Source organism: Abramis brama (assembly GCF_963993115.1).
Source record: "Abramis brama genome assembly, chromosome: 24".
In the NCBI taxonomy this organism is placed as follows: domain Eukaryota; kingdom Metazoa; phylum Chordata; class Actinopteri; order Cypriniformes; family Leuciscidae; genus Abramis; species Abramis brama.
In genome coordinates, this window is record NC_139986.1 from 6919000 (window position 1) to 7056653 (window position 137654).

The following is a 137654-nucleotide window of genomic DNA, read 5'->3' on the forward strand; positions in this document are numbered from 1 at the left end:
TGAATGCCTTGAATTACCGAGCTTGTGTGGGGAGCGAGTAAAATGTCTTAATACCCCAGGTAAGCAAAATAAAAACATGATGCAACTCCAGTGTCTGCCTTCAAATGGTCTCTTCAAGCCTATTTTTTTGTTTTGTTCATCAGGAGGGTTTCGTTGTCTTGGTGTCTCTGAGAGGGAGATTTCCGCAGGGCTGTGCGGTCATGAGTACTTCTACAGTCAGGAACTTCAGGAGTGCCAGGCTTGTTCAGACTGTGATGGTGAGCCTGTTGGCATTCCCTGCACTTCCACCAGTGATGCTGTATGTGGAACTATGTCTGAAAACATGCTCTCACAGTCTTGGGCTGCTTCGATTGCCATACCACCAACAAAATCGAAGAGTACTTCCATCTATCCGGGGCTACAGCTTAATATTCGTGGCAAAGAGGGAAACAACCTATTGACCAACCATGATGATTACCTCAATCTCCAACAACATGGACTGGTCTGGATAGACTACAACTTTGCACTAAAGCACAGCTGCAGGAACTTTCTCCAGGTCGGGATACGGATAAACGGCAGTGAAGAGGAGGGTCGAGACCTTAGCGGGGTTCGAATTGAGCAACCAGAGAGAAAGTTCTTCCAGGGTGTGACTGTAAGTGCAGCAGTTGAAGTGGAACCCAGTCATATACTGACACTCGTGCTGAAGAGTCCCAACCAATACTGCAACCAGAGTAAAGATATTCAAGTTTATGAGCTTGGAGGGGCTTCGTTCAGCTTGCTGTGGCTATCCCATGACACCGGTGCCGTGGCCATGACTGCTCAGATGTCAACAGCAGCCCACTACCAGAGTAACCATCGCCCAACCTTCCGTATAGTCGCTGTTTCTGATCCCTACATAGTGGCACTGACCCATGACAGCCGTGGGGTGCGTTTCATGGAGAGTGGCGTGGTGAAGTTTGTGCTCCAGCAGGCCATCTATTCCATGGGTCATGCTTGTGTTCGAGAAGGTTTCTCACTGATTGCCTACGTTAACCGAAATGGCACTAACCAGGAGGTGCTACGCTCCTTTAAGTCTGGTGTTAACTACAGGGACACTTCCATCACCCTTTCCGGAGCCACAAGAGTAGACAGAGAAGACTGGCTTAATTTTGAGATTGTTGCCCCATCTCAGTGCAATGTCCGCTACTTTGGCGATAGTTCTGGGATTAGTATGCTAAGCTTGATCTGGATCCCCACCACTGTCTCCTCTACATTCACAGCCACTGTCTCAAGAACAGGTCTTCCCTCTGGGGCAGTACGAAATAAACCCCTGCTTTTCAGGCAGATGAGCCCGAATACAGACCAAATGCGGCTGGCTGGTTCAGGTGAGGCACATGCCCAGAGGAACTTTGTGTTTTCTGAGGCCGGGACGGTCAGTGTGGCCCTCAACCTAAAGCTGATCCACTCCTGCAATGTGGTGAAGCTGACCCTTTACCGGCAAGGTAAGGATGGAGGTCAGGCCACGTCCTTGGCCCAGCAGGTGGGGGGACATATGCCTGAAGGTAGTGAGTGGGCCAGCGTGGGGCTGAGAACTTCATTCGAAGTGCAGAATGGTACTGCCATCTATGTTTCTTTGGACTGCGTTCGTGGGCGAATTAACCAGATCACCCATGAGGGAGGCACCAACATCTCCATTCTTTGGTTGGCATCATGATCCCAAATATGCAGATCAATGGTTTTGTAATTAACTGATTTTTTTTTTTTTTTTTAAATGGTGCTTTCAATAAGGTGCAGTCACGCAAAGTAGAAACAATACAGATGGACTTTGGTTCATTTTTAATAGCTGAAATGCACAGGTGCTATTAATACTCCTCTGGTATTCAGATTCTCTGTTTATTGGAATTATGTGAGGAGGAATGTAGGAACAGTTCAGTTACAGAAATAGAAATAGAACTATGAACATGTTTCTTTCTTTTCTTGGCCGGAACAATGAACTTTAAAAAAGTACTTTAAGTGCTTTGGCTGGTTGAGCAGTGACCAATTTTTTGCAAGAGAGTTCATGCTTTTCATATCTGTTTAATTTGGTATCCATTTAAATTTGCGCAAACAGTATTTACGTGTGTTTGTTACAGAGTGTGTTTGTTAAAAAGTAAGTAAGAATGTGTTTTTTATTTGTGAGCTGATGTGATGATTTTACTGCACTTAATCGTAGTGCAGAATGTTGTACAGTGCACACTTTTGTGTTTTCTTTTTAAACTGATTGGGATTCAAATAATATAGATTAATCTATATGAAAGATATAGATGCATTATTGACTTTTTTATTTTATTTTTATACTTTATAATAAGAAATCAAATAATGAAATCCTTTTGCATCTTTCAGATCATGAATATTTATATTTAGTACTATGAATGAATACTGCTGGCCATAATGTCCTCTCATTGTTTATATTTTATATTTATATATATATATATATATATATATATATATAAAAAAAATACAAAACAGACACAAATTTGTCCTAAGTTACAGTGTAGCGTTATTAACTGTAAGTGGCATATGTCTTCTATTACTCAAATACTGCTGCCATATGCTGCCTTGCATACCATGTTTAATTGCTTCTGTATGTGCTCAAACTACAGATCACAAACAGTGAGGTGAACAAACATTTGGCAACATTAATGGCATGTCTGCTTTGGACTAGTGCATTTTGATGCAACGACTGGGAATTCATTTACTCTAGACATGATGTAGTGTGTAATCTTTGATAAAACAAAATTAAAGTCATAACAATTACAATTTTGCCAAAGAACAATATTCTTTTTATTATTTTATTTAAAAAGCTTTTTGGTGATGCCAGAATTTATAAATTACTACACATGGACTGAAATCTGTAATATTTATAATATTTAATACTTTTGAGAACATGATCTAGAACATTGTTGATCCCAGATGTGTACCAGACAACCTTCTATTGGGCACAGCGTCAACTTAAAGAGGGCAGCAGTTTGGTGAAACCTCAGATGGCAGTATAGGACATCTTTACACTGAACTACTTAAGTGTGACAAAGAAAGAGTCATGTCATTGGAGCAAATAGTGCCCGAGATGTATTTGCAATACACGTCATGCAAAAGTTTTTCAGGAACTTGATAATGGAAACAATTGAATGTCTGCCGAAACATGACTAATAGTGCTTAAATTAGCAAGAGAACTGATTGTGAGAAACAATATAATGGGAATGGAAAGCAGGTGTGTAGAGCGCTGAGCCAGATGTTTCTGGTGTAGATCAAATGAGATGTCACTGCATACAAGAAAATATCCATATAAATGCTATGGTTGGGAAGAGAGGTCAACTCTCTTCAACTCTCAACTCTCAGAGGTCAACAGACGTCAACTATACAGAGAGAGAAAGAGAGAGAGAGAGAGGGATGTATGAAAAGTAAAAATACAACTAGTAGTGTACCTGACGTCTGAAAGTTCGGTTTGTTATAAACGTCAGAGATGTAGTTATGATACTGCATTCATATGAATAATTATAACAATGGACTTCCATATGAAAGAATTATAGCCACTTTAATAACGTTTGTAAGAAACCAAACCGTTTGTAAATCCGTCAAGATTTCAGCGAGATAAGAGGATTTGTGTGCATGCTGATCACTCACCTTAATGCACAGCTTCCCTGTGGCAAGAAGGTCGCCGGTGATGCCGGAAGTGACTCCGCCTTAAGACGTCTAGCCTTTATATGGATATCTATGGTATGCACACTATAACATCAAATCTGTGCATACACACATTTTATAAATGATGCCCCAGGTTTATGCTTTATAATCTGTGGATTGAGAACATCATTATTTTAAGATTGCTTTATATATACTCAACAGGTCACATAAAGCAGAACAAACAAAAACTTTTAGAAGATCTGAAACTAATATGAAAGGACAATGAAAACCCAAATACAAACACAACCTTAAAAACGAATACAATTTGATTACATGCACTCACAAATAAACCTGCTCTGTCAATGATGTAAGTTTGCATTCTGGTCAGACATTTGTTTACTTTAAAAATATATCCAAAATTAAGTAATTAAATTAAAGGAATACTTGGAATTAAATACACGTTGAAAAAAACACTTACTGTATATAAAAAGTTTAAAGCTTGTCGCAAAAAAGAATGAATACTTTTACAGAATTCATGAAATTTACCCATTTAACCCCTGCATAATGGGGGGGGGGGGGGGGGTACACAAAAACAAATTGAAAGATGCAATTATTCCAATCTATTAAGCAGATCTCTAGATGAATACCTTTATTTGTGTAATGAGCTCAAGACACAGGAAAAGTATACACTGCCTTTAAAAAAAAAAAAAAATTATATGATGATACTTACTGCTATCTCTCACACATCTTTTTATTTTTATGGCCAACTTCATCCTCTCACACTTTCTCTCCTCCATCTCTTTTCTGTTTGCTCATTAGGTTGATTACTGAGGCATGTTAATGAAGGCCAGCAGGTCACCACACACAAACAGAGAGAAATTCACAGTCTGCAGCTCATGAAAGCCTTTTCAGTTTCACCAACCACAAAGACCTTCCTCCCACTCAGTAACATTTTCCAATGAACTCATAAAGATGAACTTACCGTGTTTCCTATGGAAAAAATAGTAGGTGTCTATGTGGTATTGTAATCATTACCCAGATATAACGTGATGGCACCCATTTCACACTGTTTGGATTTTTGTTAGAACACTGACCAAAATGTATTCTATTTTTAGCGACAAATGACCATCTTGTCACTTAGAGGTGTTTGTAGGGCTATCTGACACGTGGTTCCAAACAAATACACTTTCAGTCCAGTACTGCATTTATCTTCTTTATTTGTCTCAGTTCTGATGCTCAAACACATTGCAATCACCAGTTAGCATGTCCTTACATGATCCTGACACGGCCAAAAGTTTTTGCTTCCCCATTACACCTAACGTCTCTTGCTCTCTGATTACCTATATACCCTAAACCCATACTCCACCCAGTGTTCTCCATTGAAACTACAACAGACATTTAAATAGAGCATAATGGCTCTTACACTATTTAAATCTAGATTTAATAAGTGAACATGTAACTATTGTTTTGCCACTGGCCATATATCTATATATATAACTCTATATTTTTTTAAGACATCACTATCACTATTACTCATACACAAGGTTAATGATTTCAACAAACTTCTTGGCTCTAACCCTAAACATTAAACTTACCACCATTTGTGCTAAGAACATGAATGGTACATAAAATCACTTGGCTTGTTGAAGACAAGTGCAGTATATGACTGCGTCTGAAGTACCTGTGTAATCACTCATTGGGGGAACGTCATCCTGTGATAGTGACGGCGTACCGTGGAAGCAATAAAGGTTACCCGGACCAAACATAGTCAGCTTCTGTGCCTTCAGTAAGTGCTCTGTGTGAATCGTTTATCTTATTTGGTGTTTGTCCTATTAAGAAATGAATAAGCAGCATAAAGATCTGTGTGTATCCTTTACATTAAGGAAGGTGACACACGTGATCTGTGTGTGGTCTGCTGATCTCGAGAGACTGGTTCTCTTATCAGCATGGAAACTTCTGCCAAATGTGTCTCATTGGGTCCTGCAGACTGTTGAGAGAGACTACAGAATTCAGTTTGGTTCTCATCCGCCTCTATTCAACGGGGTCCTTCCCGCAGTGGTAGGCCCTGAGCAGGCTCTGGTAATGGAACAAGAAGTAGTAACTCTCTTGGGATGTAGGCCATAGAACAGGTTGCTTTACCCGAGAGAGAATCCGAGTTCTACAGCCGGTTCTTCGTCGTTCTGAAGAAGGATAGTGGGTTGCATCCGATCTTAGATATGCAAATTAAATTGTATGGTTAAAACTTTTAAGTTAAAAATGCTAACGTTGAAACAAATCATGACTCAAATCATATCCGAGGACTGTTTTTTTTAATTACAGATCTCTAGGACGCATACTTCCACGTATCCATCCTTCCACAACACAGGAAGTCCCTGAGGTTTGCTTTCGGTGGCGGGGTTTACCAATATCAGGTTGCGGTCGTGTCTACTTTACAAACTGGCATACCAAATCCTCCTGTGGGCCCAGGGGAAGCTGCTTCCTGAGAGCAGCTTATATCCCTGGGCACCAAAACCAGGGAGCAGACATCCTGTCGAGGCAGGGGCTGAGGCCCGGGGAATGGAGGCTCCACCCTGAGGTGGTGGAGAATATATATGGATGGAGTTTGGCCAGGCAGAAGTGGACCTATTTACATCTCAGGAAACACACAGGCCGCTCTGGTTCTCCCTCACACATCCAGGTCCGCTGGGGATGGATGTCATGGTGCAGACGTGGCCTAGGCTTTTCCCCCAATCGATCTGCTCCCGGGAGTTCTAGAGTCTGGTTCTCAGACCTATGTCTCTCCTCGATGGCTCTCCATGGGAGATTCCCATCAGGAGGGACTTTCTGTCTCAAACAAAATCCCTCGCCCAGACTTGTGGGTTTGGCCCCTGAAGGGGTCCAACTCATGAACTCTGGTCTCTCAACTGAGGCTGTTGAGACCATCCTAACTCTAGAGCCTCCTCCACAAGGGAACTATGCCTATAAACTATGCTATAAGTGGAGAGTCTTCACTTCATGATGCAGGAATTGCCAGCTGAACCCAGTTATTTGACTGGTTGGTTCAGTGCTGGAGTTCCTTCAGGATCGCTTTTCTGCTGGGCTATCCCCCTCCACACTCATGGCGGCCATAGCTATTTACTATGCACCTAGGGCAATGGATATCTAAGGAGACACCCTCTGGTATCCTGTTTCCTTTGTGGCGCGGAGGTTAAGACTTGCTACACACGCAGGAGTTCTAGGGATTTCTCGCTCAGTAGTCTTGCAGGCTTTTTATCTTCCTTCATTCGTGTAGCCGGACCAAGGGAAGTTCAAGGGTCTCAGGTGCTTATGTCCTAAGCTTTGCTTGACATGATTCACACAAGGACAGGCACTTGTCAGTATAGCGCAGTGGGTATTATCATTCCCATAGCGTCGCTACTTCCGACACAGCACGAGTTGCCTCGAAAGCGAACATCTCAGGTTACGACTGTAACTATTGTTCCCTGAGAAGGGAATGTGATACTTCCTGCATGCCTGAGAGCAACTTCAGCCAATCAGAAGCTGACTTGGTTTGGTCCGGGTATCCTTTATAGCACCAATGAACGATTACACAGGTTCTTCAAATCTACAGAACAGAATATCATAGAGACTTGGAGGTGGGGTCTTTTGACTTGGACCAGTAAGAAACCAAATAGCAACTATTCAGGTCCCACCTTACAGCCACCACTAAAAAACACTCAGAACATCTTACCAACCGAATAGTAATGCCTTATATCTTTGTGGTGAGTTTGCAACGGCAGACACAACTCAGATTTTCTTCACAAAGTGTAATCCTAGTTTTTAACACAGAGCTATTCTGGTCACAGTAACTGAATGGCATTGATTGATTTGCTTTAGTTATAGCTGAGAAGGAGCCAAGAATATAAAACAACAAAATAGAGTGAAAAAAAGCAATGTATTAGCATTGTTCCAAAACATGTCAGAAAGAACGCTCTTGCCCTGAAACAATAGGCAGCTCCGGCTCTGACAAGATGCAAGATGTATGGTGTCCTTTTAAAGAGCTGAGATCAAAGCCGTTCCCCTGTGAGCACTGAGGTTAATTGCCTTCAGCAGCAGGAACTGAGAGATTAAGTGTGTGTAAACAGCTGTAAACAAATTACTATTATACAGTCACAAGCTGGCTACTCTGAGCACAGTATAAATTGTGCTGTTAGCATATAGCTTATATAGCTTATGTATAATCACAATATTGTGAAATATTATTACAATTTAAAATAATGGTTTTCTATTTTAATAAATTTCAAAATGTAATTTATTCCTATGATAGCAAAACTGAATAATAAAGTCGGCATGAAATGGAAGTTGCGAAACAAACATCTAACAAGCACAGAAGCACCTAACCCTGGTTGTAAGCCAAAACATGACATAAATTGTCAATTTGCTCCTAAAACCTTGATGGTTGATTAGAATGTTGTTCCAGGATAAACAAAGATGTCATGTCAGACTGCAGTCAAATCAAGTCACCTTCATTTATATAGTGCTTTGTACAGTACAGATTGTTTCAAAGCAGCTTTACAGAGATAACAGGAAATGAATGCAACAATTGTTTTGGCTGCACAGCAGTTCTAGAAGAAAGTCATTGTCTAGCTTAAGTAAGTTTTTAATGAATGTATTTCTGTTGTAAAATTCATTAGTTATTAACTTAGGGACTGCTTCCTCAACACTGTTTTCAACAGAAAACTTTTAATGCATTCTGGCTGTTCATTTACCCGACAATGGTGCAAACTTTGAAGTAGGTTTCAAAGTGCAAGTGCTGTGTCCAAAAGAGCCCATTCTCAAGCTTCTCACTTTAGCAAACACCACTTAGGTTTTAGAATAGATTCTGTGGTGTTATATCATATATGCACTTTATGTCACAGGAAGATTTTTCTAGCGTTCAAAATCAATACACAAAAAGTGAAGTACATACTTTGCGGTGGTAGAACAGGCTTCGAGGACAGCATTTTTGTCCTTTCTGAACACTGAATACTATAAAAGCTTGTTTCCGATTCTGAAACAATTCTGACTTTTTTTTCTCAGAATTGCGAGAAATAAAGTCTGAATTCCAAGTTATAATGTCTGAACTGCGAGATACAAACTCGTAATAGACCTTAATCAGGGTAGCACCATATTTACATTAGGGAAGTTCAGGACTGAAAATGAGGATGTGATGGATAGAAAACTGTCAGTGGAGTATACTGTTGTTTAAAGACATACAGTACATTGTTCAGCTGACAAAAAGAAAAAAAAACTCAGCAGACGAAACAATTGTAAAAATGATGTGATTTAGGACCTTTATATAGTGCTGGCTATGGTAAGGACTGTAAATCTATTCCTCACCCTTGTTTTCAGTGAGAAATAAACTCGCAATTGCGAGAAAACAGTCTAAATTTTGCCTATATCTGGCAATTTGGACTTGAAATTGCGAGTTTATATCTTACAATTGCAAGAAATTAAGACAAACTCACAATTCTGACTTTTCTTCTCATAATTGTGAGTTAATATCTAGCAAATCTGACTTTATTCTGACTCGCAATTTTTTTTTAATACAAACTCACAATAGTGAGTTATAATTCAGAATTGTGAGATATAAACTTAGCAACAATCTTTTTTATTTTTTATTCTTTTTTATACAAGCTTCCATATATAGTTTCAGTGTTTACTCTGAAATCTGACCTCTTGAACACACGGCCAGAGTTTTTCTGCATGTCAGGAGATCCCTCAGGAAGTCCAGGGGTGACACCACATCAGATAAACTGCTGCCACGCAGCGGGCCGAGGGCTGAGTCTTGTCCTGTGAAGAACCTGCACCTCACATCTGGTTTGGATTAACTGCACCGTACGACAATACAAGCAGAAAGCAACATATGACAGTACTGCCTAAAAACCTTCTGGAGGAGACAGCCTATTAAAGGTCTAGGGCCTCATTTATAAAACGTGTGTACGCACAGATTTGAACTTAGAATGTGCGTATGCTAAAATCTACGCCAACGTTCGAATTTATAAAAATGGTCTTTGACGTGGAAAAGTGGCAGAGAGTCGCAGTACCGCAGGTAATTGGAAATCTAAGCAATTCTTGCCGCTTGAAGTTCTCAAGTAAGGAGCCATTTACACAACACCGTTTTCAAATAAAAACACAAAACTTTATATGCGTTTTGGCCGTTCATTTACACGACAGCGCCGTTTTGGGGGCCTGAAAACGCAAACTTCTGAAAACAATAGCATTATCGTCTCTGTGTAAACTACTAAACACACGAATTTGTGAAAACGGTGACGTCATGTGCATGTGTATTACATGTTCAGTCTATAGGCGCATAGTGTTTCTTTACAAAGTGACATCGCCAACTACTGGCCTAACAGCAGAATACAACGTTTATAGTAATTTTCACAGATCCGTGTGAACGGGGATAATTTTGACAACATTGTCATCTGTACACTAAAAAAGCTAAGGAAAAACATCGTTTTTAGTGCATCGTTGTCATGTAAACGTACCGTAAAATATTTTGATGTTGATTATATGCTCTTTTATATGTTTATGACATTAATTAGGCGGTGTTTACAAGGCAAAAATCTGAAACCATTCAGCAGTTTATGAGATATAAACTCGCAATTCTGACTTTATATCACGTAATTCTGAGATAAAAAGTCAGAAATGCGAGATGTAAACTCGCAATTGTGAGAAAAAAGTCAGTAAAAATTGTGAGATAAAAAGTCGCAAATTACCTTTTTTATTTTTTATTCTGTGGTGGAAACAAGATTTCATAGGGTGCTGTTTGTTCATTTTTTTCTCAAGAAGTCTTTTACATCTGTTTTCTTGTTATAGGTTATATTATTGTGTAAAAATAAAAAGATACTCGAGGCACCATTAGTTGTTCCTCACATCGTCACACTGGCACCATTTAAAAAAAGACTTGAGGAACAAGGTGGAATCCATAAGTTCCAACAAGAACTCTAAAGATCAGAACTCTAGGATCTGCAGGATTCAAATGTATAACTTGAGATTGAAATGTACTGTGCAAACTTTCAGAACATGCATTGAAACATTCTGCATACATCAGAGGCCATTACAAGCAGAAAGTAAACTGTTGATTTAAATTTTTTTGGAATCAGGGCTCACAAAGTAAATGTGTGAGACTTTAGAGCAAACACTGCGTGGTGATGGTTTCTGATCACATCACGCACATAGCTGATGCATTTTATCTGCAGTGACATGATAAGAAACAGGGCTGAACAGATAGCAGCGGAACTGATGGTTTTCTATGTATAGCTGCCTGAGACAGACTGCATGACTATATAGGGAACAAATTTGCCTTAAGCAGCAGCAAAGAACACAACTTAAAAATTAGGAAAAACCAAAGAGGAAAGCTGAGAATACTGGATGTCTTGTGAATGTAAACACTGCGACCGTCTGTCAAGAACAATTTGAATCAAGAAAAAAGAACAAAGGGCAACTTGGGAAATTAATTTCATGTATGCCGAGAGAAGGAAAACACGCTGGAATGTTCTGCTTTTTCATCACTGAAAAGTGACAACAGTGTGTTTTTTCCTGGTACTGACAACTGTGCAAATCCAGCTTAGATCCGTGAGCTTCCAAACCTCAGTAAAGCTCAGTCTGTTGATGCACTTCTATTTGTAATCAGTGTCATGAATGTCTCAGATGGGGGATTTGGTACATATGAGGCATTTGTAAGCACAAGTGCTTCTCTTCTTTCATGTTTGCATATTATTGCATATATTATGACATTTGTTCAAAATCACTTGAGTTATGTTTTCAATATGTGTGAAACTCAGAACTGAATGAGAGATTTCACATGAAATATTAGAATTAAATTTAAATTGTATTTTTTACAAACTTTTCACAAAATAGTATTTATTTATTTATTTATTTAAGTTTACTTATTTTTCTAGGGTTAATAAATAGAAGAAAATCACAGCTGGGTACAGCACACACAATTGGGGATGAGATATTTACTTTCAACAGCTATAAGATTAGTATGTTATATATAAGCTTGTTCAAGATTATATTAATTTTAATAAAGAAATTCATCTAAATACTTATAATATTTAGATAAGGAAATTACTTAGTGGCCACTGCAAAGAGAATAAGCTTTTTAAATTGATACTAAGATTAAGGTTGAGGGAACAGTTTTTTTTTTTTTTTTTCTGGTTTAGTTTGGCCTTCCGGAGAAGACAGTGATACATGTCACTCAGTTGGGATTTGAGTTCAGGATGTCAACATTCAAAATATTATAAAATGTTACGGAGTATTACTAGCACAAAAACAAGAGTCAGTTGCTATTACTATTATTTTTACCAGTGATATGCTCTTTAAAAATGATAAATCTCATGTTGTACTGGAGTTCACAGTGGCACTAGTAAGGTCACAGTGCCCCCTGTAGGTTGATATCAGTCAGTTATTCAACTCTCAAAACAATTGGTTATTCCTGTCACATCCTCTGGGAGCCCTACTACATCACAACACATCTCACACACCCTGATGAGATGAGATGTGAAATTACATCCCCAATGACTCGAATAATCATGGCAATCTCTTTCCAGTTTATTAATAATCTACCACTACAAGTCATTATCAGTCACAACAGAATTATGTAGAATACAGATAGATAGATAGATAGATAGATAGATAGATAGATAGATAGATAGATAGATAGATAGATAGATAGATAGATAGATAGATAGATAGATAGATAGATAGATACTGTAGATCGATAGATAGATAGATAGATAGATAGATAGATAGATAGATAGATAGATAGATAGATAGATAGATAGATAGATGAAGGTCAAGTATGTTGCTGTTTTGCGATGTTGGAGAGGCATGCTGGTAAAACACCAACTCTCCTTATGCATGCACTGCAATATTTACTGAAGAACCTCTTCAGATCCCACTTCACTTTATATGGCTTTATGTAACTTTTTGAGATAAATTTAGCAGCATGTTGACAATTGACAGTGCTTTATGACTTTTAGTTTGATCTACTGCATAAAGAATACACAGAAAAGTAATGGACTTTAATATATTTAAAATTTACTAAATTGCAACTTCATCCTCACAAACATGTAAATGTGAAAAGTTTCAATTGGAATTACATGAAAATATACTTTAATTTACTATAATGCTTGTTAGTACATTCTGCAGCATTAACCATATTTAATAGACAATATAATTATGAATATAAAGAGTCCTACTTACAATGGTCAAAAAAGCACTCTAAATTTCAACTAATTTTATTTAATACCATTTTAAATGTATAATGTATAATGGATTTTCATATAGTGTTATAAGTGACCGAAAATATTGAGTTTGCACTATATACTTTTTACAATATTATTAAGTAAAAAAGTTTACTGTACACCATTTTCACAAGGGTGGGTGGATGCTATTTTGTTGCTAGCATGTTCTGAAAGGTTGCGAGGGCATTGCTAGATGGTTTCTAAGGCCCTGTTTACACCTGGTGTTTAAATCCGTCTCTTTCGACCGCTTCTGTCCTGCATTTCTTCGAGGGGAGGGTCTATGGGTGGGTAAATGTATGGCCTTTGTCAGATCTTTCGATCTAATGAACAAAATAAGCTCATGCAATGTACATTTGAACACGTTCGGAGATGACGGAAAAACATGCAGAGATAGTCAGCTTTAGTTTCTGCTCTGACGGCCGCAAGACCAGCCGAACGCTGTGAGTGTGTGTTAGAAATCAGAGAACATTGTGCTTGGTATGTTTTTCATCTTCAAACCAAACTAAACTTAAATCCTGTCTGGCTAGTGCGCATCTCATAATGTTTATCCGTTAAATCAGTTGGCGGAGAGTAGAAGGTCTTTTGTGGCTGTTCAAACGCATTCGACCACATGAGCATTTACACTACAAAAGCAATCCTGTCGAATGCTTTTTGACTACCTCAGGAAGTGGTTGAAAGTGGGCAAGCTTCAAACGTTTTAGACCTTGTTTACCCCTGTATTTAGTGTCATCCACTTGTGATCCAAGCGACTGAAACACATCTTAATACCAGCCGTGAACAGGGCCTGAGGTATTCTGGGAGGATGCTTGGTCAGAAGAGCCCACTGTCTTTCAAACAGTCAAGAGATGAGGTTTAATAAAAATCCAGACAGGCTTGTTTGGCAGTAACATTTATTGGTGTTTCCCATGAAAGTAAAACACATTTCAAGAGGGTCTGTTATCTGCCTCTCTCTATATAATTTCAACACACTAGTTTATAACTTTCATCTGAACGGCAGTTCCTCAGATAATCACTTTTCTTTCAAGCAATGTTCGGTGACAAAGAAAAAAAATGATTTCACCCAGTCACATGGATGACCCTGAACTCGGTCAGGTTCGTGACAACACATGAGTTCCTCATTTGACAAACTGATGGACATGATGGGTAGCCGAGAAACAGCAGGAAAACACTGCTTTTAAAGGTCTGAGAGCTGCTACGGGGCAAAGCAAGAGAGAAAGACATACAGGAAGAAGAGAGAGTGCGATAGAGAAACACTGAGACTTTGAATATGCTTATACAGAGGCATGCCAAGAAACTACACACACTAGTATTAAAGCTGCGGAAAAGCGATAGACAGAGAGAAAGATAGAGATACGGTTGCAAAAGCATACAACTTCTAGCCACACAGAACATGCTTGCTTAGCAGATAAATACGTTGGGTAATGCTAATACAGAGTGAGCAAGCTAGCGACAGTGTACTATATATTTGAAGCTAAGCTATCCATTTGCCACTAAAACTAACACCAGGTTACACTATATATATATATATGAATATCTGGGATTGTATTTCACAAGCTCGGAAAGCAAAGCGTTCATGCACGTGCAAAGAGAGCAGGTTTGTAGCAGCAGCAGCAGCGGGGAAAGACGGCACAGTGGGCGTTCCAAGACTACCACGTTGAGGATGTCAATGCGTTTGTCATGATTACAACAGCTTAAAATACACAAACCATGTGACACAGCTTGTCGATCCAATGAAAGAACACTCATATCTCAAATATTATGAACTTAGCATTCCTTCCATGTTGAAAAACCAACTTAAACTAGCCAGTTGTTAGCTGGTTGACGTTGGACTTCCACCTTCACTAGACTGGGAAACCGGCTCAGACCAGATAAGGCTGGGTTCAGTTGTGTTTATCCAACCCGATCTCATGGCAATTTTGGCACGAATTTTACGAGGTGGCTAATTCGTACGAATTCATAAGACCTCATTCGAATTTTACTAAATCGTACATGTTTTTTACGAGTAGCCCAATTCGTATGAATTCGTACGAATAACCTACACCTGATCCTGCCCCTAAACCTAGACAAATCGTGCGAATGCGTACGTGTGCGGTCGTAGGCATTCATACGAATTAGCCACCTTTTACTCACTTGTACGAATTCGTAAGAATTGGTCATGAGATAGCGTTGGTTTTTCAGCAAGGTTGACTGTTAAGTTCTGCAAGGATACAGGTAGTAATGTATAGCATTAGCAAATCTACCAAGGATTTCAACTATAAAGCAACTCTCATCCTGAAACGAACATCCAAGCTGGGACACATTCAGACAACGCTCAGTTTCTTAAAACATCAAACTATGAACATCCATTGGACAGATCATCATACATATAAGCTAAAGTGCACAAGCTCCTCTTCAGGAGAACTAGACAATACTGGCAATTAATACTAAGGCAATACAGTTACAAACACACAAAAATACAAATCGGCACAGGATGTCAAGTTTATCACTTGGGCACGAATACAACCAGTATTGGTTCAGAAATGGCTCTCATAACTACCGAAATGTGCTATAATAATCATTTCAAGTTAGTATGTTAAAATGCAGTGGCTTCAAGTGGATTTAAAGCCAGTTCCTTCATACACATATCTTTGCAGTTACATAAGTCATCATATTCAACACATCTGACACGCGCACACAACCATTTATGATTAAATATTTGTTGAATAGAGAAAATAATATATATATTTTTACCACACAAATAGACTCTGCCTTATATACAGTACAGTGATGTATTCACATAGATATGTAATTGATCAAGAACATCTTAAAAGTCTATTTACACTATCATAGGGCAGAACCCTATTATGCTTATGTGTTGTTTTCTTTTTGGAGTTTATTTATAACATTAAATTTAGCTCTGTTAATACCCTGAAATATCTATAATTCTGTATAAGAAAGCTAAATAAGTACATGAATGGGTCGGTAAATTAAGAAATCTATTGCTATTATGTATGTAGAAAAGTATGTTACGTTTAGACTAAATTTGTTTGAATTTAAATACAGCATATAATGTGCATGTGCTATTGTTGTGTATTAATTAATATTTGATTTCTTTTTTCTTTTACTTTGCTTAAAAGTGAACATTTACCTGGGCAGCGCCACGTTTACAACGAGTTTCCAAGAATAACTGCCTTTCAAATGCTGTTTTTTTGCACTTTTCCAAGAATATTCTTAAAATTCTTAAAATAACTATTCTTAGTCAATTGCACGTGCGATTAGAGGGAAGAGAAATTCTCATTTTAAAGGGCATTTTATCCTGCAAATAGGATGAGTCAAGAATATTTGTCGGGGGGTTTCTGGGAAGATACATTTTAATTTTATTTTTGTCCTTTTTCATTATTATAATTTTAATTTTAACTTTTAGAAGCACAGTAGCATATCAAGGACGCAAATTTTAACTGTTAGTTACATTTTTGTCAACATACTGTAGACATGTTTATATAAAATTACTGTTCAGCAGCCTCTTGTCAATATACATTTGTGCTTATTTTTGCGCATACTTTAATTATTCAACTATTTATGAACTTCTTGGTCACACTCAATACTCAACAGCTCAAAACTCTTCTGAATCTTGACATATCAATAAAAGATAAGTCACACATTGTCTGTGATTGCAAAAGCTTAAGGTATGATGAAGTGTTTTTGGACAATTATGTGTCTTTACTATTATAATATAGTCATATATATTAACGAAACCTGGCACTTTGAATAACTAGTCAGTCAGATATAAACTTATGACCTGCACTGAATAGAAGCAAATAACTCTTCATATTCATATTCATTAAACACATGTAAACAAACAAAGTCATGTCAAAGACACTAAGATAGACAGTAAAAGCAGACGGTAACACTTTTACAGGGCTTTGGACCACGAAGCCCACAACAACGCTACAATACTAAAGTCTAGATATTTTCATATTGTCATTTTTTTAAATCATACTATCTTTATGTGACTTTGGAGAAGAGGAATCAAAGATTTACCGTTACATTCACAACAAATATTCGATCCATCCAGGGACACAAGAATAACAGGTTTTGGTGCAGTGAGTTTTTAAAGATCCTGCCCCAGTCGCTCAATCTCTTCAATGAGGAAGTCAATGTCTTCAAAGGTAGCGGCTGGGTTGGAGATGACCATTCGGAAGAAGTTGACCTTGTCTCCTTGCGGCTGATAGCTCACCATGGTCGTTCCATACTCCATCATTCTGGCTTTGATTACAGGGGCAACCTGTGAGAAAACATTTTATTAGCTTTGGGAATGACGATATGATTTGTGTTTCACGTTTTTCCGAAATTTGTACAGCTTGCCCTTGCAAAACCTGCTGGGTACTGTTGGTGGTTTTCATGGCATTGCTATACGGTTTCTAAAGTGTTCAGTGTACTTTTTAACATCTTGCTGTGTGGTACTGGCTGGTTGCTAGCATGCCATAGGTGGTTGTTTACTGGTCCAAGTCAAAAGAGTCTCTATAATGGTCTGGTGTCATGTCATGGTTCATGTCATTCAAGTCTTTTTCCTCACCTTAGCAAACCACTAATGACAGTACATCTCCAATCCACTGAAAAGTAGTAAACCTATAATAAAGCGCTAAATGACGTCAGTACTTGTGTTTTGTCGATGCGCTGTCTGTTATTGATCGTAACGGCAAAGCTTGAGCAGCCTATTGATTTGTTGCCATGGTTACCTTAGGCGACTTCTGAATTCTATTCAGTGCATTCTGACTAACTTGGAGGCAAACTTTTGTGGTTACTAAAATATTCTTTGAAAACCCTGTCTATATGTGTATATATACTGTATAGCCTAACTACTGTTCAAAAGTTTGGGTTCAGTAAGATTGTTTGATTTTTAAAACTAATTTTTTTGAAGACCAAGGCTGAATGTATTTGATCAAAACATACAGTAAAAACAGTAATATTGTGAAATGATATTACAATTTAAAATAACTGTCTTAAAATGTATTTTATTCCTGAGGCAGCAAAGCTGAATTTTCAGCATCATTACCCCATTCTTCAGTGTCACATGATCCTTCAGAAATCATTCTAATATGCTGATTTGCTGCTCAGGAAATATTTATTATTATTATCAATGCTGAAAACAGCTGTGCTGCTTACTTTTGAAATATGTATGATGATCTTGAATACTTTTGAAATATAAATTGTTACTGACACTTTACACCAATTTAATGCATCCTTGGTAAATAAAAAGCTAAATAAAAAAACGTACTGACCTCAAACTTGAATGTTAGTGTATGTACAGTATATTTACGTTTTAAATACTTAAAAGGAACAAAAAAAGGGCAACACTTTAGTTTAGGGTCCACTTCTCCACTTCAGTCCTGAAGTGTCAACTAGTCTTCCCTGTGAAGGCCTTCTTCCTTTCTGTCACTGTCAAAGGGAAGGGATTTTGACAACACTATCAAAATGATTCCAGTTCACATAGATACGCGGAAGCGAAAAAAAAAAGAAAAAAAAAACTGTATTATGAATATGTAAGGCCAGACAAGTAGTTTGTTGGGGTCAATTTGTAAAGAAAAATCCGCATTTTTTAAGTTTAAAGCCAAAACAATCTCTGTTACTTTAATTTCTGCTTTGAAACAATCTATATTGTTAAAAGTGCTAAAGAAATGAAGGTGACTTGACTTCTCACTATTAACTAGTTGCTTATTAGCATGCATATTACTAGGATATATGCTGTTTATTAGTACTTATAAAGCACATATTTATGTCTTATTCTGCATGACCATTTTCTACATCCCTTAATCCTACCCAATACCTAAACTAAATTGACTAACTAACTATTAATAAGCAGTAATTAGGAGGCAAAAGTCATAGTTAATAGTTAGTTAATAGTGAGAATTGGACCCTAAACTAAAGTGTGACCCCAAAAAAGTGATATTTAAGCAAAGACAACGGCTAAAAGTGTCATGTTCAATTAATTTATTACTCATTATTTACTCACTCTCATGTCATTCCACAATTGTTTCAACTGTTTTTGTCTATAATATATATTTGAAACATATATATTATATTCCACAGAAGAAAGAAAGTCATACAGGATTGTAACAACATGAGAGTGTGTGAATAATGACAATTTTCATTTTTGGTGAATTATCCTTGAGAAAGTCTTTGATACGGAACGCCTAAAGGGAAAAATTATATGTCAGTGATTTTTGTGTTCTCTCGCAAATGATTTGCTTTCCTCCTTTTTTTCCATTCCTTTAGGGGCTCAATACTTTGAAAGTAAAATATTTATTTGATTGTTTTTTGCATTTATTTGGATGTACATTTAATAATATAAGTAGTATCAATGGGAAAGTTGAAAGACAATTATTTTCAAGTCAAAGCGAAGTCTCTATGTTAAGCAGTTCAAGCTAAATTCATTGCAGAATTTTTATATTTTAGACCAAACCCTGTACAGAATGTTTGAGGAATATAAACACAGTGCTTTCTTCTAAGCATACATCCTCATCATGTTGTCACTAGGCTTAGCTTGAGCAGAACTGAATTGATTAGAGCAGAAGCATTGGACAGTATGTGGGACTGTAATCTGAATAAAAGACACACAGTCACTCATCACCACATAATTACACTCACTTCCCCTCAAATCTGTTGCAGGTTTCCAGCTATTAACAGCCGGCCTGTGTCCAACACCTACATAACCTTCCATCTCTATGAAACAAGCCTTGATATACTGGAACCTGTCCAGTAGTGTCTTTTCATAGGTCTAAAAGACAAACAAAAATACTGTTTTCCCTGCAAACATATGTGTGTATCCTGTTACCCGAGAGTCTCCAGAAACCAGTTTCTATCATTTGTAACAGATAGAGCATGAGCATTCTAGTTTCAGGTATATGAGGAGTGTTTGTGGGTAGTGTTAGATAGAGAACCTCTTTGTATGAGTAGCACGCGCACCATCTGTTCGGCCTAATTGCCCGTTAGAGCTTTACTGGCATGGGTGTGACTGAAGAGCAGCCAGCCAATGAAAGGACACCTGATGAACAGCCCCTCCTCCTACAGTGACATCACTGCAGGGTTGTCTTTTTATATATTTTTCTGGTTTGAATCATCTAGAATAGATATTACAAACAGACATTACCTTAACTGTCATGTGCAGAGACTTATTATTATGTTTGGGGCCTAAGTGCTATAACAGTAATTTTAAAATTACCATAATTTCCCTTTAGAATATTTGAATATCCCTCATGAAAAAGACATACACTTAACATACTTTTAAGAGTACTAATTATGGAAATAATATACTTTAACACATTTTCGTTTCATTCCAATTAAAATGCAATTAAGTATAGTCTTTTAAAGTTTAAATTTATATTTAATGCAATTAGCTGGTCTTTAAATTGCTTTTTTGACCCACTTATAGGAATTAAGCACATCTTTATATGTAATTGTCTTTGAAATATTGTTAAAGTGTATTGCTGTATGTACTGACAAGCATTTTTGGTAAACTAAAATATACTTTAATGTCAATTCTACTGAAAATTGTATGTAATGTATTTATAGCTGTAATTGCACATTTGTAACAATGAAGTCCCAAATTAGTATATTTAAAATATATAAACTTTAAATGTAATACTGAATAATATACAGTTAAAATTATAATCAGGTACTTCGCATGTGCTTTAGTATATTATAAATGTGTTTCTTGAAAGCATGACAAATGATAAAAACATAATGATTTAATGCACTTTATTTATCTATATTAATTTGACATTATCACTAAGCACACTTTTTAAAAGTGTACTTAAGTGTGTTAAAAAACATAGTCATGAAAATGTACTCTCTTTAAGCTCACTTTTAAGTACACTACAAGAGCACATTCATTTAAGCACACTTCTTTTCACAAGGGATGTTTCTCTGCCCTACACAACATCTAAATAGATAGATAGAAAAGGAAAATAGATAAATACTATTCAAGCTTTAATTCCTTTTGTATCACAGCACACATATGTAACCATTTTGAGTTACTTAGCATATGGAAATTCTGCAAAATTCAACAAATTGAATATATATTTTATTTATACTGTATAGGCTAAAGGAGGACTGTTTGTTCTTTAGCTTATAATCTGTTCTTATAAGATAATAGCATGCAATATCAACCTGATATCTCAATGTTAAATTTGGTTTTGTTTAAATGACCTTGGCATCTTTTAAAACTCCCAAACCGAGCATTAAGCGTAATATTCTTTTTTTACGGCAATGTACCATTGAAATGAGTTCAGTTCACATCCATTGATTGAATTGAAGTTTTCTCACCTTGTGCAGACGCTTCGTCTTCTCCACTTTGTCCTCCAGGTTGCGCACACCCGGTGGAAGGTACCAGAAACACACATTGGTATGCTGAGGCTGCAAGGACACGAGACAACCAGATAGCATCAGCGTACGTTCACGCAACACACACACCTATCACGCAATTTAACGTACGACACACACTTGCATAAATAGAGCACTCTGGGGAGTCCATTAAAGATCCGTGACGGAATATTCGATTAGGAGCCGTCTGGGGCCATAATGGGAAATTTTGTCGCTGTCAGTTTGGAAGCAGCCATGTAATCTATTCAATCAAAAGCCTTTGCTTTGAGGGCTTTGAGCGCTTGAGCAGGTAGCTCATAGACAGACACTACAGTCCATTAGAGGCCCTCATGGCCATTATGTGGCTCCAGGGGCCATGCTGGAGAAGAATGCCTCCATGCACCAGTGAAAAGGGCTCATTAGCCATTCAGATGGTGGGACACACAGACAAAACACAGATCGAGTCATACCTCACTGTGCTAGAACCAAAAAGAGCTTGCTAAACATCAAATCGAGAGCTGAAATGTTTTGTTAAATGTCATTCGATCATACTGCAACACCGCAACCTTCCTCGCCTTGCACTGCACTGACTTCAACAAGAGCGCGCTCACTGAGAAGCCTCCAGCCAAATCATTTTGTCACATTGGCACCAGGCACAATTTACATTTAAATGAGCCTCGAACGACTGCTCAGTCATTTCAAGGGTGAAACATTTCATGTTAGCTGAATTAGTGCACACAATCAGCTCTCAAAATTACTTAGAAATACAGGACTTGCATTTAAATTTAGAGAGGATCGTTGTTTTTTAAAAAGGCATCAAATGTGATTTAGAAATACTGCGTGTTTTTTATCTTTAGCAGATGTGCTATTTCCTGACAATTCAGGATGAAATTAAATAAAAAAAGGAATTATTAACTGCATTAATTTCCATCCCACCATTTAATTCTGAATACATTTAAATAATTAAATAATAAATGATCCACAGTGCACAGTTCACATTCTTTAAAAATAAAATAAAAAGCAAATAAATAATATTAAAGCAGTATCTATGAATTAACATACACGCATTACACAGAGACTAACGTTCAAAAGGTTGTGGTCAGTACGATTTTTTTTTTTTTTTTTTTTAAGAATTAATACTTGTTTTCTGCAAGGACATTGATCAAAAGTGATGGTAAAGTACAAACTATTTCTATTTCAAATAAAGATTTTTATATTCATAAATAAATCCTGAAAAAGAATATATGATGGTTTCCACAAAAATATAAAGCAGGACAACTTTTTTTTTAACATTAATGACAATAAGAAATGTTTCTTGAGCAGTAAATCAGCATATTAGGATGATTAGATAGGATCATGTGACACTGAAGACTGGAGTAATGATGCTGATTCAGCTTTACCATCAAAGCAATAAATTACATTTTAAAATATATTCAAATAGACGACAAACCCTATTCCTAACCCTAGAGAAAGTACATGCTGTTAATTCATGTTGTTAATTACAGACCCAAACGTTTTGAATGGTATGCATCTGTATCATGTTTAGCCCCACACAGTCAGACTTTTGAACATCAGTATAAAGCCTAATCAACACTGCAGATTATTTATTCAGGAAGAGCCCCCTAACCGAGACGGGTGGGTTGTATGGGCCTGGTTTCACAGACAGGGCTTAGATTAAATTGTGGTGCGACAGCCTCACTGTAAAAATAACAGAAAATGTCTGTCCATTATTGTGTCTTTATTGTGACATTAATAGCATTATTGTGTGTAATATGCTGAGGGCATCAGTGCACAGACTATGTGCGGTCCATTTATATTCCATTCTGTTTGGTAGTTTTGCCTAATTCCTTTTTTGAGAAAGGTGATTTTCTCTTTTCTTGAACAGTTTCTTGATTTCTACTAAATAAAAATCATTGATCACATGATGCAAGAGTAAGACAAAATAATCTAATAAGACTTACCTTTCCATCAAACACCATCTCATATCCTTCCCTGTCCTTGATCTTGTTGTAAAGATATTCTGAAAGCTCCAGACATTTGTCAATCTGAGACTCAAAACCAATAGTGCCCTTCAGAGAAGAAGAGAGAGGGCAAACATTGTGATAACACCTTACCTCACTGAACAACCAACCAATCTGGTTGTACCTTGTAGCAAAATGACTGTCCCAAGTGTCTTTACAGGGGTCATTTAAGGCAGGGCAGCTGTGATGCTGGCTTGTCTTCGCGTCAACTTAAATTCTTGTCTTAAAATAGTTTGAAGTTAGGTTAGCCTATGATAGGATAGGATAGGATAGGATAGGATAGGATAGGATAGGATAGGATAGGATAGGATAAGATAGGATAGGATAGGATAAGACAGGACAGGACAGGACAGGACAGGACAGGAAAAGATAGGAGAGGTTAGCCTAGGATAGGACAGGAGATGAGATGAGATGAGATGAGAGGAGAGGAGAGGAGAGGAGAGGAGAGGAGAGGAGAGGAGAGGAGAGGAGAGGAGAGGAGAGGAGAGGATCAGGCAGGATAGGATAGGATAGATGAATGGATAATAGACAGACAGACAGACAGACATAGATAGATAGATAGATAGATAGATAGATAGATAGATAGATAGATAGATAGATAGATAGATCATTTGCAATAATTTATCTGAAATATAACTCATGTTGTTATAGAGGGTATGCACGTGATGACACCGAGTGACTGCGGTTATGCCCACTGGGTGGCAAAAAGACTGAGTGGCAGCATTAGTTTTCAGCGTGAATGCCACGAAAAACACACAAAACACGTCTAAAATGGGAAAGAGCTTTGAGACTGACTGTACAACTAGATTTGACAAGAAATCAGACAGCCGAAAGCTACAGAACAGAGAAGCAAATGGATCGCTGCAATTCATAGAAACAACTGGACTCCAGGCAGCGAAAGGTGGATTTGCACTTATCATCATTTAACATAAAGCTGTACAATACCTTAGCTCTCCACATTAGCCATAGTTTGAAGATGTCCACATGGCGGCCGCACTGCAGGGCCTTGTCCCCCGTGTCATAGGACAGATCATAGTGCTTGTCCTGCTGGAACAGATAACAGGCCTGCATCTGATTGCAGCTCTGCATCAGTCCCTGGATCAGATAACAAGAAGAGGAAGGAAACAAATTACAAAAAATAAAACAAATTTTTGTTGCAAATGATTTTCACATGTTAAGTGTGAATGTGATAATGTGATGAAGTTGTAATGTGATGATATGTTAAGTTTTGGTTTTGATAGAGAAAGCAGAGAGCCTCACCTCCTCTCGAACCAGCAGAGCAGAGCACTGCAAGGGCACAGCCATCATTTTATGAGGGTTCCAGGTCATAGAATTAGCCCTAAAATTGTATACAAATAATTAAAATAGCACATGATGAAATTAATAAATAACTACATAAAAAATATATTTTGATTTAGACAACATTTCTCCCTGAGGCACTGTGTTGTGCAGTGAAATGTCAAGTCTATCAAACAGAAGTTTGTGGATTTCTCAATAATATTTCATTCATGGCAACTCTTTGAATTTAACAAGCATTTACTGATAAGAATGAAGTGTTGTCATCGTGGACTAGATATGTCACGCTGCTACTGCTATATACTGGGCAAATACTAAGACTTTTTTCTGTTAAACATGCTCAGACAAAGAATTAAGAATGCAGCTGCAAAAGGTAAAGTAAGAGTAACCCTGGTGCTGGGGAAGAGGAGGGATCAAATGAAGAATTCTCGTAGCTTGCACAGAGAACGTGCACCGGCTAGTTAAGTTGGGATAATAAGGAGTTATGTGGATGAAGAAGTGTGATCAAAAGGGCGTGGCACCAGCACTGAGAGAACCAATCAGCCTACAGATAGATTTTCATGACTGAACTAGACATTTAGTCGATAAGGACTGCAGATTGTACTGACCTCTCGACTCCATTCAGCTTCCACCGGTGTTTCCGGGACATTAGCAAACTTCCGCCCCATGCTCCCTGTAGGAGCACAGAGACAGCAGTCATTTTAAAGACATTCTTAAATCTGTTAATATGAACATGTTTGTCCTTCTCGTTTTAAAAAAGGGGGTCTGCAACAAGCACCACTTGAGATATGACTTGAAAACATGATACTCATCTTTATTATTACATTTCTAAAGACAGATGTTATGTTTTTTTCATCATTATATTCATGTACATTATATTCACAGCTCATTTGAGATTGCAGAGGTTTGGGATACAGGTCTCATCTGTACTACATGTCTAACTGCTGCCTTGAGGGTTGATAAATGAGACTAAGTACATCCAAAAGTGATTCATGTGTTTGAGCTCCAGCATGCCTCCACAATATGTCTGTGTGGCTGTTGAAATGCCAGAGGCGTTTATATTGTAATATTGAGGAATAATATCAGGTCCATGAGAATGAATACACACATGTTCACACTCACACAGACTGATTGAAAGTAATTCCTCTAATAGGAAACATTTAGATGAAGCTACATTTCAAAAGGAGGTCATTTATTGCATGCTTGCTAAATTAACTCGGTGCCAAATTTCAAACACAGCTGGGTCAATAGTAACAAATCATGAGATTTTTACATTTTCCATTAAAAAAAAAGGAAAAAAAAGTTGCGAACAAACTTTCTGGGTGGTCCTGGGTGTTTGGAGTGGGTTTTTAGCACATTGGTGGTTACTAGGGTGCTCTTGTTGGTTACTAGGAAATTGCTGTATCCACTAATTGAAAATCAGAAGTTTGATTGCTTAGAAAGTAACAGCACAACTTTACTCAGCAGTACAGGAATCCTACAGGGCTTTGTTCAAATCCCTGACTTTATGTATAAGCAGTAAATACTTTTTTTCTTAAAATATATAGTGCTCATCAACACTCAGTAGTCCATATGTTATAGGCTGTAATGCAGAACAGTCGAGAAGGTCCTCAGTTCTGCATCCAGAGAATGATACTTAGGCTTTGCCAACACTGAGATCACTCTTGGATCACAGTCCACTGTCTGTATTTCACAGGTGAAACGTTCAGGAAGTTCATGTAAGTTCAGGGCGGCAGATCTACTCACATCCACATGCATCCAGATTTCATGCTTCTTGCAGATGTCCGCTATAGCGATCAAAGGATCAAAGGCACCATAAACCGTGGTGCCGGCCGTGGCGCTGACGAAGAATGGCACGTATCCCTGTGAGAAAGAAATCAGCAGGTTATTCAAGGGCCCATTTTGCCACAGAACCAGACAGATTATTCAAACAGACCCAAGAAGAGACGGTCATGGAGATACGGTCATTGAAATTACCTTCTGCTTGGCTTCAATGATCCTCCTCTCAAGGTCGGAAGGAATCATCTTACCCCTGGCAGAAATGAGAACAGTAACGCTGAAGTCATATGGTTTAGTGTTTATTATGTTAAGACAGACATTTCTCAGTCGTGCAGTCATGAAGTAATGCTTCAGTTGTGACAATCCAGACTAACCTTTCATCAGCTTTAATACAGATGACACTCTCTGTACCGATTCCAAGTGCGGCTGCTCCTTTCTTGATTGAAAAGTGACTCTGAAAGGCATAATGATAGAATCATAATAGAAACTGTGCTCAGAATATAGTTAGTGTATTCATTTTCTGGAATTATTAATAATATTAATTTTTGTCTTTTTTTTTTTATATATATATATTTCACAAAGTAATATTTTAATGCGAAATTGACATGAGATGTAATTTTTCTTTACCCTTTTGACAGATCATAAAAATAATCCATATGAATTGAGCGGTTTAGTCCAGATTTTCTGCAGAGACTTGAGAAAACTCCTACATGAATTAGGTGCTGTTAAAAAAGTAACCCTTTCCTAAAATTTCAGGTGCTGTTATTATTCAGTTAATAGAGTAATAGAGACTTTAATTTAGGCTTTTATTCACATATAAACATTGATCAGTGAACTTAGAAGCTCAACCAAACCTGCTTGACGCGCGAGAACAAACCTCTTGCTCAAACGTGCTGCGTAACATGAGAATGAACCTCATTGGTTCTTGCTGAAGCTCAAACGTGCTGCGTAACATGAGAATGAACCTCATTGGTTCTTGCTGAAGCTCAAACGTGCTGCGTAACACGAGAATCAACCTCGCTGGTTCTCGCACGTCAAGCGAACATGCTTGAGCTTCCGTTTACCACAACTGATGATGTGTGAGTTGATGAATGTTTAAATGTGAAAAAGCCTAAATTCAGTCTGTTCATCATATAATGCGGTCGAGTCTCTTCAGAATATGTGGACTAAACTGCTCGTTTCATATGGATTAGTTTTACGATCTCTTTATAAACTTTTTGAGGCGTCAAAGTGGTAGCTGCATTGTAGTCAAATCTCCTGTCTAGTTTGTCAGACAAAATGGCGGATTCAGCAGTATGATTGGTCAGATCACCTGTCAATCAAACTGTAATGCGCCAAGTGAATTGGGGTCTATTTCCACAAATGACTGGTCATATAATAATGGTCATAAAACATATTGCATTAAAACAAAAAGGGCTTCTATTTTGACACCAGTGATTGAGTCATGTGCAGTGACTGACAACATTTATTTGTAATGGAGTAAGCTCTCTGTGTACTTTAAAATACTGCCCAAAAATAAGTAGACTGCTGTTTAGGAGTCAAGAACCGAAAAATAAGTAGACATATTGCTGTTTAGGAGAAACATCTACGACAGGTTGTTGTTAATTATTAAATATATAGGAGGACAGGTTAAAAAAAAAAGAGATAAATAAATGGACGTACATGTTCAGATGTGAAGGCCACCAGTCTGGGTACGGATGACATTCCTTTCTCCTTCACCTCAGGGAACATTTTATAGCGAGCCAGTAGCATGGCATACATGTTGGAAATGGCGCCACCTAGAGAACAATAAAGCAATCCTTCCATTCCATCACTCAGGTAAAGCTTGACTCCTGTCAGTTTTTACTCAAGATTAATTCTCTGCTCTAATTCTCCACATCACTTCCCAATTGTGATCTGTTTATCAGTGCCTAAAATCTGAGTCAATTAGAAACCTTTTTTTTTTTTTTTTGCAAAGTGGGGCAAAGAAAAGCAGTGCAGAAATTACAATAATTTGCATCAGTTTCACTTTTTTTTTTCTTAATGTGTGTGGTTGGAGTCACATTCATTGTTAGATAACACTTTTACAACCCAACAGCACAAATAACTGAGATTCTTCTTTTCAAGATCCTCAAAGAGTTATAGAGAAATCCTGTCCTAAAAACTTCAGACTTTTCCTGCGCTTGCGCTCACGTCGCAGCAGAAGCACGCAGTGCAGAACGAGGCAGGTCACTCAGATTGACAGCTGCTTACCCGGGGAGAATATTCCATCACCGCGACCGTCCTGCCAGCCAATGATCTCCCTCATCTTCTTCAGCGTGACGTACTCCAACAGCACGAAGACTGGAGCCACCTCATAGGTGAACCTGTTTGCACAGAGATCACATGACCTAGTTACACAAGCCAGAAAAAAATGTCACGACAAGCAAACGTCACGACAACCTGTTTCGCAACTGATGTTTGAGGGGATTTTGCAACAGTCTGCAGGTTTTACAGCCGTGTGTCATTGCCAGCTTAAAACGATGATGGAAATATAATTCTGACAAGACATGAATTTTTATAATATTTAGATTTTTTTAAACATATTTTCTAAAATGATACATTTGATTTCTATAATGTAACAAATTAAACAAACTGAAAAAGCTGTTGTACCCTCACAGAAACTGTTACACTGTTATTACATTGTTATTACATTATTACATTGTTATTACATGTTTAAGCATCTGTTAAATTAAAACTTTGACTCCCAACATAAAATACATTTTCTTATCAGCCTGAATATAAATTTCCATATCATTTTCTCTCTGTGAATGAATCTGAACACAAGATGAAAGAGGGGAGGTTATATTTGCTGCTCTGATTTCATCTGTGCCTTTCATTTTATTCCGTTCAACTGATATCTGTGAGGTTAAGGCAGCCACCACAAAGACCAGGTCAAAAGAATGCTTATGAAAGCAGAGAAAACGGAAATGATCTCAACCTGCTTTGTATTTTAATGGAAGGAGACACACACTCACATATTGGTGTTGGCAGTGGACGTTAGCCAATCTGCAGCCAAGCCAACCATGTCTAACCCAGTGGAGAGCTGATTGAAATACCTGGGATGTGCTGAAGATTGACACAACATACAGGGAAAATATTAAATTAATGAATTTAATATCTAACTATATTTCTGCCGAAATAATAGTCCACTATTAATAATAGTCACTTGCGGCTTGATGTAAAAGCTCTAATGAATCTCAGACCGGCGCAGACAGCAATAAATCAATCAATCTTTCTGGTCATTCATATTATTCCCAAAACGAAAATCACTTTTCAAAATAATTTCTCTTAGTTAAAATGCCACCAGAGAAAATAAAATCGTCCCTAGACGCATTCATTTAATATCACGTCATGTTCCGATCTGATTCGATTCGCCTTCAGGCACAAACTGATGCTTGTGGTTCTGCAGTCTAAAAAATCAAGCGAGGCAATCAATAAAACAATTTTTATAATGTATAGTCTAAGCTAGATGATATATAGATATGTTAGATTGAATATAAAAAATATAAAATAACATATATTTTAGTATCGACATGAACCCTTGTATTGCATACTAATTAAAACACTCACCAGTTTTTATGGCGTATTTTAGCGTCGCGCGACAGCTGATCAGAATATCATCCAAAGTCTCGGGTTCGTCCGAAAGCTCCCAATTATTCCTTTGGAGCAATTCATTTGGATAGTGAAAATCAATCACTTTCGTTGATCTGTCAAAAGATTCCACTATATAAGCCAGCAATATATCAACAACCTCCTGCAGAAAATTCAGAGTCTTCGCGTCCCCGTCCAATGCAGGTAAAAGATCTGTAAATAATAATAATAATAAAACATGACTGCATTACAATAACAGATGATGGTGTTTAGTGCAGAGAGCAAAAGTGAAATAGCTTCATTTAACCTTGAATAAAAAAGGACAAAGCATTCATTGATACATTATAGCTACCTTTTTTATTCAATAATTTGCGATAACAATGCACAGGCACGATTTTATTTAAAAATTAGTATTTTTTTCTTTCTTTTTATAATTGTTTTTATTCAATATAATGAAATTTATAAATACCTTGGAAATGGCATTTTAAAATTAAGTAGCCTTTGAAACAGACGACGTGCAAAATCAAGACATAGCCTATATAGCCTACTTAAAAAATGAGTTTTAACGAAAAACGCCGCAAGGATGAACATACCACAAACAAAAACTACTGACACCATATAGAAATCGAATAAAACCACGTAACCAATATAACCATGATTTCTATGCGATTTTACCCTTTATTCAGGTGTGATATGTGCCGTGATAGAGATGTGATTTGAGGTGATTTACCTGTTGAATAGAGATCAGAGAAACCCACGGTGGCTTTGGAGCAGTTACAGGGTTTATTACAGGCGCAGCTCTCGGCTGTAGACTCATCTTCGGCTTTAACTGAGGCTTGAGCTGCTTTCTCAGCCTCCCCGACATTTAACAAAGCTACAGGAGAAACCATTACTCTATTAACTGAATAAAAAACAGCACCTCAAATTTCTTTTTTTAACAGCACCTAATTCGTGTGGGAGTTTTCAGAATCTATTGACTCCAAAAACGAAAATATGCTTTTCTAAATGATTTAGACAATATATCACATTTTAGGAATGTAGGTGAGAGGCACAAATAAAGATCTTAAATATAGACTTCATGTTAAAAATAAACGTACCACATAATTTGGAGCCGATGCCTCCGGAGAATTTCTGGGCCGCCGCCTGACACCATGCTCTGGCTGAAACGACCAAGTGCGTGATTTAAACACCATATCCGCCATAAAACTTCCATCAAGAGCATCAATTATCCATGGCATGGAATCTGCCTTAAAACACCCAACTAAATTCGGTTGTTTATCATGCGACACACTTGACATGACATTTCAAGGTTTAAAATAACCTTGAGCATTCAAGACGCAATAAATGTCGCATTTCTTTGTCTCATAGCCACTAATATATAAAACACAATTTCAGGCTTCCTTTTGACGCCACGCCACTTACGAGTGTTCGGACTTTGACTGCCGTCTCCAGCCGGGTTTTCAGCACCCATAAACCAAAACCCGTGTGATGCCATCGCGAACAGAGCGGATCAGAGCAGAACCAGAGAGACGCGAGCAGCAGCCATCCAGACGCGCGTCACGGGGGAACGGGAGCTGAATACAGCTGCGTATTCACAATCACACCTGTCCAAACGCTTCGAATACCTTAATTTCTAAGGTGCTCATAAAAAGATGTTCAAACCAACTCTGACGGAGAACAGCCGAGACAGAGTGTCTTTATTCAATTGGTGCGCCGTGCGCAATGATTTGGAGCAGCCGTCACCGAACTCACGGAGAAACACTGGCACTGATGGAGACACATGCATCCGCTGACTCTCATTCTCTTTCACATGGCTCAGCTGCAAATGCAAGTTGAGGATGCACAGTATATTTCTAAAAACGCACTCGTAGCAATCCGTAGCGCGGGCTCTCCAACATGCAAACTTGCAACTTTAGTGGTAATAAAAGCTTGTTGTGGCGTAAAGATAATCCGCCTCACGTCACCAGAGAAATTCCGACGCGATTCGGCTCATGACGACACTATTTTGCGTCGTTAATCGTGACCACACACACACACACACACACACTAGTTTATGAACCTCCTGGCGCACCACCCGCATCTGTGCTGAAGGCACAACAGTTTTTTTTTTTTTTATTCTGTAATTGCTTTCCTCTAATATTGAACACACCACATCAGAAGCAGGAGGAGCAGCCGGGCTGCTCTATGGACCATGACATTCAGATCTGGGGTCCATCCCTGCCCCCCTTTTAAATCATCAAATATTTTCTTATGTGAAAATTGGAGACCCAGTTTCAAACATGATCGGGATAACCTAGAATTAGTCAAAACATTACTCTGAATTTATTTATTATCAATGTCAGTGTGTGCGGTGATCGTGCGCAATGGTACACATGCTATTTTTTTCGGCATGTATATAATAAGACGAAACCCTAAATAATGCAGAAATAAACTAAAATCATAAGATGTAGAAAATAACAGCATAATCAGGTTAATGTTGGTGTGTAGACCTTGTTTAATCGAGAAAAATCACATAGAAAAGCAGGTCAATAGAGTTACATCGGGGAATTTTTTTTTCAATGTCAATCCAATGAGCAATGGTCAATGTCAATGAACATCAAACTAAAAAAAACTAAAAAACATTTATTAGATCAATTATTAAATAAAATTGGAATTTATTAGGCATCTGCTTTCCACTGTAATTGTTACTAAACATGAAATCCAAAACCATTTAATACAAATAATGTATTTCTGAAAAATGGCATAAGAAAATGAAACTCGTACAATAATTACATTTCTCTATAACTGTAGTCCGCTCAGGGTTTAACATCAACCATTATGTACACTATTGTATGCATTTTATCATTTATTTTGACTAATTACAGAATAATTAAATATTTATAAAATCATATTTACAAATAAGTGACATTTCAAGAATACATATATGTGTTTGCATTATGTGAACACGATACAAGTGCATACTGTACATGCATCTGGAAAAGTATAAATATAATCTATATTTTTACATCCTGCTGATGTTTATGCAGAAATGATGCAACAAGTCTGACTCACTAAACCATCCAGGATCCATTAGAGACAGTAATTCAAATATAACCTCTAATTGGTGGAAATATAAAGTTCATTTTATGAATGTCTTTGAAGACGAATCTCTATTCACAAAGAGACTTGAACAGAATGCATCAACAAACATCAACTGCTAAACCTGAGTTAACAATCAAGCAAGGGCAGCACTAAGAGCACTGGAGTTTGGCTCCATCCATGAAGACATTACTTCAATTCATTAAGTCTCTGATTAGCTTATTATTGTTACATTCTGTGCAGCAAAAAAACAAAAACAATAATTGGTCACTATTTTCATAAACTAAAGCTATATTGCAGAATTTATTATCCATGTACAAATATTTTTTTTAAAAATATTTAAAGAAAAAAAAAAGTAGAAAAAAAAAATCATGCACCCTCATCATCAAAATAACTTCCCCTCCTTCTTGCAGCAACATCTCTTCTTTGATCATGTGTTTACTGGTGTGAGGGCGGGACAACCTGTCACTCACACCAGATCCACCAATAGCAAACCACAACCATCCAATCAACTCCCAAAAGACAAAATCAAGTCCCGTCCTACATTTTTTCTAGTCTGAGAAGCCGTTTCACTTGGATATACGTCACAATAGGGAAGAAAAGGCTATCACAACTTCTGTTTCTTTGAGAAACCAACCAAGTAAACTGATTTACTTAAAGAAACCCGTCACCCAAAGAGATAATCTGTTAACCTCTGCAACCGGATCAGTCTGATTTCTGAACAAATCGTTTCAATAGATTCAGCTCTGACTCATTAATTCGTTGATTAATTAAACATCACTTTGTGGCTTATTGGAGATTTGAAAGCTTCAGTTCTTGATTATTGTAATCGCATGGAAAAGAGCGGCTGTTACATTATTCAAAATGTCTCCTTTCGTGTTCCATGCGAGAAAGAAAATCATCTGGGTTCGGAATGACAAGACAGTGAGTAAATGATGCCAGAATTTTTGGTGAACTCTTCCTTTAAGGACACACAGCATTCTCTGCTGACCACAGTATTAACATTAGTCCTGTTGTTGAGGGTTATGGCACGTTATAAGCCTTCTTCTCTGGGAGGTCTTCCTCAGTATCTTTCTATAGTCATAGGGGTTGTCCTCACTTTGACTCTCTGTAGAGGGCATTTTAGAGAACGAGTGCCTGTGGACAGAGAGATAAAGCATGACTTCACACAGAAAGGGAAAGAAAGCGTGGATATCTGCATCTTCTGCTCCAACACATTCATCATGTCTGCCGCTCAGTGTATAGCAGTGTGAGGTCAACGTCCTGAGGAGTGCATTTGTTAAACAGACTGAACGATGCAAGTGTTCTTTCACCTCTTCTCCTTTGGATCTTTAGGGATATCAGATTTCGGGACATCGGACAGTGGTGTCTCAGAAGAGCGTCTTCTCTCAGTGGAAGCCCTGCGTTTGCTGGAGCGCCGTCGGTCACTGGGCAGGCTTGTGGATTTACTGCTGCTCAAACCCTGGTAGTACTGGTCATCATTGTCCAGCTTTTTGGGGCTGTTGGTGCAGAGAAAACATGAATTTGTACCTATACTTAAAAATAAAGGTTATTTATTGGCAGTGAAGATCCATTGAACCTTTTCAATGTACAAAAGGTTCTTTATAATGGAAAATGCTTCTTTAGATTATTAAAATGTTCTTCACACTAAGAAAAAATGATTATTTTAAAGTCTCCCTGTAGTCAATAATTGTGGACCATGAATATGCAAATTAGCCCCGGCTCCTCTCACTCACGCCAGCTCACAGATTTACTCTGCCAACTTACTGTAGTAAACGTTGCACAATGGTATCGCTCTTTACAGCATCGGGCACATAACGGACATTAATATGATTAGCCTTTTGCTTGACTATGCTATCAAACAGCTGATGTGTGTGTTGCGAATGTTACTCAAACCATGTTCCCGTTCGCCATCTCAGTCTGCCTTCTAAAAATCAGAATCCTTACAAATACTTTGAAAGGCATATAGTTCATCATAACATCATACATCATATACATAATTCACCCACTATATTGCAAAATGTACCTGCTTTTTCATATCAACAGAAAAATATACCAGGATAACCTGTCTTCTTGAGACTCCCCTGTTACAGAGTTAATGATATGCTAAATCACGTCAGAAACACCAGCGATTTCAAACCGCGTTTTTGAGACCGTCTTCGGTTCACTGCAGTTTTAAGGAGAAAACACTCAGTAATGGTGTTGACTGATGATTCTGCGCATGGTTTGTCTTAAAGCATATTAAAAACACCACAGACATATAAACAACATTAAAATCTTGATTTCTACCACAGGAGGACTTAATAACTGTTCACTTAAGTTCTTTGGGCAACCAGAAATGGTTCTTCTATGGTATTGCTGTGAAAATCCCCCTTTGGAACCTTTAGTTTTGAAATAAGGTTTAAGGATAGTTCACACAATACAATTCAATTCGGTCATCATTCATTCATAAGTCATTGATTTGTTTCTTCAAAAGGCTTGGAATAGTAACGTGTCATATGGACTATTTTTATGGTGTCCCCATGTACTTTTTTGAATGACATGCGTTTGAGTGATCATGACAGAACTACTGTATTACTGTTTACAATGCTGCATTTAGAATTCTTTGCTTCAGAAAACCCTGCTTGCCGTTAGCCAAAGTTTGTTGTTCCTGATCATAAATAACGTATATTTTGTCATAGCAGGCTGCTATTAATAGTTGGCCATTATGCTGTATTGGGTGCATTTCACGGCTGTTCTGCAGTATGTAAGCGATGGCCTTCAGGACAGCCTCTGATTCATGGCTCCTCAGCAGACTCAAATGGGAATGTTCTTTCAGTAGACTTTACCATTGTCTCAAGGCTTATGGAATAAAAACAGCCATCTATGAAAAGCCTACGGTCAGCACCAGTCAGCAGCACCACTGGCCTACTGATGCTCTGATATCCAACAAACAACTAAATATATACATCAAAATATTATTTAAAAATTATTTAGTATTATATTAACATGTATTGGTAACACTTTACAATAAGGTTCCATTAGTTAAGGTTAGTGCATAGTAAATGCATTACCTAATATTAACTAACAATGAGAATACATTCGTTACAGTATTGTATTCATTAATAAATACAAATACGACTGTTCATTGTTAGTTCAGGTTTAACTAATGTTAACAAATAAAACTTTTGATTTTAATCACGTATTAGTAAATGTTGAGATTAACATTAACTGAGATTAATAAATGCTTTAGAAATATTTGTATTGTTAGTTCTAATGTTAACAAATGAAACCTTATTGTAAAGAATGTAATCTTTTATAATATGATACTTATAATAATAAAGTATTAATATAAAAGTTAAAAATATATAATTTGTATATTTTTATTGCCATAAAAATTATATTTATAATCATTTTAATAGATTATGATATGATACTTAAAATAATAAAAGCATTTAAGCATTTTTTCATTGTAATACAGTATATATGCTTTCTACCTTTATGCTGAATTTAAGTTTTACAAAAATTCATGAAGGCATCTGTGTAAGGAGAATTTGTGCGGGAAACATAAAAAAAATGCCAAAATGGCAACAAAGTATTAATATATGAAATATATTAATAAATAAATGTATTTATTAAAACACTTTTATGTTATTGACATAAACAATGGTGTTTAAGAATATTTTAAATATCAAAATTGAATGCATTATGATACTTAAAATAATAAAGTATTTAAGATTTATTGTTCTGCCTTAATGCTGAATTTATTTATGTTTTTAAATGAAGCATTACATCTATGTAAGCAGAATGTGTGGAAAATTTAATGTAAAAACGTATTAATATAACATACACATATAAAAATGATAGAAAAACATCATGAAATTACTGTCAAATGTCAAAATGTCAAAAATCTAATTATAATGGTCATAAAATTATGCTTAATTTCTTCATGAAAAATATAATTTATTTTTGTTTTCTTTGAATTTCACAGTGAAATGTGTCCTGTCCATGGTTAGATTAATTCATATGGCAGTAAAAAGCGAGTGTTCTGCTACATCTTTCTGCTCTGTCTCTCCAGTTGTGCACATTTGTCCCGTAGGACTCCCTCATTCCCTGCATGTCCTGAGCCTGCTCTTATCCCGCCAAGATCCCTTAATGTTCCCCTATCTCTCTCTGTTTTCTCTCTTTCCACTTCCTCTATTTCTCTCTGACACAACATGGGCCAGTTATCAGACAGAGCCAGAGATTCGTCCGTCCTACTGACCTTCTCACTCTTCAAGTCAACATGAAACCCTCGTGTGACGTACAGTATTTACAAGTGAAACAGGATATTCAGTGAGGAAAACATATCCTACACTATTACTGATAGATTACAATGCTGATGTATTGTTCACAACAAGACCAGGAATATGTATTATGGAAGTTGATTTCATGAATACTGTCAGCTGCCCATACTGACTTTAATTGCTATTGCTCATTTGCTAAAACTACTCGTCCTTGATGTTGTGTGTCTGTAAGTGCTGTTATAAAGTGTCTGTCTGTCAGAGCTGTTCGTCACTCGACTGGCCTGTGAAATCTCCTGTCAGCGGCGCTCGAGGAGGTCCAGATTCATGTTCACACACACAATATTTCACACATGCTGTGACACTGCAGATATGTCACGCTGGCCTCAGTCCAGACAGGGAAACGCTACAGGAACTAGCCGTAATATGCCAGCTATTAGCATCCGCATTACGTTTGCCTGTTAATATAATTAGATCAATCTGAACATTGTCTATAATTCAGCTTTTATTGATTAAGTACGTTTCCTACATTCTTTATTACTGTATGTGTGGCATGAGAACACGTATTATTGCATGAAGTATTAGTAGTTATACTGAGAATTTTTAAGAGCAATTAAAATATGAACCAATTAAGAAGTGGCCTGATGACAACACAATTATTCACCTAAATTAGATTTTAGGTGAACTGATATCAATAATGTGTGTTAGGATTTAGCTTTATATCCAGTTTTCTTATGCATTACTTTGCTTTGCATGGCTACGTTTGGAACAGTATACTATAGTAATACCTGTACTATTTCGGAAGTATTTGTGCCAGTATGCAAATGTTCTTACCCATGATGCCCCACAACATTTCTAATTTGTGCATTGCACAGAAAACTTTATTTCATAATGCATTATGTTTGACATTTTGACCTTTGTAACATGTCTATCTTGCCTCTAAATTAGTTAAATGTTATTGGATTTAACTAAATTAAAATGAAAAATGAAAGAAAAAAATGAAAAATGAACAAATTTACATTACTGTTCAAAACTTTGGGGTCAGTATTTATTTCTTTATTATTAAGACATTAAGACTTTTCTTTTAGCAATTTCGGTTTGAAATAAGTGGTTTAAAAAAAAATTGATTGATTTTTGATTTCTGAAGGATCATGTGACACTGAAGACTGAAGTGATGATGCTGAAAATTCAGCTTTGAATAGAATGCAGTTATTTTAAATTGTAATTAATATTACCGTTTTTATTGTCTTTTTGATCAAATAAATGCATCTTTGCTGAGCAAAGGTTCTTTCAAAGACTGTAAGAAGTCTTTCTGACCCCAAACTTGAACGGTAGTGTATTTCTGAGACAATAAATAGCAATACATATTTAATGTATTGAGGTCATGTGACAACAGTGTAGTGTATTGTTTCATTCCACATCATACACTGTTTCATATACTATTAAAAATGCAGCATAAGCAGCAGCATCTAGAGAGAGGGCACATTCTTGTTTAGTAGGCCTATAACACTTCTGCTTATTGATTTACCTTTGTTTTCTCGGCCTCCTTTTATCGTCCTGGACAGACCTCTGGAAAAGACCCAGCATGAGAAAGATCATTAAAGCAGAAGCCCAGATAATCCTCAGATAAAGTGAGTGCCATTGTGTGATGTAGACTCACATGAATGAGTGTGTAGTACGTGGAATCCTCTGGTGTGTTCAGGGTTTTGGGTTGTTGTGTGCGGCGAGGCGTTCGGGACTGCTTTGTGTCGGCTGTTGGTTCAAATCACATCAGAAAAATAAAAGGTGAAAATGGAACAGGAAAAACCAATCAACGATTAAAGGGTGCCAAGTGATATTTGACCTTGAAGCCTTTTGAACCTTGTCTGGATATTTTATTATGGTCCCCTGTGTGCACATTGAACAAAGAGGGAGTCCCACTGAGACAAACTGAAGAATAGGATCAGCACACAACATCCAGCTGACCTTTGACCCCTTTGTTCTTATCGAACAAACCGTGTGGCACGGTTTAGCCCCTGGGTCTCGCTATTTGTAATTATCCACCAACAATCAATCAGAAATGCCCTACCAGTTACAACATGTTCCTACAGACTGACACAGACACGGAAGCTCTGTTCCAAACCCTACTCTTTCTGTATACGGCCTACATAGGCAGCATCATAACTGAAATGGAACCTCATAGGTGACCGACTTGAAACACTCAAAATAGGCTATTTATTTCACAATCAATTGCAATAGAGTTTGATGTTAGCATGTTGCTAAGCTAACTGTGCAACAGTTTAATGAGCATAAAAATAGTAGACTTAGACTTTTGGTAACACCTTATTTTGATGGTCCCTTTTGAACATTCTGTTGACTATAAGTAACTTTACTACTAGATGTCAACTAACTCTCATTAAAGTATTAGTAGACTGTCTGCTTAAAATCTGCTAACTCTTTATTGTGATGGTCCACCAATAGACATTCTATTGACTAAAGTAACTTTGCAACTACATGTCAACTTATTCTAACCCTACAAGTCTACTAATACTCTACTGACACTCTAGTCAGTTTACATGTAGGTGCAACTGTACTTATAGTCAACAGAATGTGTCAAAGGGACCATCAAAATTAGCAGACTTTTTGTATTAATATGTTTCATTACTGAAGGAAATACATTTATGATTTTGCTACCATTTTACAACTAAATTTAACTAACAATAAGCAATATATTTTACAGCATTTATTAACCATTGATAATGCTAGTAAATAAATATGGGTTACACTTTATTTTAAGGTGTCATTGTTACAGTGTAATTATATATTTAAGTACTGTGTAATATTAATTAACTACATGTACTTACTATAGGGTTAGGGTAGAATTAGGATTTGGTTGAGGGTTAGTTGCATGTAATTATGCATAATTTACTGTTATTACTATGGCAAGTACATGTAACATATGTAACAAGGACACTGTAAAGTGTTACCTAAAATTTACTATGTTCATATTAAAACATATTTAATATGTTCTTGTTAATGTTAATTCACAGTGCATTATCACGTTATACCATGGTCTGGGTGAATACTCGATTCTGATTGGCTGCAGGGTGTCCGTTAAAAAGTGATAATGTACACCTAGGAAAGGCGTCCCGTCAATTTGCCTGATGACAGTTCTAAATGATTGCGCTGGCTCAAACTCACTGATCAACTGCTGCTGTCGGGTCGCTGTGGCCACGTTGCTTGGCAACGCCTGTATACGGGAGATATTAAATAGTGCGCTCGACTTAATAAATAAAAACCCTCACGATTTTTACTCTAAAACACATTAAAGTATTATTAATTGATTAAATATTTCTTTCTTTCGTAAGTAACCATGGTATAAGCGGGTTAATGCCCTTCGAGGTGTCCATTATCAGGTTTTAATGGACTTCGGCGGAGGCAACCGTCCTCCGCTGCGCGTCGGACGGTTCACGCCTCGTCGTCGTCCATTAAAACCTGATAATGGACACCTCGTCGGGCATTAACCCTTACATAACAGTTGCAACTTTTGATCTTAAAAATGTATTAGTAAATCTTGATTACATTAACTAAGATTAATAAATGCTGAAGAGTATAATTGTTCATTGTTATTTCATAACTAATGTATACTGTATGTTAACAAATAAAACCTTATTGTAAAGTACTACCATAATTTCTCTCATTTCTGTTGAATTTTGAATATTTTTTTTTACCTTGTTCTGTTGCAAAGAGTTCCGCGTGTACCTTCGTCATGAAGGATACATGCAATTTTCACCAAAAAGTGATAAGTATGAAGAATAATTTGGCAGGCTTACTGTTTTGAAACAGCCTTCATGTAGGGAGCACACCTATGATGCCAAAAAATGCTGTAAATGTAGGCTGGCTAGGTTTTGAAACGGAGTTATAGAGTGTTACACACTGAAATGTCTTTGAAAAAGAATACTGTTTTTATGAAATATAATCTTAGAGATCAACAACAAAAAATACAAAAATGACCTTTGATGTATTTAAATATCTGATAACTCAAGCACTGTTTATCATGTAGAAAAGTCAGGTATGATAGAGAATACTTTTTTATGAAATATGATCTTAGAGATCAACAACAAAAGATACAAAAATGACCTTTGATGTATTTGAATATCTGCTAACTCAAGCACTGTTTATCATGTAGAAAAGTCAGGTATGAAAGAAAATTAATCAACGTTCAGCAGGACCAGTGGGAACAGGCTGGAGAGTTTGTCATATTTATTGAATGCGTCTCTTGAAAGGTCATCAGCAATTCTTGATTGCTCAGAGGTATAAAGCCAATTTGCAGCTCTTATATTAATGCTTGCTATAATTGCCAGGGCAATTCGATTAGCATTTAAAAACCTTTCATGTACATGGATATGTGACTGGCATTCAAAGGGCACTTCTATGTGGAAACAATAATAATTGAACAATAATAATTGTTTCCACACAGAAAGATTCTGGTTACAAAGCAAATTAAATCTAGATTTTTGTAGAACTTCAGCTTTCACTGAAATTAAGACTGTGTGAGAGAAGAAAACCACATTCGTCATAAACAAACCATAATCACTGTTGACATAATAATCCAGATTCATTTACACATATCAGGAATAATAGAATCTGCAAGAATTATCCTTCCAAAAGCAATTACATATATCGCAACAGAAATCAAATGAAGAGTAAATCTGTGCAGGCGGGGGAATTTTCTGATGACACATCTTGTTGAGCCCAATTTGCCTGTTTTTGATATGATCAGACAGTCACCGTTTCATCAGTCATACTGATAAAATCGATAGCAAGCAAATACAGCTATTTTAATCTCCGTCAGAAGCAATTTTGGATAGTGCACTAGGAATACTGAAAACATTAGCTATATGTTTCCATCTTTGAAAAAAAACCACATTTGTTTTCTGTGCAAATAACCAAAGCCCTTGTGAAAAAGAAGTACACTTTAACATCATTTTAGAAAGAGTACCTAAGTAAAAGATGGTACACTTTAGTTTGGTGACCAATTCTCACTGTTAACTAGTTGCTTATAAGCTTGTGTATTACTAGCAATGTTTAGTCATGTTCAAGAGCATTTTTTCTTTAAAATTTTGCTTCCAAACTTTGGTCTACCAATCAGTTTGGGGGAGGGGGTTGGGGAGAGAACGGCTAAAAGTACTGAGAGTCATGATTTAAGAGAGATGATTACCTGGCGGCTGATAGCTGCCCATGTAGCCATTCATGGCTTGTCCTTTCACAAACATCCCATTTTTGCTGGGGTTGAGCTGATGGGCAAGGATGATTTCATTTAATTTCTTCTGCAGGGAAAGGTAATCTTCAGAAGCCTTGGTTACCTGAGCAGGTTACAAAGAAATATGACAGTCATCAAATTAATTTTGAGTAAAAGTAAAATTTCTGAAATACAGGTTTGGATTGACATCAGGGTGGGTAGATGAGAAGAGAATAAAAATCAAACTAAAATAAAAAAATATCAACACCTCTTTGAAGAGCGACTCCACATCCTCGTCTTGTTTTTGTGATGTAGCTTTCAGGTTCTTTCTGTCTTTGTAACCTCTAAAATTGCTCTGGATTTTAATGGCTGCCTGCTGCTCATCGTACTGGCCTTCCTCATCCTGAGTGTCCTCCTCTTCCTCTACCTCCTTCTTTTCTAGCTGAACATCTGTGATATCCAGACCTTCCTCATTCTCCTGCTCCTCCACCTCCTCTGACATTTCTTGCTCGCTTCCTGTGGCTCCTCCTCTCTCAGCTCTCAATCTCTTTCTCTCCTTGTGGCCTCTGAAATTGCTTTGTAAAACAGTTGCGGCATGTTCTTCATCTGCCCCTGATGGACTGGAATCTAGGTCTTGGTCTTGGTCTTGATCTTGGTCAAGTTCTACTGGAGGAGGTGGAAATTCCTCAGTCAGAATGTCTGGTTCTGAAGCTTCTGGATTAGCCAGATCCTCTTTAGTTTTTTTCCTTGGTATTTTGCCTTCATCCTGGAGTCTTTTGCGCTCTTTGTGGCCACGGAAGTTGCTCTGAAGGACCACAGCGGCTTTGGCCTCTTCATCGTCTCCTGAGGGTTCAACTGGAGTTTCATCTTCCTGTTCCATATCCTCTGTGAATTCCATCAGTTCTTCCGGAGGTGGTGGATCTGGAATAGGAAGCTCCTCCTCAACTAAAGGACTCTGTGTCTCCCTCTTCCCTCTAACCGGCATCTTCCCCTCCTCCTGGAGTTTTTTACGTTCTTTATGACCTCTGAAGTTGCTCTGTAGAACAGTGGCTGCCTTGGCTTCCTGTTCAGTGTCCTCATCTCCTCCATCTGCAGCCTCTTCCTCAGTCTCCTTTTCTTCCTCTATATTCTCTGGCCCTTCCGTTTGTATAGCATCCAAATCTTCTCCAGAAGTATCTTTTTCAGTGCTGGATGAGGAAACATTCAGCTCATCCCCGGTCAAGGTCTTATTCCGTTCCCGACGCTCCTTGTAATTCTTCCTTTCTTTGTAACCTCGGTAGTTGCTCTGGAGGACCACAGCAGCCTTTTCATCAGCATCATCCATTTCCATTTCACCTCCTTCCTGTGGCGGCTCCTCTGAATCTGGACCATCTGCTTCTGATGGGACATCCGTCTCTTCCTCTGTTTTCTCAGTCTTTTCCTTCTGCATGGCTTCTCTGTGTAAAATAAATCAGTTTATACAACCACAGCATTGTCAAATATTTGATTCTATGAGTCTCTAACTGGTCAATTGCAGCATTAAGGGCCAGACTTACTAATCAGTGCAAATTAGCGTGAGAGCGCAATTCCAAAAAAGCACAGATGGGAGTGGAAAGTTCTGCGCGTGATCTATCTATATTAAAGAACACAGACACAGCCCGATCATTTCCATAATAACCAATGCAATCTTCCAAGAGCAGAGCAAATTAGTGTCTGGTTTAAGACATGCTTTTCTTGGCCGTTAAATAATGGCGCAAATACCAGTAAATTGACTTGCGCAAGCCTTAGTAAATCACCTTGCATGATTCATTTAAATACTCTCCTCCCATAAATTTTGCGTCTGAAAGGGAAACTCCTACAAATGCATATGCAATAGGGTCAGCCGCATAAATAATCCTATCCACGCCTTTCCAGCGCAAATTTTTCACTGCGTGTCTATAATAAATCCTGACAGTAGTTTTTTAACGCCAAAAGAGGGTTTGCGCTGGACAAGCTGTTCGTAAATCTGGCCCTAAGAGTCTAAGATTTTAGTATATCCCAGCATCCTAGAAGGATGGCAGTCCACTGCAAGGCTAACACACAGACGGATACACATTCACACTTAAACCTATGGACAATTTAGTGTCTCAGATTCACTTATCCAGCATATCTTCATGGATTGTGAGGGAAACTGGAGCAGCCAGAGGAAACCCACAACAACATGAGAGAACATGCAAACTGGCTCAGGCCGGACTGGCGATGTTAATGACTCTCCACTGTATGTCAACATACCGGTGTTACTGGTGTCTCTCATATCACTTCCCTTCTCTCATTTCATACCAACACAAGTTGGAATAGCTACTGTAATCAACCTCATCTTGCTAATGTAGTAAGGTCATTTTAATAATTAATTTTAATGGCCACCATATACCTTTTGTTAGATAACTTGAGTCCCCAGTTAAAGCAAGAATATAAATACATAGCTTTGAAGCACAATGAAGCAGTAAGAAAAAGACCTGGATAATAGAGAACTTAAAATGACCTTTGATGGACCGATGGACTGAATATTATGGATTTTGTTTGTTAGCAGATTCTTAAAGCAAATCTCCAAGAGAATAAAATCAGATGGAATAAGAATAGGTCTTACTTTTTCTTCTTAAAGCTCTTTCTCTCTTTGTGTCCCCTGTAATGGGCCTGGATCTTTGCAGCAGCTTTGTTCTTCTCCTCTAGTATCTCCTTGTATTTCTGCCTTGCCAGATATCCTCTGCACACTGCACAAAGAAGGTGTGATTTAGTCATTATATATGACTTCTAAACCCATTTAAAGTGCCCCTATTATGGATTCATACAGTGTGTAATGTAGCTGTATGTGAATGTAAACAGTCTGCAAAGTTGTAAAGCTGAAAGTGCATCACAATTAAAGTTAGTTTATCTCAAAAGAAATAGTCGACTCTGAACCGCCCAAACGAGTTCTTTGGAGTTTGAATCTATTTTCGCAAAGTTCATACGTCACAACGTATTACATTTGCATAATGCCCACCTACGTTCTGCGTGGACAGGACATCTTGCTGTAGCTCGTTCGTGTGGATATCATGTCGTCAAGACGCTGTGCTCTCTTACTGTGAAAGTAAATTTGGTTTATTTTCACTTCCAAAGGATGAGGCTGTGAAGAATCTGTGGTTAAAATGAATCTTTACCACGATACCACAGAAGTATAATCCCAAACTTTTGCTGTGTTCCCTTCATTTTACTGACGACTGCTTCTATAATCTTGGAGTTCAATGAGGGATTCACTTGTTCTAGAAAGATGGATCAGTACCCAGTTTATTTGGACTAACTTGCTCCTCAGAATCACAACCTGTAAGTATGACTAATTATTGATGTAAATATTTTTGACCAGTGTTCAAAATACTTAGTTTTGTGTTTTATATGATGTAGGTCTCCTGCTAACTGGCTCACTCACATTATTACTGTCTTACTGAAATACTTCTGCCAATCATCTGTGGGCCCAGTGTTACCTAAAACTGTGTCTATGCAGATCGTCTGTCATTCTTACTACTTTGAGTAAAGATAAAGGATGGAGCAAAATTTGTTTTACCAACGTTTATGTGACATCAGTCATTAATGCTAGAACTCGTGTTTGATACAGTTCCATCATGTGCACCGCAATAAATTAGAAATATACTCATCGGTTTGTTAATGGACATACATTTGTTAATGCTGATGGTGAGGAATTACAGTTGCAACATCTCATAATGTACCTCAAACTGAGTAGCGTATCACTGAGAAACGTCCTGCTTGAGTCGTCCTTGCGATGGAGCTTCGGGTTGAATAAATAGTTCTTCCAATGTTTCATCTTCGGACTCGTGCTCAGATTGATATGGTAAAATCAAAGTCATTGTTCGTTACTGTCTTTAGTTTACGGCGTACAATCGCTGAGCTGTAGGAAGCCTCCGGATGGAGATGAAGTTCAGCTATGGTAATGGTGTTTCACAGACCATGGTCAATCACAGACATATATGTTGAGTGCCTGAACACAATGGCCAATCAATGGGTGTTTATGTTTTCGACGCACTGTACGCGGTAGACCGATCACAACAGACTGAGCTGTCCGGCCAATCAGAGCAGCTCACGGAAAGGAGAGATTTAGAGAGATTCATTCATCCATGGAGTCGTTTGAGAATCATTGAAAAATGTGGTGATGTGCAATGTTTATTATGAGAAAATGAAACAGTTTTTTGACATTTGATGCATGTAAACCTGTTCTAGGAGACCTCCAAAACAAAATTAGGAGACTTTAAAATAGCATAATAGGGGCACTTTAATAGTCTCTTCAATACTTGTATGATTTCTTTTGTCTTACAAGCTTGAAATTGGGTTAAAACAACTTCAGACTTTGCTTTGCTTTTCTCATCAGCCACTGTTTTTCGAACTTTGTGTCCTCTGTATGCTAGAAAAAAATAAGATTTTAGAGGTGGTTCAACAGATTATTGGACTTTTTGCATTTTAACATCCAGTCAACAACATGAGCTCACCTGATTGTAACACCACGGCACTTTGTTCTCTCTTTTCCAGCAACAAACGATATCGTCTGAATGCCAGCCAGCCCCGCACACATGCCTGGACTAGAACAATCCGGTCCGTGGTTTGTCTCACCATCAGATTCAGCTGCTCCGCGTGATAGTACTTAAGAAAGACCTGAACAAATAATTATCATACTTTGAACTTTGTTGAACATCAACAGCAGAAGTTATTAATGCTTTTCTTAAACAAACCTTTGTTTTGCCCAGAACCCAGTTCTCTAGTTTGGCCTTCTCCAAAATAACCGCACATGTCTCTGGATTCATTGCTGGCTCTTCATTGGCTCTAAATGCTAATATAGAGTACCTGAAAAATCCCAATGGTTAGTAAAATGTTGAACATAACAACACCCAATTGTTCTACACCCAGGAGGAAATCTCTTTTTCACCGGCAATGTGCTAGTGCTGGTACAGGAACTGGTGGTTTCCTTGTCTTTGAAGTTTATTTGCCATACATTTTATCAATTTTTGATTGCTGAATCAAAGCCAGTTTGTGATGGCATAATGGATTCTTAATTAAATTACTTTGGATGTTAAAATAAGTTTTTAAAACTAAGATCAAAGTTCATGATGGGGGTCCATGATTGTTTGTGGGCAGGTTGCTTACACTCTTAAAAATAAAGATTCTAAAAGGAGGTTTTCGCAGTGATGCCATAGAGGAACCATTTTGTGGAACAGTAAACAGTTCTTAAAAGAACCATTTTTTTCTTAGTGTGAAAAAGAACATTTTAATAATCTAAAAAAAAACTTTTATGCAATGGAAAGGTTCCATGGATGTTAAAGGTTCTTCATGGAACCATCAATGCCAATTAAAGAACCTTTATTTATAAGAACACAGCCTGGTTATGAGGTCCTTTGGCAGGGTATTGGCTCCAGCACCAACACAGACACCATTTAGGTGGAAAAGGGGTTTATGCAAAATTGATATGATCGTATCATCTTTCTGACCTCTCAATGAAGTTGTTGAAGAGAATGCGGTGAGAGTAACCCTGTCTGCGGATCTTGGCCGTCTCTAGAATTCCAGTGTAGCGTAGTTGGATCAGAACCTTCTCCTTGTCATACTTGTTGGCTTGACGATCATTATTGGGTTTTATGCAACGGACAAAGTGAGGCTGGCCTGCCACCATCTTTGATAACAGGTCCATTAGAGAATACTGCAAAGTACAGTAAAAAAAAAAAAAAAAGCAAGACTGTGGACATGAGTGGGTCCATTTAATTGGTTCTTATCATTATTAGGTCTTCAAAAAGTCTTACTCTGAAGTAAGAGGCAACAGTTTGAGTCTTCATGTTGGTGGTCTCTCTGGGGTGATGTGTGCTTTCCCCTGTGCTTTCTGCCTGTACAAACACAAAATATTCAGCATGCTGATCATGGAAATCTACAAAAGGGATAATGGGTCTCTTTATAAACATAAAAAGGGTCTTTTTATAAGCATAAATCTGTGTTTATAATAAATTTATGCATGTTGCCTCTTGAAGACAAGTCATACAACAAATCACCATTTGCACAGTGGCAACGGGCAAGGCAAGGATTGATTTGTCATGGTTGGGAGTTAATTTCCGAGAAGAAGACTGAAAAAGAAATGCATAAAGATTGTGATAAGACAATCTGATTTGAATCCAGGAACATATATAAAACTGTTCGTTAAAAATAGTAAAAAGAATAATATACATAACATTAACTACATGATTCATTTGCAAAGCAATCTAACAAGCATTAATTTAGGTGGAACTTATGGCAATCATCAAAATCGACCAAATTTTCAAATGACGGCCATGAATTTTTCACCAGGCTATATTATCAAGGTGTTTTCGATATTGAACACAAAGCAAAATCACACACTAACACAGGTGCTTTTATTTTACGTGGGCTGAAATGGATGGAATCTTTCATGTGAAATTTTCTAAAGACAGCATGCTGAAATATGCAAATGAATGGTAATGTATGCAGGTCTTCATCAAAGACATCATTTCAATATGTTTAAAACCCTCATTCATTTCAGAGTACAACCTGAATGAGAGCTCTAAGTAGCTTGAATGTTCTCTTAATAATTCTCTTAGGAATAATGAACAACTTAATGCTAAAAAATACAACTTGGAACACAAGTAGATGTTTTTAACAAAAACACAACTGCACAGAAACAATTCACAATTCTCCTTATTCCACAGGGACACTCAATTCTAATGAGAATTATATGAACTAATCTACAAATGCATTAGCTATTAGGGAGCTGGTAGGGCAATGTGACATGAGAAAATACTCTTTCATTCTCACAGACATGGGTCATTTTCAAGAAATGGTGTCTCCATAACTACTGTCGCAATTGAGACTTTTGGTGCATTATTTGATGGAGCTGACTGTTAGTATATAACAGAGTTTCCGCTAGAAAAAAATGGTATTTTGATGATATGCCGGTCAAATATCGCCTCTTAATTAGTCAAGTTGAGGAAAACTGGAGGCAGGCTATGTAACTTAAAAAATGACATAATCAGGCCGAATGCAACATGTTCATTATCCTTACTTTCAAATAGACGAAAAAAAAAATATTCTACTATGGTTCGTTTCTTCATTCGGATCTATTTGCGATCCATTCCATTCTAAACAAACAACGCAGTTTATATGCTTCGTCTTTGTTTCATTATTCATTAAGATAATAATGCGTTGATTATTAAATGCGCGCATAATTATCAGTGAACTTGATAAATGTTGCAGATATGTTTTGCTATGCATGCACAAACAAATGCCTTTCAACTTATGTGTGCAAAATTCAGAATAAAATGAATGTGCAGCAATTTGTACAAATAGAGAGTCTAGGTCTACTATACGTGTTGTAGCCATTAAATAAGCTCATTTAGTTTAATATTTGTTAAAATATTATAATGTTATTTTTTAATTTGTTGATTATGAAAAGTGAACCGCACGAGTAAGGATGCGCAATATCGAGAGACATGGAGCGGGTCAGACATGATTTTGACCACTTAATTAAGTTCTGTTTTGTAGAAAGACTTTTTTGAAGTGAATTTCGTTTTGTATAAATTGTATCTTAATTTTAATATTTTTTTTATCTACCAATTGCCTGGATTTAATAAATATAACAGACGATAGGCCTAAGCAGGCGCCCGCGCGGTCACTTGCATTGCTCGTGAACAGGAGCGCATCTCATCCTAATTTAACGAAACTCAGCGTAGGCCTCACAGACATGAAATATATCTTAAGAAAGCTTGAAATGTCTTTTTAACAATTTAAAACGAAAAGAAATAGGCTACTCTCTGATTATGTAATCCATGATGTGCATTTCTCTCTATAGGCGCGTTCACTACGGAGATGGCGATCGTCAACTTCATCTTTACAGCTGTTGTTGCTGTTAATAAACTAAAAATAATAGGCCTATAATTTTATTAAACAATAAATTAAATGAAATTGTAATTGTATTAAAAAAGCAACAAAATCCTGTTTAAGTTTTTTTTTTAACCTATGCTATTATTAGGCTACGCATTAAATTCAGGTAGGCTACTGAGTCGCTGTCCTCAGTGTCCAGAAAAGCGCTGAAACGGAGATGAAGGGGAACCCGTTTTTATTTATTTATTATTTTTTGGCTTATTTTAACTGCCCCATCCAGTTTTCTGGAGGCCCACCTATCAAAATCCTGGCGCCGCTAGTGCTTCGCAGCGGTCTGATATCAAGAAATAACAGACCACATTCCACATTGGAATTCAACCAAGCCATGTAATAATGTTTAATAACTTTCAAACGGTAGAGCCTGTTCCTTTATAACATAGCCAAAGGTCAGTGTATTTTTGCTTTATACATTTTAGGCTTATTCTCAAATTCAGATTGTGTTAGGGGGGCGGGATTATTAGGCAATTTTAATCGGACAATTTGACCGGAGAGATTTAATTTTGTCGGACATTTCATTTTTTTTCTGGCCAATGTCCGGCAATTACCGGACAACGGAAACCCTGGTATATAATACAAAAGAACTTTTAAAATTAAACAGAATTTTACTTGTTAAATGTTCGATTCTCAAAAAAGAATCATGACTCTAGAATCATGCACTCATGTGCATGACTCTATTCATCACTATTAGTATTTTGACATTTCCCCTTTCCATTTCTTTTTAAAAATCATGTTTTATTGGACCCCATGATGAGTTTCTCTTTAAATTTGTATCAGTATTTCATTGTTCACATTTACATTGGCCCCATCAAGCTCAGCATTTCAATATCTTTATTCAAAAACTGGTACTTTTTCAAATGAAACAATAAAAAAGCACCATTTCCTGAGAAAGACCCACATGTACACAAACAGACACCCGAAACAGTGAGCACAGTGTCGGCTTTGCAAAAGGAGCATATCCTTTAAGAACACTTCTCTACTGTACAGCACAAACACTACAGGATCATTACCTCACCGACTGAGACAGAACTGAACAACATAAGACCCTCCAACTTTAGACAGAGGACATTATAGAAAGGAGGAGTGGAAATGTCATTGATGGAAAAGTAGAAGAGATGGAGAGACAAAATAGAGTGGGAAAGAAAATTAGTAAAGTGAAAGCACCGGAGCTCCTTTCAGATAAAAAAAGCACAACCATGACCATATTACATATGAATGTCCAAATTTACATATCAATACCTATTCAGGTTTCAGCAACTTATTGTTGCTCATTTCACTTCCATAAAACTAGCCAATCAAAACAGAACTCATTTGCATATGGAAGTCTTAAAGGCACAGTGGCAATAAGAGAACAGAGAGGAAAAGAGGGCAAAACAAGGTACCTTGGCAAAGTTAATGGTGCGCTGTGATTGTTGCGTTCCCATACGAGCAGAGCTCGCCGCCTTGCCTTTAGTGTGAGCCAGGTTACCTGCACAAAGAGAAAGGTCAGGGGAAATATCTCCTCTCACTGTGATAACCACACACATTAGAAATCTGCTGTTGATCCTTTATTAGATAAGTCACATGTTGTTCAAATATAATCTACCATTTATTTCAAGGTTAACCATTTCAAGGGCCCGGAGATATACGGTCTTTAGAGGTCAGTGCTGTGACAGATAAATAAGCTTCACAATGGTCAAGTAGCTAACAAAAGACTTATGAATGAAGTCTAGTTTCAAAATCCCAGCAGACTTCCTGGAAACAAACCCCAGTGAATCTCATTGGATGTAATCGACTGTGTCAGTCAGACGACCTTCATTCATCACGTTAGACCACATGGGAGTGAGCACATTTTCTTTTCTAGAGAGAGATAGCTTCATTGGCCTACATTCATTCAGACCAATGGATCAACATCCCTGCTTAATGTTTCAGACAGGATGGTGTTTGCACTGTCATTTCCAGTCTGTGTGATTGTGGTGTGACCTATAATGCAGTATATCTAATAGAACGTGACTATACTGACCATTTGGCTACTCATGCAAGCTATGCTAAATCAGGCTAGTATTGTTTTATCTAGTGGATCACATAAAGGAGCACCAGTTAGAAGAATATTTTGGTTTAAATACAATTTAAGGTCCTGGTTTCACAGACAGTGCTTAGATTAATCCAAGATTAGGCCTTAGTTAAATTAGGACATTTAAGTAGCTTTTATAAACGTACATTAGAAAATTTTTGAGACAAATCAATGGCACTGTCATAGTTGAAGACTTTGGTTAGTAATCTGGGATTGTTTAAGCCTTGTCTGTGAAACCGGGCAAAGATCTATTAACAGAATCTGTCATGTTGTTAGCAACCATGTCACTCGTCCATCAGTTTAAAGGACAAATGTGCTGATTATGAAAGACTTCGGAGCATGTTGACTGGAGGGTTTACATTGTAAATATGTACACCTTGATTTTTTTAATTAAAGTATTAACTTAAAGTCTTTCCTACCATAAAAAAGCGTTGTTCAAGCTGTAAAATTTCACTACTTTTATTTGTGGATGAACTTAAGATTTTGTGGCATTTCCTCCATGCAAATGGTTCTTGATAGTTTATTGGAAATTCTGTTTTATTTCTCCTGGATTCTGTGTTTTATGATTCAATATAAATTTATAATAAAAACTGGAGTCTAATGTAATTAATTATTTAAATATCTAATATTTTAAAATGTTATCAAATGAAAATATAACAAAAAAAATGTCAACAAAACATTGCATTTTTGTAAAATAAGGTGCTACACAAAAACTGTAAACTGTATAAATAAATAATGGGCTAAAATATATTGATTGTATAAGATATTCATTAAAATAATAATAATAATAATAATCTGTTTATAATATAATATAATTAATATAATAAATACTGCTACTTTTGAGACATACATTTTAAAATAGATAATAGTAATAGATAATAGATAATATATATTTTTGTTTGAATGATTCAATCAATATCAATATCTTCGAGTTAAAGTTTTATTTTGGTTTCAGTATTTGTATTTTACTATGTATTGCTGATAGCTTTTATCAAATTTGCTGTGAAATACTAAAGATGTGAAGATGAAGTTGAAGATGACGTTCATGTGGAGTGTCTCATATAACAGTAGATGCCAAAAACACCATAAAATTGAGTAGGTGTAGGTTTCATGTGAATAGAGCCTCAGTCCTTGTTTCTTGCTTTGCCAATAAAAAGCAATCACAGTGCAGGACTCAAAAGTCATGGAAACTGGTGGATGTACTCAAAGCAACAAAATGTCCCCATTTCCTTTGTTCTCTGGCAGCACAATGGAAAAGCGAGTCCTTGAACCAGGCAATTACGCAATGATAGGACTGACTGACACATTAATAGAGGTCACTGTTTAGAAAATCTATCTCACAGAGACAGGGCGAATTAAAAATACACACACACACACACACACACATTTTGTGTTTTGATGTTTTATGGGGACTTTCCACAGACAATGATTTTATACTGTACAAACTGTATATTCTATCCCCTTACACTAACCCCACCTCTAAACCTACCCATCACAGAAAACTTTCTGCATTTTTACATTTTCAAAAAACATCACTTAATATGATTTATAAGCTGTTTCCTCATGGGGACAAACATTTTTTTGTATATTGATGCACGCATACACGCGCACACACACGCGCACACACACACACACACACACACACACACACACACACACACACACACACACACACACACACACACACACACACACACACACACACACACACACACACACACACACACACACACACACACACACAGTAAAATATCAAAGCAAACCTGTTTTAGTGAGCGGGTGAGTAACCAGTTTACGGATCAGTTCATTTTCTGACGACCTCAGCAGAAGAACAATATCAGCAGGAAGAGCATCTCTGTTCTTAGCCAGGAAGCCGCTGGCATTATAGATCACCTAATCACATGAGAAACAAGATGTATTTACATCCAACAGGCTATTATCTTCACTTAAAGAGATGAAAATGAGAATTCTCTTATCATTCACACACCCACACATACATAAAAGAAGATATTTTAAGAAACGTACAAAAGTCGTCAAAGGTTTTGTTTCCAAAATTCTTTAAAATGTTTCTTCTTTTATGTTACACAGAAGAAAGAAAGTCATACAGTTTTGCAATGGCATGAGTAAATGATGACAGAATTTTCATTTTTGGGTCAACTATACCTTAATATCTGTTTCTGTTTTTTAGTATGTCTAAAACAAGCTTAAATAAATATTGATAAAATATAAAATATTTCTACCTTGCCAGCGTAGTGATGGATTCCAAAGCCCAGATCAACTCTCTTTGGTCTCCAGAAGTTTTTAGATTTTAAGTTGTCCTCAAATTTCTCTGATTAAACAAAAGATGTGTTCATTACAATTAATTCATTCACTCATCCATCCATTCACTCATTTATTTGTTCAATAGCTCATTCATTTATTTATTCGGTCCCACTTTATATTAAGTGGCTTTAACTATTTATTCATTTAACTGTTCATTGATCCACTCATTCACATCAGTTCATTCATTCACTCACTCACTCATTCATACATTTGCTCATTCACCGACCTGAACCATACACTCATTCATTAATTCATTGATCCATCCATTTCATGACATACGCGTGAATGAATTCATCCATCAGTTTCATTCAGTACAAAGGAAAGCTAGCTCATGGAAAACCAGCTAGGCATCTAGTCTTGGGATACTGAATTATTAATCTGTCAGTTAAAGACTCCATTGAGAGAGTCCTCAGGACGAAGATGAGAACTTAGCATGCAAGTAAATGTTTGATGACTGTCTCTCCCTTGTTCTTGTGGGTCTGACCATATGTCTGAGTGTGTGTGTGTGTGAGAGAGAGAGAGAGAGAGTGAGCAAGAGTCTAAGTGTCGTAACCCACCAGGTGAACACAGCTAAAGATTAAGGGCCCTATCATACACTCGGTGCAATGCGGCGCCAGAATGGGAGAAGAGACTCTGATTGGTTTATTGCACGTTACGCCCCAAAACACACCCATTACTCATTAAGAGAATAGGGACAACCATTTTAGACCATGCGCCGAGCACGCCGACCATTTAAACTAGCGTTAAACTAGCAAAAGTGGATTCGTGGCCATGTGTTTAGAGTGTTGAATTAGGGCCCATGAGCTCTATGATGTTTTAGGGAGGGGAACTTGCCGACGAGGGTCTGGTCGGTTGCCTGAGGAAAGCGACTCTCCTCGTCCAGCAGCGATAACATTCCCATGGGCTTCTGAAGGAACAGGTCCAGCAGTGGCCGGTTGTCTTCATATTCGATCACTCGAGCATCCACATCTTCATTCAGATACTCGTCCTGCAGAGAAACCACATGTTTTGATGAACTTTGTGAGGTTACTGGAATCAGATCTCTGAACCATCTGCACAGATTCGTTTGAGAAATTTAGAAGGAGATACAAGAAGCTGTTTTGTTGAACTTTCTATCCATCAAAGAATCCTGAAAAAACGGTTATTTATCACGGTTACCATATCACGGAAGCAGAACAACTGTTTTCAACATTGATAATAATAATAATACGTTTCTTGAGCAGCAAATCAGCATATTAGAATGATTTCTGAAGGATCATGTGACACTGAAGACTGGCGTAATAATGCTGAAAATCCAGTTTCGCCATCACAGAAAAAAATTGCATTTATATAATGAAATAGAAAACAGTTATTTTAAACTGTAAAAATATTTTTACAATATTACAGTTTTTAGTTCATTTTTGATCAAAACAATTTTTGTTCTTCTTTCAAAAACATTGAAAAACCTTACCAACCCAAACTTCTGAATGGTAGTGCAGCTGTAAAACTATCAGTATTTATTTCTTTTGGATAGAAAAAAAGTAACCTCAAAGTCTACACACAATTTTATGAATATTTCTTCATCCGGTCTAGGCCAAAGCTGCAAAACAGCATTAAAAACAATTAGTATGATGGGTCACTTTGCATGTCACTTAGGTGGTCTCTTTCTGTCTAAGTGTGGGTTTTTGGCCAGAATAAGTTGTGAGTGGACAATACTTCATGCTGATAGTCAAAATTCTGGTCGTGCGTGACTAATTCTACACAAAATGTCAAAAGAAAACTCTTTATTATCAGACAATGCATTTATATTTTGAAATGTCTTGTTTGATTACACTATGTCTCTGAATGTGATGTTTTCTGTGACCTTTACGCTTGATGCATGCTGTTGTTTTGGCCCTGAATTTCTCCTTGGGGAAAGAATTTCTGTTCATCTATCCTCAAATATTTGTAAGCTCTCAACAACACTGTTGAACTCTGCTGGCTAACGCCTGTCACTACTCGATCCGTACCGGAAACACGATCTGTACCGTGCTTGTCGAACACGCGTCTCCTTCCTGTCTGAAGTATGTCGAAAGCATTTACGGCAGTTGTTGTTCGACACTACACGATCCATATCATAAATAGTTAAATACAGTAATACAGTTTTTTTTGGTCAAATATATCAAGGTTAATACGTGGCATACATTAAATTGATTCAATTAAATTAATGGAGAAATTAAATAAAATTACACTAATAGTTTACATTTGCTAGATCCCATATGGGAAATACAGATGTGCATTAAGTGTGTTTGTTTACGTTTAATATTTCATTTTGTAAAGGTTTGTTCTACTTATTTCAGCATACTTTAACAAATGTCTGCACTTAAGAAAACACACAGGAACACACAGGATAACATTATTTATTTATTCAGAAATGAATTCATCCATCCCTCCCTCCCTCCCTCCCTCCATCTCTCCCTCCCTCCCTCCCTCCCTCCATCTCTCCCTCCCTCCCTCCCTCCCTCCATCCCTCCATCTCTCCCTCCCTCCCTCCATCTCTCCCTCCCTCCATCTCTCCCTCCCTCCCTCCCTCCCTCCATCCCTCCCTCCATCCCTCCCTCCATCTCTCCCTCCCTCCATCTCTCCATCCCTCCCTCCCTCCATCTCTCCCTCCCTCCCTCCCTCCATCTCTCCCTCCCTCCCTCCATCCCTCCCTCCATCCCTCCCTCCCTCCATCCCTCCCTCCCTCCATCCCTCCCTCCATCTCTCCCTCCCTCCCTCCATCTCTCCCTCCCTCCCTCCATCCCTCCATCTCTCCCTCCCTCCATCTCTCCCTCCCTCCCTCCATCCATCCCTCCATCCCTCCCTCCCTCCCTCCATCCATCCCTCCCTCCCTCCCTCCCTCCATCTCTCCCTCCCTCCCTCCATCTCTCCCTCCCTCCCTCCATCTCTCCCTCCCTCCATCCATCCCTCCATCCATCCCTCCATCCATCCATCCATCCCTCCCTCCATCCATCCATCCCTCCCTCCCTCCCTCCCTCCATCTCTCCCTCCCTCCATCTCTCCCTCCCTCCCTCCATCCATCCCTCCATCCCTCCCTCCCTCCCTCCATCCATCCCTCCCTCCCTCCCTCCCTCCATCTCTCCCTCCCTCCCTCCATCTCTCCCTCCCTCCATCCATCCCTCCATCCATCCATCCATCCATCCATCCATCCATCCATCCCTCCCTCCCTCCCTCCCTCCCTCCCTCCCTCCCTCCATCCCTCCATCCATCCATCCATCCATCCCTCCATCCATCCCTCCCTCTGGCATTCCAAAGAAAACACAAAATACATAATATGTAATTAAATGATCATTTCTGTACGCTGAACATAAAATGATCAGTTCTCTTCTTTTCCTCTGACAGGACAACTAGCCGCATTTACTGCCTACTGTATGAAATGTAGAAGATGGCCGATGTAGAAGAGTCTGTCGTCTGTTTTAAAAGGAAAAAAGAAAACGTCTGAAAGAGTTGAAGTTCAAAGTAAATAGAAAAAGATCATATTACTATCTGATATCTGACAGATTAAACTACATTAAAGTATATTAATACCCAGATATGGGAGCTGAACAAGTACAGTTAACATAACTTTATATTTTAAACAGATTTGTGAATTTAGCACATGAGGTTCTACCAGTTAGTAGTTAGCATGAGTTAGGCAGTTCTCTTCTTTTTTTTTCATTATAAAATCTCCCGGTTCTTATGCCCCCGGTTTCACAGACAAGGCTAGGCCCAGAGAGTAAAATGCATATTTGAGCTGTTTTAACTGAAAGCAACACTGTGACTGACATATCTTAAAATATGTCAGTGCCATTTTTTATTTATTTTTTTTGTCTCAAGATACACACCAGTAATGTTTATTTTTCTAAGGCACGTTTATAAGAGCAACTCCCTGGTGAAAAATAAAATAAAAATGCTAAGTATACTTGCAGCCAGACTAGTTTAGTATACTTCAAGTGTGTTAATGATTAGTTAACTTGAAGTGTGCTATTTTGAAACAACTAATTTTGTACTAAGTATATTTTAATTGTAATTAAATTGTAGTAAAGCATAACTTTATGTGTATTTAGTGAACTTTTGTGTACTAAATTGGACCAACTTCAAGTATATTTAGTATACTTTAAGTATATGTCTGTGTAGGGACTAATTACATGCTTGATTAGTGATATTAAAGTGTACTTTATTTGTGTGACAAGTACATTACATATTCATTATGAGTGTCTTCGAAACATACAAGCAATATACCATAAGTGTATTTATATATATTTTTTATCTAATATACTTGTTTTGTTAGTATATTTGCAATGTACTATTGAAAAAAGGGAATATATTTAAAATACAATAAAGTATACTTTTTTTCACAAGGGCTTATATGGCATAATTGAACTAAGGCCTAATCCTGGCTTAGTCTAAGCCTTGTCTGTAAAACTGGGCCATAGTTACCTTTGATGATAAAATTCGTAGACGCCCGTTTCACTTTCCGACGCTCCGTTTAAGAGAAATTCTTGAATTTGTACATAAAATGCAAAAGAATCCATGAAAATATCTATGCTATCTACGTAACCGAGACGTTTTTTTTCGCACATACAGTACAGTACAGGACGGATCGAGTAGTGACAGTGACGTCATAGTAGTAAAAACATTGGCGATGACAGGAAGTCACAGCAAAATTTGCGGTCTTGCACATGCGCAGTACAGATCGTGTTTCCGGTACGGATCGAGTAGTGACAACGCCTGGAGCTCCGCAACCTCCTAAAGGCAATTCATACTGCTATACAATGACTTCCTGTGAGCAAAACACTCAACCCGAAGAGCAAATGACCTGTCTGTCTTGTCTCTAGACTGCCATGTTGATAAATTACAATACACACATGGACCAAGATTGTTCACTGACGAAATGCATCAACACACATACAGAAGCTAGTCCAAGAAATCTAATCTCTGGTGTAGATTAGAGCTTCTAGCCGTGGGTAAAGTCATCCAGCGAATGGGGAACAACCTCATTTTTTGGGACAGTAAGACTGCTGTTGACATACAAGCCTCAGGGATGCAAAAACAACAGCAATTCAAAGCAACACGGGCACCACAAGAATGACAGAAAACATTCTCTCAAGTGTTTACTTGAGGCTATATACTCCTGAGCGCTCTGAGTAAAAATAAGTGGAGAACACGCATCAACAAATAGGATATTAATAGATTTTACAGGTGAAGCTCACAAAGCCTTTTTTGGTCACATATCAATCCAAATTTAATGAAAAACAAATAAAAAAAATTTTTTTTTTTTGGGGGGGGGGGGCAATTTTGGACAATTTGCATTTTGATATTATTGTTTTTATTCTAATGGAAATTAAGCACTCTTACCCCAAATTATCAGTGTAATTAAAATCTCATTCTCATTAATATGTATTATTATTTCAAATATAAAGTATTTATAGACTAGTAGTGTCACGGGGATAAAAAAAAAAAAAGATAATAATAATAATAACAACCTGGATCTATTAGCAAGCAGTACCTTTTAACGAAAACAAACTCAAACTTATAACAAAAACACGGTAAACAGAACAACCATCATTGTAATGATGATCTGACATCTAAAGAGACAAACACAGGGCTATAAATACACAAGCAAACTAAACAAGGAAACGAGACACAGGTGCAGGGAATGAATCGAACAATAAATCACCATAGTAACACAAGCAAACATAGGAAAACAGAGCAAAAACCAAATCGAAGTCAAACTAAAACAGACTCAAATTCAGATCACTTGTAACAAGTAGCTTGTTTTACGGCTTTTAATTAAATCTGATTAAATGAATATAAGTTTTTACTGTGTACATTAAATAGGATCTAAAAATGATCTAAAAGCACATTTCCCCCTAAAATCTCATTAGTATAATTTAAATAATCATTCCCATTTTTGAAATGTTTTAACTATTTAAAAGTATTTATATTTTTGTAGTGGTATGTTTTACTGCCTTTTAATTTATACTGATTAAAAAAAAAAAATGTATTAGAGTATGTTTTACTTAATACATAAAATAATACTGTATTACAGTAATAAGAATCTATAAGAATCATCACTGAGAAAAATGTAATAATAATTTAATAATAAATTCTTCAAAAAGTAAAATACATATTACAAGAAATAATTGTATTTAAAAGTATTTTTATTTTTGTAGAGGAATGTTTTATTCTGATTTAAATAAATAAATAAATAAATAAATAAATGAATGAATGAATGAATGAATGAATGAATGAATGAATGAATGAATGAATGAATGAATGAATGAATGTTTTTACTGTATATGACCTGGGCATTTCCTATGTTTTTTTTTGGTGAGATTTACTCATATATATACCAATGAATTATGCATTAACCACACACATGTGGACTTCACACTCACACATTTACGTAAAGCAGCTGTGTTTATAGAAACACCAGCAAAGTCAGCGGCTCCTGACGTAACCCTCGTTTCGGATGATTTATGAAGCCACTAATGTGGGTTAGTCTCAAACGTTTAGAGGCACCAAATCACTTTCCCCCCAAGGCTACAGTCAGTCCAGTCAGTCTGGGGAATTGCCACGCTTGTCTGCGTTAAAAGAAAACTGAATATTCTGCTCCCCTTCCCTCCCTCTCTCACAGCACTGTGAAACCATAAATGATGAGGTGTTACCACCATTTAGATGGAAATAAGGTTATGCTGAGATAGAGAAATAAAAATGCTCCCAAAAGGCATAGAAAAGCTCTCAAACTATTCAGGATGGGATGACTTTATCAGAGTCAGGATGTACCTGCTCCCAGGCGAAGATGTGCTGGTTGAAGTAGAACTGGATCTGCTCATTGGCGATGTTGATGCAGAGCTGCTCAAAAGAGTTCCTCTTAAAGTTTTCAAAGCCAAAGATGTCCAGGATGCCGATGTTCAGACCCTTGTCTTCCTCGCTGAAGAGAAATTCAAGGATAGAAGCAGAAAATTTTTGACATAGAATTTTAAAAATGCTAATATATAAAGAGTTGTCATTATTTCATTCCAGACTGTCTATTTACACCAAGTGCAAATAGCTTGCCTTGTTGGCAGAGGCTATTTACACTAACTCCACCAACCAACGTCTGGTTGAGCCAGACTAAATAATGAAAGAAACCTGATAATCTGATAACAGGAGCAGTGCTGTGGGCACAACCTGATTTCACTTAGTGCAAAGAAAATACTGCTATTTTCACTTAGTGTAAATAGCAATAAATGGTAAGAAAATACTGCTATTTTAACAAAGTAAATTGCATCTACTGCTATTTGCACTAACTGCAAATAGCCTCTGCCATTTCTTACTAGTATTCGGTCAATTAGGAGAAGTTGTCTCTAGGATGAACAATTTGATGCAAAAATGTTCATATTGAGAAAACGTTGAAATCTTGGCAAGTCCAAGCACAGTTTGAGAACACTCTTTCTCTCACCCTGACTGGTCGTCCGTTTTCAGGAGAGAGTTGATGCGGTTGACAATCCAGCCGAACAGGCGTCCATAGAGAGCTTTGCCCATGGCGTCCCGCACCTCAGTGGCCTTCTCCACAGTGTTTGACCTGACGATGGTTTCGCCCCGTGTGACCACGCAGTGAGAGGTCAGTGCTTCCTGTAGCTCATCTGCACGGATACACAGCAGCGACGCAGCTGCACACACAAACACATACAAACATAACGAAATCTGCTTCAATTTGTATATTGGAGCTGCATGCCACTTCTACTGAAGGCAAAAAGTTTGTCCTGCATTGGTGATTTTAAAGTACATAATCTCAGTACATGTGACAAGCCAGTGCACCAGTTTAGGGGCATGCTACCATCTCACGAAATGGCAGAAAATTTTTAAACCACAAACCAGGGTTACTATATAGTTAAAACTAAAACCATAAAAAAAGTAATTTATTTTATTTCAGATAGTTGCCAAAATTTCTCATTTTCATTTCATTTCAACTTGATGCACTAAAATAACTAAAACTGAAATAAAAATTTATAAAAAATAAACAGACAAATATATATATAAAAGATTAATAAAAATGACAAAAACACAAGAAATGTACTAAATTTTACTAAATTGCTAAAACTTTAAAATTAAAACAGAAAATGTAAAACTAAAAACATTCAAAATATTAATAAAAACTATATTAGTGTTTTAATTAACTAATTTATTTTACATTCTGTTAGCTTTAACATCTAGCCAAATTCGTTAAAATTATCTTAAAATTTATTCGAAAACCCCTTTGCTAAGCTAATGAATGTACTATGATTAGGGTAGTGTAATTTTAGTATTATATATAAACTAATACAGTATTTATTAATATTTTGAATTACCTTTTATTTTTATTTATTTTTTTAGTTTAAGTTTTTTGTTATGTGCTTTTGTCATTTTCACTATTTTTTTATATTTCTGTACAGCTTGAATTTATTTATTTAGTTTGAATCAGTTTTAGTTTTAGTAATTTTAGTACTTCAAAATCAACTTATTTATTTCAGGTAGCTGCCAAGTTTAGGTTTAAGATATCACCTAATATTTATTTCAGCTATATTTCAATGACCAAAAAAACCAAAAAACATTTTTAATAGATTTAGTTTTAGTTAAAACTGGATTTGGGACACACTAATCAGATATGCAATATAGTATAGATAGTATGTGACTGGAGCCGCATCCCAATTTACATATTAATAATAATCATTAATGGTATACTTTTAGGTTCAAATATTTAAAACTGCTGTCTCAAACCTCACACCATTTTTTTTTTCTGCAACAAAAATGGCAAATCATCACAAGGGCGAATCATTGTAGCGCAAGGGGTTGTGAGTGAAATCATCCTAGACACTTTATGACATTAACCCAGTATGATTTGAAATGCACTAACCCTATACTATTTACTACCCATGATGACTGTGTAAAAAAAACTAGTCAAATGTGGTTTGCTGGTTTAAGTTGGATAAGATGGTCTGAATAAGCTGGTGAAAGGTGCCCTTAAACCCTCTAAAACTATTAAGTCAGCTAAGAGCAACAAACCACCTTAGGCTTGTTTATGGAGATCTTTTTCAGAAGGGATGCCAATAGGGATTTACCCAGGGTTTTTTATGGCTCTTCAGAATTACATAAACACACAACACCCATGACTGATTATATAACTGTGCTCAGGCTCAGATCAAGAGGTTGTGTTGTACAGCATGAAAGGTCAGGCTTGAAAAACTGGAATGCATGTTAATTCTTACCACTCTCTAGCACTGCCATGTTGGAAATGTTGCTTTTGTCCGTCTGATGTTCAGAAGCCACTGATGTGAACTCGACATCACCTGCATTTAGGATCCCAGCTAAGACGCTGTAAACGCTCCCGAGCTCCTGATGAAATTATGACATACAAATGCACCACCGTTGGTCATATTAATGGAGAAATAATATGTATTAAATTATAAGTACCACAAAAGAGATGTCATTCATAATATGATTTATTACTAATAACATCAGCGTTTAAGCATCCCAGCCCAGAGGAATAAATATGCTGCATATTTCTGCAAATGTAGCATAGCAGATAATATCAAGTGGCACATTGCCATGTCTGTTTATTTGATTATGTGGATCCCTTATGAATACCATGTTCAGTAATGTCACAGCAGTCACAGTCATGTCAGTCAATGGCCTGTGATTACTTCTATCTCCCTTGAGAAATGGAAATCTAAACTGACATTACAGAGATAGAATAAGTTTCCAACAGAAAGCATTCACGTTTGTATCCCTCAGATGTTGGCCTGGTGGTAAGTTCAGTGGTATAAAGAGCAACAGTGGACTTTTTTAGATTTAATATATTTTAAATTTATTCTAATATTCTGTTTCCAGGGTGACAGCAACTTCTCGGATTGCTTGATCTCTCACCAAGATTATGGACTGTGCAGTTCTTCACAAGAATTTGGCTATTTAAATAATTTCTTATTTGTAGTTTCTAAAATATACTTTCACGTAACCTCATGTGGTTGCATTTCTCTATGAAGAACATTAATTGGGTTTTTACTTTCAAAACCCAACTGTTGCGCTCTGTTGTGACAGTTTCATGATCTTGGGATATCTTATTTCACTGATCAGCTTGGATGTGGCCTTCCAGATAAAACATGCTGGTAATGTATTCCAGCATGCATCATTGATTCGCCTGATGGTAATTGTGGAGACTGATGGCATTAGAGCACTGGGTTACAACTTCTACATAACCCTCCGCATAGGCCATCAACAATGTTCAGAGCACTGGACCTGAATGGACAGACAGGCTGTTCTCACGCTCACTGCACATCAGCATTCCTCCTACCTACAGTTGTAATCAAAATTATTCAACCCCCATTGCGAATCAGGTTTATTGGCAAAATGTACAGACTTTCAGCTGTTTGCAATGAACAAATCAAACAAAAGTAATTGGAATAGCTCAACACAACAAATGTTTCAAGTGGTTTCCCCAAATTCAACTGAAAATGCAACTTTTAATGACTTCTGCAGTCTCAAAAATATTCAACCGCTTCATGGCAAGCATCTTTAGCACTTACAGTAGTAGAACACCCTTTTGCTGTTATGACCTGCTGTTTACGAGATGTAACCCCCATTGCAAACCTGATTTGCAATGGGGGTTGAATAATTTTGATTACAACTGTATCACCCTTCATTATTTAGTAACTATAAGGGCCTTTTAGCCCCTTCTCCAAAATAAACAACATTTGCATTTTAGTGTAAAGACAGTCAGTGCTATCGCCTACAATTGGCAAAAAAACCCTAAAAAAACTAAATCAATTGGCGCTTTTCCACTGCATGGTACGGTACGGCTCGGTTCGGTTCGGTACGGCACGCTTTGGCGCTTTTCCACTGCATGGTACGGTACGGCTCGGTTCGGTACGGCACGCTTTGGCGCTTTTCCACTGCATGGTACGGTACGGCTCGGTTCGGTACGGCTCACTTTTGGCGCATTTCCACTGCATGGTATAAACTTCAAAAAAAGAAATGGCTGAATCGTGGTCAGTGGACGAGGTGCAGACGTTCCTCTCGTTGGTTGCCGAGGAGTGGATGGGGAAACACGGAATGAAAAATTCGCATTTAATATGATGATATCATGGCAGTAGAGACGGCAACTATAACGATCAGTCCCACCCACTTTGAAGCGGTACTAACTGCAGTGGAAAAGCAACCGAGCTAAAGCGAACCGAACCGTGCCGTACCGAGTCGAGTCGTACCACGCAGTGGAAAAGCGAAGCGAGCCGAACCGTTCCGCGCCGAGTCGAACCGTACCGAGCCGTACCATGCAGTGGAAAAGCGCCAAATGTTCTAAATGACACATATTATTGAAACGCTGACTCTACTTGAAAGAAAGTACAAAAATAAAAGTTCTTTGCAGCAAAGAACACTTATTAAAAATGTCACTATATACTAGTATTCTTGTGTACCTCCAGGGTGAAGCCGATGACTTTGAAGCATTGCTCCACAGTCTCAAACTGCTCCTTATAGAAGGAATTGCCCACAATGTCAGGCACTAATTTAACATTCTCATTGTGGAGATACCTGGAATTGAGAAAAACAAAGAGTACAAAATAGAAAAAAGGATGTCAGATGAGGATAGAGATAAAAGCAGCAGGCTGTTATCAGGTGTTCAAGAACTTACTTTGGAGTTTTGCTGTCTGACAGCTTGTAGTGGCCGAGTTTCTTCCTCTCTGCCAGACCAGAATAAATATAGTAGAAGATGTGAAAGTTACGCTCCCCTCTGATGAAAAGAATGCTTGGTTATAGAATGGATTTTTATGGAGCCACTAAAGGGACGTGGTGGTGAAAAAAAAAATGAGATGGGAAGAAAAATAATAAGTCAATGTTTTTGCGTTCTCTCGCAAAAGTTTTGCATTCCCTTGAGAAACTTTGCGTTCACTCGCAAAACCTTTTAAACTCTTTGCGAGCAAACACAAAGTTTCTTGGCGGAACACAAAAGTTTTTGCAAGGCAATGCAAAGTTTCTCGGGGGAAGAGAGAATGCAAAAACATTGACAAATATGTTTTCCTCCATCTATTTTTTTTTTCCTTCACCATGTTCCTTTAGGGGCTCTGTAGATTTTAGCATCTCAGCAATTGTGTAAAATTGCTGGTGATAAATGATGGTAAGTGAACACATGGAATTTTTTTTACATATATTGTAGTCTTCTGGATTAATGAAGCTCAACCATCCAACATTCATACTTTTTACAACATTTATTGTAAGAAAAAAAATCAAACAAATGTTTTCCTTTAAAATCAACATTAAATCAAATTTGTTTTTTTATTGTTTTTTCAACGGAATATTGCATTATTTATTATAAATTATTTATCCGTGCACATTATTATTTTATTTTATTTTTTGAATTGATGTGCCCTCATAATCTTAAAGTAACATCTCATCTCTTCTCTGATGACGTGTTTACTAGCGTGAGGGCGGGACAACCTGTCACTCACATGAGATCCACCAGAAGCAAACCACAACAATTCAACCATCCAATCAATTCCCGATGGACAAAATCAAGTCCTGGCCAAAATTTTTTATTGTTCAAGAGGCTGTTTTACTCGGATATATATCACAACAGGGAGGAAAAGACTAGCCTATCACAACCTCCAACTTTAATGTATGGGAAATGTAAGGTCATATAATTTGTTGAAAACAGTGAATGCTTAATTTATTGTTGCTCAAAATGGTATTTTTTTCTTTTTAAACAAATTATGTACCCTATTCATTGAAAGTGCTAACTGATAAAACAGGATAACTATTAAACAAAAATGTGTTCAGTCATTTTGATCAATCCAATCATTTGATATTTAATTTAGTATGCATGCTGAATTTGGTCAAGGTCAAGGTCATATGCGACGAGGACTCTTACACAGCCTGGTGTACGACCCGAGACTTCTCCAGGAGGTAATCTGAGATCTGAGCTCCCACCACTGTGCCTCCACAGGTGAACTTCATCTCCAGATACTTCCCAAAGCGACTGGAGTTATCATTGATCACAGTGCAGGCATTCCCAAAGGCTTCCACCAGACTATTGACCAACAAAATCTTCTCCTGGAGGGTCCGGTTGTTGGCCTGAAGAAAAATAAAAATATACAAAAAGAACTGGTCAACTATAGCATCATCAAGATGTTAGGTCTGGCAACTCACCATAGACACTGCTCAATCCGAGGGGCGGGATAAACGGCTGTCTTTCAAATTCCCTCTGCACGCAATAGGACAGCGCTTCAACCAACCAGAGCGTTTTCCCAACAGCGGAGCTTAGTTGATAGATTCAACTTTTGCCATATCTGGCCGGCAAAACTACGAACACATCTTCCTTTTTTTAAGAATGTCTTAAGTGCCGTTCTTTGCTCTTTTCTCAAAGAAAAACTTAATTCCAAGTCCTCCAGAGTCGCGGCCAAAGCCGATTCGAAAGACTGTTCTCCAGCAGCAGCCGTCATTCTTTATTTTCAAGTAGCAGGGAACCGTCGCAACTCTGTCGTCATATGTTAAGCCCTCCCCGCCTACTCTATACACAATGTGATTGGCCTGACCCAATTTAGGTTTTTCCAGCTCGAAAGTCAATGGAGAGTTGCTAGACTACCCTGGCTGCAAAATACATTTTGCTGCCGCTAGGGTGCGTCTAAATTTCTAGGCTAGGTCAACTAGCCATTATTGCAAAATAAAAATTATCAGGACCAAACACACACTTATTACACGGCTACTTCATAACATTTATTTGAGTTGCAAGAATTGTATTTTTTGAGAAGAAAGAAAGCAAGAAGTGATATGAGACAATGCATGACAAGAACTTGACATAATACAACAGTGAGAAGATAAAGCCACTCTCCAAACCTTTCCGAGGACAGTCAGCTGTTGGACTAACAGGTGGGCGCTCTCTGTTTTCCCAGAGCCACTCTCTCCGCTGATGACAATGCACTGCACACAGATATGAACACGGTTCAGACCATGACTGATACACTCCAGCAGCTCATAGAGGAACATACTCTACCTGATCAGCATTATAGGACACCATGGATTGATATGCGATGTCTGCGACTGCATATATATGAGGAGGGTTGGACGTTCTTTTGGCTCCAACGTAAATCTTAGAATGCTGCCAGAGAAACAAAGTATTCAACAAGGGTATTCCAGATGCACCTAGCATTGCTAGACGGTTGTTTTGATGTTCAAAGTGTTTTTAGCATATTGCTGCTATTGCTAAGCTGTTATGAATGGTTGCTGAGGCGTTGCTATGCATTAGCTATGGTGTTTAAAGGGTTGTCAGGGCAGTGCTAAATGGTTGCTACAGTGTTGGTTGTTGTCAGTATGTTGTAATAAGCTTGCTAGATTAATGCAAGTTTATGGCAATTTATTTTATCATCCGCGCGGTCAAAATCATTAGTCTGATTGCTTTTAAATCAAAAACCAAACATCTCTAATGAATTAAGTATGATGAAAACCCTAGTGAAAAGGAAGTGAGCTTATTTGTATTGAATGTGCATTTGTAGTGTAATTCAAAATATCTGTACTTACAGATAATACAGTATTAATGAAATAAAGTGCCATTTAAGTGTACTTAAATAGAGTACACTTTCATGACTGTTTCTTAACAGGCTTAAGTAACACTAAAAAAGTTTGTAATAATGTAAAATTAAAAGTTTTACATTTTAAATCATTGTTTTAATAATGTTTTGTCATGCTTTGAAGAAGTACACCTACTTTGATGTGTTGACTAACATACTAATTGATTATAATTTGTAACTATAGTGTGTTTAAGTTTTTTGTGTTTAGTGTTTAGTAAGTTTTCATTTTACAAGATTTGGTTACACTTTATTTTAAGGTGTCATTGTTACAGTTTAATTATATATTTAAGTACTGAGTAATATTAATTAACTACATGTACTTACTATAGGGTTAGGGTAGAATTAGGGTTTGATTGAGGGTTAGTTGCATGTAATTATGCATAATTTACTGTTATTTACTATGGTAAGTACATGTAACACATGTAACAAGGACACTGTAAAATAAAGTGTTACCCAAGATTTCATTAAAATATCTTCATTCATGTCCCGAAGATGAACGAAAGTCTTACGGGTTTGGAACGACATGAGGGTGAGAAAATTATGACAGAATTTTCATTTTTGGGTGGAATATCCCTTATTTTAGATGTACAAATTGCAACTTCATCAGTTCAAATGTGTAATTACAAACATATTTAAGTACAGTACATGACAAAAGTTAAAATAGTATATTTTAGTTTATCATAAATGCTTTTCAGTCCATTTGGCAGTACACAAACCATATTTCAAAGACAATAGAATTATGGGTAACACTTTACAATAAGGTTTCATTAGTTAACATAGTTAACATGAACTAATAATTAACTGTTCTTATACAGCGTTTATTAATCTTTGTTAATGTTGTAATTTTGATTTAGTAATACATTATTAAAATCAAAAGTTGTATTCGCTAACATTAGTTAATGCACTGTGAACTAACATAAACAAACAATGAACAGCTGCATTTTTATTAACTAACATTAACAAAGATTAATAAACACTGTAACAAATTTATTTCTCATTGTAAGTTCATGTTAGTTAAAACATTAACTAATATTAACAAATGAGACCTTATTGTTACCGAATTATGAAATTACACATAAAGATACTTAAGTTCTACTGTTCTAATATTCAGCTAATTGCATAAAAAAATTCTAATACATTTTCATTTAATTGCAATAAACATGTAATTAGCTGAAGTGCTTGAAAAAAAAAAAATTGAATTCACAACTTTATACTTTTAAAGTATATTATTTCCATAATAAGTACTCTTTTTAAAGGTATCCTAAAGTGTTTTTTTACAAGGGAATCTAGAGAGAGGAGAGCATGTGCAATGCATGAATGGAAAAGGCAAATGAAATATACACTCTTTCTGCAGAATACAATGACACAAAACTGACGGGTGAGAAAGAAAGCGAGTGAGAGATTTGGCAGCAAATGGAATGTAGCCGACTATGAAATGTTGATGGCATCCATAATGAAATATTATACACGCACCTCAGGCGTATATAGCTCCGTATTCTGGAATGGATTGACCGCTATAAGGATGTCTCCAACATAGGTGTAGATCTTCTCCTTTGTGTAACGTCTTTGTAGCTGTTCGGTGATTGTGTTCTAACAGAGAAACAATTACACATCACAGATGGCCATCCCATCAAACCACTGCACACCACTGCACAACAAAATAACCACCAATACCGCACAGGAGTCTCCATTTTCATGCATGACCGAACCTAGACACTGCAAGATGATTCATTATCTAGACTACTGCGTTCAGAACTCTTTACATTGTGATTACTGCACACTATGTACTTTTTGTTGCCATATGCGCCCAATATGACCATACAAGACAGTTACACACATCACAGGTCTCCATCTGGTGACATCAGTCCAAGGACATAGGCATAATTCAAGCGCTTCCTGTCAAAACTGCTGCCATAATGGATGAGAAAATATATCTAGTGTCAATGAGACCCCCTCTGAATTGATAGATCACCTTAAATGTGTTCCAATACAAACTCTGTTATTGTTCACTAATCTGTCTATTTATTCACTTGACAGTTAAAATATAAGACTGCTAGGAAGAGTTATGGTCACTTGACAGTCTCTCTGAAAAATGCTGCTGGAAAATGTAAGAAAAATGAATGGAATGAATGGGCTGTCTGACAGAGGGATGGGAAATTTCCTGTCTTTCCTGAGTCTGTGTATTGATGATCAAAACTAGTGTGTGTGTGTTCTTTGGCCTTTCTCTTGTGGGGCCTTGTATATATATTCTTACTTCATCCAGAACCTCTAGGACTGCCAGATCTTCCACGTCATCACACGTTTGACTTTGAGACTTCATGTGGCTGCCTTTTTTGGTGTGGATACGCTCATGCCTGCAACACAGGATTAAAGTCTATGAAAAGCAACCATGGAAGTTAAAATCACATAAATTACTCATACAAATGACCTTGTTGGAATTATTGATAAAGGCATTAAAAGTTAATGATGAAACAGAAATCAATAGTTATATAAAAATTGCTTTTTTACCCAATTCATTTGAAGAGCCCCATAACTAATTTCTATCTTTATTTCAAGGTTATTCTACTATTTAGCTTTGTTTCAAAAGCTACACAACATAATTATCACAGCATATTCAATAAGAGTTTAACAATGTTATTAAACTAAAAATAGATGCTGTAACTGTTCAAAGGTTTGTCAGTACAATTTTTCCCCAAAATAAATTTATTAGCAAAGATGCATTAAATTGATGTCAGTAAAGACTGTTAAAATGACAGTAAAGACTTTTAAATTGTTACACAATTATATTTCAAATAAATGCTGTTCTTTTGAGTATTTTATTCATCAAAGAATCCTGAAAAAATAGTTTCCACAAAAAATATTAAGCAGCACAACGGTTTTTAACGTTGATTATAATCAGAATTGTTTCTTGGCCAGCAAATCATCATACTAGATTGACTTCTGAAGGATCATGTGACACTCAAGACTGGAGTAATGATGCTGAAAATTCAGCTTTCATCACAGGAATAAATTACATTTTGTTCAAATAGAAAACAGTTATTTTAAATTGATATCAATAATCAATCATATTTCAGAATAATTTTTACTTTATTTTTGTTTAAATAGATGCAGCCAAGATGAGCAGAAGAGACTTTAAAAACATTTGCACATGTGCATATGTATTAATAATTATGCTGACTTAAAAGATACCTTAATGTAGACAGTAATTTCAGAATACTTTGAGAAAAACAAAAAACAAACAAAAAAAAACTTGTTGAATATTCTAACAAAGAAATGCTGACTTACCATGCTTTTAAAAAAACAAAAAAAATCCTAAATGGTATCATTAAAATATCTCAGCTAGTTTTACCCATAAATAATATAGCTGAACTAGTTTACCCAGTTTTTGCGTTTTGTATTGTTTATGCTTCTTGTGAGTAACAAATGCACTGTCTTAGAAGGAAGGTGTATGTAATGTAGTTGAAAAAAATACTGGGTAAAGCAAGTATCCAGTGTAGGCAGACCCTTAAGCCTGCTCCAAACAATGTCTTTACACATTTAAATTTTGTGAAAACACAAGAACACAACATTGGGTACACAATGAACACTTTTGGGAAAGTAACAAGGGGAGTTGCCACAACACATGGCCAGATACAGAAAGCTGCTACTACTACATCCACAGGAAGTAGGGTTGATCTAGCCCATGTGACAGTCAATATCTCATACCTGGAATCACTGTCTCTCCTTTCTGTCATTCCAAGATGGCTTAAATGATAAAAATAAAGTTAATATCTAATGCCTGCTTCAGACTGTGCGATTTCGGCAATCCTATAAGATCATTACAAATCACACTGTACGACATGTATGTAGACTGTACGATGATGATGACACCTACTGAACCATAGGCTACGATGACGCAAGTAAGTATAGAAGAATAAGAATATAGAATGTCATTAGCATGCGATAGTGGTAAACAAATAGAGCAAGATGAATCACACTTTTGCAATTGTGGTTTTTACGTGCGCTGAAAAAAAGAGGAGTAAGCGAAAGAGGAGAATGTGGATGAGGTCATGGCCAGGGAAAAGAGGCCAAATTGGCATGCACAATTTTACAAATGGAGCTTGAGGTAAGTAGTTTTAAGTTTAATCAGCCCAAAATCAGGCATTAGAGGCATGGCAGGGGTTATGATGGGGGTCTCGGCCCTTCTAACTGGTCCAGCCACAATGGCTAAAACTGCATTCAGCAGAGATACCATAATTTCATCTACATGTTTATGTAAGTTTTAAAATGATTATGGGCCCTGTTTTTAACAATCTAAAATGCAAGTATCAAACATGAAACGCAAGTAACTTTGTGAGAGGATCTCGGGCGCTGTTGCTATTATACCGGCGGGATAAATGACTCTTGTGCCCGATACAAATCTAAAATGGGTTGGTCTGAAGTAGCTACATTACTCATAGGTGTGGTTTGGGCATAACGTGAAATAAACCAATCAGAGCGTCATCTCACATTCTCTTTAAGAGCAGGCGCGCTTGTTCCATGGCGGATTGCTATTATAGCGGATTTTCCAGGCAAATGCCAGGAGCGGTTCACAGCCGAGGAGACCGACGTTCTCGTCAGGGCCGTAAAAGACAGGAGTGACATTGTATGGGGATGGGAGAAACCCACCCAAATAAGCTTCGGTTAAACAGGCGTATAATAATTTTGGTAAATGTGTAAGCAATATTTATGCCTATTTTTTCACATCTTCATGGACTTCATCTTCAATGATTTCCCTCATGTGGAATATTTTTCCTTGTAATTATGTATGGTTTGCAAAAATGGCAACTGTTGCGTCTGTGTGTAGATGAGAGAAGCAAAGTGTATGCGCGTTGTGCACACGCTACATTATGGCCAAGTATGCGCCCTTAAAATAGCATTTGAATAACGCGCCACTGACTTTAGACTAGGTTTTTCCTGGACTTGTTTTCTGAAACTGCAAAATAGCACCAGGGAACGTTTGCGCCGGAACACGCCTCCTCTATTCGCTGAACCGCCCCCGGGAGCGCAAGTTCATTCCCTAATTTACCGACGTGCGTCTGTCGAGGGAAAAGTCCGCTGTGCGTCGGGTGCAAAATAGGAATGATACATGCGTCGGTGTACAAAGTCAATTGCGCTGGGTGCAAGATAGGGCCCAATAAGTCCGATGACCTCTTTCTGAGTAAAGCGGGCGGTTCTTGGACAAACGCAGCAGCTATAGAGCCCAGACCTTATGTCATCACACAAGACTACTCACAGAAAGCACTAGAGCTGATATTTACGTCTTATTACCTTGTTTTCTCAATAACGCCGATTTGCTGGTTGAGGTCGATCAGCTCCATCAGCTGCATCTGCAATATCCTCTCTCGGCCCACAATCTGTTTGATGAAGACATGCTGAAGAAGGTCAAACACATTGGGCCTGAGCTCAAAATCCTTTATCAGACACCTGAAGGGGACACAATCGAAAAATAAGAGAATTTGTGCTGAAATGTCCAAGATGTCACATCAAATGGCAAATGATAAGGACCAGATTCAGGAAAAACACAAGCTAAAGGTTGTTGAGATTAATTCAGTTACAAACAATTTTCTGGTAAAACAGTAGGTGGTTCAGTGGAGTATGATGAAGCTTTATGAGAAGCTCTTTATGAGAGTAATTAACCTACAAAATCAGTATAGAAAAGAAAAACTAACAAAACTTTTACAACCATTAAACTTTGTAATCTATGTGCATCACTGGCAAATACAAATAGAAATGCATTTAATCTGTGTAATTTAATCTGTGTTACTCACTTGCATATAAAATCGTTAAAATCGTTTGACCAGAGCTCTGGTTGATGTAGGGTGGGTGGAGGATTTCTGTTCAGAGAAAAACAGATAAATAGGCAAAGATAAGTGTGAGATGAGAATTGAGGAGACAACCGCTCGCAGCAAATTGATCCCATTAATTTCAAAAGGTCCTCACTTGATAAAATTATTAGATTACTGTTTCAAATTTTCTGCTGTTTAGATAAATAATTTTAATGGTCCTTATAAGCATAGATAGACAATATAGCGTATACGCAAAGAAAAATATCTATATACCAAAATGCATATCTGCATATACTACAAGAGAGACCGCTGCAAACTGTCACTTATGTCACTTTACTACACGTGATACTGTAATAATAACTGCATTAGTCTGAAATTAGTCCAACACACAAGAGCATTTTAAGGACAAAAAATCTGACAAATGTCTTCAAAATAAAACATTTGAACAATGTCTTGAGACGTGGTAACCCTATATAAGTGGCCATAAGTGGATACTGTATATAATAACATTATTAAGGTATTGCTTTTATTTTATTTTATTATAAAATAATAAAAAAATAAATATATTAATGTTATACTACAATACAAACATTCATGGCTGTCTTAATTACTTTTAAACGTTAAACTATAGAGATTTTATTTTGGTGGAAAACATGGTCCTAATTTCAAAAATTCTTTGGATCTATACAAATCACACAAATTACCAATTTTTGATTTTCTCTAGCAGTAGTTATCTATCCTGGTTTCAGAACAACAAGTACAAGATATCATATCCACAATATCCACATTTTCTTTTTTTTTTGTATGTTATGATTTTATCTAATAATTACACTTTATGTTAGATTTTTTTGGGTGCTGTTTCACCGAAAAGCCACCATAACCCATATTTATTGAGATATGTTCGATTTATTTCTATTTATTACTTCAGATACTACTACATATTTGAAAAGAGTTATTCACCTTAAATCAGTACCCATTTGTATCCCAAGTGTGTGGGACAACGTGCCTTGCAGCAGGTTAAATGAACTGTATCTTTTTTTTCCTTTTTTTTCTGGGCAATAACTAATGAATAACTAGTATTGTTTTGTAGTGAAGGCTGGAAGCTTTGTGTCTATACAGAAAAAAACAAAACAACAAAAAAAACCCTGAGAAATATTAAATGGGGTAAAAGTGTGACAGTTATTCCCGGGCTCCATTATTCAAGGCTAAGGTTGCACAAGTGAAACAGCATTTTCAGTAATTTTGTGTTCTTGTGAGAAGCTTTGTCCATGAAGGCTGCCAGAACGCTTTTCCCTGTACATGTAAATAAGTAAGGACATAAACACTTAAACGGTGTCACGGAGGATCTGACAAGCATTCCCTGCTGTGGAACAATAGAGCTAATTAGCCATCATTTGGTGTCCTGGTGAAGGGTGCTATTAACAGAGGGAGAGCAGGGTTGAGGAGGTGTACTCCAGCTCAACGGCTAGTGCGTCAGGAGCGCGCTCTGTGCCTCTGACAGCGATTCATTACCCTAATGGGGGGGCATACATCTCTGCTTATCTCACGCTGCACCCCACACAAACAGCTGGTGTCAATGGAAACTGCAGGAGAAACGCTTGGACTATTAAAATGCATCCTTATCACAAACACAGCAGCATAAAACAAAAAGATTACAGATGAAAACAACATGCCATCTGCAATTTAAAGCACAATGTTAAGAGCACGGTATTCAAAAACCACAAGACAACAGCAGTAAAGTAGGCTGGGATGTGTTTTTCTTTTGTTTTGGTTAATCATGTCACCAATAAAAGCTGCAAATAATCAATATTTTAAAAATGTGGGGTCGGTAAGATGTAATGGTTACAGTTAAAGAAAATAATAAAAAAAAAAGTTTCTATTTTAATATATTTTAATATTCCTTTGATGCAAAGCTGAATTTTCAGCATCATTACTCCAGTCTTCAGTCACATGATCCTTCAGAAATCAGTCTAATATGCTGATTTAATCAGCTCAAAAACATTTCTTATCAATGTTGTGCTGTTTCATATTTTTGTGCAAACTGTGATCCATCTTTTCAAGATTCTTTTATGAATAGAAAGTTCAAAAACAGCATTTATTTGAAGCATTATAAACATCTTCACTTACTTTTGATCAACTTAATGCATCCTTGCTGAAAAAAAGAACTAATTTCTTGATAAAAAAAAGAAAAAAAAGACTGCCTTTTATATTTTTGAATGTTAATACACTGCAAGTGGAATATATTTAATACGCATTTATTGAGACCCTTAGTCTTTGTTCTATTTGCACCTGTTCATGTGTGAGTGGCATATCCAGATTGAGCATGTCATTGGATGTGTTTATTTCTGGTTCATTTTGGCTTTTAAGCTCCTGTCCACTACATGTGTGTATTCCTGGATTGCTTTGTTGGTGGCAGGGGGGCTGAACGCAGACATGTTCCATGGCTCGAGGCTTAGTCTGCTCTAATCTGGGTCACACAAACGTAACACTTAACATGCCATCAGCATGTGCCACTGGCCTAGTGCAGTTCAATGGGCACCAACTCTCAAACCCTGCAGTGCCACCGTCATACCAATCAACTCTATGATTCGACCCAAGACAAAATCATTCAACATAAGAGACATGAGCTCAAATCTGACTAATGCAAACCTGAAACATGACAGTCCTGCAATAAAATGGGGATCTAAAAAAGACACATATGGAGTGGCAAGATATAACAGAGCACTACCCAAAACAAAGACTCATTTTGATATCATCTTTTAGATCAATTTTGGATTCAGTAACTAAAAGACACTTTTTTTAAGAATTAGCAATACAAAATTATCTGATTTAAATTAATATTAGAAACATTACACTATTTTATGGTGACATAGTTACATTGTACTTACTCAAATAAGTACCGAGTAATAATAGTTAACTACATGTACTTACTTTAGTTAAGGTTAGAGTTTGGTTTAGGGTTAGTTACTAGTAATTATGCATAATTTACTGTAATTACTCCAGTAAGTACATGTAGTAATGTGTAACTACGTCACCTTAAAATAAAGTGTTACCGAAATAGATATTAAATAGATATTAAAACATTATTTTTTTTAATATAAATGTCATATATTTTATAATATCATACATTTTTATAAATGTAATCTGAACTATAAATCTTTACTGCTCAAAATGTTGTTTTTTTAGCAAGGATGCATTAAATTGATCAAATGTGACAGTAAAACAACAACAACAACAACAACAACAAAATTATATTTCAAATAAATGCTATTCTTTTGATCATTTCATTCATCAAAGAATCCTAAAAAAATAAGGTATCACCATTTCCAGAAAAATATTGAGCAGCACAACTGTTTTGAACATTGATAATAATCAGAAATGTTTCTGAAGAATCATGTGACTCTGAAGACTAAAGTAATGATGCTGAAAATTCAGCTTTGCATCACAGGAATACATGACATTAACATAGAAAAGATTTATGTTAACTTTATTTAACTTTATTATTTTAAATTATTATTTTAAGTAATAAGATTTCACAAGTAGAGTTTTTTTTCTATATTTTTGATTAAATAAATGCCAAAAAAAGAAGAAAAGACTCTTTCAAAAACATTTTAAATGTTGGTTACATTTATTTTACAGTACATGTACTTACAGTGTACTTACCAAAGAATGTACTAGGTAATAAGGTAACTATGGGTTAAGGGTAGATTCAGAGTTAGTGCCTTATAAGCCAGTTATTGTAATTGCTATAATAAGCACCTATATGTACATGCAGAACAAGACTGTAAAATAAAGTGCTAGTGTATATCCAAATACATTTCAAAATTAATCTTGAGTGAAATATTTTGAGAATATACAAATGTGAGATTATAATGGCTGCGTTCCAGTTTTGTCACATTGCATTGCTCGTAATCAGTCTGGATGGGTGAGGGGTGTAAGGTGTGTTTTTTCTTCTAAGCAGGAAACGGGAACATTTGAGAGACCCAACAAAGACTGCCTGCAGTGTGTACATGAGCAGTCAAAAACATTACCACACCGCTCTGTGATTATACCCCCCCATACACACCACTGCTCTGACAGCACAGAGCTCAATCAATGGATGCTGTGTGTGTGTGTGTGAGAGTGTGTGTGTGTGTGAGAGAGAGAGAGAGAGAGAGAGAGAGAGAGAGAGAGAGAGAGAGAGAGGTATATTAGAACACAAAATTGCTGCACCATCAAGATGACACTAGTGATAACAGTTTCTGTTCTGAGCCCGAAAACAGTAAACAATCAAATTTCACCTTCAGACAAGTTGATGCACAATGGAAAGAAAAATTGCTTGGTCTCTTTCTTGTATCCACAAAGATATATGTATTTCAAGAATCTGACATACATTAAAGCTGCTATAACCTCAAAAAAAAAAAAAAAAAAAAAGCCCTAAGAATGAACATATACTGGTTTCTGACAGCTCCAAGGCCCAACTATACAGCAGTGTCATCCATCTCTGTGCTAAAATCACAAATGATTCCAAACACTGATACAAACGTGACTCTGTGGACTGTGAGGTTCCTTTGTGTCTGAATCTCAAAAAGTGTCATAAATGTACTAAAACGAAGGCGTGTCACCTTGGAATTTTGAAGAGAGCTCTCATTGGATGAAGTTCAGCGAGGGGCGGGTCTCCATCACCCAGCTCTATGGCAGTGATACCCAGAGACCACACGTCACAGCGCTCGTCATACGTGGAGTCGAGCTGCTGCTCACACGCGATGACCTGGTCAAACATACAAACACATTCATTACTCAACTGCAAATGTTCATAACGGACCCTGACTGCTGAACACAGTAACCAGAGTACATTACTAAATGCCACAAAAATGGTGAAGAGCACATTTTTTTGTAATTTGTATATTTTACACAGTTCCGCTTTACCAATTTAAATGCCTATTTACTTATTATAATGCATAGTATTTATTTATATTTAAAAAACAGAAACAGTTTTTCAAATGATCAAGTGATACAATATATGAATGGTCTCCCTTTCAATTAATCAGTTGGAATTTTGAATTGCAATTATTTTGGTTACACTTTATTTTAAGGTGATGTAGTTACATTGTACTTAATCAAATAAGTAATGAGTAATATTAATAAACTACATGTACTTAAGAGTTATGGTTAGGGTTTGGTTTAGGGTTTGTTACTTGTAACTATCCATAATTTACTTTTATTACTAAAGTAAGTAACATGTAGTAATGTGTTACTACGTCCCTTAGAATAAAGTGTTAACTTTTTTAATTAAATTCCAAGACAATTTACACAGGTAATGACATGCTGGGAAATTAAGCGTTCTTGATTATATAATTTGTTTGCATATGTTAACTATATGACCTTATAATTGCATAACTACATATGCTTAATAGTATATAAAATACACAGGAATATTACACACTCTAAAAGCATGTTAATTTTAAAAGATTATATACATAAAAACATAGAAAATATACATTTAAAAATATGATTAAACAGGATGAGAGAAATTAAATGGATCTAAGGCAAAATAGCTACAAATTAAATACTTTTTTTCTGTATAAAATGGTGAAAAATGGCGATTACACTATTTTAAGGTGCCCTTGCTGAAGTGTAATTATACATGTACTGAGTAATATTAAGTAATTACATGTAGGTTTAGGGTTAGGAATAAAATTTGGTTTAGGGTTAGTTGTATGTAATTATGCATAATTTATAGTTATTACTATAGTAACTACATGTATAACAAGGACACTGTAAAATAAAGTGTTACCAAAATGGGTTATTTATCCATTACGTTTACATCTCTTTATTGATCTATAAAATTGCACAGTATAGAAAACAAGAAACCAGAGAATGGAATGCTTACCTCAGAATTAGAGACACAAATAGTGTGTAAGGTTAATCCATGTGATTAGTCCAGAAATGAACCCAGAATGTTCACTGCAGATGTTTAAGAATCTAAAAGTGCACTAATGCTACATCTCTGTTTGTGTTTTGATTGTATTGACACCTAGAACAAATTGAGGCACGTAAGCCTCTACCCTTGAGTCATATGAAAATTGTGTCTTTTGACACTCAAAACAACCTCAGAGCTATTGTCCTTTTCCCCTCTCTCATATGGAAATCTTATGGAAAAAAACTAAGCTAACAAAAACATTTGCAGTCCACAAAGTCACCTCCATGCTTTGCAAACGACTTGCCAATGGGTCTCACCTCTGGAGCCATCCAAAAGGGTGTACCGACAGAAGTGTTCCTCCTCAGCCGGGTGTTTGTAAGCTGGGCAGATACTCCTAATGACAGGAAGAAACACAAAACAAACAAAGTTTTATGTAAGGTTATTCAAAAAGATTTTATGGATGACTGCTGGTTAAGTGCCTTTGGATCGTCTGCAAGTACATAATGGACAGACAATGAACTGGCTTTTAGCCAAGTGCCAATGGAAACAACTTGAATACAGATCAAACAAGGTTACAAACAAAATAGAATTTGTAATCTTGATCTGCGGTGATCATAGTAACCTAACACTAACCCTCACTGAAACAGAAGTCCTTATATCACTGTAAGAGCAGCATGGGCATTATGCTATAAGTCATATGAAGTTTTAAAGACATGATGGAGAGTAAAGGAAGACAGAATTATAATTTTTGGGATAACTATGCATTTAAACTAGAGAAATTTAAATAAGAAGCTAAATAGAGTGGTGCAGGGATGATGTCAAAACCCAGAAGACTAATTCGCCACTGGTTGCCTCGAGATTTTCCTATTAGGTTTTATAATGGGGTTTTTCAACTAATGAGTAAAATAAGGTCAGTGGAAAACAACTGTCATGTGCATGTTGTTTTGGTTTAGTTCTAGTTCCTGTACCCGTTTCCTTTGTTCCCATTTGTCACGTCACTAGTTAGTTTTCTTGGTTACTGATTAAGTTACGCACCTGTTTTAGTTTCTATTGAATTGCCTCCCTAGTGTATTTAAGCCTTAAGTTCTTTGTTCGGTGTTAATTGTCATCTTAGTGATTGTGATTGTGTTATGTATTCTCCAGTGATCTCCTGAGTGTTCCTTTAATTAAAGACTGTTATTGTTTCTCTACTCCTTCTTCGTGCTATTTATTACAACTGAACATTTTGCTCTACAACAAAATTACACACACCCATATCGAAAACACTTTTTTTTTTTAGAAAGTATGTTTCTAATAAGTGACTAGATAAGAACATTTGGGGTGTGAGTGTGTCCAGTTTACGTTGTAAAACAAAATGTCAAAATGTTGTCAAATTATGTTTACCAGAAGCCGCATTTTACTCATAAATTGAAAAACCCCATTATAAAACCCCTAGCAAAATCACAAGGGAACCAGAGGCGAATTAGTCTTCCAGCTTTTGACGTCATCCCTGCACAACTCGATTGTGTAAAATAATAATTTTTGTTTTCACTGGACTTGTTTTAACTAGATTGGAAAGGAAAGGAAAGGAAAGGTAATGGAATGGAAAGGAAACGATGGTGGTTGTGGAAAGGCAAAACAAAGAAAGTGGTTATTGTTAGGTAGGTTTACATTTACATTTAGTCATTTAGCAGACGCCTTTGTCCAAAGCGACTTACAAATGAGGACTAAATTAAGCGTGTCATTGTGAAAAGGCAAAGACAACACAAGGAGTGCTCAAAATACAAAGTTCAGGCATTGCTCAGAGAAGCATAAGCCAGACAAGGGAGGATTAAAGGGAGGGAGGAAAGAATTTTTTATGAGGTTAAGTGCTGACGGAAGAGATGAGTTTTCAGTTGTCTTTTGAATGTTGTCAGGGATTCTGCATTCCAGATGAGGGTGGGGAGATCATTCCACCAGCATGTAACCGTGAATGAGCTGAGCCTGTGGTAGATCTGTAAGCAAACATCAATGCCTTGAACGTGATGCGAGCAGCGAGTGGTAGCCAGTGCAGAGAGATGAACTGCAAGTGCAGAGAGATGAAGTGGGCCCTTTTGGGCTCGTTGAAGACAAGACGGGCTGCAGCATTCTGAATCATTTGTAGAGGTTTAGTTGCACATGATGGAAGTCCGGCCAGAAGAGCATTGCAGTAATCAAGCCTAGATATGACCAGGGCCTGGACGAGAAGTTGTGTTACATGCTCAGTTAGGAAAGGCCTGATCTTCCTGATGTTGTGCAGTGCAAACCTGCATGATCGAGCTGCCTTTTTAAATTCAGCTGGTCATCAAATATTACTCCAAGATTTCTGACCGACCTCGATGGGGTGATTGATGATGAATCTAGCTGGATGGTGAAGTCATGCTGTAGAGACGGATTGGCAGGGAGACAGAGAAGCTCAGTCTAACAGTTCGACTGCGGGGGGGGGGGGGGGGGAAGGAGGGGGCTCTGAAGGTGGACGAAGAGCTGAAGAAGATCTGGAAACAGGCAGAGATGTCAGTTGGAGAGACCAGGTGGAGTGGATGGTGAAAGACTCCATAAATGAGTAGACAGCCGACGAGAGCCCAGAGCACAGCGGGAGGTGGCCAGGACTAGGGTGCCCCACAGCAGAACTGATGGAGGGACGAGCCAAGGGGAACTCCGATGGACTGAGAGACCCAGTGGCATCGATGGACCCGGGGGCCAAGGCGGAGACCTGGCAACAAGGGGTCAAGGTGGAGCTTGGGGGCCGGTGGACCGAGGCGACTCCGGTGGGAGCGAGTACCCCGGTGAAGCCTGAGGGATGGAGAAGTCCGACGGAGCCGTATAGGGGTGGCATTTGCTGGGTTTCTTGGCCAGCGGTGGGCTCTTGCTCCACCTCCACAGTGGGTGTGGGTGCTGGGTCTGGCTCTGGGATGGTAATGGATGGTAAGTGGGGCTGGACGCTGGCGGTGGGATCCTCATCTATCTCACCCACTGTAAAAGAAGATACTTCCACCCATAAGGCAAAGTTGATGTACTCAACCAGTGTCCAGCAAGAGTTTTCTCTCGGCATCACCATCCGGCTTTCGCCATTGAGTCCGACCAAGAACACTCAATGAGCATGATGTTGCTGAAGGTGGCACAATAGAAGATACTCAGAAACACCTCCACGTACTCCTCCATGTCTCTACCGTTTTGAAAAATAAACTTTGTAGCCCCATCAGGGCTATATAGAGCCAATCTCCATTCTTGTGTGATCTGGCATTCACATACTTTTGACATACTTACCTAAAATGAACACTATTCTTTTCCTTCAGTAAATGCAAATCTAATGTCACGTGTTCTGAGCACAAACTTCAGAAAATTTTCCCTGGGAAACAAGATATTACGAATTGGATTTATGCTGTGAAGAACCATGAAACAGCCAAATTCAATTGAAATCTGTTAATCACAAAGAATCTGAAATGTCTAGATTAGAGCAGATTAAACATCTTGTGCTGCTAAAATTAACTATGTACACATGAATCATTTAGAATCTTTTTAAATAGCATGAATCACCAGCATTAAGTAAACATCCAATTGTTGGCGGTATCAAAAAGGATTCCTTGCATTCACAAGACCCACGAACACATTAAATCCCCACAACACCAGAAACAAATACAAAAACATGGATTCATATATGCTGTGGGCTGAAAATGGACAGCAGACAATAGATGTACTGAAGAACAACAGACAAAAACACACACACCCCCCCCACTTAACAGTCTCCTGCGGCTGTTCCCTTTCTGCTACATTAGATCTGCATGGGGCCCCGGGGCCGGTCTTAATAATCATCAGAGATAACACTGCCAATTAGAATATTCATGACAAAGCCACCAAAGCGTCCTCCTCCATTCCCCCCTTCCTCTCGCTCATTTTGTCTAATAATGCAGCTTTTTTCGTTCAGATGAGTCAGTGTGGGGGCTTTATCTGCTCAGCATAGCGTGAGCCCCTTCACACGGATAACGCATTAGCCCTGCGTGACTCTGAGCGTGCTCTGAGACGTGGGCATGTGGAACCCCTGCATACAGTCGCGGTCCGACAGCCACCCACTCGCCGTGGCTCCGTTTCTGACAGTGGGAGACAGATATCGCCCCCAGCCACATCTCTGGCCAAGCACTCAACGAACGCACTCTTTTTGGAAAAATTAGGTTGACGGTAAACTCAGCTACGTTCAAGAGAGGTTTGTGTGGTTTTGAGAAGAAAGAGAATGTAACTAAAACAAAAATCCTGTTTTCACAATAGGTTATACAGATTGTATAGTCTATTATAACATGGATAGTTGCAATATAAAGATTATGTAGTCTATTATAACATGGTTGCAATAGTTACAATCCTAAATGCTGATTGGTCAATATTGTGTTCTAATTGAGTTCAAAATAGCGATTGTAAGATTTACTTTGTAATATTTTAGCTAGTAAATTTCACAAATAATTACAAAGAAACAGCAAGTGACATACTGAATTATAGTAATTGTGAAATTTTTGTAATAATCTTTGTTTTATTTGCACCACAAAAATTAAAGTCGACATGAAATGAAAATTTACCCTAGCTATTTTATAAATGTGCGTTATTGATTTTATTGTGAACAATTCATATATGCATGTGTTACATTTATAGCCTGGAAATCCAGACCTAAATCTGAAAGTTTAATGGTCTGGCATCGACTAATGAAAATCGGCCAGCTCGAGGGGCGGCACCAAGTATGCATTTGAAAATCTCACTGCACGCAATTGGATAACACTACGACCAATCACAACAAGCCCCATACCTTAGCTACTAGGGCTGTCACTTTACGTTCGAAAATCGATTGCACAGTCGATCGGACCAACCAACGCAAGTTTCGAAAACGAAAATAGGGAATCGATTTTAACGGTCTTTTCTCAGAGCGCGTCCAGCTCGTCACGATACGCCCGCAGCGAACCCGCGTCACACAGCAACTGCAGGCTCTGACAAACAATTCTGCCGGTATTCAGACAGTCTCATGCATAGACACAGATTCGGGCTACAGTCTACAATCGCCTATGTAGGCGAAATTTGTTTGACATTTCTAATCGTAAACACAGCTATGATGAAGCCTGCAGTAATGTTTTTCATTGACGTTATGGCAGTCCACTCTGCTTATTGTTTTTCGAGAATGTTGCACTCCTGTTTGTCATTGTGCACGAAACTTCACGCCAATAAATCATCAGGAATATTGCTGACTTGTGCGCGTCTCAAGCGCCCTCTTTACGTTCGTCCTAATGCCTGTTAGTTGTCCGTGGATTTGCCCATATTTGGCGCTTAAAATGGAAACGTCTTTAGACATGGAAAATCGATTTTACAATCGATTCAATGAACACTTATGTCTCAAAAATCGAACAGGATTTTTTCACAAAAGTGACAGCCCTATTAGCTACCAGCGGAGCTAACTGGTAGATTAGATTCTTGCCGTATCCGGTCGGCAAAACAGCAAAAACGCACTTCTTACAAAGGAACGATTCGAGCGCCGTCTTCTGTTCCTCTTTTAGAAAAAAAGCCAAGTCTAACTCGTTCATTGTAGCGGCCAAAGCCGTTTCAAACAACTGGTGTTCCATAGCCATCTTACAATGTTTACTAATGACCTCGACGTCACAGCGCTGTCGTCATCTCGCCTCTGGCCCGCCTATATCAGATAACCCGATGTGATTGGTGCAGCTCGGATACAAGGGCATATTTAATGAGCATCATTACTCGACGCCAGAGTAAACTCGCTGAGCAAATTCAACTTGTGCTCTCGCGAGAACTCTGGATTTCCAGGCTATTACATTTATGCAAAAACAAATTGACGTAATGTTTCATCAAAATGTCATAACTCGATCTTCCGGGTGAAAACTACTTCCCTCCATTGGTACTGAACTTCTCCAATTATTTAGTCTACTTAAAGGTAGGGTAGGTTGTTTCAGAGAGGCTAGCAATAGCATTTGAATACATAACATCCCACATTCCCTTCAGAGCGTCTCCAAAGCCACGCCTCCTCCAAAACACATGAACGCAAAGCAGAGTCTGCAAAGCATCACGAGAGAGTTAAATGACCTCATGTCTCAAAGCACATAGCCTTACATTAATAATGAATGTAAACAACTTAGAGAGCTCTGACTTGTAGCACCTGAATGCTGCAGATTCATTTTACAGTTGATAATGCTGACAATGCCAAGGAAATGCATAATTCTGAGGATGTGAACAGCTCAGAGTAGAACATCACAGGTTGCCATCTCTTAATTACGGTAATTATGACACGTGAACGCAGCATAAGTTCTTTTTTTTGTTTTGTTGTTGACTTCAATGCAATGATTGCACAAACATTTTTTGGAACTGAGATTTCCACAGAAGATATATATATATATATATATTTAGACCACTTCTATTATTGATTGATATTAGGATGTGAAGAGAGTTTCAAACAGTATAACAAAAAGAGTTTATGGAAAACATTGCCTGCCCTACCTTTAAACCTGGCCTTTTACTCACAATCGACTGCAAACTCTCATTCAAAACCGCCTCCATTCAATAAACAACCGATGGATAGAACCAAGTCCCGCCCTACTTTTTTTTTTTTTTCAATAATTCGATTTACTTGAATGTTGTAATATGGAAGAAAAAAATTGGTCGCTACTTGTTTCTCATTGTGACTTTAATGATCTTTTATCTCTCCTTTTCTGTAAAAAAATTCATAAAAATCTGGTTTACAGTGAGGCACTTGCAATGCTCATCTGTAAGCGTTAAAACGCTCACCGTTTTAATAGTATAGTCACAAGAAACAAAACAATAGTGATTTTAGTGTGAAAAAAAAAAATCCTTAAGGCCCTCAAGGATGTTCTGTATTATGAATATAGTCATAGCTGGAGTGGCTTACACTGCATGTCGAGCCTAGCAACATTTAACGTAACTATTTTCAAAACATAACACCACCTCTCGTACCTTTTTGCTGAATTAGTCATATTGAAAGGCTTTTTCACCCTTTGATAACATAAGCTAACAAGCTAGATGCTGACAACATAATAAATGGAAGTAAATAAATCTGAAATAAATCTGGTTAATGGAAGATTATGTATTTTTATATCCTATTTTTAAGATATAATTGGTATAAAAAAGATGGCATTCAGTCGTTTATGTTTATGAGTCTTGTTAGCTAGCTTAGCACAAAGTGTGATTGATCTACTCCATATGAGTGCAGCGTCCTTCAAGACCTGTCTGAAATGAAGGCAGTGTAGATAATTTTGTTATTAAGCTTAAATAAATGATACACAAATTGTGAATGATTTAATAATAATAATAATTTGTTACATTTATATAGAGCTTTTTCTGGGTACTCAAAGCGCTTTACATGGAAGGGGGAATCTCCTCAACCACCACCAATGTGCAGCATCCACCTGGATGACGTGACGGCAGCCATATTGCGGCTGAACGCCCACCACACACCAGATTATTGGTGGAGAGGAGACAGTGATGAAGCCATATATATATATATATATATATATGGGGATGATTAGGAGGCCATGATGGCCAAAAGCCAATGGGCAAATTTGGCCAGGATGCCGTGGTTAAACCCCTACTCTTTTTTCCAAAGGACATCCAGGGATTTTTAATCACCACAGAGAGTCAGGACCTCGGTTTAACGTCTCATCCGAAGGACGGTGCTTTTTGACAATACAGTGTCCCCATCACTATACTGGAGCGTTAGGTCCAACACAGACTACAGGGTGAGCGCCCCCTGCTGGCCTCACTAACACCTCTTCCAGCCACAACCTAGTTTTCCCAGGAGGTCTCCCATCCAGGTACTGACCAGGCTCAGCTCTGCTTAGCTTCAGTGGGCAGCCAGTCTTGGGCTACAGGGTGATATGGCTGCTGGATTTGTTAAATCATGACATCAACCACTCCATGGTTTGATAATCATGACTTTCTTTCCTGCCTTTCGTGCCAACTACACCATTATGAAGTAAAAAAAAAAAAATATTGTATCTATTCTTTATGGCCATTTAAAAGTAGCAGTGTATTCTAACACAATAATTTTAGCAGGAAACATACTAATCTCATTTTGCACATGTATATTTTCCTCTGTCTGCTAACATATTTTATGCTTTATTTACTTACAGGTCAAAACAGTGACTAATGAAGGACTGTGTAATTTTTTATGGTGCCATCATTTGTATAAAACACTGTGAGGGAGAATATGCCATCAATATTTTTGGTCCAAGAGAAAGGCTGTAAACTTTAAATGAGTATATCTGTTAAAAGTTTATTTTGTCAACCTTTAGAAGTACACTAACATATTTATATGGCCTCAACTAAAAGCAAGAAATGTAAGATTTTTCATAAGGCCTTTAAAGTGTTACAGACCTTTCAAAAACATCTCTTTGAGTCATGCACTAATGCCACATTACCCTTTTGCATTTATGTGGTTGCATTAACACTAATCAGCCCCTCTTCATGCACTGCTTATGTAAATGCTTCATGTTAAATTATGCAGATTTGAAAACCATATATTTTTAAATAAATGGCTTAAAGAGGATGTTGAAACTCTGAGGAATTTTTACACAGAAAAACTAGAGAAAAAATACATATAAAAATAATACTTAAAAGAGGGTTTCTAATTACTTGAATTTTGGAGGCAACCATCATAAAGAAAGTCAGAAATAATGACCTTTAAGCAATTGGACAAACTCCACATGCCCTTAAAGGTCATGGTTGGCAATTTTTTGCCACTGATTCAGAACCACAATATTTTCATATTTAACAATGCCTTGACATAAGCTTTCATTGTAAAAGCATTGCTGTGTAAGCAGTACAATGCAATTTTGTTTAGAATTTTACTGTACATGTTTTTGTTTTTTTGACTCTCAAAGCGATGGTAGCCATTGACTTGCATTACATGAATCAAATTAAATATGAAATGATTGACAAGGCAGTTTAAATGGTGACAGGATGCACGTAACTAAGCAACAGAGCGATCTGTTAAAGACACAATTATGAAGTATATAGTAAGTAGTATGTCCAAAGGCTTGCATACGCTATTCTGCTAAACACTTAGTTAGTATGTACCTTTTCTTCACAAAATGAGTTTATATTTTCAGGGTGTAGTATGAGTAGGTAAACTGTGACGCAGCAACTCACTATATGCCGATGGACTTCTATTGGTCAAATTTCTGTGATGTCACTGAGGAGTTCAAGCCCTGTCCTTGAAAAACTCTGATAAAAAGCTCATCCTGCTGACAGCTACTTTGCTACAGCAGTTTGGATTTTCTTGCATGACTCATCACTCTATCACACTCTGGCTTTTCTGTCTTTCTGTCTCCACGGCACTCACTCCACCTCTCCTCTCTCTATCCATATGCCCATCCCCCAACCCCTCCCTAAAAGAGGAGGATGTCCCGTTATCTCCCGCATCCCTCGGATGCAGTCGACTAATTATGGGCTTTATGTGCCTCTGCTCTGGGACTGATACGCGTAGGAGGGGGCTTTGGGAGGGGGCGGGGGGGTAAATATCTCCTCTCAGGGGCTAAATGCGCCAAGAGAATAACAAGAAGAGATTACATTTAAAGTGGATTTTAGGCTGGAAATTAATAGTGAAGGGGGTGAAGGGAATATGTGGAGCATAGCAAACGCTAGTCTGTGCGACATCACAAAAGCCTACGATTGGCTGTTTATTCAGAGGAAAAGCCTTTACTGGCTTTCTAAAGGTTTATAAGCTCTCGCATATGGCTATTCAGGCAGAGTCTCTTAAAAATGCTGCACTTACAGCCTCGAAAAAAAGGCCACACATTTTCCCAATGTAATGAAAAGAGCCATTCGGGAATGGTCTGTTTCACTATTGTATTTTTGCTTAGGATTCAAGAGCTGGTTTTATTTGGAACAAGTTTCATTTTTTAGAAAATACAGAATAGCTGATTAATTTTTATGAATTTTAAGCACCCTCAGTTGATAATATCATATTGACGAAACAGATTTGACAAATGCTCCAGTGCGTATTTGTGTTTGAGCTCTAAAGAACGACAAATGTTTCTATTTACAACATGCTTTTGCAACGGTGAGCAATGTAGCCAATCACAGACATGTTTGTTGATCTTCAGTGGCCAATCATGTGTTTATTTTAGTCAGAATCGCCAGAGTTTTTTTCAGTGCTAAGTTCTGCATGCTCTCTTATCCTCTCATTAACAAAGTGTAGTAAGTAAGAGATTCATTGTGCAGTGTAGACAACTTAATTTATTATCACAGAACTTTGTGAGATCACGCTAAACTGAGATGAGTTGTGTGCCTTGCACACTTTCTATGCTATAGCCTATAATTCGTTCAGAATTTGAATAAAAGTTTTGTTTTTCATGCTGCTAAGAGGACCGATGGCCAATTACACGCTGCAGTTTCGAAAGCAACATCCACATATAATTGCGTTATTCACTCTTAAAATTCCAATGATTGAAATAGTAATAACCATAGCAAGAGACAAACATATGTAAAAATAGATACACATTAAGCAATGTTAATGCAGACTAATAGATATTAGATTAATAGAAAAATATTAAAATTTTCGTATCAATATTTTTGAAATTCTATTCTAACTATTTGTAAAAGTCATGACTTCTAAATAATCTTGTAAATGTCTCACTGTACATTGCTATTCTTGTCATGGTGGAGTCATTGCTTACATCTGCACTTTACTAGAGAACCCTCACTAATTTCAGAAGCACCCTCAGTGATTAGATTCTGGAACCTGGAGTCCTGTATGATTCCAATCAAATCATGCATCTCTGTTTTAACTCACTCTGTTTAAGAGAGCTTCATTTGGTCAAGGAAAGCTAAAAGCAAAATCATTAGTAACTGAAAGCAGACAATATCCTCTGTCCCAATGACATGATGACAGTCAGGGGCTTTAATGCAAGTGTGTTAGACATCCATCAACAGCATACATGTAAATGCACTGCTTTTGATGAGAAGAAATAAGTGCTATTCAATTAGCATTGAAACGCTCACAAGTAATGGCTTTGACCTGTGTATAAAACAAGGTTGATCAAGCTACCGGTCTCTCACTTGCACACAAACACACACTCAATCATTCAGGCTTTCTCTTTCACTGCCAGCAGCCACTTCTCAATAAAAGAACAACTTCCTCACCAAAGTCAACCAGCTTGATTCCTCCTTCTGTGGTGAGCAGGATGTTGTTGCCCTTGACGTCTCGATGGATGGTCTTATTGATGTGTAAATGCTGGAGACCCTTCAGAGACACGAGCGCATGTTACAGAGCCAAGCAGTGAAACGGCTCACTGAAAAGATGCATTTTAAAACAGAGGAATCCAGGTTGGTTTTTGAGTTTTACCATGATAGCTTCATGCAGGATGTAGGCTATGATGGGTTCCTCCACGCGGTCTCCTCTTTTCAGCATACCTTTAGCCAGATCTGTGACAGACCCTCCATTACACAGCTGCAAAAACATAAATACATTTATATGCAAACATGTTATATATGGCAGTACATATGGCAGTACAACCTGTTTCTGGTTAAATAAAAAAAAATAATAATAAATAAATAAATAAATAAATAAATAAAGATTCTTAATTCAGACTGAATGACACATATTACCCAATATACACCCATGTTTTTAGTATTATTGTAGTACAGTATTACTTTAGTACTTAATAATATTTTGAATCAACTTTTATTTTTATATTTTATTTTAGTTAAGATTATTTTAGTTAAGAGTCATTTCTTTATGTGCTTTGATAATTTTACACATGTAGCTATAAAAATAAAATGAATTAATTAAATTAATTAAATTTAAAAAATATATATTCAAACATAGAAAGCAACCTGTCATATAGGGTAATGTATAACATATATAACATGCATAAATATATAACTGGTCCTGACTGATAATAAATAAATAAATAAATAAATAAACACTCACACTGGATGGGCTATATTCATATTTTCTGTAAAATATCCAATATACATCAGTGTTATTTTAGTATTTTTTTGTAGTATTTATCAATATTTGGAATTAGCCTTTTTTATTTTACTTTTTATTTTATTTTAGTTAAGTCATTTTGTTATGCTTTTGTCATTTTACACAGATGCAAACAAATTAATACACAAATCAATTGTTATTGTTTAGTAAATAAATAAATAAATAAAATAAAAACACATTTTGTATGCAAACAAGCAACATGTTATATGGTAATACAACCTGTTTCTGTAAATAAATAAATAAACAAACAAACAAACAAATAAATATATTGTATCTAAAAAAGGTGAAACAAACTTTCTAAAGAACACTTGCTTTTAAAAAGCCTAAAGTCACTTATAGAAATCAAACATTACATTCAAATGAATCCTTTTCTGATTGAACACTAAAGTACTGTTTTTTTGTTTTTTTTCATCAATCAGATCGAACGGGTAAAATAATAATTTCCTCATGGAAATGCTGAAGTTAACAGTAGGAAATATAATAAGGTTGTAGCTGTTGTAATAATGTTCAGAGAGGTCTTAAATAGTCCAGGGACGCATGTTTAAAATGCCAATTCCCATTGCTTCACAAAGTCTAACACATTATTTTTGTAGCAACAACATCCAGTAAAACTAACTGGGTTGATGCTGTGGCTATGATCAATGCTAACAGTTTGCCTTCAGTCAGAGGACACGGAGGTGAAAATTGTTCTTTTTTTCCCAGGCAAGCCCTCTTGAAATTACATAAAATTGTCTAGCATGTTGCCAAGGCAACAACAATACCCTCTTATTTAGAGCCATTTAAATCGACCAAAGGCAAACACGGCTGTCTTCGACCCTCTGCTATTGTAATGGGACAAAATGCTTGTATGAATGCTCTGACAGACTCTTATTCACAATATCCCAAAATCTATTCCCTTTTATTTTGATGGAAGAAATACAAATACAGAAGCAGTGATATGCACCTTGTAGTTCAAGAAAAAACATGTCTAACCAACAAAGAAAAAAAGCAAATTGGCCCTAACGTTACTAATGCAACCAATTACAAATCCTTTGAAAAGATTCTGCTTGATCCGGCCTTTTAGCAGAACACTGAACACTTCAAAGAGAACATCAATGACTCACATCACTTTATGTCCCGAGAGGGCTTTTACATTTTCAAATACATTTACTTCTATTTCCAAGAGGCATCCCAAGGAGTTCAGATGAGTGGGTGGAGGGGCTTGATTTCCCTGATTATGCATAAAGCTCAAACATCTGCAGAACGGACAATTATGTAAAGCTAAATTGTGTCATTTCTGTGCCACTAGTGGCACCAAACGGAAATGCAAAAATAGCTGAAAAGTAAGTGTTCTGAACATTTTCTGAAAAGTAAGTGTTGTTGACAGGGTGTTGCTATTGTTTTGAGAGGTTTTACACATTCCTATATGGATAGGGTGCTATGGGTTGTTTCTAGGTACTGAGTGACTCAAGTCAACAGAGCCAAATCTCCTTGATTTTAAGTTTTATTGTCTGCCAGGGGAAAACTGCATTGAATCAAAAAAATGTTTTTTTTGTAATTTAACTCCAATCAGCTGCACAATTTGAGGCATCATTCATGTCTGTAGTACAGACCTGCGGGGATTTACTTGCCAAAATGTAATACTTAGTGGCCATTCACACAAAATGTGTTTTTTGCATTTGAACTCTTTCCCTACCCTGGTAATCCAGAGTTCTCGCAAGAGCACAAGTTGAATTTGCTCAGCGAGTTACTCTGGTGTCAAATAATGATGCTCATTAAATATGCCCCTCGATCTGAGCTGCACCAATCACATCGGGTTATCTGATATAGACGGGCCAGAGGCGAGATGACGACAGCTCTGTGACGTCCAAGTCATTAGTAAACATTGCAAGATGGCTATGGATGAACTCCAGTTGTTTGAAACGGCTTTGGCCGCTAATGAACGAGTTAGACTTGGCTTTTTATCTAAAACAGGAACAGAAGACGGCGCTCAAATCGTTCCTTTGCAAGAAGGACGTTTTTGCTGTTTTGCCGACCGGATACGGTAAGAGTATAATCGACCAGTTAGCTCCGCTGGTAGCTAAGCATATGGGGTTTATTGTTGTGATTGGTCGTAGTGTTATCCAATTGCGTGCAGTGAGATTTTCAAATGCATGCTTGGTGCCGCCCCTCGAGCTGGCCGATTTTCATTAGTCGACGTCAGACCATTGATCTTTTAGATTTAGGTCTGGATTTCCAGGCTACTCTTTCCCCACCATTGAAGGAAAATTCCAGCTCTCCACGTTTTCACTATTATACGGTGGGGGGTGCTATCATCTTTTGAAAGAGTACTGAATCGCCTGATCAAAGCACAGCTGAAGAAGAAGCAGAAACAAGCGATAGCATATGAAATTCAATGCGCATGTAAAATAACGTAATCATCAACATTAAACTACATAAATCAAAACTGGCTAACGTTACTGAAAGAAAAGTCGACCCAGGACGAGCTATAGGACTGTGAAGCTTTGGGGGTGTTGATGATGGACTCGATGGTCTGTTCTTTCTTTTGATATATTGCATGTTCAGATATTCATACAACATTTTTGTGAAAATGATCCAAAAAAAAAATGCTGGTGGGGAAAGAGTTAAAACACAAAACGCAGTGCAATAAAAAGAGCATGTTTTTTTTTGTTAAATTATAACTTTTAACTTGAGCTCTGTGTTTTAGAACGCAATGTAGTGAGCAAGATGATGCAAAAGACATGAGATGTGAGTGCAGCAGCGGTCAAACAGTCTGTCTAGCACAAGACAAACAACTGAAAAGCACCGCAGTGGAAGACAAAAACGAGTTCTATTTCAAAGTGGAACTTTCCACTGCATCATGGAGTTGACGCTATGGGAACACCACTTGTGAGCCGTTGTCTGAAGCATGTGGGTTACATGCCTATTTTGATTGGCTACAACAGTCAGGTGGCATTACAGGCACGAGTAGAGTACTTATGCGTGTTTAGATAGAACGTCATCAGCTTCTTTGTCTTCAGGAAGCCGTTTGTTTGTCAGTGCGTGATCTCTGTATTAGTGGCTAAAGGTTCTTACACACGGAGTCCGAAATTCTCGTCCGAAATTTTCAGACCTACAAAAAATAAATACGACCTCACGTTGTGTCAATCACATTTACACACTGTCTCCGAAACTTTCATCCTAAATAAATTCGGATCGGATTTGATTTTCTGCGTTTTTCGTATATGTAGTGAGCATTTTGAGAGGTGTTTTGACAATTCAGAGCCACCGAATGACGAATGTGAAAAAACGCATACTAAAATTTTGGACTCGGTGTGCAAGGACATTAAGAGTGAAAAAAAAAGTAAAAAAGTCAAAGTTTAGGAGATGTGTCACGCTGTGCCCATAGCGTCAACTTCATGACGCAGTGTCTCGTTTCCCCTTCACAGGAAACCATGGTTACAATAAATTTAGAAACTACTAAAAGTTGTTTATCTGTGTTTCCTGTCTTTTTTCTTCCATAACCCCTCTCAAAAAGGGCAGCATAGCATTCAGTTTAACTTGTTCTGGACGTCCAAGCTTGATAAGTGGTGGGCTGAAAGGGTCATTTGTCATTGGGTTGAGCAGTAAAGGTGAAATGTGGACACTTGAACAACAAGGTATGTTAGTGGATGTGAAGCGAAAAATTCCCACAGCTTTAGGGCCCATTTTGAAATCTCATTATTACTGTGCCACGGGGGACTTTGGCATTGTAGCACACCTTCATGTTTCACTACCATTTACCAAAGTTAATTGAGCTAACTGCAGGAAGCGGCCCGTTTCATTTATAGCTACAGTAAACACTTCAGTGTCGACCACAGAGGAGCTAGCACATGCTTCAGTTGAGTTGCTGATACAGTGACTGAAAGTAACTGGTAATCAGATTGTTCAATACAAGAAACCCTTAAAGGATCTTTAAAGTCAATATGGAAAACTGACATTTACTTAGATTTTTAATACACACTCCTAGTCTTCTTTGTACTATTTTGACCAGCTAATAAATAATGTATTACACGTAAAACAATCATTAACAATGTTCACAACTGTAGATGTAGAAGAAACAATAATGCCAGCACTGAAATCCCTGCGATAAATCAACCAAAGTACCGTTGAACTAGTACAGTGCCATGAAGACTAAACAGCAAAGCTGACCTCATTACGTCATGGCCACCTCAGCCAGAGATCATCTGCCATCATTAAATTTCACTCTGACACAGACAGACAGAGAGAGTTAGACATTTATCTGACAGAGAGCAACTTGAATGGTTTACTAAACCATTTCGTCAAGTACTGCAACATTAACATCAAGGTTTCAGGTTTAGGTTCAGGTTTTATTCAGTAAAGTTGTGAAAGTCATACTGCAAATCTCAGTCAGTTGTTGATTAGAATGTTCATACTGATATTTTCTATAGGGAAAACGATTAAGCACATGGTCTAAAACGCATGGCGCAGGCGTGTCTGAATCCACTTTTACTAGTTTAACGACAGGACAAATGGTAGGCGCACTCAGCGCATGGTCTAAAAGGCTTATCCCTATTCTCTTAATGAGTAATGGGTGTGTTTTGGGCGTAACGTGCAATAAACCAATCAGAGTCTCATCTCCCATTCCCTTTAAAAGCCAGTTGTGCTCGCGCCATAGTGGATTCGCTACTTAAATGGCGGAATTTGCAAGTGGAAAAACCGAACGCTTCTCTAGCGAGGAAACGGATCTGCTCGTGCGCGAGGTTAAAGTGCGCAAGCAGACCATTTATGGGACAAGCCTGATTCCACCATATCTATATGTACACATTACACAATATTAATCTTTTACATTGTAATCCTTTCATTTTTAATACTTGGCTTGTTTGTGCGCTGCTGCGCATCCCTGTGTGTAATAAGCAGAGTGTACGCGCGTTGTGGACCCGCTTGTAGGCGCATATTACTAACGCACTCTTTAAATAACAAAAAAATATTGCACCATTGGACCAGGTTTCAGTTGGTCAATGGCGCAGTCTAGCAAAAAACTAGCAAAAAACACTCTGGCGCCGCATTGCACCAGGTGTATGATAGGGCCCTAAGTCTAAATCCCTCCTTTCCGCGAGCCAACTCTGCTCTGATTGGTCAGGTGGCTCAGTCTGTTGTGATTGGTCTACTGCTTACAGCGCATGGTGGGAAAGAAACGGCAATTTCCATATCAGAATTTCAGCTGAGACTTTCTCAGCACTTGTACTCAAAGTCATACAAACAGTAACAATGGCATCCGTTTTTTTTCCCCTTTCAATTCCAGCACGAGTCCTCATCCTTTGGAAGTGTAAGTAAAGTGGATTTGTAGTGCTGAAAACAGCATCTTCTCGACACAAACCAAACTCTTCCAGGCTTCAGCTACAACTACAGTGTTTGAGGGCGAGTCAAAATAGACGTTGTTCGCGGGCAGCCAATGAAGACCACATTGTTACGTAGGTTTGTAACAGGAAGTGAGACTGGAATTGCTAACGGCAGTTCAAAATTGATTCTTTCTTAAAGGAGAGAATAACATTATTTGTTGTATATGTTGATCTTTAAAACTTTGCAGACCTTTTACATCCATAAACAGCTATACTACACACTACATGAAAGGTAATATTTGAAAAAGCATAAAGGGCACCTTAAGAAATAAGTTGTGTTTTTGTGAAGAGTCATCTGAAAGGTGTATACTCAAATGGAGATGAAGACTGAACTCGGAGTGTTGTCCGGGGACTTTCTTGCTGCTCAATTTTAGTCCATTCTTTACATAAAGCTATGGTTCGGAAGACTGGGAATTTAGTGCATGAGTTGTATGGACTATTTTTTATGGTTATTTTTTGAGCTCCCATTCACTTTAATTGTTTGGAAAAGATGAGCATGAACATTCATCTCTTTTTGTGCTCCACAGAAGAAAGAAAGCCATATGGGTTTGGAATGACAGGACAAAATCATCAGTACTTTTTGTTTTAATTTCTTCCTGATATTATTTTATTTTTAGACCATATCACTCTGGATTACCTCAGGCTGTGGTGAACACGCTATTAATGTCATCTACTGACGAGTCATCAACATAATTCCTCACATAGGCTACGGATGAAAAGACTCAAGACTAATTCTGCCATCCTCCCACTGCCAGCATAGCTAATGCCTTTCAAAGTCTTAACATGGGCTTTAAAAAAACCAAGCTAAACCTTTGATTTGCAGGTATCCACTCTCAAGTTCTCAAAACAGTTTATTAGTTACTTGCTAGTAACACACCTGGAGCTTCTGACCTTAAATATATTTTATAACTGAATTTTTCGTTAAGTGCAGCAAATGATCAAATCAGTAGCTTTCTTTGAGCTAGTGTGTGTGTGGCCCTCACACCTTTCAAGAAAAAAAAACACCTCTTTTGTCTGAACGACCTTATCATTTACACTCAAATAATGAGCTAGGTGTCTGCTTTCTCTCAGCGTTTAATGAAAAAGCCCTAACAAACAATGGCATTTTAAACCTCATTGTGAATTAATGACGGGCACAAGACACATAAGACATAGTTCGAAAAGGGCTTCGTTTCAAAGGGTCTGCCAAAGAACCATCCATCATATACAAGAATCAAGGCCAAAAAGCACAGCCACCACTTTAACTATATTAAGGGAATGAGTGAAATTAAACAGCATTGCACCATTTGAACTGTTGGTTTAAGCACAATGTGTTAATGTTGTAATAAAAATGACCTGTAGTAGCATTTCAACATAAAAATACTCAGAACATTGCATTACAACACCCTGGAGACCACCTACAACACCTAAGCATTGTGTCCGAGGGTAAAAGAGATGTTCAAATGTGAGTTTGTCTGGATGAGGCATACTAATATTTATATATAGCTATACTTCAAACCACTTCATAAATAAACCCTCATAAAAGTGGGTTGCTTTCACTGAAAATAACTGAGAGGGCAAAACACACAAATGAATAATTCACCTCATATCCAAAGTAAACCCACTTACACATATTGTTCACAAGTTTAAGGTCAGTAATAATTTTTAATGCTTTTGAAAGAAGTATTCAGTGTCACATGATCCTTCAGAAATCATTATAATATGCTGATTTGCTGAAAACAGTTTTTGTGGAAACCATTACACTTTTTTCTCTATTTTTTTACAAATAGAAAGTTGAAAAGAACAGCATTTATTAAAAAAAAAAGTTTTTTGTAATAATGAAAAAGTCTTTATTGTCACTTTTGTTTTGATCCATTCAGTGTGTCCTTGCTGAATAAAACCATTAATTAAAATTAAAATGTAACTGATAACTTTTTCTATAAATGTTGCTCATTGCGATTTCATGTTCACCATACTGCATAATATAAATCTATAGAATCATATTGCAGGTGTTTGCAAATAACTTTAAGCAATGATGCAAGCACCATTTTATATTGATATTCTCCAGTTTCTACGAATCCAGTCAATAAATTCACTTCATCAAGAAAGCTTTTACAAACTGCATATCTACAAAAAAGGCCATGCATTTTAAAAGAAATAAATGAAATCCTACAATAACAGTGGCACAGAGACATACTGTTTCATGTGAAACTACAACAATGAACCGCTGTCATTAGTCCTTTCCCAGCCATTAACCACCAGCTGGAACCTACAAGCCAACTTGAACAAACCTGAATAGAGATCACTTCTGATATCTTTGAAGTTTTAATATGACGGAGCGGAGTCGGCCCCTTATACGATGAGAAACCAATGAGTAAAGATGAAAGCAGCCCCCTCTATACCCATAATTAGAAGCCACAACACAAAGGAAAGGCAGAACAAGCACCAGCCCTGATGAGCAGCAAAGTGGAGGACGCAATTTGTGCAAGTCCTCTCTGTAATCAGGGGTCACTCACTTCTTCCCAGATCATACTGAAATACAGAAAATTACAGTTCAGAGGGGGACGACTGTAACCATGGCAATTTAACATCTCAGCTGCTGCTGAACGCTTCAATACTCAACTATGATTCTAGCCAGGGGATTAACTTTCACATTTGGATTGCTGACTGTGGATTTTGCATGCAGGAGTTTGCATAGAGAAATGCAAAGCTCTTTAGGGAAACACAGAAAAAAGAAAAAAGAAAACGAAAAAAAATATCATTCCCTCTAAATACAGATGGAGGAACTTGCTTAAAGCCTTGCAAAAGAAGAAAACTGCTTTTCTGGTAACAGTGTTACATCCATATTGATAAAATGTGGTTTCTTCAGGGAAAGTGAAATGTGCCATGCTTTTACATTTCCATCTAAAATAGAATTATTTACTGATATCTAGACAGAGTGGCAGATATAATGCTGGTTTCGGTAATTTAATGATAGCAAATAAGACAATAATTACTAAAAATTCACTTATTATTTAAAAAAAATAAAATAAAACGGAATATTTTGGAATAACTTCACTTAACTGTTTTTGTCTAATGTTGAAATTTGAAAATAATCAAATATTGGCCATATAGCTACTGCATTGGTCGATAAGTACCAAAAAGATGATTATATTATGAAATGACCATGTTTAGTGGATACCAAGTGATATCATGATACCAAGTGTGTGAATTACAGAGAGATTTTCAGAAGGATAAACTTATAAAGATAATTTACATAGAAAGTTCTATAACATTAAAGGTGCTCTAAGCGATGTCACGTGTTTTTTAGGCCAACAATTTTTTGTCACATACAGCAAACGTCTCCTCACTATCCGCTAGCTACCTGTCCCCTGAACACACTGTAAAAAAACGCGGTCTCTGCATAGGCTCCACAAACGGCAACAAAAACAAACTGGGCTAACCCGCACCACGAAACATAACAAACTGTTCCAGCCAATAACCGACAAGAAGGATTTGGGGGTGGGGTTTGGGGAGTTAGTGCGCGGATGAGGAGGAGGGAGGGTCTAGCTAGTAGTGCTGTAGCGGTGCGTCGATGACGTCGACGCGTCGACGTCAAAATTACGTCGACGTCATATTTTTTGCGTCGACGCTTCTTTATTTATTTATTTTTATTTTTTTATTTTTTGTACCATTCCCGGAGGTACAGCTCGCCACACACACACCGCCCGCCGTGTTATTCTGTCATGTTTTCTCCCTTTCTTTCCAAACCGCGACAAACGCCTGTCTCCTTTCTCTGCAGAATGTGATAAATCCGCTCAACCAATCACAGCGCACCATTCCACGCATTGTAAACAGTAACGGTGGCGCTTTGAATACACCCGGCATCCTAGTTTTCCTTATCTACTTTGCACTTTTTGATCAACAAACAAACAAAAAAATGAATACATTTGACGGCATTGATGGACCTGTGGTGGATTCTGCCGTAGGGAAGAAACGTAAGCCATCAAAATCTAATCATTTACGTGAGGAGATTAACAAGATGAGGCACGCGGGAGGAAGAGAAATGCCGACTGTTGCTTGTTCTCACACTACAGCGTCAAACTTCTGTCGAATGCTGACACGTGAACCCCAGGGGATCTTTTAAAAAAATTCTTGTACTCAGTCAACGAAAACCGAGCAGGACCAAGCCATTTTACAGCTGATCGCCGTCAAAAAATTTCAGAAGGTATTTCTTAGCGATGGCTGATTGAATGTAGCCTATGTTTAGTCCAGTACGTGCTAAATATAAGATTAGTATTGACCGAGTTCAGAGGCTGTCATGTGGATCAACTTACTTTGTTGTGTATTTTCAACAGTTTCAATATGAAAAATAACTTTTATATTGATTCAATGGATTAATTGCATTAAAAAAAAAAAATGTGTCATGAATTTATTGCATTTTTGGGAAAAAAATAATCTGTTTTTATAATAAATCTTTGAAAATCAAAATCTGGATTTGAATTATTTATGTTATTATAACCTAAAGATGCTATGTGAAAGTTTGAAACAGAAAATAGTGGTTTTAATCTTGCCACTTTCTTGGTAAAGAAAATCAATTTTTTACTCAAATTAATCAAAATGGATTTATCACGTTTATACTATATTATTCAGAAGTAAACAGTGTAGCTGACAGTGTGTTTGTCAGAATGTTTATTTTTTAAACCACAACCTTCTAAGTGCTTCTTTTACTGATATATTTAACAATATCTTTTGCATTTCTCATCCAAACAACGTCAAACTTGGCACTGCACTTACTCGTGCCCAGACAGCTGTCGAGTTTGAAATCCATCGGAGTAACGGTTCGAGAGATATGCGAATAACAGACAGGATAATTAATTCAAATTAGTCGTTAGATTAGTCGACTAATCGATAAAATAATCGCCCGACTAATCGTTTAATAAATAATCGTTTACCCCAGCCCTACTAGCTAGCCTCCGTTTTGTTTGACAATACTTTAAACGTCAACAAGAAGTGACGTCACCCAACATCACTTAGAGCACCTTTAAGAAAATTAGTTAAAAAAACTTTATTCATTAGAAAATGTTGTACTAAGCCTATTCAAAATGCTGTAAAAACGTGTGTACAGTTGAAGCTGATTTAAGTTTTGGGGTCCAAACTATTTCTTCCGACTTCCTTTAAGACTTCATATAAAGGAGGTCAAACCCACCTGTCACGGTTAAACTGCAGCAATCCATGTGAGCACTCAGAAGGATGATTAAACTGACTTTTAATAAACACAGAGGGAAACAAAGCACTACACGCTATAACAAAACGTTAACACAAACCAAGTGCTTAAATACATAAGGGAACTAAAAACAGGGAACAGGTGTGAATTAGAAACCAAATTAACTAGTGGCAGGAAAATGAGAACAAAGGAAACAGGAACTAGAACTAAACCAAACCAAAACACAATGAAACCAACATACATGTGACAGCACCAAACCCAAACAAGTATACATCCCAGCACTACCTATGTTTGGATATGTACCATGATGATATCATGGAATTCTATTTGAAGTACCTTGGAGTCTTATGTAAATATCATAGTACTGTAAACCATTTGACTAACATGGTATTACCATAACTGTTCCATGGTGCTTTTATGAAAACCCAACAATAGGCTTCAATTTTTAAAACATGCCTAAAGAATAAAGCAGTTCACAATTTAAGAATATTGATATGTTGTATTAAGCGTTATGGCACTTCTGCAATTTGGTAAGCTAAAATGAAACTTTAAAAGTGATAACTGTTTTTGTGCATAACCATAAAAGGAGTTGTGTGGCTATTAAAAATGTAAAACTGATTATACTTCTACATATTGAATTCAAGAATACAAATAATACACATTAAATATGATGTACATAATATTCTGTTCCTGTACTGGCACATTCTAATTACTGTATGATTGAGCTGTAATAACACACTTGTAACATTTGCAAATTCAATACAACGTGTACACATAGGCTGTCTGAACACATATTTTTCTGAATAATTACTGCCGAAAGGCATAACTAATGTGCAGTACTCAACAATAGTTACAGTACAGTGCAATATAAAGTGACCTCACTTGTTAGTACAGTGGGACCCATGACAGTGGTAGACCATCTATTTCCAGCTAAAGCCAGTGTGTCTAAATGCAGAATTGGTCTCTGAACCTGCTCATCTTAGCAGGACACAGCCGGCCCACATTAGTAGTCATCTCTACCCTCCCATACCCGTCCTGCCACAAAAACTCTGTCTAGACCAACTGAGACTAAAGTCTCTTATGTAACACTCATCCCATTTCCTTCAAACTTGTCCGTTCTCAAGCAGTCAAACAACACAAAAGGCCATGTGGGCCTAATGTGATTTTAAAAATGACAGTATCTTAATTGTCCTCTAAAAACTTCCATTTCACAGCATTGAGAAATGTTCTGTATGTTCTAATTTAAATGTGCTCCTAAAAATACAGAGGTGTTGATACTAATAACCTTTTATTAGCAACTTATATTTTGCTAATCCTATATAAACAGATTTTCACTGTTATACGTATCCCATTAACCAACACTGCAATGGCAGCAATAAATCCATCATGTGATAATGATATAGCATGCAGCAGCAGTACACAACTTCGCTATGATTTACAAAAACATTAGCATTTGCATGTGTTCCTGCTGCAAATGTAATAACCATAATTGATTAGGGCATTTGAAAATGTTTTTCCGATAATGTCACAAGCCCAATTTAGCACATGTGTGATATACAACAAGCTTAAATGCATGACATAGAATTGAACTTTACCTCTAGCACTAGCCAAAGCTGGTCCCCGTTCTTGACATCCTTCTTGTAGAACATTCCAAAGAACTTGACGACATTGGGATGGTCTGAGAGAGCTTTTAGGATGTTATATTCAGCTTCAATTTCCTCATCAATATCCTAAAATAAACAGATGAATTGATTTTTTTTTTACATTGAATTCAGATGACTGACACTCTTTGCTGTTTTAAAGTAAGGGTGAGCCACTGTAAATGTTTCTTAAACAGGTTGCTATATTTCTAAATGTAAAATTCAAATGTATTGTAAGGAAAACAGGAATACTCTTTTGGTATACCATGACAGTGAGTAAATAATGACAGAATTCCATTGACAGAATGACAGAATTTAATTTTTGGTTTATATTTTTCCTTTAAGATTAAAAAAACCCAACAAGAAACAGAGCAATGGCTCAAACGTCTATTTTCATTTTTGAGTGAACAAAGACTTTTCTTTGACTATTCAAAACAAATAACACACATGGAGGCACTGATGCAAAAAAATATTTTTTCCAAGTCATTTTATCTACTGAATTTAGCGAAGCCAGAAAGGCCATAAAATGTCAGCTTTAACAAAGCTCCACAGCAGTGAACTACACATGAGGCATTGACTGAAATAATATTTGTTGGCTTCCACATCCTTCAAGGTTTTTGGACCAACATCGGAAAATTACTGTTTACTGATTGAGCCTGAGGAAAAACAACCTCTGAGTGTAGAATTCTAATGGATATGGTACACAGGTCTTTTCTGTGATGCCTTTTGGCTTCAAAAATGCTCCATATATCTATTACTACACATGATTATAGCATTTCCTGCGGTTGCTGTTGGAAAGCAGTGCAAATAAATATTTGTGAATATCTGAGGTACAATGGCTATGGCAGCTGCAGTCTATTAAATTAAGCCAAGATTTATTTGATCTAGATGAATGATTTTAAATATACTGGCAGCCAAAGGTCCACTGAAATACTTCCAAGCCTCCTTTCAGGACTTTGAAAGGGTGAATTGGAGAAAGGGAAATTAACACAAATTGCACATCTTCTGAAAAGCCATCTCATCATGATTAGTCTGGGTATATGCTGTTAGAGGTCCTTTTATTTGCCCAATCAGTAAAAGAAAGAGTGTCTGGCTGGAGAAATAACGAGCAGGACACAGAGAGCCTTTTGGCATTATCTGCAGGATATAGATGTTCTGTTCTTATATGACAATGGCGAGTGGAATTGCCTGCAGGCCTCTCTTAAGGCATAAACACTCTCACAGGTAAAAACAAATGTGCAAATGCATGCATACAGATGCGGATAAATGTGAACTGATTGAACCTGAAGGGTCCAAAATTACCCTGCCCTTAATGACCCTGCCCTTCTGTGCAAATCTGACCTTGAATTTTCTCTGTGTTTAAAAATGGTGACTTTATGATATGACTCTGTCTCTCTTTATAACCTAAAAACACACACCACATACAGGTTTTATCTAGTAGGGTTTTACTCACATGGATTGGATCCAATATTTTGACGGCGGCTTTGCTGCCATTGTCTCTGTTAAGCACTTTATAAACTTTCCCATAAGTCCCTTTACCAATAGTCTCAATGATCTCCCAGGTATCAGATGGATCTGGAAAGCTGTCAAAGACGATGGATTTCCCTGAGCGAGGAAACATCTTCCCGAACGATCTCCTGAGGAGAAAGAGCACATATTGAGTCTTGAGCCAAATGTTTTTTTGCAGTTATAGACGGCCCACTCACTGTTTTCCCATTTGACTTATAGTGGTTAACACATAAGTTGATTTATCACTTGTGACGCCTGTACAGGCAAGATAAGATGAGTAAAAGAACCCCTGCATGAAAAATACATATATGTATGTATGGGCTTAGTTAGTCTTAGGACAGCTAGGGCTATTTCTGTTTGACTGTAAAGTTACTCCAGGATTAACAAAAATCCATATAGAGTAGTAACATGTCCTACTTAACAAAACTTAACACCCTTTATCATGTCTGACTTGGCTCTGAAAAAGCTGTAGGCTTTTTGCCTGTTACTGAGGATGGAAAACTTGTTTTGGACTAAAATGTTTTTGGTTAAATTCACATCTCAAGGGTTTTTTGATATAAGAATTTGTGAATCCCTTTTAAAAAAACAATGTCTGAGAAAAGTAGGAAGATCTGATCAAAGGTTGAAAGATCTGAGGGTGCAGTGAGCCAATTTACCAAAGGGCCAGACATTATGTTCCTTCAAAGGCATCATTATGTTGAGGTACTGTAACTCAACAAAAACTGGATGTCCTCCTCAGAAACTATGACTTAGTGAAAGAAATGATTACATTTTATTTAGCACAATGCAAAAACTTTGACAGAAACCCACTTTCAGATTTATGCATGTTCTGAAGAAAACATTAGTCGTTTTGCCTGTGCAAAGCACTATGCTAGAGTATTCTGAGTAGTTGCCAGGGTGTTGCTATGCTGTGGCTGAGGTTTTCTGGGTGTTTGCTAGGTGGTTGATCACTGGCCTAAATCAAAAGAGCTCTGGTCTCTAGATATGACTCGGAGGTCCTTCGTTCAATGCAAATTTTGCTATTCTATTCTTCCAGCAAAGTTTACTTCTATCCCTAATTAAACACACATAAACCAGCTAATCAAGATCTTCAGGATAACTAGAGACTAGAGAGGGTGTGTTGGAGCTAAACTCTGCAGGAAAGTGGTCTCCAAGAGCAGGATTGGACACCCCTGACCAGGTTGGATATCGAGAACCGGTTCCATTTTAGAACCGGCTCTAAATTTCCAGGCACAAGAAGACCCGCATACTGTTACTGTTCTTTGCTGGACACACATCCAAAGTGCACTCACAGAAAAAGTGATTTTAATTTTGAACCATTCAAGCACAAAAAGACTTGTGCACTGTTTTCTGTTCTGCGCACACATGCGCTCTGCGTCTGAAAACTGATAAATGCTGCCTTCGGAGGACGCATTACAAGGTCGGAAGGCATCAAGGCATGTCTGAATGCAATGTTAGTTTCACTTTCTGTCTCCTGAGATACCTTCATCTGATCGATTTTTGAAGGCAGCATAGATGTATCCTTCGTTGCCTTTGATATCCCACAATCCAGAGCTTTCTATTCTGTGAATAATAAAGATGGCGTCTGAAAGTTGCGGCTCGCTCTATTTTGCTGTTGATCATTAAACCGTTACACTGCCTCAGAAGTCTGTCCGAAATCAGTTTTGTGAGGTACCTTCGTACACCAACACTGCCTGCAAAGTCATTGCCTGATAGGGACAAGTCAGCTGCCTCAATTTTTGGACAAAGAAAACGTGTAACAGTATATTGGATCCGTGCAGCTCTTAAAGTAACAGCAGCCTAATATTCCTGCTGCCGTCTCTATAATAACGTCAATCAAACAACAAAAGACAGAGAGAAAATTCACTCGCTGTTCTTGACTGAATAACTTTTGTAACTATATGTAATGTATATTTTATTAATAAAGTGCAGTGTTAATTTTACATTTGATTTAAGTTTCTGCATCTGAATACCTGCAAATCTTAAAACACTGTTTATTTCACTCGTATCTTTGTTTAGTTGTATTTTATTTGTTCTTTTTTAATATCTGAGTGTTTACTTCTCTTTAATAATGCTTGAAATTTATATTAGTTAGGCTAGTTGTTTTTGCTATGGTATTTTTAAACCATAGTGAAAAGTTCCTTGTGTAAGTGTTCTTTAGCCTGTTAATTTTTGTTCATGGTATCGACTACAATCAAATGCTTTGCAATAAGACTTAGAATAAATGTGCATGATATCTACGTTTTCTTTTTTTTAGTTTTTTTTTTACTTTGTTGTAATCGAAATTAGGAATCAATAAGAATCAGAATCGATAAGCATAATCGTAATCATAATCACTAAAATTCAAATAATACCCAACCCTAACCAAAAGCAAATCTTATGTCTGATCATTCAAAAAAGTAATGAAATAAACAAAGTAGTCTGCTGAGTTACCTTGAAATGGGAGGAATTGTTTATAATAGAGGTCTTCACCCCTGCTCATGGAGACCCACTGTCCTGCAAAGTTTATTTCCAACCTGCTTCAGCACATTGATTAGCTTGATTAGAGGATATTGTAGCTAAACTCTGCAGGACAGTAGGTCCTGAGCGGTAGGGTTGAAGACCTCTGTGTTATAACAGTCAGGGTTTGAAAGGAACTTTTTTACTCACCAGCCATATGGCTATTACATTTTTAAGTTACCAGCCATTCAGAACTTCTAATAGCAAAAACAAAATTATCAGAAATAAACCAGATTATCAGTCACAGCTTAGATTTAAATATATTTATTATTAAATATGATTCTGAATCATTGTATTGCTTTCAGATTTATGACATTCAATCACTGTTTGCGGATTCCATTCAAATAAAATAAAAACAAAATTATCTGTGACTTCTGTTATAATTGCCATGAGTTTACCTGCATGTAGCAAAAGATGCTAGGGCGCCATGCCAGTAGTATCAGGCATAAATACTTTAGAAAATGTAGTTTAAAAGAAGAACACCACATTATGTCTACACAAAAGCTAAGCAAACTTGCCATTCTGTAAGTACTGTTAGTAATCACTGATCTTATTATACTGTCTGTCTAACAGATTCACCATTTGTGACCCTACCGGGTGAAAGTTCAACCAGCTCTTTCTTTACCCTAACCACAATTAAACCTACTTTCAAGATGAAAACAGCAAAGGTCAACATGTCACTTACATTCTTTTCTTAATTGGTCGATGAACATTTTGTTGAATAAGTCCATGTTGACTCTGTTGAGGCAGTCGTGCCGTGTGAACACTTGTGGAGGAGTTAACCACAGCTAAAGCTAATCTCAGCGAGCCATGCCTGGCACCAGAAACAATGCTAAGCAGCAGAAGATATGTTGGGATTAAGAGGAATTACTTGACTACGCCATGAGCCTTTCCTCATTTAGATTCTCATTGATAAAGGTGCCAAAGCTAGTTAGAACAACTAAGAATATGACGCCAGGGGGACTACCTCTCTAACCCAAAGAAAGTAACAAGACAGAGTAGCTTAGAAAGCATCCTTATCCTTTTGTTAAGGGTTGTACACCAAAGAAAGCTTTTTCATGCAGTGTTTAGTATTTACATAACCCAGTACTTTTGCCATTTTTTCTAGAGTACAAATTAATGCCCCATTACTTTTTTTAGCAAAAAAGGCATGCATTCCATTTTCTTTAAAATGAAAGATTATGTATGTAGATTCCTTAAAATTGTAACATAATTTGGAACATTTATTTCCATAAAAAAATGTTATACATGGTGGAAGGAACACAAATTGTAGTGTTGACTGTTTTTTTCTATAATTCGCTCAATCATTCAACCCAGTCAATCATTACCGGAGTTAATGTGTTAAGAAAATTATCAAACATATACGCTTATCAACCACTACAAACCAACGCATGGTCCCAAAATAATTAGCTCCCTACTGAGGGACATTTTAATCTAGGCTAAATCTGCAATCCTATTACCTACTCCTGCAACATTTGTTTGTTGTCAGTGGTTCCTTTTGCTCAGTTTCAAGTTCATTCATATTTTGCACCCATTTGTAGAAAGTGGCAATTAAGTTAATATGTTTCAGTATACAGTACTATGCAGTCAAAGGGAGCATGTTGGTCTGCCTGATTTCGGTAAAAACCAGCGTAAATTATAACAACAAGTTTAAAAAACAACCAATCCTGTTATAAAATGTAATTTGAGCATGATAGGACATTATCAGTCATTACTTATGCCAAGTGATTAGCCTTCTAAACAGCGAGGCCACGTTGCATGTAACTGAGCACATGTACAGCTCAATGTATAGTAGCCGAGGAACTTCCAGACATGTTTAATAATGAATTGAGCTTCTATATGTTACAAAACTCCATGACACAGAGACACAGGAGAAACCAAAAGATAAGACTAGCCCACCTTAGCATTCACAAATTACAAGACATTGGGTGTGAGTATGTAACATGACCTCCCCTACCTGAGGTACTTAGAGGTTATTAGATGCATTAGTGTATGCATTTTTAAATGGCCTTGCAAAGGCAAGCATCACTATTCCGGCTCATACTTAGGGTTTGAGGCATTAATGATGATGGACTCTTTTCATGTGGGAGCAAACACCAAGCAACCACACAGAACACCATAACAACCACCACACTCTGGCAACCTCCCAGAACACCTTTCCACATTCTTGCAAAGTTTAGCTCCAACCTTGATCATACTCACCTGCAAGTATCTTTAGGTGTGTTCACACCATGTCGTAATTACTGAAATTACACGATTTAAACTTGTAAAAACTGTTCACGACCTCGTAATTACAGTCTGTAAGTTTTCTGAGAGCTCCTACTTGTACCACCTGCCCGCTGCAGATTCATTTAGGCGTTGATAATGGAGCCATAGTGTCTGAGGACGTGAACAGCTCTGAATATAACGTCACATGTTGTCATTTCGAGACTACGATAATTATCACATGGCGTGAACGCAGCATTTCTAGTAATCCTGAACACCTTGATTAGTTTGTTCAGTTGTGTTTGATTAGGGTTGGAGCTAAACTTTGCGGGAAAGTGGACCTCGAGTGCCAGAGTTGAGAACCCCCACCCTAACCTTTTGGCAGCAAGACTCACCTTGAATCAATCAAAAGTGAAGTAGGCCATGTATGTTTGCATTAATTTTGTACCTTATTAACTGTTGGTACATAAGGATATATTACTAAATCAAAGCAAAATTTCGCTAGACACACAAGGGAGAATTCACTAAGAATGAGAGCTGGTACCATTTTATTTGCACATGCTGCCTGCACTGGTTTAGCATCTGGTTAACTAAAGCATTTATGCAAATCAGGTAAAGTGAAATGCTAAAATGTGTACTACAACACATCTGTATTTGCCTGGTTATAACGATCATCTACATGATTTGCTGAATTATTTCAGCCATCACAACAGAATGTATTCTTTTATTAATACAATTATTTTTACCACAGCGATAATAGCAAAAGGCAAATAGCAATGATCTTAGTGAATATGGTACAATCCATAATGAGGCTAATTTGCATAGAAAGGAAGTGGTTTGCCATCAGAAGAATGACTATGACTTATGTTTATGTGACACAGCACTATTTTAGAGCGTTTAGCACCTAGCTAAACTGTATTGCGGGTGGGTGCAGTGTTTTGCACTGAAATGCTGTGCACAAAAGTGGAGCAATTGTAAATGTAGTGCAATAGTGAATTCACCCAACATTTGCATACCTGTTTTGGCCAGATGTCATCTCTGCCTGCTTTGCATCCAGAGAGAAACTTCATGAAAGTGCTCAGCACTCTGGAACATTACAAGATAATGCATTTTGCTCTATGGTAAGGCTTGTCTCCTTATTTCACCTTTTTAAAGAACAAAAGTCGAAGCAACTTGAGGAGAGTAAGGAAACAGGAGCCAGGACCGCCAGGGAAAGAAAGACAAGAGACCTGAGCTAATTTACAAGGCTATGAGCGGGTTGAGGTTTCAGTTTAACCTTAGCAGGACAAAGTATACAGAGGAAAACGACTTATTGTAAGACACATTTAGCATTACTACAAATGATCTTCAAGCCACTAAAATAAATATCAAGCTAAATTTAAGCATTTGTGTATTTGCAGCAACAACAACAAAAAAAAGGGGGGGCTTAGCAAATTAGATATGAAAATACAAGCATTGTTTTATGAATATACATTATAATTATGCACATTAAGAAGTCAACAATAGTAACTTTTTATCCTACATGTTTTGTTACATTTGACCTCACATATTATAAATAGATGTACTGTAATAATACCCAGCCATTACTATCTATACCAACTGCTTCCCAAGGTCAATTATCGTCACTGAATCAAAAACATGTAACTGATCTTTACCTGACACTTTAGATGCAAATCAGAATCACATCCCTATACTTTCTCGTTGTGGCTAAGACATCTCTTACACACACGCACATGTACACGTACACATTCAAACCAACAAATTGCAGCCAAACCCACACCTGAATATAAGCAAATCGACCGAATTTGGTTACCTAGCCCTGCCCTTACTAAGTTAATCTAAGGCATTGAAAGAAATGCTTTCAGCATAACTTGTACAACTCAAATGCAATACAGATAGTTCCACAGATAGCTCTAATGCTTTGTCTTTTGTAAAAACAAACCAAGTTTTTCTATATTTGCAAAGAACTACAATATAGTTAATAACACTGCAGTTTCTCGAAATACCTATGAACACCTGCTTTAAGATCTAAACTTTCAAACAAAAGGTAAAAGCCCACACCATGCAAGTAAGCTAACTTCAACTTACAGTTCGCCGCTGCCTCTACATGCTCAGGTATCAATCAGTCACAGCCTCCCGTCGCAGAGGAAGGAGACTGTGCTTGTTACAGCCTACAGTTAGCTTATCTCTCTGTTTTATGTATTATTCATCAACAAAAAGTAACACAATATTGTACAATATCCCACCATGCTTGGCTTCTGTTGCTTTAATGTCACCTCGATGTTGCTACTTGGCTACGGTGACCTATGGACAAAGGCATGCAATATCACTTGCAGATGACAGAATAAAACAGGCGTCTGTTTGGACACCCGTACTGTTTAAAAAAGTGCAACAGGGCATAACACCAGACTTATAGAGTAGTGTGATAGAGTTTCTACCTACAGTGCAGGAACTAGGTAAAAGGAGGGTTAGGACAGACAGCTTGATTTCGATTTTTTTTATAGTGTTCTGTGTTCTGACTCAGCCAATAATAACTAACAGAGCAACAGATGGTATTGCGATTGCCATTACATCCAAGTCTACACTGTTGCAAAGATTTAATGTTACTTATCTATCTTAGAGAGACATCTAGTGTCTCTACCTCTGGCAATGACAACACCATGACCTAGCAGACAGGTTTATTTCAGTATCAGTATGGTGAGTATTTTTTTCATTTTATTTATTAGATATTGCTGCATTTATCCAAGTTCATAGACATTTATTGATAAGACGAAAAAAAAACAAAAAAACACTGACCTAGTGTCTCCAATTCATCTGTCAGGCATGTCATCAGAAAGGCCACCTGACTCAGCTGGGATTCAAACTACAACCTTCTTGCTGTGAAGGAACAGTGTTACCCATTAAGCCACCAAGTTACCCCCCAAAAATAGCTTTTCTCAAAAAAAAAACAAAAAAACATCTTTAGTTTCTTATTATGTATCTGCAAAAAAAGAACTTTTAACTTAAGATATTGCCACCTAGAAAAACTTAATAGATTTCTTACATTTTTAATAAGAAAATAAGACAACAAAAATAAGTTGTTCTTGCCCGTGTATATATTGTGTAAATGCTAAGGTAAAATTGTGGGCGGTTAACGGGCATTGCTAGGTGGTTCCCTTTCAGTCAGTCACGTTCGAAGTTACGTCAGAACGGAACTGACGAATTGGGATCTCGCCTGAGAGCCCAATCACCTTATAGTGTAAACTAAACGAGGTGGAGTCCCCTCTGCTTTGCCCAGATCTAGTTGCTCTGCCCAGTAGAGGGCTACTTCTGTGAATAGCCAGGGTGACCTGAGGATCACAGTGGGGGCTCCCCCGGCAAGTCAATCTCCGTGGGCCCCTCACTCCTCTAGTGCATAGCAAGTTGTGGAGCTTACGGTTGAGATTGCTGGACCTTTGCATGGCGGACCAAGCGTTTCATTAGGGGATCCGGCGGAGGATTAGATGTCAATCGCTGCATCGGAGGGTGGGCTAGAGTCCTCCGGGGATGAAGATTTGCCTGCGCTGCCCTTCGGGGAGAGTAGCATTGATCAAGGCTTTCCCGGGCAGTTGACAGCGTCGGGCTCTAGTGGAAATCTCCACCGTGTCCTGAACGTTCAAGGCTGGATGACTGGTATCTTGGGGCGGCCCATGCTGAGTACCAGAGCCCCGCCCCAGTGCCTTTCTTCTCGGAAGTGCACGAAGAGGTTACCAGATCGTGGAAGGCACCTTTTTGCCTGCCTTTGCTGGTGCCTCGGTCAATCTGACAGCATGTCTCACAAATGAGCGTGCTCAGTCCATGCCTGAACACGCTCAAGAGCAGGACAGCGGCTCCACTGAAACTATTTCAGAGGCTCCAGGGGCATATAGCATCCGCAGCCAAAGTAGCGTCGCTCGGCTTGCTTCATAGTTCATATGAGGTCGCTTCAGCACTGCATCCATGACCGAGTCTTGAGATGGGCCTAAAAGATCCCCCCCCGGCCTGCTGCAAACCTTCACTCCATGGTCAGACCTTGCTTTTCTATGGGCAGGAGTTTCTCTAGAACAAGTGTCCAGGCATGTTGTTGTCTCAACAGATGCCTCCACCACCGGCTGGGGCACCATGTGCAACTGGCGTGCAGCCTTGGGCGTTTGGACGGGACACCGACTGCACTGGCACATCAACTGCCTTGGCACATCAGTTGCACCGACTGCACTGGCACATCAGTTGCTAGCAGTACAGACTGCTCTGAGCCACTTTAAATCACTGCTACAGGGCAAGCATGCATTGGTCCGGATGGACAACACTGAGGCCGCTGCGTACAGCAATCATCAAGGTGGTCTATGCTCCCGTCACGTCACTTGCCCACCATCTCCTCCTCTAGAGTCAGAAGAATCTGAGGTCGCTTCGTGCCATTCATGTTCCGGGCGAGCTCAATCGCACAACCGACAAGCTCTCACAACAGTCCATGCTCCCAGGAGAATGGAGACTCCATCCCCAGGTGCTCCAGCTGATCTAGAGACGTTTTGGAGCTGCACAGGTGGACATGTTTGCCTCTCCGGACATGTCCCACTGCCAGTTGTTTTACTCCCTGACTGAGGATGCGCTGGCACACAGCTGGCCCCGGGGTCTACGCAAGTATGTGTTTCCCCCAGTGTATACACACACACTGTGCAAAGTCAGGGAGGATGAGGAGCAAATCTTTCATTAATGTTAATTTAAAAAACATTAAGCTTACAAGCTAACAAGCTTTTGACTGAATTACTTTTTTATATATTTATATTTAATTCATACAGTGAAGACTATATAGTGTTTTATTTTTATAATTGATTATTCAATTTCTGTAGTATTTCTTACAACATGTTACAAACTTTTATTTAATTATTATTATTATATATTATTTATTTTATAAAAAAAAGTTTATTTAATTTGTATATTTTTTTCTATTGTATTTGTCCTATTGTTTGTAGGAGGAGGACTATGCATTTACTCATCTCACTTGAACAAAACATATTCAGTATTCCTCAAACTCAGAATAACGCTAACCTGCAATAATTAAATATTTTAAACAATACAAATATACTTTATCTATTTAAATGTCACTATATTTGCTGGTGACCTTCGATGATCCAATTCAACCATACCAAATAAGCAAAAATGAGTTTAGATAAACATCACATTTGTGTTTCATTTTTAAATTGTATCTAATTACAAGTACTTAATTTTTGGAATCTGATTAGCCTACATAATCCAGATTACAGTGTAATCAGCTACTACTGAGCACTGCGTGTAACCATGGAAGTGATATTGACTAAAGTAATATTAAAGATGGCAACATCCATAAAATTGGGAAGTCTTATCACATTTGACACAACAAGATTCCAATCGTGGTTTAGTAACTGCCAGATGTGTAGATATGATGTATAATAATAATAATAATAATAATACATTTTATTTAAGGCACCTTTCGCAACACTCAAGGACACTGTACAGTTGAGTGATAGTCATAAAACAAGACAGCAATACAACAAACAACAGCTGTTTAACATTACAAGATTTAAATGTTATCAGAGAAAGCTAATTTAAATAGATAAGTTTTAAGACGTGATTTAAAAGTAGTCAGTCAATCACTTTCTCATATTAAATTGTGGAAGAGAATTCCAGAGGCGAGAAGCAGCACAGCTGAACGCCCTGGACCCCATAGTGACTAAACGAAGAAGGGAAACAGATGAAGAAGATCCAAGAGTATGCTTGAGGGTGAAAATATGAAGCAAGTCGGAGAGATATGAGGATGCAAGATTGTAAAGAGCTTTAAAAATGAGAAGCTGAATCGTGTACTCTACTCAATATTTAACAGGAAGCCAGTGTAAACGATCATAGAGAACAGGAGAGATATGCTCAATGGAGGAGGTTCTAGTAATTATGCGGGCATTATATGTGTCAGCTGAATCCTTTAGATCCAGACACTGTCTCCCACTGGAGCTCTGGTCAGTTTTGTGGTCGGTATTCAACTTATGCTCCCCTCTCTACTCTACTATAAAAGCTGCTAATTAAGAATTGAATGATGAAACTTTAGGGGGACTCTTGTTTTTTCAAATGTGAGAAGACTTAGCAGTTTTATGGAAGTCATCATCTTTGATATTCCTTTAGTCACTGTCACTGTGGTTACGAATGATAGTCATGAGTATGATATGGGCTTCACTCCCGTTCCACATTTATACAGACAGTTCTTGGGTTCGATTTTTTTCCACGGAACATTTTACCATCTATTCATTTTAGGGTTTTAAAGCCTGGTGTTATTGGAGAACATTTTTAAGTTCCACAAAGACATTTTTATCATCTAGTGATTTAGAAAACCACATATTGTGGTGCATATAAGAGCCACCTCAAGAACTCTCAAAACAGTTCTCTGCTGAACCTAAGGTATTACTAAGACCCAATTTAGACCTATCGGTTCAATGATTTGTTGCATGCCACATACAAATGCAAGTCATCAATCCATTCTACCCTTTTCTGCATCAATCAACACTGACCTAAAGTCTTTCCGTAGCCTCCATCCTCTCTTTGCTTGACTGGATGTCCAGTAAGTTACAGCATTCAACTCCCATTATAACATCCAATTATTTACAAGCATTGACATGCATCTTCTTCTCTGTCAATCAATTTCAGCAGTTTTTCACACTTCACTGGGGACAACACTCACCAACAGGGGCTGGTGCCCAACCTCTACATGTGTGTGTTTATCTGTGTGGCCTGCAGAGATAGAGCATTATATCTGAAGAGCTGCAGAAAGCTGAAATATTCATGGCTGCTTCTCTTGGTTTGCTATGAATCTCCCGTGGTGTTTATTAGGTCCCTCCCTTCCCCGTGGTTCAGTTTTCACACCGGAGACGCCAGATGCCATGCTGTTCACTTGCTGTGTGCAACCCAGGAAGACTCTGTCAGAAGATGCCGTTACCTCTTCCTGAGCACCTTGATCATCTCTTTTTACCCTCCCTGTCTCTTTCTTTCCTTCGCACTCTCTTTAGCACTTTCTCTCATATGACTAGCCCAGGCAAACATCATAATTTGAAGCAGTGAGGAGAAGCCAGCACTGATATTTCAACCTCTAGAAAGAGGACCATCAATCACAGGCTGATGGGAGGACCACAGGCAATCAATAACTCTGTATGAAGTCGTCCATGTCCCGACCAACGAGGAGACCCCTCGTCATGCATCACGGTGACACCTCCCCGCCCCCTCTTCAGGTCTCCCTGGCCTCTGACGGCCTTCATTTCTAAAGGGGCCCAATTTGATCAGCCTCTTTAAGTGGTGCTCCCTCAACTGGATCTCACAGGCTTGAGTTACCACAGCTAAAGTGCCAAATTTCCTGCTCTGTTGGGTTACAAATGGTGCAGTCCAACCCACAGGCGGAGACACAGCAGTGGCCATAATGACCTCATGATTAGTGTGGGCACTGGGCCCACAACCTACTTGGACTGAATCTCTGTACCAAGACCAGCCCCGCCAATTCAGACAGTGGGCTAGACAGACATTACCTGCTCTGTGCTTCTATTCAAGCAGAGAAGTACAGTCTCTATGAATCACCAGTCCCTTTTTATGGTGGTTATGATTTAACTAACTTAACAAAAAAGTTAAGGTGTTCCTTACGAAAATTAACCATGGTTTTACTACAAATAAAACCAAAAAATGGTTATTATAGTTAAACCATGATAACTACAAATTAACTATGGTTTTGCTACACTAACCATAGTTTAACCATGGTATTTGTTGTAAAACTGTGGTTATACAAATGTTAATCAATCTGCCAAAAAACTATGGTTACTATAATAAAACAATAGTTAATTTTAGGTGGTTGCCAGGGTGTTGCTATACGGTTTTTCTGAATGTGTTTAGCCTATAGCTATGTGGTTGTATGGGGTTTTCTGGGTGGTTGCTAGAGTATGCTAAGTCGCAGCTAGGTAAAAAAAAAAGCCCAACTCCAAGTCTCTATCCCTCCGTCCGAATATGCTTTCTAGTATATGAAAAACTATGTAAAATAAGCAGTCTAATGTCTAAATACACAGTATTCGCCCAACAGTAAGATTCTGAAGAACTATCTGATGAACACTTTACTATTTTACAATGAGGCCAAAGGAAGGTAGTCGTCAATGGTAGGGAAACATTATGCAGCTAACGCCGTAGGTCATGATGGCATGGCAGATCAAGTATGTCCAGATTGCATTCCTACTTCACACATGGATACTTACATTCTGGTCTATATAGTAGTTTAATACTTAGGGTTAGGGGTTTATTCCAATCAATATTCCTAACTACATGCAATAGCAATAGTGGCACAAATAATAATATTTATTGAGACCTTGAAAAAGGTGGAAACTGCTCTTAGTCTTACACAGGGTCTACATCAGATGCAAGCGGCATGATGCGATGCAACAAAAGCAAATAGAACCCATTTATAATTAGTGATTCTGTCTACACTGGATGCAGCGTCATGATGCAAAGTGACAAATTCCCAACAGTAAACTGATGACCCTTTCTATTTCTGACGTGATCCAAGCAATCTCGCTACTTCGAAGGATTTGCAAATGGATTTGCAATGGCTGCTGTGTCGCGTCCAGTGTAGACAGCTTCTAGCTGTTGCGGTGCAGCATGACATGACACTGGTCTCGTCCGTAGACACAGTGTCAGTCTTAGGGTACATTTACACAACAACAATGTATTAAAAACGAAAATGTTTTTCCTTTTTTAACGTACCGATGACAACGTTGTCAAAACGATCTGAGAAAACGACAAAAAAAACTATTATTCATGCTAGGCCAGTAGTTGGCGATGTCACTTTGTATACGGCTCTAGAGACTGAACAGGTAATAAGCATGCGCATGATGTCACCATTTTCACAAATTTGTGTTTTTGTGGTTTACACAGAAACCATAACGGTAATGGTTTCAAAAACTTGCACTTTGAAACCAATTTTCGAAAGCTTGCATTTTCAGGCCCCCAAAAAGCTGTTGTTGTGTAAATGAATGGGCAAAAGGCATTACATTTTTTTTGTTTTTAGTGTGCCATGTAAATGGCCCCTCAGAGCTGCCCCAATAATAAGCTACTTAATGTGATGTTTGGCTATAACAAGCTGTTAGTGAGACAATAAAGACTACCGACTGGTTACCAAACATCAACCAGCCCAGCAGTGTTTAACTATTCTGCAATGAATCAATGATATAAGTCTATTGGTGATCCTTTGTCTTCTGTAATTAAAAGGATTTCACAGGTTACATCGTCAAATGTGTGAAATTATCAGCAAGACCCATTCAAAGCAGGTTATGAAGATGAATTAAAGTCTGTAATTAAACTGTATTAAGGAACATACATTTTACACTATCCATTAGACTGTGTGCTGATGCTTTAGGCAAATGTCCTACTTAGATTTGCGGTGCATCATCCCACTCAGAACATTATTCACTCACTGTTTGACATTTTATGCTTGCCATTTCCTTACATGACAATGAAGATCATAATGAGAAAAAAGGCCATGCTGACAGATGCCTAATGCAAGATGCTCATGGTTATGAAGATACAATATTGAGCTAATTCCTGTTATGCAGGACATTTTTATGTCCCTATTATGTAGGCTATGTATGATATACTGTATGTATCAGAAGAAAACAAAAATTCTTGATATAATAAATATCATTTAGTTTGGAGGATTTTGGACAATAGGGGGGTTTAGGGTGTTGGAGCACTGAAATTGTACTTCATTAAAAAAAAATCAACCCACATGCAACAATTTAAAAAGTAGTCCCGCGCACTGACAACACTGTCAGTTAGGTTGTCTCACTTTTAACCATTCCATCCTGGATCAAAACTCTAACATCAGCTTTTTTTTCCATCCTATTATTTTTCTTACCACTGTGTTAATAAGTCAGGTTTACCCTTTTATAGAAATATTTCCTTACATCGCAATGCAAGCATAAAGCTACAGAATTCCAGAGGAATGACCAGTATACATATAATCGTACTTCATTTTCAATAAACAATATGGACAGCAATTTTGATTATGAAAAATCAGTGGCTATTTATGCAAAAGTGAAAAATTTGATCCTTGACTTGTCACACATCATTTGTGTACACTATTAGCTTCAACAACAGAAGACACACAGCTGTCTCTTCATATTCGTCTCATTTTGTTTTTGCTTCTTTCCACAATCAGTGCATCACAGCTGGAGATCCAGTGTATTTACACAGGCATCGTGATTGTTTCCATACACACTTGAGTATGGGCTGTTTTGAGGCAGGTGTTGATTCAAATGGCTTTGCCTCGGGGTGACAAGTATGTCAAATTCATCAAATCCCCCACCACTGATGGGCCACCCAAGGTTAATTTACTCATCAAAGATACAGATTTGACTTTTAGTGATTTTCCAATAAGTAAAGTTAAATGCTCTTTTTTATCCTACATTCTAAAAAGAATGCTGGGTGTGGGTCAAATATGGACAAACCCAACCATTGGCTTTAAAAATTGGTTGGGTTTGTCCATGTTTGACTCAAACATGGGTTGCAAGATACGGGTGCATGGGTTGCAACATGGGAGTGTAGGAAAATTTTATTGAGAAAATAATTCCAAATGTAAATAAATAAATAAATAAAAAATTGAGAGAAAAAAAAAATGATGGCACTTGTCTGAAAGTCAGTAGCTGCCAAGGCATTGCTAAGTTGTTCTGAGGGGGGTTTAGCATGCCACTATGTGGTTGCATTTTTTTAATCTTACAAAAATTCTTACCTCTCGTCAGTAAGCCAAATGATTTGAGAAATCATTTATGTCTGTATCACAAAAGTTAGGCATAGGGGTTCGTTCATATCAGTAACTGCAAGTATGAGCAATAATAATAGAAAGCCTTTAAGACTTTAATTGCTTATTTCTGTGAGTACAGCTATATCAGAAGCCACGTTTCAATTACCCTTCAAATTGCGCAAATTGAAATTGCGAATTGAAAATACGCCCAATGAAAATTCCCATTTATCGCAAAAAAGTTTTTACGCTCGCAAGAGGTGGTTTTTCAGGCAATTCAAAAAAGAAATATTTCGCAAAACTGCAATGGAAACAGTTTTTGCGCATTTACAGGTCACCTGACGTAGATGACGCGGTATGTTTGGACAGAATACGAGACAGTCACAGTTCTTTATTAAATTCATATAAGAGAAAAGAATTACAGGAATAATGGATTCTAAACCTCAAATAAATGCCACAATCAAGACCTAGAAGCAGAGGGAGAAACACCCAGAAACACCTCATATGTGCCGCTCACAAGTATAATAAGGGTCGTTCCTTACCATTAATGCTTGGAAAACACACATACATCTCCTTCGATTAATAATAATGGCCAGTGCAGTGGCTGGGATAAACGTAAACCTACCAACGTCCGTTGCCATGGTTTTTGGAATGATTTTACTTAGAGGAATAAATTAAGTTTTAGTCGCATAATATCGGTTAATGGAAACGCCGTCATTTTGCAATAGTTTTTTGTCGATATTTTAGAAAAAAATAAAAATAAAAAAAAAATCGCAAAAGTTTTGCGCAAATCTGTAATGGAAACGCGCCTAGAGGCTGGCCATGAAAAACCCCTACAGTTACTATTTCATTGCTTCTAACCATTTCAATCATTTTCAAATGCAACTTCTCGAGGTTGTGAAATCACACAAAAACAAACAATAAATAAATTAATAATTATGTGGTTGGAATTCAGACAATAAATATTCAGACCAAGAACATTGTAGGATAAAAAGATTGAGAAAGGGCTAACATGGAAAGATCAATGTAAACCCATAGTAAAGAAAACATAAATGAGATCTTTAATATCTCATTTGTTGCAGCAAGATAACATTGTGATTAAATTTTGAGACTTTTGCTTAAGTTCCCTGCTTCTAAGATGTTGAGAAAAAGACCAGTAATCTCTCATATCTCCTCTAGATTCAGAGAAATCTCATTAATATCGCAAAACGTATTCAGAGGTGCCAAGATGCCAAGGTCAACAATCTCAATATGCCCTCAAACATTTCTCAAGATATTTCTTCAAGACCAAATATGTGCTGTGTTAATTTGTATATTTCTAAACTATTTGTATTCCTCCAAATAAATATTAGGAGAAACATCTGAGATAAACTTCAATTAATGTTTCCATTCTATTATCCATCTATGCAAGAGCAACATCTGAACAATAATAATAATAAAAAAAAAAACTTCTGGGAAACAATTAACAAAAGACACTTGACCCTGTTCAGAACAATCAATTAGTGTTTGACCGATATTGTTTTTTTTGATGGCCGATGCCGAGAGCAGGGTGGTCGATATAAAGCCAATATTTTTTATATCAATTATTCTAGTGTCTATCAGCTAGCAAAATACAGTTCTGACTGACATTAATACAAGTTTAGTGCAAACAGTGATGGTGAAGATGATCAATGTTTTGCCAGATAACAGTATATGAAGACTGAATGAACAAAATGATGGATTCCTGGAAAGATATCAAATCTAGTGGATCTATGGTGGAAATAGAGTGTAGCTCTTACCAGAGGAGAATGCAGCTGTCTCCAGACATGGTTGGACAGTTCTGCACTGAGCGATTTGGATATGTGTGGCTGCTTTTAACACAATTATCTCATCCAAAGTGAAGTGGCTTCTGTGGGTGAAAGCATCTTAGCCCACACACTGGACTCACGACCAGATAATCATCATAATAATAACCGTCATTCAGAACATCTCCATCATAAAATGTCAGATCGGTGCGAATGTATAAGAAGTTTACCTATTGGGAAACAAGGACAGCAAATCTAAAATGAAAAAGCACACATAATGAAACATTGCTCAGGCATTCTTGCATATCACAAGAGACTTCTTGCAGTTCAGTAGTGTTTCATTTAAGCTTTAAGTTTGCTCCATGATGTTTCTCCAAAAATGAAAATGAAAAAAATGACACAAATGAAACAATTCTTGACATACAGTAAGAGTCTACAGCTTTAAAAAAGTTAGAAGATAATAGGTCATGGAAGAATTTGATAGGAAATGGTTGAGATCTCTGACAATTGATTGCAGATTAATCTTGACAAATCCGAACACAGTTTGAGGCAGTTTTGGGATCTCTTCTGAAACTCATGGAAATTTCTAACTATTTTACATTTTGGCAAATTGGTGGCTTATTTGTATGAATTTGTACAATCTCATTCTTATGTTTTTGTATGATCTGCTTACACCCCAGGGATGGGTATTTTTAGGGGTGGGCCTTATGCTTAATACTCCATAGTTTTTTTTAAATAATTGTACATTTTTGAATGATTCACATTGTACAAATTCATACAAAGTCACCAGCTTGTAATATAATGTTTTCCCGTAAGATCAGGTTGGATGTTTAGGCAGGAGAAACATCCGAAAAGCAGGAGATTTATATATTCCATTTACTTTCCATTTCACGAGTTTGTTTCCCTATATAATCTATAAGCTATTAAAGCAACACTAAGGAACTTTTCCTCTTCGGTCGCCCTACAGGTTGAAGCGGAATTGTCCATTACCGCTGTCGTAAATAATTTCGCCGCCCGCAGCCTACTGTCGCACGCTCTCTGTTTATCCAGCACCGGCTTTGGAATGAATGATGTCCACAGACAAGGTAGAGTATGTTGCATGATTTCATGAAAGTATGATGTATTGCGACTTCAGAAACAAAGAAAAACTAAATAATGACTATTGTAACGCTTGACGTAAAGCAAGTCATATTTGTAGTTTTCTTATGTCTCATTTGAACTACAGAAACGCGACCCGGTTTGGCAAACTAGATATAGGGCTGCAAAGCGAATCCAGAAGTGCCTTTCATCCTGTTACGACTTGATGAACCACTGATACAATTTTGGAAACATTATTTTAAGGTAAAAAATGTTCCTTAGTGTTGCTTTAAGGTTAAACGTATTTGGCTTGCTGTCAACAGTGGAGGGGCTTGAGGAAGCATGCTTCAACTTCGAGCTTAGATATACCTCACAGTAGGATTACTAATGCTTGGAAGATGAGTCTGGTAGCAAGATGCCTAAATTATGTTGGTGGAGTTGGGGAGGTGGAGGGATGCCAAAACAGCTGACGCTGGAGCAAGGTGAGCTACTGTTACTACTGAGCTACTATATGCTCCAGCAGTTAATTGAAAGATTAGATGGTTTCTCTCCTCCCGGAATTAGGTTTAGGAACTTCCCTTAAAGGAGCCGTATGTAAGATTGTGGCCAAAACTGGTACTGCAGTCACTTTCAAATTACTGTAGAGCGGTGTATCCCCTCCCCCTCCCCCCTGACTCGAGGTTGCCAGATAGGCTGCAGGATCCAGCAGGAACGTATGCTGCTACGTAGCTGTGGTAACTAGAGCAGAGCTGGCAACCCGGATGCCGAAACACTACTGACTTTGTGATTGGTAGATAGGTGGAGGGTGGCACTTCAGGCCAAAACACAAGATGACAACATCAACATCAGTTGAGGGCTGCAACTTCACTTTTTAAATGACAATATCCTGGCCGGACTACTGTTGTCAGTGATATAAGTATTTGAAATGAACATGGTTTCTTAATGTCTAGTGACATATCAGGGCCATTTTATGATTAATTGAAATACATTTCTTACATACAGCTCCTTTAATCTAATTTCTGTGTGTAGGAGAAACAACTTTTCTTTCTTAATAGGTTTACTGATAATGCATGTCCAAACATTTGGCTCTGAAAAATTCCAGTCTAATAAAGGCCTATATTGTAACCAATCTATTGAGACATTTGGAAGTTAATGTGTTCACTCCTGAAACTCATTACTTATGTAAGTGGTCCTACTTGCACCCGCGCTGGGCGGGATTTGAACCGGCGTAACCAACCTGGGAAGCGGGCGCGCTAACAAGGATGTTATAGACTGCAGCCTCTAGCATTAGTTGCTAGTGCGCCTCTTGAGGCCAGGGAAGTGAGGTTTACTTGCACAGCTCTTTAACAGTGGTGGAAAGAGTACTAAAAAAATGTACTTAAGTAAAAGTATTGCTACTTAAGTAATAATTTACTTGAGTACAAGTAGAAGTATGGGGAAATAATATGACTCAAGTAAGAGTAAATAAGTAGTTTGCTTAAAAACTACTCAAGTAACTACGTTACAAAGTACTTTAGTATTATTTTTCTATTTTTACCCAAAATGGGGAGATGATAGCGAAATGGAGCGCCAAAGACTCTCATGTCATCTGTTTCATTCATACTGGAAGCCCAGTTCGGATTCATGTCTTGCGCAGGAAGTCCACAAGTGAGATTCATAGGAGTATTAAACTTATGACGTTTCAGGAAATGCCTTATATGGATATAATAACATGCAAATAGAGACGTTTTGACTGATAAAACATGAAGACAAACACATGATAGCGATAATATATATGTGTTCATCAAGCTATCTCAGGTATTTTCATAAGAATGATGTATGTCTTTAAAGGGATAGTTCACCCAAAAAGGAAAATTAGCCCATGATTTACTCACCCTCAAGTCATCCTAGGTGTATATGACATTCTTCTTTCAGACGGATACAATCTGAGTTATATTACAAAATGTCCTGGCTCTTCCAAGCTTTTTAATGGCAGTGCATTTTTTTTAATCATGAATGGATACACTTTTTTGGGGTTTTCAATTTTTCCAGCCATTCACTGCCATTATAAAGATTGGAAGAGCCAGGACATTTTTTTATATAACTGTGATTGTGTTCGTCTGAAAGAAAAATGTCATATGCACCTAGGAGGACTTGAGGGTGAGTAAATCATGGGCTAATTTTCCTTTTTGGTTGAACTAACCCTTTAATGCAATGCTAATCAACATAGCATGTATGATATAATTTAATATAATAATATATTCTCACTCTGTGTTAAGAAGCAACATGAAACCACAGAAGTAATTTCAAACACGACGGACATGTTTTCTGATTTGGAGCAAAACTTGATATTAAACTCATAAAATGCAGTGTTTGACAGTTTGCTAAGTAAACATACTAGCTTTCCCTGTTATCAAGAGCAATTGTTTAATTACTAATTTTGAAAAGTAAGTCCAGGTAAGATCATTTGAATGTTTTCATTAGAATCATTTCATAATTGAAAGCAAAGAAGGTTAAGTGAGGGGTCAGATAAAAAAAAGATTTACAGACATTATGAATAAAAAAGTGGCAGTAAAAAAAAAATAATAATAATAATAATAAGTGGGGTACGGTTAACTTGTTAAATGAAATGTTCTTTTTTTTCGTCCTACCGAAAATGTGCTGGGAGTCCACTATTGCTATAGTTACGAACTACACTTTTCCCTACATCTTATTGACAGATAAATCATGCGATCTTATTTCACTGTTATTGAGGGGTTTTTTTTAGCTTTGTACAAAGTTTGCTTCGTACATTTAGTTTAACTGTATTGTTAAAGAGGGCGAGCTTTACCATTCAATTGAACTGTGTCCATGTTTTCAAGACACTTGTTTTTGCTCTGTTCATGCAATAACTGCGTCCATGTTACGAGCCATTTACTTCAACTGCTCAGTGCTCTGGTATTATCAATGGGATGACCCATTTCAGGAGTTGCCATAATTACAATTTAAAATCAGAAAATGAGCATAGCTCACTTACATTCACTAAAAAACTGAAACGTTAGCGATACTGATTCAAAACACGAGCGCCAGTCATTGAATGTCAAAGCGTGGCTTTAAGTCCCCGCCCCTCAGCCGAACTGGAAGTTTTGATTGGTTTTGCACCCGAGTCAGACCTGTCTGTTATTGGCTGAAGCGCATCAGACCTGTCTGTGATTGGCTGGAGCACTGGGCACCACCGCACCGCAGTAGTTTTAAAAGTGTCTGTCAAATGTAAGCTTGCCCTGTTGCTCCGTCGGCACATTTCTCAGTAGGCTACTTTGTACTTTTGGTGAAAAATAAATGTTGCGAAGTTGAATACTTTATTTTTATTCTACTCAAGTAAAAGTACCACAATATAATTGTACTCAATCAAAAAATTTACTCAAGTATTGTAATGAAAGTATTTGTAATTAGTTACTTTCCACCTCTGCTCTTTAATAGCTGGCCTCTGCTACACTCACCCCCCTAAACCTCACTGCCATTCTGGGTCACGGCACCAATGTATCTGGTCCTACTCGCACCAACTCAGAGCAGGATTCAAACCAATGTCACTGGTGTGGGAGGCGGGCGCGCTAACAAGGACGCAAAAGGCTGCAGCCTCTCAAGCCCCTCTTGAGGCCAGGAGGTTTACTTACATAGCTCTATACTAGCTGGCCTCCGCACTTACATATGCTAATCAACTGATCATCCTTTATCATGATGCTTTTAATAAAAAAAGACATCCACCTGAAAATGTATTTCTAAATTCTGAAATTCTAAAATATTTCAAAGGATTTTTTTATTTTACTTCTGCTATGATAGAGAGAGAGACAGTGTGTTTGGAAAAGATTTGTGAAAAGCCATAGATTCTCTTGGCAGGTTTGATAGGCTCTGAAGGTTGCAGGCACGCATCAATAGACTGATGTGGCCAATGATGAGGCCTTTGTCGTGCAGGGGGACGTGAGATGAATGTGTTCCTGCTGGAGCGCTGCTAAATCTACTCACCATTGTGAGGGGCTACTGGAGCATGACTCACCCCAGCTGCCGCTGGAGATAGCAGATGTACTAGCTTATAAGATCCATATTCACACGAGTAGATCAATTTGACCACCAATATCACATCAATTTCTGTTGACATTAGAGTTCTGTCTCTTTACTTTCTCTCAGATGTTAGTCTTTTCTTGCTACTAAAATATAATTTTGTAAATGTTCGATAATTAAAAGCAGGTGTTGACCACATCTCACTAAAGTACTGGTGTGAATATTTTATAGTAAAGTGATGTCACCTCATTGTCTAATCTATGGCCCTGTTTACACCTGGTATTAAGACGCGTTTTGGTTGATCGGATCACAAGTAGATGACGCTAAATTTAGTTTACAATAGTTTAAACGGGGTATAATGCGTTTTGAGCTTGTCCACTTTCGACCATTTCCAGAGGTAGTTGAAAAACGCATTTGACCGGATTGCTTTCGTAGTGTAGACCCTCATGTGGTCGAATGTGTTTGAACAGCCACAAAAGACCGCCTACTCTCTGGCTCCGCCTACTGACAGACAGACAGGATTTAAACTTTATCGGCTTAAGACCTAAGTGTGGTTTTAAGTCTAAAAAGCATACCAAGCACAATGTTCTCTCACCATTCCTGATTTCTGACACACACTCACAGAGTTCGGCTGGTCTTACATCATTTCCAGTCGCATTCATATGTAAATTGCGTGAGCTTATATCATCCATTAAATCGAAAGATCTGAAAAAGCCCATATATTTACCCGCCCATAGACCCTCCCCTTGAAGAAATCAGGACAGAAGTGGTCGAAAGTGGACAAAAGAGACTTGTGGTCCGATCGACCAAAACGCATCTTAATATCAGGTGTAAACAGAGCCTATATGAGGTAATGCTAAAAACTGTCTTGTGAATCTTTTGCTCATATGCACATAGGGAAATCTTTAGTTTACAAATTCTCACATTACACTCTAGTTCCACACAACTATATATATAGTCTGAAATGCACAACAGTCATGGAAATTCTCAAGATCTATTTTCTAAAAGCATGTGATGATCTTATTGTGAACGATTCATCTATATATTTAGAAAAAATATGCATTCTAATGAAATGAAACGAAAGTTGGCCTTACAATTTTAACCAAGATTTCTCTTGGTTAGTCAAGATTTCTCTCTGGTGATGTACCCCAGACTTCTCCAATCCATTTATCTGCTTAAACCCTGTCCCTTTTATAGATTCAACCTCAAGCTCACATTTAGATCTGACTCCATCCAATCAATGGAGAACCAACAACTAAAATCCCCGCCCTACATTTTTTCATTTTTGTTACTCCATTTCACTCGGATGTACGTCACTAAAAGGAGTCTGTCCTTCAATTGTGAGGCTGGTTAACACAGGCTGTTGAATTTTACTGCATTTGATCCGGTTTGATTGAAGTCATTGTGCAGTGCCTTGATTGAATCTACATTTATAGACGTCTTTGATGTACAAAATTAATTCTACATTTAATCTACATATTAAGTGAACTTCAGTTTCCTCAGGAAATGGTTATTAATTTCTTTAATGATTTGATCAAACCTTTAATATCCCCAAATAAATGCCATTTGAATAAACATCCAGCTTATGGGAGAAAACAGTGCATAAACAAGATTAAACATGCTTTACTTTTAGAATTGCCAGCAAAATTCCCAGAATAGCAGCCTATAATTCAGGTGTGTGCAATCCTGCTTCTGAAGGACCACTTTCCTGCAGAGTTTAGCAGCAGTGCACCTGCCTGGAAGTATCTAATGATCCTGAAGACCTTGATAAGCATGGTTCAAGTGCGTTTCATTTCAGCTAGAGCTAAATCTGCAGGAAGGTAGGCCTCCTGTGCTATAACTAAACCTACGTCATTGTGAATTTGGACAAGAGCTCTCAAAATGGACTTTTAAATATTATTTACAACAACAAAAAATGTTATGCCGTTTCATAACCACTGGTTTTGCATTTCTACTGAGCTGACAACTATGTAGATAGCTGGAGATGACAATATGTGTCAGAGAGAGGCGCTTGACAGAGAGTGTAAATGGCTCATCAAGCCTTTAGAGTTGTATAACACTTAAGCCATATTAATCCACCAGAAGGATGAGTCTTACTCCAGCCTTATGAATACTGCAATATGACTAACTCTAGTGGTACAGTAACAATTTTATTAGATTAATAAAACAAATGGTCAATGTTCCCCATGAAAAGTCGTCACCATGATGCTAAAGTGTAGGTGGTTGCCAGTGCATTGCTATGCGGTTTGCTAAGTTGTTCTGAGTATTTTAGATTGTTATGCCATTCTAAGTGGTTGCTAGAGTCTTGCTACGGTAATTTTGGTGGTTATTTACTGGTAAAAGTTCCAAACACCAATCCAATCTTTCTCCTGGAGGATCACCTTACAGTTAAGGTCTAGCTGTAATTGATGGACACTGATGGACACTATCCCATGAGGCCACCGGAGAGTTGTGAATGGCACTGAAGTGACACAACTGACGAAGTTACATGACAATGACAACATGGCAGATGTAGTGCATCTGGATTTTATTCATGCTACACACATTAATACTATATACTGTAGTCGCGAAGTTCAGTCCTCATCGAATATGCATTACATTCAATTTACATTTATTCATTTAGAAGACACTTTTTTCCAAAGTGACTTCATCTTAAAGAGGCAATAAACACGAAAACTAAGAGTAATACAAAGATTCAGACATTAATTAGAATAGAACAAGCTAGAACAGGGATTATTTAAGGAATAGTGAGAGCACAGACAAAGGAACTGGAATAGTAACTACTCAGACAGTAGGCCTATGCGATTTTGAACGCAGTCTAGAAACTTCCAAACAGTGTTAGACCTAAACTCACAGGAAAGTGGCCCTCCAAGAGCAGGATTGGACACCCCTGGTCCATGATATTCTGGTCTCTAGATATGGCTGTGGGTCTATGGGATTTTTTCACCTGTTGTATTGTCCAATAGGATCCCTGATATCTCAGAAATGTAATAACAAACCTTTCCTCAACAAGCCCCACAATTTGACATATCATTCATGTCTGTAGCACACAGCAAATTTCAGAACTCAGGGTTAGTGATTTGAACAAACATCTACCCCTAAGTATTAGCAAAAGGAAAACGATGCTCGTCTTAGCAAACACAATTAATTAGGAATAATCAAAATTACATCCAATCAAAACATCTATTTGGGTGTCATCTCTTGCTGGACCTCTACAATGTTGCGTAAATCATAAGAAATGACGTTCTGAATGTGTGGGGGCTGAGCGGCTCGTTGGTTCACGCTTCCCTCAGGCCTGAGGGAGGATTTTCCAGTCGTCTCATCTAGCTCTTGCCCCGGTTTGATTAGTCTCTCAGCTGTCTGCGTCACCTCGCCTGAGCACGACCAACAGCCAGCCAGCCAGATTAACATTTATATTTCACTACACCCTCCTGCAGATACGCCACTGTGAGGTAATCGCATTTGACACGACCAATGGAAAACACCACAAAAATGGACAGAAATAGTATCCATGCTAGAAACTCATTAATGGATACAGCTTGAGAAATATTCCATTTCAGTCTTTTCAACTGAAAGCAAAAGGTTACACTTTGAATTATAGAATCAGTGGTGTTCTAATGCAAACGTCAGTATTGCTCATACTGGCATTCAGGGAGTAACTCGTCCTGCACACTTTTAACTACAGGCCTGAATAATACCTCAAAAAATGAGTTATAATGTGTAACTTCACACAGAACTCGTTTTTGCATTCCATTGTTTTTTATCTAACGATGCACGGACAGACGTCTTTGAATGTTGAGCTCACATCTTTTTCAGTGCCTTGCACATGACATGACATTCTAAAAATGCGCTACTCAAGGTAAAATAATGCAGCCTATTGCTATTGTAATTATCGTAAATTTCCTAGTAAAATGTCCTAGTTTCCGAGTAAAATTGGGATATGAATGCCTGCTCAAGTCTGAGATAATTTTGAGACCCAAATTTCTGAGTTTGGCAGGCCATAAACTTATATTTATTCTATATGCTATTCTTTATTACTTTTTTTCAACAACAGCAACATCACCTTGCCTTGTCATTAAAATTTGTGCATATTTACATATAGGCCAATGAAGAATAATTTGAAGCGTATTGTATATTTTATCCACAGCGAAAATAGCCTGATTTGACCGAAATTCCAGAATCGTCAGCAAGCTGACTATATAGATAGAGCGGGGAATGTTTATATGGTTGTCAATGAATGGGATGCTAAAAACCATTTTGGCTTTAATACAATTTTCCCAATATATAGACAAGAATTAACCTGGTGTCCTCCATGATTCCTGTTCTTTCTGACAAGAAAGCACTTGAAAGCAACGAGCTCGTAATCACAACTTCAGAAGTGGGAAGTAGGAAATTTCCGACAGCAAGTAAAGGCAGCAGCATAAGCCTAAAGACCTTGCATTGTTTTATTGTCACGTCTCACATTTCTCACATCTCACATTTTAGCAACACCCTCTAGTAGTAGTGAGTTTTGCACCAATCATACTTTCTCCAGGAAAATGTAATTTTATATTTTATATTCAGTATCCCAATTGGTTCACAGAGAACATGCTGCCGGAGTGCTCGCACATACTCTTGAACCCAAACAGCAGACGCTTCCTTTGTGGCTGAACCGGCTGAACAGGTGAGCCCATCGTCGTGTCATTAACCAAGCTTATCGTAAGGGTCAAACTGAGAGAGAAAGTAAAGAATATGGCTTCTGCTTATCCCTTTTCCTCGCAAAGGGCACGATTATGCTTTCCGAAGACCATTAACAGGATCATGGAGCGCTTAAACAGCAAATCATTGCCCCTTCATCACTGAAATTCCATCGCTCCTCACTACAAGGCATTGTGTTTAAGGCACCACCATGTACACTAGCACAAACCAACGTGTTTCCATTGGTTACCACTCTGCACCCCTTCTTATCTGTTTTGGCTGATATGACAAGCTGTGATTGGCTGATAATGACCGGCAGTTTACATAATTTCAGTCCTCTAATTTTCCCTGTCATTAAATCCTCAGAGAGAACACAAGGCTGTCAAACACCAGGCAATATTTCTCAGAGCACAATGCAGTACGTATAGTAAAAAAGGGCTGGGTTGTAATAGTAAAAGAAAGAAACGAAACCTGAAAATGTGTCTGACAAAAAAAAAAAAGAAGTGGCGAGGGGGGACTGAGAGAGATCTCTCTACGTACTTCTTTGCTGACGTCTGTTCTGTCTTTCGTCATAGCGCTTGGAGCCAACTGGGTCGAGGAGGTGGAAAGGGGCGTTTTGCAGCTTTTTTGCATAATATGTCATCAGCCTTTTGTCTTGATGATTGTAAGCATTGCTTTCCACACACACACACACACACACAAATAAACAAATTTATCAATTTTTTCCTGTAATTAATTGTGATGAATTGAAACTAACATTCAAGGTTTTAATATATTTTATATTGTAATCCTTTCATATGGAATCTTTTTAATATTTGTTTAATAGCTTCTTTTTACTAAGCACTATGAATGAAGGCCAATATCAATGATACCAGTACTGATAGTGATGTCTCTATTAAATGGATTTTTTCCCCTCAATTATAGCCATTAATTAAAGCCATTCAAAATTACTGTATAGTTGAAAGTTGTTATATTACTAAAAAAATATAACAACTTTTAATTTAAGTGAACTTAAAACAATCTTCACATAAATCCATTGTAATAAATGTTGCGTGTAGCTGTGCTTTTAATATATCAGGGTTCAACGCTAAGGTTTTTTTTCTTCAGATTTTTACCTGCTCTGCTCTGCTAAAAAAAAAAAAAAAAAAAGTTATTGTTTTCAATGTTTTTGCTTTGCTTTAAGATTTTGAATATAGATTTATCCTTATTAGAGCAACAAAAGTTATTCAGTCAAGAAAGTGATTTTCTTTTACTAACATTAGCTACGTTTACATGGACACTTTTTGCTTCAAACTGAATGAATTCATTCTGATTGATGAATCTGAACGTAGTGTTTACATGAACAATAAATAAAGTGATCGGGTTGATGTGCGCGTTTATATGTCACAAGCTTCAAATCAGAATTGAATGTTTTGGCATGCGCACACTGCACCAATATACAGAGTTTCCCGCTGTCGCTGCATACTAACCATCCTACTTTTCTTAGTTTTATATATATATATATATTAGGGCTGTCAAAATTAGTGCGTTAATTCTATATTATATATAATTTTTTGTGTGTATAACCAAAATGTGATACAAACTATCAATCTAAACCTATAGGATGCTTAATGTAGAAGAGTAGCTCAACTTTACAGTGTTATACAAAATTCAACTATGAAGCCTGGAAAGGTACTGAGACTTTCTGGAAAATTCCAGATCTACGCCCCCTCCTGCCTCCCATCATGTAATATCTATACAATCTGGCATCCCATCATGCACCTTGCGAAGTTGACTCCTGGGGCATAAACCGTAGCTCATGACCCAGAAAATAGAGGTTGTGTCCTTTTTCCACCCCGCAAGCCTCTGAGCATGAGCACGGTTACAGACTCCACCCAGAGAAGACACGACCACAGAATACACTTGCAGTTAGTATACTGGATGTATATTAATGCATTGACATATAAATGGGTGAATCTATCAAAAACATGCCATGAAAGCAAAAAAACTGCCTCCGCATATTCTCATTACCGTAGTGCATTTGGATGTTTTACTGTGGTGTAATGTTTTTCTCATTATTATTTGCAATGGTAGTTACCATCATTTCTATAATACATTTTTAATTAAACTGCAATTTGAATAATATACAATTATTTTTTTGGAAATGTGCCGAATGGTTATGAAAATGCAAAAACAGGCTTCATTTTCTCATTGAAGCAAAGTATCATTTCTTATTATGTTCTTTTGATTTTGGATTGAAACATAACCCAGACGTGTTCTTTAGTGATATCAACATTTCATCATGTATGCAAATATTTGATCATAAAACAGTTCCAATAGAAACCGACATGATATCTAAATTGAAGTGGTTTAATCTGGAAGCGTAAAACAGTATTTTTCCACTCAACCTCTGCCGCAATTTTCAGTTTGCTGTGAAGATTTTTGGCTCCCCCTCTGGCCCTGAAAGCAGCCATTTTGTTTCTCTCTCTCTGAAATGGGGGTGCAGTATGAATCATGAGTCTCAGAGAGACGCTCGCCTCTAACAACCGCACACTTCACAGCTGATTGTTCAGGGCAGGAGACGCAGGCTGCCAGCAGGGCCATCTCAACCAGAATACATTACGTTCCAGCTTTTTAAGTCAGTGAAGACTATTACCCAGAAGCCCTTTGGAAGTTCTTATCAGTGCCAGCCAGATGGAGAACATGTGAGCGATGTCAGTACCTGCAGACTTGTTGATAAAACAACACAGCCAGAAATCTGAAATTAAAAAGAGATTGTGAGGTTTACTGGCTTGATTTGGTTAGTAATGAAATCTTATTAATATGTATGTTTAATTGTTTAATATGTAAAAGACATTGCATTCTCTGAAACATATTTAGCTCCATTGGTGGTTTATGGCTAGAGACAATGAGTTCATGTATTTGATGTGCTTTTGTTTTCCTAGGCGTGCGTATGCGTCGTTTGTGTTCAATGAAGACGTCAACACTGAATTTTGTGGATGCAAGTTACATGATTACAGGACATGAGTCACATAATCTCACAGTTTGACTTCAGTCCAAGCCCAACAAGCATCCAATTGACTCATATTCTACAAATACATCCCCCAAAACCACAATAATCATGTATGTCTGCATATGCCATAGAGACATGTAACAATTCAGTTTTTTACAGCAGAATGCATGTCTGCCCCCTTGTGTCTGAAAACAACTGATGAACGTCCTGGACATATTTCACCAAAAAATCAGAAAGAAACAATGATTTTAGGATCTCTATGATTTTCTTAAAATATTTTCATGATAAATAAGGCCATTTAAATAATATATTTCTCTTTACAGTAATGTGAAAAAAAAATCAAATTTTATATATATATATATATATATATATATATATATATATATATATATATTACATACTACATACATATACAACATAATAGATTACTCAGGGCTCAGAGTTAGTACCTAGTTATTACCCAGTTATTGTAATTACTATAATAAGTACATAGTACGTACTTGGGGAACAGGAATGTACAATAAAGTGCTAGCAAATTGTCTTTTTAAATTACATACTGCACACACACACACACACACACACACACACACACACACACACACACACACACACAGGTTTTAGAACTATGTTTTTGGACAGAATTGTTGTTCCAGGATCAACAAAAGATGATAATCCAGTAACATGTCTTGCCAAAATCACAACAACCACACACACACACACACACCAGTTTAGACAGAAATGATCTCAGTCTGACTAGCTGAAGACAGCACTCTAGCTATACCTTTTAGACACAGTACTTCCTTGAAGATAAATTCCAGCACATCGCTACAACAGCCCTAATGAATTGATCCTTCACAACTG

General features: G+C 37.5%; 2 protein-coding genes across 5 annotated transcripts; both read right to left on the minus strand.

The window, feature by feature from the left end:
- Positions 1 to 13742: 13742 nt before the first annotated feature.
- gad2 (glutamate decarboxylase 2) lies at positions 13743 to 32123 on the minus strand. The gene is made up of 16 exons (XM_084102521.1): positions 31340 to 32123; positions 31015 to 31077; positions 30648 to 30791; positions 29897 to 30130; positions 29302 to 29392; positions 28538 to 28650; positions 27968 to 28083; positions 26680 to 26759; positions 26504 to 26558; positions 26273 to 26389; positions 25135 to 25199; positions 24491 to 24569; positions 24176 to 24325; positions 23171 to 23278; positions 21174 to 21263; positions 13743 to 17133 (listed from the first exon to the last, which is right to left on the minus strand). The coding sequence occupies exons 1-16, from the start codon at positions 31410 to 31412 to the stop codon at positions 16960 to 16962; spliced, it is 1752 nt and encodes a 583-aa protein (XP_083958647.1). The 5' UTR covers positions 31413 to 32123; the 3' UTR covers positions 13743 to 16959.
- Positions 32124 to 32387: 264 nt separating this feature from the next.
- On the minus strand, positions 32388 to 110074 carry myo3a (myosin IIIA). 4 transcript variants are annotated; one of them, XM_084102517.1, is made up of 38 exons: positions 109944 to 110074; positions 106704 to 106887; positions 105206 to 105340; positions 92418 to 92522; positions 92216 to 92315; positions 81391 to 81467; positions 79776 to 79921; positions 75154 to 75219; positions 74654 to 74809; positions 73070 to 73108; positions 71619 to 71718; positions 70838 to 70954; positions 68791 to 68895; positions 68634 to 68717; positions 67669 to 67871; positions 66436 to 66534; positions 66221 to 66335; positions 64019 to 64145; positions 62233 to 62443; positions 61575 to 61722; positions 55620 to 55773; positions 54704 to 54792; positions 54227 to 54356; positions 51793 to 51878; positions 51421 to 51462; positions 48514 to 48585; positions 48271 to 48351; positions 47965 to 48170; positions 47212 to 47323; positions 46972 to 47134; positions 46800 to 46886; positions 45084 to 45207; positions 42747 to 43914; positions 42458 to 42602; positions 38918 to 39009; positions 38786 to 38826; positions 34309 to 34494; positions 32388 to 34132 (listed from the first exon to the last, which is right to left on the minus strand). In XM_084102517.1, coding segments are annotated over exons 1-38 (5430 nt in total). In that variant the 5' UTR covers positions 109946 to 110074; the 3' UTR covers positions 32388 to 33999. The 4 variants fall into 4 exon arrangements, with proteins under 4 accessions (XP_083958643.1, XP_083958644.1, XP_083958645.1 ...); XM_084102518.1 differs by lacking the exon at positions 73070 to 73108; XM_084102519.1 differs by lacking the exon at positions 48514 to 48585 and having other exon boundaries at positions 109944 to 110071.
- Positions 110075 to 137654: the final 27580 nt, after the last annotated feature.

What these genes read in the sequence shown, in the direction of transcription:
- gad2 (XM_084102521.1), bottom strand. Translation starts at nt 31,412, where the DNA reads ATGGCATCACACGGGTTTTGGTTTATGGGTGCTGAAAACCCGGCTGGA. An exon ending in CAGTCAAAGTCCGAACACTC is followed by an intron (nt 31,078 to 31,339) that starts GTAAGTGGCGTG and finishes TGGTCGTTTCAG; the next exon opens with CCAGAGCATGGTGTCAGGCG. An exon ending in AAAATACGCCATAAAAACTG is followed by an intron (nt 29,393 to 29,896) that starts GTGAGTGTTTTA and finishes GTCAATCTTCAG; the next exon opens with CACATCCCAGGTATTTCAAT.
- myo3a (XM_084102517.1), bottom strand. An exon ending in AGCTGACTGTCCTCGGAAAG is followed by an intron (nt 67,872 to 68,633) that starts GTTTGGAGAGTG and finishes ATTTTTCTTCAG; the next exon opens with GCCAACAACCGGACCCTCCA. An exon ending in GGGTTCTGGGCAAAACAAAG is followed by an intron (nt 47,135 to 47,211) that starts GTTTGTTTAAGA and finishes TTATTTGTTCAG; the next exon opens with GTCTTTCTTAAGTACTATCA.